A 144,179-nucleotide genomic window follows, 5' to 3' on the forward strand; every position below is an offset into this window, starting at 1 on the left:
ACAGCTGGATCAGCAGAGCCATGGTGTGTGTAGGCTTTACCTGTCTAACTCAGAGAGATCCCATTTCCCTGGTAACTGCATTGGATTTTACTGTTAGCCTCATGTCATGTCAACAGCCTTGATGCCCTTGCCGAAGTCTTGGCCAGTTATCCAGCCACTGTCTCTCAGCATCAAACCCACCATCCGATCCTCTGTTCTGTGGTGCTGTGCCTTACTGTTGCTCAGTTGCTCAGTTCTGTCTGACTCTTTGTGACCTCGTGGACTGCAGCACGCCAGGCTTCCCTGCCAGCTTGGTCATCTGGGTCTCAGGCTTTACCAATATGGGGCTCTAAAGAGAGACCAGAAAAAGTTAGGAGGAAAGGGGAGGGATCTACTGATTCCTGTTTGTCTATAGATTTCCTGTCCTTTCATTCAAAAAAGAAGCTACTCTTAGGCAAATGCAACTTGGCTAATCAAGTACAGAAGCTTTTAATTTTTTTTTCCCCCAGTTACTTCAGTGCGGAAAGGATCAAAGTTTGGTAGACCTAGCAGGCCCAGAGCCAAGGTTGTATGAAATCCAGGGCCAAGCTTGGCAAACTACATCCTATGAGCCAAATCTAGCCTACCACCTGATTTTGCAAATAAAGTTTTATTGCAAAACAGTCATGCTCACATTTTTTTTCTATAGTGTCTATGGCTGTGTTCACACTGTGACAGCGTTCAGTACTTGCAACAGAGATCTTATGGTCCACAAAACCTAAAATATTTATTATCATCATCTGCTGTATCAGTAAACAAAGGATGTTGTGGCCTTCAAGCCATCAGCCACTGTGCGCCCTGAGGGGCTTCAAGATAGGAAAAAAAGAAAGAAAGAGAGAGCCAGGATACAGGATCTAGATAGTCAAGTTCAGTTCAGTTCAGTTCAGTCGCTCAGTCGTGTCCAACTCTTTGCGATCCCATGAATCACAGCATGCCAGGCCTCCCTGTCCATCACCAACTCCTAGAATTCATTCAAACACATGTCCATCGAGTTGGTGATGCCATCCAGCCGTCTCATTCTCTGTCATCCCCGACTCCTCCCACCCCCAATCCTTCCTAGCATCAGACTCTTTTCCAGTGAGTCAACTCGTCACATGAGGTGGCCAAAGTATTGGAGTTTCAGCTTTAGCATCAGTCCTTCCAATGAACACCCAGGATCGATCTCCTTTAGAATGGACTGACTGGATCTCCTTGCAGTCCAAGGGACTCTCAAGAATCTTCTCCAGCACCACAGTTCAAAAGCATCAATTCTTCGGCGATCAGCTTTCTTCACAGTCCAACTCTCACATCCATACATGACCATGGGAAAAACCATAGCCTTGACTAGATGGAGCTTTGTTGGCAAAGTAATGTCTCTGCTTTTTAATATATTATCAAGGTTGGTCATAGCTTTCCTTCCAAGGAGTAAGCGTCTTTTAATTTCCTGGCTGCAATCAGCATCTGCAGTGATTTTGGAGCCCCAAAAAATAAAGTCTGACACTGTTTCCACTGTTTCCCCATCTATTTCCCATGAAGTGATGGGACCAGATGCCATGATCTTTGTTTTCTGAATGTTGAGCTTCAAGCCAAATTTTTCACTCTCCTCTTTCACTTTCATCAAGAGGCTTTTGAGTTCCTCTTCACTTTCTGCCATAAGGGTGGAGTCATCTGCATATCTGAGGTTATTGATATTTCTCCCAGCAATCTTGATTCCAGCTTGTGCTTCTTCCAGCCCAGCATTCCTAATGATGTACTCTGCATATAAGTTAAATAAGCAGGGTGACAATATACAACCTTGACGTACTCCTTTTCCTATTTGGAACCAGTCTATTGTTCCATGTACATTTCTGACTGTTGCTTCCTGACCTGCATACAGGTTTCTCAAGAGGCAGGTCAAGTGGTCTGGTATTCCCATCTCTTTCAGAATGTTCCACAATTTATTGTGATCCACACAGTCAAAGGCTTTGTACAAAAAAGATCTTCACGACGAAGATAATCACGATGGTGTGATCACTCACCTGGAGCCAGACATCTTGGACTGTGAAGTCAAGTGGGCCTTAGAGAGCATCACTAGGAACAAAGTTAGTGGAGGTGATGGAATTCCAATTGAGCTCTTTCAAATCCTGAAAGATGATGCTGTGAAACTGCTGCACTCAATATGCCAGCAAATTTGGAAAACTCAACAGTAGCCACAGGACTGGAAAAGGTCAGTCTTCATTCCAATCCCAAAGAAAGGGAATGCCAAAGAATGCTCAAACTACCACACAATTGCACTCATCTCACACGCTAGTAAAGTCATGCTCAAAATTCTCCAAGCCAGGCTTCAGCAATATGTGAACCATGAACTTCCAGATGTTCAGGCAGATTTTAGAAAAGGCAGAGGCACCAGATATCAAATTGCCAACATCCGCTGGATCATGGAAAAAGCAAGAGAGTTCCAGAAAAACATCTATTTCTGCTTCATTGACTATGCCAAAGACAGTCAAAGTGCATATCAAAGGAATAACTTCAATGAGCTCAGACCCTTGCATCTTCCCTCACACAGGAAAGTGCAAAAATTCATTAACTTGAGAAGTCCAGCTTTTCCTTAACAGTAATCTTTTGATATTCAGACCACCTGGGTTTTGTTGCATAAATTCCAATACATCTGGGTTCCTCCCTTACCTCTTCAGAGCAGTCCCTCAGGGCTATCTGAGAAGTGTCTCCTGGACTTAATCCCTCAGCAAGTCTACCTACTAAAGCCTAGTTCTCAACCTTTAGTCAGTTCAGTTCAGTTCATTTGCTCAGTCGTCTCCGATTCTTTGCGATCCCATGAATTGCAGCACGCCAGGCCTCCCTGTCCACCACCAACTCCCGGAGTTCACTCAGACTCATGTCCATCAAGTCAGTGATGCCATCCAGTCATCTCATCCTCTGTCGTCCCCTTCTCCTCCTGCCCCCTATTCCTCCCAGCATCAGTGTCTTTTCCAGTACTCGTCGCATGAGGTGGCCAAAGTATTGGAGTTTCAGCTTTAGCTTCAGTCCTTCCAATGAACACCCAGGATTGATCTCCTTTAGAATGGACTGGTTGGATCTCCTTGCAGTCCAAGGGACTCTCAAGAGTCTTCTCCAGCACCACAGTTCAAAAGCATCAATTCTTCGGCGATCAGCTTTCTTCACAGTCCAACTCTCACATCCATACATGACCACGGGAAAAACCATAGCCTTGACTAGATGGACCTTTGCTGGCAAAGTAACATCTCTGCTTTTTAATATGCTATCTAGGTTGGTCATAGCTTTCCTTCCAAGGAGTAAGTATTTTAATTTCCTGGCTGCAATCAGCATCTGCAGTGATTTTGGAGCCCCAAAAAATAAAGTCTGACACTGTTTCCACTGTTTCCCCATCTATTTGCCATGAAGTGATGGGACCAGATGCCATGATCTTAGTTTTCTGAATGTTGAGCTTTAAGCCAACTTTTTCACTCTCCTCTTTCACTTTCATCAAGAGGAGTTTTAGTTCCTCTTCACTTTCTGCCATAAGGGTGGTGACATCTGCATATCTGAGGTTATTGATATTTCTCCCAGCAATCGCTTGTTCTTCTGCCTTTTCTAAACCCAGCTTGAACATCTGGAAGTTCACGGTTCATGTATTGCTGAAGCCTGGCTTGGAGAATTTTGAGCATGACTTTACTTGCGTGTGAGATGAGTGCAATTGTGCAGTAGTTTGAGCATTCTTTGGGATTGGAATGAAAACTGACCTTAACCTTTAGGTTGTGTCTTATTTTTCAGTTGACATTGCTCTTTGTCAGAGAAGAGTTTACCATCTATAATCCCTCACTGCTGTCTTCACAGAGGTGTTTGCATCCTACTGACAACATTTCCATCCACTCTTGCTCTCATGGGAAACCTGAAGTTAAGCCAAAACAAGCCCCTGAAACTGAGTGGAGACTTACACACTCAGGATGAGGATGAGGTTAGACAGCATTTCACCCAGGAAAAAGTCAGCATGGGTTATTAACAGCCATAATGATTCCAGGAGAAAGGAGAAAGAGTGACTCTTTGATCTTTCAAAGGCCATAGTCATCTCAATCAGAGAAGACTTTTACAGTCAGGTACTGCACTTTCATCCATCTCCCAAACACGCAGCTCGACTCTGAAGCAACCAGCAGCTTTTAATCTGTTTAGCTTCTTCTTAAAGGGGAGGATAGAAAGTGGAAACCCTTTTCACTAATGCTTTTCCATTTCCAAGAAGCAGATGAAAATCAATTTATCCTCAGGTTTGTGTTTTAGATTCTGACTGCATATTTAATTGGGGGCTGGGCATTAGCAGAAAAGGACTCAGGAAAAAGTAGAACATGTGATATCCCCCAGTTCAAGCCTGAAATCCATTAGCAAAACAAGATTTACACACTTAAAAAAGGAGAGATAGAAAATGCATCAAAGTAGGCCTCATTCATTCATTTGGCAAACATGCATTGGCTCTGAGGAGAAAAAGATGAAATACTGTATGTGTATATATTTCACACATACACGCATAAATATATATACTCTGTCCTCAAAGGAGTTACTAATCTAGTCTGGAGGTGATAAATCCTTAGACCGAATCATTAAAATATCATTTGATTGGTGCTATAAAAAGCACAGACTTTTTTTTGGACATATGGGAGTACATAACTATCTTGGAAGGATTGGGAAGGATTTGCAGAAAATATATTGGAATTGTCTTCAGAATATCTGGGAGATCGTTGAAGAAAAAGTACAGTCCAGACAGAGAGAAAGTTTTAACTGTGGTCAGGATGGCCCCTCACTCATCCCGATGATCCCAGTCTTCTAGCCAAACCCAGAGAATGGAAAAGAAGGACCAGGAGTTTTGAGGCTCACAGACTCTTAGGGATATTTACTGGCTTTATGATTGCCTCTGGCATTGGAAGAGGAAAAGTGACACCCAAAGCCATACTTTACGTAGCTCACTTTGACAAAAATGTACACTGGTCATACCCTTGTTTACAGTGACAAGTCCTCTCCCAGAGATGCATCAGCATTAACCTCCCTTTTGTCTCTGTAACAGTCCACATCCCACCACAAGCAAAAAACAACAGAGCAAACAGCCCCAAAATGCCACCTTTGCCCAGTTTGTCCCCAGGAAGTGTCTATCTTCTCAGAGTCCACCTCTCATCTTCTGCTCTCAACAAGCATTGGCTAAAGTGGTGCTTTTCAAGGTGCTGTCTCTGGATCAGCAACATCAGCATCACCTGCGGAACCTGTTAGAAATGCAGACTCTTAGGCCATACCCCAGGCTTCCTAAATCAGAGACTCAGGGGGTACAGACAAACAATCTGTGTTATCAAAGTCCTCAGAGGACTCCAATGTACACTAAGTTTGAGAGCCCCTGGGCCACACATATCTAGATGCCCGAGAATGATGCTCAGCATCCTAAAGGGTCTGTCCCATTAAAAAGTAGAATAGAGAACAGGGTTCCAGTTCAACTATTACAAAAGGGAATACAGACATCATTATATGGCCAATAGATTGGGCAAGAAAGGATGCTAGAGGACTGTGAGGGTAGGAGCAAGTAAGACAAAGGCAACTAGATGAAAAGTCCTGCCCATATTTCTGGGTTACTCCTGACGCTTCTTAAGCTTCCTCTGGCAGAGAGCACTGCAAAGGCCTAGGAACCTGGAAGAGCAAGAAATTTGCTCTGGCTCAGTCCTACAATGGAAGTAAAGAAGCATGGATTAGGGCAAGGTCATGAAAGGCTGAGTTCTTCTTTTGCATTGGGCATTTTACTACATAGAAAACAAAAATCCACTAAAGTTGTTTTTGGTATTTAGAGAAGAAATACTTTTATTTTGAACAGATAATTCTCATGGAATTTGTGTGAACTTCACATAGCAATATCTAGTGCTGCTGCTGCTGCTGCTGCTAAGTCGCTTCAGTCGTGTCCGACTCTGTGCGATCCCATAGACAGCAGCCCACCAGGCTCCTCCATCCCTGGGGTTCTCCAGGCAAGAACACTGGAGTGGGTTGCCATTTCCTTCTCCAATGCATGCATGCATGCTAAGTCGCTTCAGTCATCTCTGACTCTGTGCAACCCCATGGACAGCAACCCACCAGGCTCCTCTGTCCACGGAATTCTCCAGGCAAGAATACTGGAGTGGGTTGCCATTTCCTTCTCCAATATCTAGTGCAAATGTATTTTTTTTTACCTGTAACAGCACAGTGCATGCAGCTAACTCACATTGGGTTTAGTCTCCACTACTCACATCAGACCCCCATGTTTTACACAGTATCCACCAATCTCTAATATGAAACAGAGGCATTTAATGATCAGTAGAGGAGCTGTCTCAATCCAGGTTTTCATATGCAATCAGGTTTGCAATATGATTTGAAATTGAGCTGTACTTGAGAACATTTTCTGTTCCATAGCACTTATTTGGGATATCATTTTCCAAGTGATATTACTAACCAGTTTTTCAGATCTCAGCTGGTTTTGGTTGGAAATTAAGCCAAATTAGAACAAATCCATCATGCTATCTGGCACCTGGCATCAATGTTTCAAAGGATAAGAATTAGAAGACATAGCCAGTTATCAGACAGCATGTGATGCAAATATCATGCAAATGAACAATGAACTCCTTTGCCAAGTTTTAATCAATAGTAGTGAATTGAAAAGAAGGTACCAGCCCTGATAATAATGCTGTTCCCTCAATCTCTCTGCACACAATTGACTCTGCTTGTCTGCTCAAACTACTTGAAAAGAAAAAACAAACAAACAAAGAAAAACCCTCATTCCTGGCATTCTTAATCCCTTCTTCCATTTATGGCTTAAGGAAGCTGAAGGATACGTGTCCAGAGTATAACTCAGTTTTAAGAAGTGGGCCAGAGCCCAGTTCAGATGAGATACATTTATGGGGAATGGGAGATTCACCTCTGAGCCCTGAGTTTCTTCTTTGTTGAACCTAGAAAGTGAGTTTGGAAAAAATGAGGCAGATGTTGGCAGTGGGCCTCTCAGGGCAGTTACTTTGGTTTATTTTATGTTTGCAGCCAGATTTGATTAGAAAGAATCTTCTGAAATCATCCTGGCCACTTAGTGAATAATATCTGGTATGAAATGTTCGAGGGATAATTGGCAATGAGAATGTAAGCACGAGAGCGAGAGTGGTATCATCTGCAGAGAAATCATTTGCATTCAAGCAACCTCAAAGCCATTGGTCTAATAGGACTGGATCACAATCTTTTGATGTTAACCTCTGAATGAACCAAAAGCTGCTGCTGAGGGAGGAAGAAAAAAAATTAGCTTGTTCTGTTTTCTGGGAAGAAAAATTAGAAATAGATGTTACTCTCTGTTTGAATATTTCAGCTTAAAAAAATAAAAAACACTTGACTGCAGAGATAATTACTTGAGTAAGAGTGTTAGAGCACAAAGGGGGTATCACATCTATAATGAGTTGACCAAATACCAATCAGGTTTGCCTCAGATCAGCAGAGGGGGGATTTTTTTCATGCCGTTAAAAAAATGAGAGATTTCATTGCCTGACTGGAAGGTTAGTGGTTCTGGAGGTTAGAGAGAGAAGGGACCAGGAGTTGCTCCCCTCATAGTCCAGTCCTTTATGTTTGAACCCCTGTCCTGGGGGAAAAATGTTGGGGAAGGCAAGAATGAGGCAAAGTGTCTGTGTGTGTAAATGTATGTGCAAAATTGATGGAATATAGCTTGGGTAAAGCAATATTCTTACAGAGCAAGAGGGATGGTGTGAAATGAATAGCTGCCACTGGCTGAAAACATTTCACCCTAACAACTGATTTATTGGGAATTCCCTGGCAGACCATTGGTTAAGACTCCACACTGCAGGGGGCATGGGTTCAATCTTTCATCCAGGAACTAAGATCCCTCAATGCATGACCAAAAAATAAAGATACAAGTGAAAAAGTTTTTAGAAACCAACCAATGTATTGATTGCATCAACAAAGCAAACCATTTCAGCAACTAAAGAGTGGACTCTCAAGAAAGGGATAAGTGCCTGGAAGGCTGACCAAAATTTCTGCACACTCAGTCTTTGGGCCCAACTCAGTGTTAGGCAATAACAGTGGAGATGTTAGGAGCCCTAACATCTGAGTAGCTGTGATAGCCTGAGACCTTGCTTAGGCCTAAGTTTCGATTTCCTGGAGACAGGGTGGAGGCTAAGTTCACAGAAACTCCTCCCTAGAAAAGTCCCGCTGGCACAAAAACTCAGGCCAATCAGAGGAAAAAGGGAAATCCCCACGTGCATAAACTGGCCAATGAGCTTCTGCACGGGCATGAACTGGCCAATGAGCTTCTGCCAGCTTGATCTTTTGAACAAAAATAGGTGCTTATGTAATCTGAGACTATAAAAACCGCTGTGACCTGGGCTTGGGGCTCTTGTCCGCACTCCACTGCGCTGGAGGAGGCATGAGCCCTAGCTCGAGCTAAAAATAAACCCCATTCTTGCTTTTGCATTGCTGCCAGTGTCTTATTCTACCAGTATGGGGGGACCGGACTCAGGGCATAACATACAGAGTGACCAGTGCAAGGTGCGTGCCCTATAGATTGACCGACAGGTAACCGCCACCTCACCAGCAATACCACTCCTGCACTGGCCAACCAGGGGGCATCCATCAGGTGGGAATGGTAGGTAGGCAGTTGATTCATGGTCCAGATAGATGCTAGCAGGCCAGTATGGCTATGATCACAGAAACCACAAGACTCCAGTCTCTACCTTTATCCTCAAACCTTAATTCAAGTATTGAAAACCTAAATCCAAAGGAACCAATTGGGGACATAAATGCATCAAGGGGACTGTAGTGCCCCTGCTCAGCACCAATCAAGTACTGTCCCATATGACTTCCATGTGAAGGAAAGCTAACCCATATGACTTCCATATGAAATCTCATGAAGTTTAATATTTCATAAATATCGTGCAAGCCAAACAAAATGCTGCTCTGAGTGGGTCCACCAGCCTGTGATCTTCGTCTTACTCCTTTGTTGTTGTTCAATTGCTGAGTCATGTTTGACTCTTTGAGACCCCACAGACTATAGCCTGCCAGGCTCCTCTGTCCATGGGATTTCCCAGGCAACAATACTGGAAAGGGTTTCCATTTCCTCCTCCAGGGGATCTTGCTGATCCAGAGATCAAACCTGGGTCTCCTGCATTGCAGGGGGATTCTTTACCATCTGAGCCACCTCCTTTACCAGGCTTAAAAGCCTACAACAGCAAAATCAGTAATACAAAGCTCCAAGTCAAAGCCTGTGGTAACTGGGTCGCATTGTTCTTTGCTGGGACTTGGGGAATGTGGGATGAAGGACATATGCTGTAGGTTCCCAAAAAGGGCAGTGTGAGTTACAAGATCAAAGGGAACCAAAAGTAGAGCCTCTGTGCTCTGAGGATATTTCAAGGACCAGTCTTGGGCAGGGATATCTTGTTGTGACAACTCAGGAGCTTCCCCGATGTCTCAACAGGTGAAGAATCTGCCTGAAATGTAGGAGATGCAGGAGGCACAAGTTCAATCCCCGCATGGAGAAGATGCCCCAGAGAAGGAAATGGCCATCTGCTCTTGTATTCTTGCCTGGACAATCCAATAGACAGAGGAGCCTGGTGGGCTACAGTCCAAAATGTTGCAGAGTAGTTTTAATTGAGCGACTAAGCAGACATAGCTACGATTTTAGAGTAACCAGTGGCCACAGCAGCTTAAACCATTCTTATCATCAAAGAAGTGTGTGCCTGTGTATATGTGGGTGAGGAAGGGGGTGAGCAAGAAGAAGTCTATGAGGACCCCAGAGGATGCTGTCAAAGTCACTCCCCCAGATAAGTTCCTTTCCTCCTCTTCACACCCTCTCCACCAATTCAAAGCATGGCCATTGCCATTCTGAACATAAGAGTCACACTTATTCAGAGCTAGCATATTCATGGACTTTTTATTATTTAAAGGATGCTCAATGCATGTCATTTGTGCAGCTTAACTAGAATAGAAATAATCACAAAGAGAATTTGGTGAATGGGATAAAGGAATGTAAGGACTGAGGGGCTTCTCCCCAGGGCACTGGCAACGAGGGAGCTTTAACTGAATCCTGCTTCAAGTCTGAAGTCTCCCATTGCAAAAGGGTCTGTTTATTTTTTCATATAGAAAAGAGCTTCAAAGGGCATGTTTTTGCTTTGGTTTTCCTTTGGGCAACATAAAAGGGGAGAACAAAGGGAATTCAGAACCTCTCTCTTTTTTTTCTTTTGCCAAAGGCCACTCAGTAGACAATTTAAGTTTAGAAGTACCAGTGAAGTGCTGGTCTGCTCCTCTGCATGCCCAACACTGCCCTTGACGTGGCAGGCAGTCCTGACGCTGTTTCTTCAGCCAGGACCCAGAGGAAGGAGATCTCTTCTTGGAGTCAGAAAGAAAGTTCTCTCAGCAAAGAGAAGAAATGTGTCTGAGGTCCCACCGTATGCGCCGAGAGCAACAGCCCTATCAGGCTTCTTGGTCGAATCCTGGTTCTGACACTTCTTAGCTCTGTGATCTTGGCAAGTTACTTAACCTCTATGTCTCCCTGTTACCTCATATATAAAGATAAAAATAATAACTACTTTGTAGGACTGCCATGAGGATTAAACAAGATTCTGGACATGACTCGCACATAGTGAACACTGAATAAATATTAGCTAGTTTTGTTGTTATTGTCATTATCATAGAAATCTGTACCTTAACTGTATACTTCCTGATTTGTTCTGACATAAATTGTAGCATTATTTTTTTTATCTAAGGCAAAATTAATAAAAGCAAAAATTAACAAATGGTACCTAATTAAACTTAAAAGCTTTTGCACAGCAAAGGAATCCATCAGCAAAACAAAAAGACAACCTATGGATTGGAAGAAAAATATTTGCTAATGATCAACTCATACAACTCATTCCAAAACAAAAAAAAACAAAAAACACCTCAATCCAAAAATGGTCAGAAGACCTGAATGGACATTTTTCCAAATGAGACACATGGATGGCCAACAGACACATGAAAAGATACCCAGCATCACTGATTACTAGAGTAATGCAAATCACAACAATGTTATCACCAGTCTGTAAATAAAAGATGCTGGCGAGGATGTGGGAAAAAAGGAACCCTTGTACATCCGGGTGGGAGTGTAAATTGGTGCTGTCACTATGTAAAATAGTATGGAGGTTCCTGAAAAAAATAAAAATAGAACTACCATGTGATCCGGAAATTCCACTCCTGGGTATAAATCTGGGAAAAAAGTAAGAACTAGCAGGTATTAAAACTCCTTTTTGGGGGTCTTCTGCTAATCAGCTGCACGTGCAGCCTCTCACAGACTCAAGAAAAGCTCAAGATACAAGCAAACCATCATGAATGTATTAGTTTAACTCAAAAAAACTACATAAAATGTGTCCAACATAAATGTGTGGAGACAGTAAAACAACACGGAAAATTGTATTTGGTGTAGCACTAACTAGAAGGAAAAAAATACAAAATCATATTCACACTGCAATTACCAGAGTAAAAGCATTCAAGTAATTGAGAAAGAAATAGGAAAAATTAAAATAGCTTTGCAAAAGCAATGAAGTTAGGATGATTTTTTTCCTTCTCAACTTCCTTTATTATTATAGCATTGTTTTTTGCAATAAAGAGGCTCATGCTGTTTTGGTTGCCTTGCACCGCATGGTGTACCTTCACCTCTTGCAGACCTGGGATGTCCTGGCTTAAACTGTAATTATATTAAAAATGAAACTGAATAAATGAATAATAATAACCATAAGAGCTGCTGTGAATTAACCATAATTGTCTTAATGATTAGAGTAGCTATGAATTAAGAAGCCAGTTGTAATCATAATGGCTGCTGCAATAATGAGCTAGAAAATGAGTGCATGCAAATGGATCCACGAGGAAAGAGACCAGAACATATGGCCAAAGACCAAGGGTCTGCGTGGGGGACGATGGAAAATTACAAGAGCATTACACCAGCCAAGAAAAGAGTCCAACAGGAGCACCAACCAGAGGGCTTTCTCCTCCAAAGCAGCTTGGGCTGAAATACACAGGACCTGACCCATCTAAGAAGAGCAAATATGCATGTCCCAGGGTGGAGGCTGATATACAGATGCTTCAAGGATGAAGAGGGTGGAAGTGGGTGTCTCTAAGTGGGGAGAAGATCACTAAACCACCCGAAGTTGATGAGGCTACAGCTGGACACACTGCCCTTCTGAGGAGCGTGTTCAGGCTCTGACTCCTACGTAAAACAAACTCCAATATAGCACTTCCCGAAAGCATTCCATCTACAGAATTAACTCATAGACCCTGTATTTCTGGACCTGCAGATATGGCACTCAGAACATAAACTTGGCAATGAATGGCCCTACAGACAATATGCACTATAAGGAATGCCCACACTGATCGTGGAGTCATTAAGACTGTGGGGTTTGGGGAAAGAAGCCTGGTTCAAGGGTAGCACTTAATGGCTGTGCTTGTCAGACAAGTACTTACCTTCTTTGACCTCAGTTTTCTCACCTGTAGAACACGAAGAGTAACAGAACTTACATGATTGAGATGCAGTGAGAATTAAATGAGATGATACGTGTCAAGTTCTTAGCACAGAGTTTGGTGTATTGTGAAAGTTTACTGTTAGTTATGACAGTTAGCATTATTCAGTTCAGTTCAGTTCAGTTCAGTCGCTCAGTCGTGTCCGACTCTCCGCGACCCCATGAATCACAGCACACCAGGCCTCCCTGTCCATCACCAACTCCCGGAGTACACTCAAACTCATGTCCACAGAGTCGGTGATGCCATCCAGCCATCTCATTCTCCGTCGTCCCCTTCTCCTCCCGCCCCAACCTTTCCCAGCATCAGAGTCTTTTCCAGTGAGTCAACTCGTCGCATGAGGTGGCCAAAGTGTTGCAGTTTCAGCTTTAGCATCAGTCCCTCCAATGAACACCCAGGATTGATCTCCTTTAGAATGGACTGGTTGGATCTCCTTGCAGTATAAGGGACTCTCAAGAGTCTTCTCCAATACCACAGTTCAAAAGCATTGATTCTTCGGCGATCAGCTTTCTTCACAGTCCAACTCTCACATCCATACATGACCACGGGAAAAACCATTGCCTTGACTAGACGGACCTTGGTTGGCAAAGTAATGTCTCTGCTTTTTAATATACTATCAAGGTTGGTCATAACTTTCCTTCCAAGGAGCAAGCGTCTTTTAATTTCATGACTGCAATCAGCATCTGCAGTGATTTTGGAGCCTAAAAAAATAAAGTCTGACACTGTTTCCACTGTTTTTCCATCTATTTCCCATGAAGTGATGGGACCAGATGCCATGATCTTTGTTTTCTGAATGTTGAGCTTCAAGCCAACCTTTTCACTCTCCTCTTTCACTTTCATCAAGAGGCTTTTGAGTTCCTCTTCACTTTCTGCCATGGTTAGATTAAATGATGTAGTAATTTGCAAATCAAAATTTTATGCTTAACCAGAATTGCACACCTTTTATTTTCCAACTTTCTGTCCTGAGATTTTGTATTTGAAAAAACAATCTATCATATTGTATATTTGAAGCCGGTAACTAGAGGCCAGACCTAACTGTTGACTGAAACATTAACAATGAGGTCCTATTTTGAGCCTAGATATGATACGGGGAAAGAGGTAAAAGCAAGAGACTTTGAAAATAGATATAAGATCTTGTAATAAGAAAGGCTTGCCTAGTTTCAAAGCATATAATATTTAGACATTGGAAGGCACTACAATTGTTTCTTCCCAATTCATTTATTCATTAGAATCACTTAGAGAATGTAAAAAATATATACTAATGCCCAAGCCCATCACACAAACTGACTGAATCAGAATGCCTGTGGGTGAAATATTTATTTGCATCAATATTTTAAAGCTCTGCACTCATTCTAAAGTGCAACTAAAACTGATGCCTTTACAAACAAGCAGAAGCTCATCCTAGATTTCCTTTTTCTTCTAGAACAATCTTGAGGCGAGACTCCTATTTAGAGACAATCACACACTGAACTACCTTACTTCACATGGTGTCCCTAAATATTTAGTCCTGAGACAGTTCCACTCCAGCTCAAGAAGTTTGAGTACCTGGGAACAGGGTAAGTGAACTCATTTTGTGTGCCAAGCAGTCCTTATTCAAGAATCTTCACAGACTCCAAGAGGTGAACATGAAATTCTGGCATATCAAATAGCAAAAAAAGACAGGACAGAGAGTTCCTAGTTCCAAAGAAAACCTCAGTTTAGTTCAGTCACTCAGTCATGTCCAACTATTTGCAACCCCATGGACTGCAGCACAGCAGGCTTTCCTGTCCATCACCAACTCCCAGAGCTTGCTCAAACTCATGTAGTATGGACTAAAGCATTTGCACATCAAATGCAGTTTAATAGCAAATACCAGAGCATTCTGGGCTTCCCATGTGGCAGAGTGGTAAAGAATATGCCTGCCAATGCAGGAGCTGCAATTTCGAGGACAGAGGAGCCTGGAAAGCTAGAGTCTATGGGGTCGCAAAGAGTTGGACTCGACTGAACGTACATGTACTCAAACATCAGAGCATTCCAAGTATGCTGGTGAGCCTCTCTGTAGTGTTCTGGGGCCTGAAAATTGTCTTTGCCTCCTCCGACATTCACCCCAGATGCTGCCAAGGTATCCTGGATGAGACTATGACTTTTAATGACTAACTTAATTTGAACAAAGCAACTCCTGACCACTTGTTCAGATCATACAAAACAGACAGTTAAGACGAGAGGATACCAGTCAAGGCCAGACTTCAGCAGCATCTTCAATTTCTAGGCCCCCGTAAGCTTGATTCAGAATCTCCAGAGATAGAGACTTAAGTTTAAGATGCTCCTACAAGTGATTATGACTTGCCTAGTTTGGTAGAGGCCTTGAACCGTGGTCTGATGAGAAGAGCTTTAGGTCTCTAGAATCCAAAGAGCTCTCCTACCTACTCACTCACACACCTGAAGAATCCCCAAGTACAATCAAATGCAATGAGGATGTGCTACCTGGGGACCCCAGACTCTATGCAGGCAATAGAACTGAACCAAGGGGCTTCACTGCACCGTAAGTAGACATGACTTCGGAGTTAGGCTGGTTTGGATTCTATTCCTGCCTTTGCCACTTCACAGGCTTTGAATATTTCAACCATTAATTTCATCTCCCTCAGCTTCAAACCCTGCCTCTAAAAGCTAGAGAGTATAAATGCTCCCCTGTATGTTTATGGCAATGGTATACCACGCCAGTCCTGAGCCTCCTAAATTTGCAGATCCATTGTTCATCTTTCCATTGGTCTCCTTTGTACAGTTGGGAGCTGTCACCCACAGGCTGATTTCTGGCTTGGCCAGTGGGAGATCCCATGAGAAAAGTGGGGTGGGGGAGGAAGAGAGCAGCCACGGCATTCTCTCCTTTTCTCTCTGACTTGATGGCATCCCTCCAGGGGCTCCTCTGTCACAGCCCAGGCTCCCCCCAGATCAGCTACCATGGCTCCAGTGAAATAAGAGCAGCAATCAACATTTATATCGTGCTTCCTCTGTGCTAGGAATGGTTCTAATTGCTATATTTAAATTAACTCATTTAATCTTCACCATAATCCTTAAGGTAGACACAATTACTATTAAAAATGAGGCAAAGAAAAATAAACAAACATGAAGTGACTTGTCCAAGGTCATAGAGATAGTAGATGGTAGAGCATGGTTCAGCCCCAGGGGTCTGGCATATGAAGTTGTTCGCCGTAAGTGCAATCCTACACCCCCTTTCAAGATGACTGCCTCAGAATCAGGGAAATGATGCAGAAGCAGTCCATTGCCTCCAGTCAGTCTGGAGCCTCCCATGCAAAGCAGCCTCTAACTCTTACAGTTTCAGACCTGCACAAAAACTATGATGCCTTGATAAAGCATCAAGATCAGATCCCTGTCCACTTGGCTGAAAGGAAGGTACAGCATCCAGCCCTGAGCCTGCATGGTACCTACTGGCCTTTTCTGCTTTAATAGATACCTGGAGTGGATACAGACCACACAGGAATGCATAAGCCATTAACTGGAACTATATTAAGCCTATCAAAATCAATTGCTAACATTCCAATGACCTTCTTATAAATTAGTTTATCAGATGGTTTTACTCATTCACTAATTAACTGAAGGTAGAAGGAAACTAGCTTCTATTGAGTATTTACTCTGTTTCCAGCCATCTCTTAGGAGCTCTGCACGTGAATTCTCTTTTCCTTTTCACCCTCCTAGCAACCCTGTGAGAGAAAAGCATGATTCCCACCTTACAGAGAAGAAAACTGAGCTCAGAGGGATTAACAGGTGAGAGATGCAGCATTTAAACCCTGGTCAATCTGACTCCCATACACCAGAGTCTCTTCTGAGCTAAGATAAGGATGCTATCTAAAAGGGGAATTTTAGAGTGAGGCCACAGAAAGCATAATTACAAAGTTTGGGACACTTTTCACAGAGATTTCAGAGCTACTTTAGATCAGTTACCACTCTGTAGCTCGCATTTTTCCTCTCTGAACAGGAAAGTCTATAGCAGTTATCCTAAGCTTGTCACACCGTGGTATATTGTGGGCAAGGGGAGCAGGTAACTGTCCCTTTAGACTCACAGATGCTCATACTGTAACTGTACTGAAGAAGCTCTACTTAACTACAGTCAAGGAGCCTCATTCCACCTGAACCTGATGTAGATAGATGGTGGTTTTGCAGACTTTGAGCTGATGCTATAATGGTAGAAGACATTTTGCATGTGAAACATATGTGAATTGTTGGGGGCCAGAGGGTAGACCATTGTAGGCAGCCTTTAATCTGAGCCACCATGATCCCCACCTCTTGCCAATGTTCAGACCCTTATATAATGCCATCCACTTGAGTATAGGCTGGACCCAGTGACTTGCTTCTAAGAAATAGAATAAAATAAAACCTTTTAGATTTAAGTTTAGCTCATGTGTCTTAACTTTCATGGACTATGGCTACAATAAGTTTAATTTTCAGAGCCTTTGTGGTTTTATTTTGGGTTGCTTGGTTTATCTGGTACTTCTGGGGCTCCACTGGTTCCTGCTGGTGCTGCCTGGGAGAGTGGAAGAGATTTCTCTAGCCTGGGCTAAAAGTTTAAGAGAGGAGTAGAATAATTTTATCAGACAAATTATATAATCATTATTGCATTTTAAACTGCTTTTTTTCACTTAGTATTATAAGGTAAACACATATTAATAGAATTAAATTTTAAATCATGAGTGACATCATCATTCTTATGCTATTTCAACCCTCAGGTCATTCTAGAAGATAACAGGTGAGGAGATTAAAAAGTTGGGGAGCTAATATTGGTATTCCTATCTCATTTTGATTTTTAAGATGTAACTGGTAAGTTAATCTTATCTTTTGTCTTTCATGCCCCTTTAACATTCCAGAAAGGAAAGCTTAATAAAAATGATGGTTTCAAGGATGGGAGAGAGTCCCCTTCAGGGAATACTATTCAGATCTGGAATTTGAATAGTGGGTACCATTTTTCCTTTTCAAAGTGCTATAATGTGAGAGTTGGTATTTTTAATTAGGAATAACTAAATTTGACAACATATGAAAATTATGGGCAATGGGCATGAATCTCAGTCCATGAACTCAAGGGAACAAAAAGTAATAAAAGATGATATATTAAATCAATTTAATATTATCTCCAACACCTCCTCTGATGGACTAGCAGCATATATAAGCTCCATCAGTCTTAGAAAACATCCCACAGACATAAAGCAAAGGACACAGAGTCCCCTACTTGACACCATGGTACTGAGGTACCCCTCATATTTTCAGTCTTGACAAATCTGTCATTCTAGTTTGTAAGGTCCTTTCAGAGCTTGGACTTCTACAGTGAGGCCATTCTTCCCCAAAGTAGCACGGTATCATTTCCCATAGCCTGCAAAAACCAAAATTTCTCTCATTTTCCTGGATTCTAGAAATTTTTTTCTGGCTTTGTTAAGGTCCTTTCGTTTTTCTTTATGGACTATGCTGCAAAGCTTCCCTGGTGGCTCAGATGGTAAAGAATCTGCCTGTAGTGCAGGAAACTCAGGTTCAATCCCTGGGTCAGGAATACCCCTGGAGAAGGGAATGGCAACCCACTCCAGTATTCTTGCCTGGAGAATCCCATGGACAGAGGAGCCTGGCAGGCTACAGTCCAAGGCATTGCAAGGAGTCAGACATGATGTAGCAACTAACACTTTCAATTTCATGCTATAGGACAGATTATGGGCTCAAACTCTAGTTCTATCACATATAAGCCAAGTTTCCTTGGATAAAAGCTTCAGCCTCTCTGTGCTTCAGCTTCTTCACCCATAAAATGGGAAGCTTACTCAAAGGATGTTATGCGGATTAAGTGAGCCAGTATATCTAAAGGCCCCCACACTGGAACCTGGCATTTCGTCCTTGCCTTTATAATCGTCACCATATTCCTTCCTGTTTCTCTCCAAGGCACTCCATCTCTTCCCCACCAGGATGTCTAGCATAAGCTCCCCCATGGGCTTAAGTTTTAAAAAGCAAAGTCAGGAAGCCATGAGCCTTGTAGACTGTTTGCCCTCTGAGTGTCACAGACCTGCTCTAAAACAGGGAATGAGAGCCTGCTTCATGTTGTGGAAGTGGAAAAAGAAAATTGTAAACCATTGTCTGCAAAGATTACCCTGCCAGTTCTGGTAGTGATTTTAAGACTGTATATATTTGTCAAAGCTCATCAAATGGTACACTTTAAATTGGTGAAAGGATCATCAAAAAAGCAAGAGAGTTCCAGAAAAACATCTATTTCTGCTTCATTGACTATGCCAAAGCCTCTGACTGTGTGGATCACAATAAACTGTAGAAAATTCTGAAAGAGATGGGAATACCAGACCACCTGACCTGCCTCTTGAGAAATCTGTATGAAGGTCAGGAAGCAACAGTTACAACTGGACACAGAACAACAGACTGATTCCAAATAGGAAAAGGAGTACATCAAGGCTGTATATTGTCACTCTGTTTATTTAACTTATATACTGAGTACATCATGAGAAACGCTGGGCTGGAGAAAGCACAAACTAGAATCAAGATTGCTGAGAGAAATCTCAATAACCTCAGATATGCAGATGACACCACCCTTATGGGAGAAAGTGAAGAAGAACTAAAGAGCCTCTTGTTGAAAGTGAAAGAGGAGAGTGAAAAAGCTGGCTTAAAGTTCAACATTAAGAAAACTAAGATCATGGCTTCTGGTCCCATCACTTCATGGCATAGAGATGGGGAAACAATGGCTGACTTAATTTTGGGGGGCTCCAAAATCACTGCAGATGGTGATACAGCCATGAAATTAAAAGATGTTTACTCCTTGGAAGGAAAGTTATGACCAACTTAGACAGGATATTAAAAAGCAGAGACATTACTTTGCCAACAAAAGTCTGTCTAGTCAAAGCTATGGTTTTTCCACTAGTCATGTATGGATGTGAGAGTTGGACTATAAAGAAAGCTGAGCACCAAAGAATTGATGCTTTTGAACTGTGGTGTTGGAGAAGACTCTTGAGAGTCCTTTGGACAGCAAGGAGATCCAACCAGTCCATCCTAAAAAAGATCGGTGCTGAGTATTCATTGGAGGGACAGATGTTGAAGCTGAAACTCCAATACTTTGGCCACCGGATGCGAAGAGCTGACTCATTTGAAAAGATTGAAGGCAGGAAGAGAAGGAGACAACAGAGGATGAGATAGTTGGATGGCATCACCAACTCAATGGACATGAGTTTGAGTAAACTCCGAAAGTTGGTGATGGACAGGGAGGCCTGGTGTGCTGCAGCCCATGGGGTTGCAAAGAGTCGGACATGACTGGGTGACTGAACTGAACTGCATGCAAATTACATTTTAATAAAACTGACAAAAAGTTACGCTGGTACATGCATAATACCATATTCAAAGAAATTATTTTGGGGAAAAATAACTTGGGTATGGATTTTTATTTAAGAGAATTATCCATTGTAAGCTGTCTTAACATTTCCAGTGTCTCTACCATGAGAAGAAATCAAGGCTCTTAATCATAAACAACTTAGTTTGGGTTGAGGTTGTGGAGCTTCAGGGTGGTAGTTGCTTTTATACATATTCAGCAAAGGAGTACAGAAAACAGAGTTGTCAGTCTCTAAAAATTTGATTTCATACCCTGGGATTGTGAGAAAATAATAAACACTACTTCTGTGTGCAGAGCCCTAAATCAGGGCTAGAGACCCACCTTCACACATTGTCTAATTTGATCAGTTCACATGGCCCAATATGTCAGGTATTGATCACACTTGATGGATGAGATGAATGTGTCCGAAGAAGAGGACCCTTGCCCAAGGTCACACAGATGGGAAGTCCCATAGCCAGACCCTGAGTCCTGGTATGTTGTTGCCAAATACAATGTTCTTTTTACTACCTAATTGGAAAAAAGTGATCATATTTCCAGGTTCTGAAATTTGCCACATTTGCCTCTAGGGTTGATTAGTACAAATTCCTGTAATAAAATAGGATTCTGCTGGTCCAAGTCTAGAGCCCCATGTTGGCATCCCACAGTGAATGCCATATTGTTATCACCCTGGCCTCACAGGAACAGATGGGGAGAAAATGCAGAACATTCCTCCTGCTCCCGTTGTCCTGATCCACATGAATTGTGGTGCAGCAAAGGGAAAAATGAAAAGGTAGCAGTTTGCCTCTAAAGCATCAAATTGCCATCTGGCCTTAAGGAAATTATTATTTAACCATTCCCATGTAGGATTTGAGACAGCTCCAAAGTTTCTGTTTTGCCTTGAGGAGTTGGATAGTTTCAGAAGCATATTTTACCACCTCTTTGTTTCCTAAAAGCAAAGTTCTCGCTTTCTGAAATTAGACAACTAATTGATATATTCCATGCACGAGCGAGACAGCAATAATCTCCTAGAACCTCAAGAAAGAGGAAGAGAAGTAAATGGTGATGGAAGAGATTTCCATCGGCAGCAATGATCCAACTGATTTCTGCAAATAGGAAGCTGAAGAAACATGGGGACAGTCAGGTTTAACCACTGAGTGTTCGAGACGATCTCCAGGAAAGACAATGGAACATCATGTCTCAGGATGATACGCCTTTCTTGTATTAGTTTGCGAGAGTTTCCATGACAAACTACCACAGACTAGGTGGCTTAAACAACAAAAATGTATGTTCTCATGATTCTGGAAGCTAGAAGTCTAAGCTCAAGGATTCAGCAGGGTTGGTTTCCTCTAAGGCCTCTCTTTTTATTTTGTAGATGGCCTATGCCAACCATCCATGTCCTCCTCAAGGTCTTCTCTCTGTGCTTCTCTGTGTCTAAATGTTCTCTTCTTATAAGGACACTTGCCATATTGTGCTAGGGCCATCTGATTGACCTCATTTTAACTTAATTTGCTGTTTAAAAAACCCCATCTCCAAATACTGGGATTAGGTCTACAGTGGATGAGTTTGGGGCATGATATAGTTCAGCCTAAAACATCCCTTACCGTCTTGTGTCATATGCTGAGACTTGTTGCTCTCATCTCTTTCCAATCTGAGATGAGATGCCATCCAACAATCTCATCCTCTGTCGTCCCCTTCTCCTCCTGCCTTCAATCTTTCCCAGCATCAGGGTCTTTTCTAATGAGTCAGTTCTTCGCATCAGGTGGCCAAAGTATTGGATGAGATGGTTGGATGGCATCACCAACTCAATGGACATGAGTTTGAGCAAGCTCCGGGAGTTGGTGATGGACAGGGAATCCTGTCATGCCGCAGTCCATGGGGTTGCAAAGAGTCAGACACAACTGAGCAACTTAACTGAACTGATTTCCAATCTTTTCTCTGTAGTGAATAAAACTACATTTCCCAGTCTCCCTTGCCAAATGGCTCTGGCTAAGTATAAATAGAAGGCATTGTCGGAATCCTGAATAGCAAGGGAGGGAAGGAGCCAGTAGAGTTCTCCCTCTGCCTCAAGCAGCCTCTCTGACAGTGGATGACTTTCCTCCATTATCCCAGAATCTGGTAGAAAGTTCCTCTGTCAAGATTCCTATGCTGTTGGGCAGTCCTTACCATAGCTATCAGATAGTCCTAGGCTTCTGGCACTGGTAATTTCATTTCTTTCCTTTATCCTCCCATCCCTAAGGGTAGAAGCAGATTTCTGCAATTTCTAATCTCCAAGGTGCTTCCACATCCTCTGGCTTCTCAGCTCTTCTATCATCTGGCTAACCAATTCCCTATACTGACTTTCCTCTGTTATTATAGACTTATAATGTCTTTTGTTTCCCTGCTAGACCAAATACTACATTCCCAATCTCAGAAAGATAATTCTAACAGAAGACAAAAAACAAACAAACAAACAAAAAAGTTCAGCCTAGTATCTCAGAATACTCAGGACTGCCCGTTATGTGACAATAAAATAAAGTAACAAAAAAGAACCCCATATTGTCTCTAGGTAAAGAGGTGGACATTAATAAAAACTCACAAAAAACAAAATTATGTGATCCCCAGATACAAAGCCAGCTGTCAACTGCCACTGAATAAGCTTAATCCTCAGGGTTCCACCTTCATGGGCTCTTCTAAGGCCCTGGAAGAAACCCTAGCTATATGTTTATATGGTCATATTTTGGGGTAGAATTTTCAAAAGAAACATTTTTGTATTACTTTTCTTAAAGAGGTTTCTAAATTTGCATATACTTGAAGCCCAGAAAATCTCCATCTGTCCCTATTGCAAATATTTCAGAATAGACAGTTACAGACTCAGTCTGTACAGAAGCAGATACTGTCATTTGATTAAAGACCTTTATCTGTTTCTCTAGATTCTTGCGTTCCAGATACTCTGATCCTGGACTGGAATCAGCTCCTGGCTACAGTCATCCTATTCCTCAGCATTTTCCTGAGGAAGCAGCATCTGGTTAAGTACATACTCTAGGGTCAGACAGCCTCAATTATATTCCCAGCTTCTCTTATTACCATGTGCCTTAGAGCCTCAGATTTCTCATGTATTAAATGGACATAATATTAGTCCTTAATTCTTAGGTTTGTTTTGAGGGTTTACTGAGATGATCTAGAACTCTTTATGTAGTGAAGTGCTACATGAATGTTAGTCACTGTTAATATTTTTATTATAGACTTGATCTCAGACTTCCTGTGTCTCAGTTCCTATCCCCATATTTCTTTGCCTGGACTTACTTAGCTCCCCACTTTGAACAACTTACTGACTGCATCACCTTTGTTGGTTCTGTCCTAGCCTTGGTTTGGAACTTGAGCTAACAAGGGAAGCTACCTAGGAATGGACATGGACAGCTTCTTTCCAACACACTGGTGCAGAGGTTCCAACGCTGTCCCGAGCATTCTGTGGGACCTCCCTAGCCACATGCAGCACTGCCCCTACAAGGTAACAGGTAGACCTTCTGTGTCTGGAAGCAGCTTCTTGTATCAAAACGGAAAAACACAAAAGTAGCCAAGCAGGCACAGTTATGACCAGAATTTCCTCCTAATTTCCTGTGAACTTTGTCCATTCCGTACTAGAACTCCAGAGAACCTGTGACATCTAATAATCAAGAAACATCTTCCCTTAAGTTCCAACTTTATACTTACCGCTGCTGCTTCTGCTAAGTCACTTTAGTCGTGTCCGACTCTGTGCAACCCCATAGATGGCAGCCTACCAGTCTCCCCTGTCCCTGGGATTCTCCAGGCAAGAACACTGGAGTGGGTTGCCATTTTCTTCTCCAATGTGTGAAAGTGAAGCCGCTCAGTCACGTCCGACTCATAGCGATCCCATGGACTGCAGCCTACCAGGCTCCTCCATCCATGGGATTTTCTAGGCAAGAGTACTGGAGTGGCTTGCCATTGCCTTCTCCGATACTTACCGCTATGACACCCTTAATTCCTGCCAAAATTCTCGGTTATCCCTGGTCCATCTTTATTATTGTTCCTATGAAAAAAGATAATTGATATAAATAAAATAGAGATTAAGGATAGCTCCATTTGCATTTTCATGATGCATTTTTTCATTTAAATAAGCACATAACATAATAGCCAAGATTTATAGAAAGGAATAAAGAATAATACAGTGAAGCCCTAGAATATCAGCACCCAGTTTAAGATGTAAAATATTGCCAACTGAAGCCCCCTATCATGCTACCCTTACTCTTCCCAGTGGCAACCACCATTGTGAATTTGCTGCCCCTCACTCCCTTGCACTTCTTTATGCTTTTCCAATATACAGACAGATGTGTACTCTTAGAGCAAGTTAGAGAACATTTATATTATTTCTGTAAAGAGTAAAACATATCTAGTTGTTTTTCTTTTTTTTTTAACCAAATGTATCTATGGTTGGTTCCATGAGGGAAATACGGACCATATCAGGAGGGAAGGCCAAATACCCGTTGAGTGCATCATTTAGATTTAACTATCAGTTCTAAAATTTCATTTGGTTATCTTTTTATGGTTTCATTTTCAAAGTTAATTATTAATATCATTTTGAGGGGTTGCACTGGGTCTCCATTGTTGTGCTCAGACTTTCTCTAGTTGCAGAGAGCAGGAGCTACTAGTTGCAGTGCGAGGGCTTCTCACTGCAGGGGCTTCTTTCGTTGCTCAGCACAGGCTCTAGGCACATGGCTTCAGTAGTTATAGCATGCAGACTCAGTAGTTGTGGTACTCGGGCTTAGTTGCTCCGCAGCATATGGAATCTTCCTGGACCAGAGATCGAGCCCATGCCCCTGCATTAGCAGGCAGATTCTTATCCACTGTACCACCAGGGAAGTCCCTATTTTTATTTCAACTTCCTATCTATTCAACAGTATGCTACATTTTCTTTTAAATCTTTTAAATATTTGCAATGACTTCTTTAAAGTGCTTGTCAGTTTTAAAATTGGGTTCATTTTATGCCTTTTTATATTGATTACTTTTCCTCTTGATTATGGATCACATTCTCCTGTTTCTTATTTTACATTTTCTGCATGTCCAGTATTTTTAGTATATTGGATATACTACATGATATGTGGTCAGCTATGGACTCTGTCATATTCTTCTGACAGGTGTTGTTTCAAAACACCATTAAGTTATTGATTGACATTTTTATCTTATGAAAGCCTGATTTTACCCTTTATTTTGGTTCATCTGTTTTTGTATTTGACCCTTTATTCTAAGGCAAATCCCTTAGACAGGAGATATGGTGAGATTTCAATGGAAAGCCCAAAGCATTGACCAAGACCTATTAACTTGGAAGAACTAAAACTCTTAATTCTGTCTCCTCTTTACTAGGTAGAAGTTGAAAGCTCTGCTTAAATCTTTCAGCCTTTCAGCTATTGCTTTCTGCTGAGCTTCTTGAAATCTCCCCTATGCGTATGCAGTTTAGGGTCAGCCAAGGATTCAAGGAGAGTTTATACACCTATTTAGGGTCTTCCCTCTTCATTTTGAAAAATCACCCTCACTTTCCAGCTTCTTTGGCATCTTTGAATTCCGCCTTGTATCATGTCAAGTTAGTGCTACTGCGTCTTTCTGGCTCAGTTCTAGTCATCTTAAAACATAGACCAGACTAGGTAACCCCAATGAGAAAACCACATAAATGTGTATTCAATCTAGCGCTGTTTCCTTCTGTCAAGTATTAACAGCTTCCATTTTCTGCCTGCTGTGGGTCACTCTCCAGTACCTTCAGATGTCTTTTCTTCAGTATTTTGTTCAGAGTTTATAATTATTGTCAGTAGAAACATTAGTTGATAAAAAACACTCTGCTGTTATCAAACTGGATCAAAAGTGACATTTTTATGAATTAAAAATATGCTCCAAAAGATCAAATAATTACTTTTATTTTTCACACCTAGGACATTAAGCTCATGGCAGACCAGCTATTCGAGGTGGTACAGTTGTTTCAGTAACAGGGACATAATGTCACAAAAATACAGTTTATTTTACCTGGTAAGAAGGTATTGCCTTGTAGGTGGTAATATGCCTCAGGCACTTCTTAAACCAGTCAAAGATTCCACAACCAAAATACCAGTTCTGATAGGTTATTTTGTAGACTTCTCTTATTTTCCACTCAAACTTTAAGGCCATCATAGAACATATACACTAAGTGAAATATCCAGCACGGTTTTACTTGAAAGCTTCTAACTCTTCAAGTATAATTTTGCGGTAGGGAGGAGAATTCCTGTTTCCCATAGTTATGAAGATAAAGTGCCAAAAGCTCCAAATTACTTTTCATAGGTACCTGGACTTTGCTGCCATGGTCGGCAGTCAGACAAACATTTATAGCGCTCTCTAGGAATCTGACCTAATGTCCCCAGTCCATCCATCACCCTGACCTAACACAGATTCAAACTGTGAAAACCCAATATACAGTCAAGATGAAAGCAGAACTGCTCTGTTTGAAGTAAATTAGGCCCGGAGAACCTTGTCAACTAACACTCACACCCAGGTGAAAGAGGCTTTTGAGTTCCACTTCAGTGAACTTAATAGGTCTCTGGAGAATATGGTTTGCAAACTCTTCCTTTAAACCATGGGTCAGCAAATCTCTACAAAGGGCCAGAGAGTAAATGTGTAGGCTCTGTGACCCATACAGTGTCCATCACAAAAACTCAAATTTACCATCATAACAGAAACAGCCAACAAGGGCAATAGATAATGAATGGACTTGAGTGTGTTTCAATAAATCGTTATTTATAAAAATAGGTGGTAGCCAGAATTTGGCCCACAGGCACTAGAGCTGATCCCTGCTTTAGCTGTAAGGGGAAGAGACCCTGAAAAAGCCAGAGCAAGTCCTAGATGTCAGCGCATGTTCTTTTTGAAGCTCTGAAGGTTAGGCACTTACCCTTTCCTTACTTTGTCATTGTTTTTGTCATTAGTTACACTGCCTGGACAATGTGTTAAGAAAATAGCCACTGAGTTCTGCTGAGTTCTCAGGATCTTTGAAGTGTCCTTTCTTATCTGTGATGGTAGTTTAGTCACTAAGTCATGTCTGACTCTTGCAAGCCCATGGACTGTAGCCTGTCAGTCTCCACTGTCCAAGGGATTTCCCAAGCAACCATACTGGAGTAAGCTGCCATTTCCTTCTCCAGGGGATCTTCCTGATTCAGGGATTGAATCCAAGTCTCCTGCATTGCAGGCAGGTTCTATACAAACTGAGCCACCAGGGAAGTCATTCTTATCTGTAGAAAAGTTTATTAAAAAAAAAAAATAGAGAGGGCCCAGCAATAATGATTGGCAAGTACGACCATTACTGGAATGTTCAAACTAGCATACCATTATGCTCATTTCACATGCTAGCAAGGTAATGGTCAAAACTCTTCAAGCTAGGCTTCAACAGTACCTGAATTCAGAATTTCCAGATGTACAAGAAAGATTTTTTTAAAAAAGCAGAGGAGCCAGAGATCAAACTGCCGACATCTATTGGATCACTTAAAAAGCAAGGGAATTCCAGAAAAATATCTACTTCTGCTTCATTGTATATGCTAAAGCTTTTGACCGTGTGGATTATAACAAACTGTGGAAAATTCTTAAAGTGATGGGAATACCAGACCACCTCACCTGCCTTCTGAGAAACATGTATGCAGGTCAAGAAGCAAGTTAGGACTGGACAAGGAACAATGGACCAGTTCAAAATTGGGAAAGGAGTATGTTAAGGTTGTATATTGTCACCCTGCTTATATAACTTATATGCAGAGTACATTACGCAAAATGCTGGATTGAATAAACCATAAGCTAGAATCAAGATTGCCGGGAGAAATATCCTGGAAAACACCCTGATGCTAGGAAAGACTGAGGGCAGGAGGAGATGGGGGAGATAGAGGATGATATGATGGGATGGCATCACCAACTCAATGGACATGAGTTTGATCAAACTTTCAGAGATAGTAAAGGACAGGGAAGCCTGGCATGCTGCAGTCCATGGGGTCGTACAGAGTCATTCATGACTGAGCAACTGAACAACAGATATGCAGATGATACCACTCTCATGGCAGAAAGCAGGGAGGAAATAAACAGTCTCTTGATGAAGGTGAAAGAGGAGAGTGAAAAAGCTGGCTTAAAACTCAACATTCATGGCAAATATATGGGGAAAAGTGGAAATTTTTCCAGATTTTGTTTTCTTGGGCTCCAAAATCACAGGATGGTGACTGCAGCCATGAAATTTAAAAATGCTTGCTCCTTGGAAGAAAAGCTATGACAAACCTAGACAGCATATTAAAAAGCAAAGATATCACTGTTCCGACAAAGGTCTATAGCTTTTCCAGTAGTCATGTACAGAATGTGGGAGTTGGACCATGAAGAAAGCTGAGTTCCAAAGAATTGATGCTTTTGAACTGTGGTGCTGAAGAAGACTCTTAAGAGTCCTTTGGATAGCAAGGAGCTCAAACTAGTCAACCCTAAAGGAAATCAACCCTGAATATTCATTGGAAGGACTGATGCTGAAGCTAAAGCTCCAATACTTTGGCCACCTGATGCAAAGAGCCAACTCATTGGAAAAGATCTTGATGCTGGGAAAGATTGAGGGCAGGAGGACAAGGGGACGACAGAGGATAAGATGGCTGGGTGGCAACACTGACTCAATGGACATGAGTTTGAGCAAACTCCGGGAGATGGTGAAGGACAGGGAAATTGGGAATGCTATAGTCCACGGGGTTGCAAAGAATCAGACACAACTTATCAACTGAACAGCAACAACCATCACTAGCTGTGCAGAACATGGGCAATTTTCTTCCTCTCTCTGAGCCCCTTTCATCATCTGTAAAATGGGAATCATAATAGCTACTCTACCGGGTTATCATGAGGATTAAAGAACTTCAGAGCAAGTGCTGAATAAGTGGCAGGTCCCTTTTCCTTTGTATTAGACATAGAGGAAAAGGATGAGTTCCTTCTGAAAAATGAAATCAAAGGAACAGAATCAAAAAATTCAACTTGCCTACAAAATCTTGTCCAATAATTCCTCTTGAAATGTCAGTATTATTTTAAAGAACTCCAAGTCTTTCTCTTCCAATGGAATATGCAATAAGTTCAGCCTGATGCAGTGGGGAAAACATCAATATTAGGGAAAGGGTCCAGGTGACCCAGGATGTTGTTCTAGCTCAGTTGTGGAGTATTGTGTAAATCACTTCTCTTTATTATAAATTTCTTTAATTTCCTCAATTGTTAAAATGATGATGGCTAAACTAGGGGTTTCCAAACTGTCAGAAAATCAGAGGTTCCTGAATATACTCAAGAATCAGGTATTATCTGAATAAAATGTGAACATATATAGAGAAAAAACAACATTAAAAGTAGTCCTAGAATTCAAAGCATAAGAAACATTGGGTTAGATGATGCCTCAGGTGGCTGCCAGTTCTAACTGCCCATGTTTCAGTGAACACATGCACAGCACATAAATGTAATCGCCAATATGACATTGTGATTCAGGAGGCATTTTATTAGTCACATTGAGTTCATACTATGAATGCAGACTAACTGCATTCACAGTGTGGATTATCTCTTTGGCTGTTTGAAAATCAGTGGAGGCCAGCTTCACTGCAGGGAGGCATGGTACCAATGTACACAATCAATCTGCCCTCTCTGAAGAAGTCTCAGTGCCCAGTGACATGGAAAAAGTTGCTGTGATGGAGAAAGAGCTTTGAGACAATATCTCGAGGGTGGCTCAAGTTGCAGTTTCATTTAGCAAGTGCACAGCTGCTGCTCTAGAACTAGAGGTAAATTATGGAAGATATCATTTGTTTTTGCCTGTTCAGCATCCTTTCCCATTCTTGTTTCCATTCCAGTTTCCCTTGGAAGTGAAGGGACCGGATTGCAAGTCTTACTACAAAATTGTAAGCAAGATCACGTTATCGTAGCATCAAGACCAACAAGTACTTCAATGGGACAAAACAGAGTTCTGAAGCAGACCCAACTGATATTCTGACAAAGATAATTCAACTATAAAGTATAATACTTGCAACATCTATTAAGGAAACAATTGGAAATCTATACCTCCACATAGCATAAAAAAAAATTAACTCAATATATTTGTGGGGCCTAAAACAACAAACTTTATAAAATAAACTATACAGCTTCTAGAGGAACACATATGAGAAAGCCTTAGTGACTTTGGATTAAGGGTTTTTAGATAAAACGTCAAAAGCACAATCCATAAAAGAAAAAAAAAAACTAATAAATTGAACTTCAAGATTTTAAACTTTTGCTCTTTAAAGACACAGTTAAGAGAATGAAAAGCCAAAATAAAAGGGAGAAAATATTTGTAAATTATACTTCTGAAAAGGAACTTATATCCAGAAAAAATAACTCTTAAAAGTCCACAATAAAAAAATAGACTAGCTTTTAAAACAAGCATAAGATCTGAATAGATACTTCACTAAAGAAGACACATCTGTGGCAAATAAGCACATGAAAACATGCTCACTTATTAATCATTAGGGAAATTCAAATTAAAACCTCAATGTGGTACCTGTGCATACCTATTAGAGTAGCAAAATTTGAAAGGTTACCAATTCCAGGGGATAGTTATGACTCAGAGAACTAGAACCTTCGCACACTGCTGGTGGAAATGTAAAATGGTGCAGCACTCACTTTGGAAAAATGTGGCAGGTTCACAAAAGAGAACGAACATAAAACTACTTTATGATTCAGTTGTTCCACTTCTAGCTATTTACCCAAGAGAAATGAAAGTGTATCTCCCTACAGAGACTTACATGTGAATATCCACAGCAGCTTTATGTGTACTGGCCAAAAATCCAGAACCAACCCAGTCCATCAACCGGTGATAACTAGATAAACTGTCATACACAAATGAATACTCACAAATAAAAAGGGATACACCATGGGCAAATGATTCAAGATGGATAAATCTCAAAGTAATTATGTTAACAGGAAACGGCTGGCAAAAAGAATATGGTTCTGTTTATATAAAATTCTAGAGAACAAAAGCTAATCAAAAGCAGATCAGTGGTCACCTGGCTGGGGGAAGGGATAGGTCACCAAGGGGCATAGGAAACTTTTCAGGTGACAGGCAAGTTCATAATCTTGATTATGAGGATGGTCTCACAGGCATATGGGAATGTTAATATGTACCAAATTATACACTTTAAATATGGACTGTTTGTTAGTATGTTAATTATACTTCAATAAAACTGTTTTGGGTCTTCCCTCGTGGCTCTGAGGTAAAGAATCTGCCTGCCAATGCAGAAGATGTGGGTTCGATCCCTGGATCAGGAAGATACCCTGGAGGAGGAAATGGTAATCTACTCCAGTATTCTTACTAGGAAATCCCATGGACAGAGAAGCCTGGCGGGCTACAGTCAATGGGGTCGCAAAAGAGTCAGACATGACTTAGTGACTAAACAACAACAAAGCTGTTTTTAAAGACAGTAATCAAAATTCTTTTCCTTTGTATATCCACATCCCCTTGCAATGTAATTTTGCAGCTGCTTCCATCAAGAGGAAGAGTCCTTCTCCATCCTTTGAACCTGGGACGGCTAACAGAATGTGCTAGAAGTGATGTAGTTGCCTGTTCTGAAGCCTAGGTCTTAAAATGCTTGTTAATTCCCTACTGACTTAGTCCATTTGGGTTGCAATAACAAAACCATCAACAGGGTGGTTCAAAGAGCAAACATTTATTTCTCACAGTTTTGAAGGCAGAGAATTCTGAGACCAAGGTACCCACAGATTCAGTGTCTGGTGAAAGCTCACTTCCTGTTCATGGAGGACTGACTTCTCACTGGGTCCTCACATGACAAAAGGGACAAAGGTGCTCTTAGGAGTCTCTTCTGTGAGGACACTGATTCCATTCATGAGGACTCTACCCTCCAGACCTAATTACCTACCAAAGGCTCCCACCTTCCAATACCATCATTCCAATACCAGGATTTCAACATATGAATTCTGGGGGGACACAAACATTCAGACTCTAGCACCCACTCTCCCTCAGAGCCCTGCTGCTACCCTATGAACAGACAAGCAAGATAGAGGATGGAAGACACATGACCCAGCCACTCCTCTCTTTTTTAACACCCAGTCACCCCCAAAGGCAGAACCACCTACCTAGCCTGCAGTCAAGGAAACTGAGTATCTTAGAGGACGGGTCAGTCAAGATCATATGACCTGCTCAGCTGAGGCCAACTTGAACTTTCAACCCTCTGAATCAAGTAAATAGCTATTGTGCTATAATACTACAGAGAAGGCAATGGCACCCCACTCCCGTACTCTTGCCTGGGAAATCCCATGGACGGAGAAGCCTGGTGGGCTACAGTCCATGGGGTCGCTAAGAGTCGGACACGACTGCGCAACTTCACTTTCACTTTTCACTTTCATGCATTGGAGAAGGAAATGGCAACCCACTCCAGTGTTCTTGCCTGGAGAATCCCAGGGACGGTGGAGCCTGGTGGGCTGCCGTCCGTGGGGTCGCACAGAGTCGGACACTACTGACGCGACTTAGCAGCAGCAGCAGCAGCTATAACACTAAGTTTGGAGTGGTCTCATTTGTGGTTAATATTAATACACAAGTGATTCACTTCCCATCCAGGACCATATTTCTCACTCACCCAACTTGACTTGATCTTGGTGGGGCAGCCAGAGACTAGGAACTGTTCATTATCTTAGGCCAGCCACCTTCACTCCACAGAGAACTTTCATTTTTCATATACCAAACGTGGATGTCTATTATCTAGGCACTGTGCTAGACCCCAAGGGTTGATGTACAAGAGAGACAGTCCCATCACAGGAGATCTGAGATTATAAATCAGAGTTACAGAGGGGTAGCAGCAAGCATATCAAATTCATTTTTTCCCTTTTTTAGATTGGCTTTGTTGTCTTGGATATTTCTAAATCAGTTAATTTCTCTCATAACCTTAGTATGAAATCCCTCCCTACTCTACGAAGAGTTAAAGAAAATGGGGGTAAACCTCCTGTGAAACAAGACACAATTCAGGCAGCATCAGAAAAGGATGCCATTCAAAGAAGGATGTGATCACAAGTGAGAAAGGACTGAACTTATAAAAGAACTGCTGTTCAGTAAATCAGTCATGTCTGACTCTTCACAACCTCTTAGACTGTAGCCCGCCAGGCTCCTCTGTCCATGGAATTTTCCAGGCAAGAATACTGGAGTGGGTTGTCATTTCCTTCTCCAGGGGATCCCCCTGACCCAGGGATCTCTTGCATCAAACCTGCATCTCCTGCATTGGCAGGTTGATTCTTTACTACTGAACCACTAGGGAAGCCTGTACAAGAATTACTGAGGGGTAACGACAGAGAATGAGATGGATGGATAGCATCACTGACTTGATGGAGGTGGGTTTGAGTGAACTCCGGGAGCTGGTGATGGACAGGGAGGCCTGGCGTGCTGTGATTCATGGGGTCGAAAGAGTCGGACATGACTGAGCGACTGAACTGAACTGAACTAAAAGGTGCATAGTTTGGAAGCAGATGAGAAGTCATAGGATTGGGCTAAAAAAAACACAAGCAAATTCATTAATGCAAGTATCAAGCACTGACATTTGTATTTTTAAAAGGTTTTAAAAGCCCAGCTTCCAGATGTTGTTCTTCAGAGATACTGATCCAGGAGACAGGCTGACCATCTTAGTCAATTGCCATTTAAATGTCCTGCCCTCAAGTTGAAGGAAACACATATTTTGTAAAGACCTCCAGGAGAGTGTGGGTCCTCAAGGTTGAGGCCATTCCACTCCCAAGAAGTGGTTTATGGATGTAACAACAAGGGCAAGAAACAAAAGCATGAGGTGTTCTTTGCTCTTTATATCTATCTAGATCAAGAGAATACTCATGATTGCCCTCAGAAACATTTCTATTAGACTATCAAGAAAATCCACCTCTTGATGCCTCAAATATCATCCTGGGTGCTCATCTCCTATAAAAAGAGGAGACTGCCACCTCAAGGGGAAGGAACAGGAGCCAGGTTCATGGCCACAGAGCTCAATTTTGGATGAATCTATTTTTGTCAATCTTCCTAAGATAGCATGGGTCATTGGTTCTACTCAGATTCCAGAAATAACTCATGACTAGTAGTTATTCACTTTTTGGCCAAAGGCTGAAAAACAGAGCAAGGAATAGCTAAATTGATATTTAATGATATTTTGAGTAAAAAACAAACACACAAACTTGGTTTAAAAACCCTCCTGACTTCAAGAGAAAGACAAATACCATATGGTATCACTTATATGTGGAATCTAAAATATGACTCAAATGAACTTATCTGTGAAACAGACTTACAGACATAGAGCACAGACACGTGGTTGCCAAGGAGGGAAGAGGTGGGGAAGGGAAGGATTGGAAGTTTGGGATTATCAGATACAAACCAGTGTATATAGAACGGATGGACAGCAAAGCCCTACTGTATAGCACAGGGAAGTATATTCAATATCCTGTGATAAACCATAATGGCAAAGAATATGAAAAAGTATGTATATGCACATGTAACTGAACCACTTTGCTATATAGCAGGAATTAGCACAACACTTTAAATCAACTATATTTCATTAAAACAAACAGATTTCAATTAAAAAAAAAATCCTCCCACGTCTCTCAGTTGTGAACCTTTCACTCACTATCTTTTTAAGAGAACATACTCATTAACCTGTGCTGCACTGAGTCACTCAGTCGTGTCTGACTCTTTGCAACCCCATGGACTGTAGCCCTCAAGACTCCTCTGTCCATGGGGATTCTCCAGGCAAGAATACTCGAGTGGGATGCCATGCAATCCTCCAGGGGATCTTCCCAACCCAGGGATCAAACCCAGGTCTGCCACACTCCAGGCAGATTCTGTACCATCTAAGCCACCAGGGAAGCCATTCACTAACCTAGGACTTGGCAAAGAGAAGAAAGTCTCCCTAATCCTTAGCCATGCATACCCCTAAGACAGAAGCCCACGAGGGATTTAGAGACAAGTGGAATAGCTTCTGCAGCCCTTCAGGGTGATCTCCAAGTCCCCTGGTAACAAACAGACCCTTGTCTACCTAACAACACAAGTTCACACCACCCTCAAGACACAGATCCTACTTCTTATCTCTCAGGAGCCTTGGGCCTTCTGCTCAGATGAGGGTTCTATCTAGGGAGTGCCTCACCTGGAACTCTACCCTTAGTCCAAATTATATCTTCCCCAGATTCCTGGAAAAGCTTTCACCTTAATGGAGAAAGATTTAAGTTGGTCGCTATTAAAATTGCTTTATTATTATTTTTTTACTTTGACAGCTTTGTGCCTTTTATCATTAAAAGCACAGTATCATTTAAATAAAAGTGAAGAGTGACATTTCTAAGAAATGCCTGCCACTCAGGGATAACACTATTAATTTTAAAAAGTTATTACTTGAAAGAACACCCTTTTAGCACACGGAGTTAAACAGCACAAAGCTTAGCATGTCAACAGGCCATACATCAGCAATTTGCCTTTGGTTCTGAGATTCCAAAAAGAATCTCCTGTACTGGGAGTAGGCTGACTGTGCCTCCAGGCCTCTCCATGTCAGCACCAGGCATAGGGGCACAGCTGTCTTCTCAGTGAGCAAAACTAGATACACTCATTCTCCAAGTACCACTGAAAGAAAGCCATGACTTTTTTTTTTAGAGACACTTTCATCAGATGTGTTTCCAGCCTCTGGTTCCACTTGGCAACAGGCCAAGCTCAGCAGCCTTGATAGAGGAGCAGTGAGCTGGTGAACCATCTGAAAATTCAGTCCCCACAAGACATAAGGAAGTCTTTCATTATCGCCTGTATTCAACCACCATGGTAGATTACAAAGGCCATAAATCAAAGTCAAAATAGGCCAGTCATAGCCCAATTCACTGGCAGACTGTATTTTGTACCTTCCAGATGCATTGGCCTCTAGGATAGAAGCCAAGAGAGAAAAGACCATTCCATAAGAAAGAAGACCAGCTTGGCTAAGAGACGAGAATATAGGATATTAGGGCTTGGCAGCAGAATGTGCATTGATTTTAGCCATAGTAAAAAGTAACATCACCAAAGTGCTTAAGTGAAAGTTAGTCACTCAGTTATGTCCAACTTTTTGTGACTCCATGGACTGTAGCCTGCTAGGCTCCTCTGTCCATGGAATTCTCCAGGCAAGAATACTGGAGAGGGTAGCCATTCTCTTCTCCAGGGGATCTTACCAACCCAGGGATCAAACCTGCGTCTCCTGCATTGCAGGCAGATTCTTTACTGTCTGATCCACAAGGGAAATGAAGTAACTAAAAGGGACTTGCATACACACACACAAAACCATCAAGTACCAATTCTACTTTCATTCTTGTATATACATGTACTTAGAGAAAATGGTCTTACTATAGCAACCAGTAAAATTCAGAAGGGCCCAGGGTGAAGGAGAATCAAAGGGACTTTTTCCAAAGCCCAGATGCATGCATTATAAGAGAAGAATTTGTTTGATAATACATGCAGTGTCCTGCAGCAGTGCTCTGTGCCCATCAGGAAATTACTGTCATCATACACATCGCTAACAAAATCAGACTCCCTCATCTAATCTCACTTCAATTTGACCTAGTTTCATTCCCGTGAGAGACCAACAATAAGTCCAAATGCAATACAGGTGGTATAGAAAATAAACATTGTCTCCAAGACAAAAACTTAGTCTGTAACACTAAAAACCTATATCCAACAGTTTCAAAAATTTATCAGGATTCTCCCACTACTGAACAAGAAAAATCCTTTCAAATTTCCTGGAAAGAGATTGACAAATGAAGATCTGAAGGGTGGGACACCCCTTCCCTTTAGAAATGGAGAGTTCAGGAATTAAAATGATAATAAGTGCTGTCAAAAAAATCAATGCTGCAAACACAGTTTGATCACTGGTGCTGATAGTGAGTGCCACACGACTCAGCTTGCTCCTTTCTCTGTATGAAACGTGACTTGTCATCTGTCATGTGGACCAGGTTTGACAATTTCAGTCACGTTAGGGAACATCACATCTGCTAGGGCCATCAGCCACTTTCCGCAAATGCTCTTCAATCTGAGGGTGTTGCTTGAGAAGCAGTGACAGTGCTGGCAAAACCAGAAGTCTTTTCAAGGCTGAGCTCCAGTGTTGAAGGCTGACGTGATGAATATCTCTGAAGGTGACTGAACCCACTCTCAGGGCCCAGATTCAGCTCTACGTGGCAGTTTCAAAGCTCACATACACAACTATTTTTGATTCCCACACACTGATTTAGTCTTAGCTCAAATTGAAAAACTAAAATCAGGTGCCATCAGAACCAGTCGCACATTTTCTAATGCTGTAACATGAGCACATCCGTTACCCACATGGGCCATCAGAAGCAAACATCACCAAAATCAAAGAGTTCTGGGGTCTGCTACTGATTTGAACTATTATTCTGAGCAGTCGATACCATGTCCACATTTAGATCTTCCAAGGGAATGATTAGACTCAGTAATGTCTGAGACATCTATTTTAAGAGTCTGTGCTTAGGAATTGACAATAAAAAGGGAAATATATATCTCAAGATATAATTTGACCTCATAATATTTCAAAACTCCTTTAAATGCTGAGTCGAGTAACAAATTTCTGACTTTTTGACAATGAAGGAAACGCCTATCTTTGAATAAAGGCAACGTCAAAGAGAAGAGGACACAGAAGGACAGAGACCTGCCACAATAATGTTATTCAAGCCCCTAGATGCAGCCGTTCCTGAAGCAGAAGTGCTTCAGGAATTCTGCTTCAGGAACCTTTCAATGATGTGAGCCAATACATTTCCTTTTATGTTTAAGCTTGTTTACAAGTTGAGTTTCTGGTCAATTCAAATCAAGATGATTCCTGACTAATAGACAGAAGGAGGAATCTTTAGGGCCCCTGAAGAGCATTCGGTATTTTAGTTGATCTCATTACTTTGGGTACCAGATCAAATACACTTCAACCTCAGTAACTTGGTCTGTAAAGAAGAAATGGACTTTGTGACCCACCTTCCTATACTGAAATCAGTATTCGTCTGGCTTGGTCTGTAATCCAGCGGAAAGAAATTCATATAGGCTCCACTGAAGGAAAGTGGAGAATGTAAAGAGAAGTGAGAGTTAACTCTAGAGAGGAATTAGTGAATGCCTAGCCTCTCTCTGGCTTCCCTGGTGGCTCAGAGGTTGAAGTGTCTGCCTCCAATGCAGGAGACCTGGGTTCGATCCCTGGGTTGGGAAGATCCCTGGAGAAGGAAATGGCACCCCACTCCAGTACCCTTGCCTGGATAATCCCATGGACGGAGGAGCCTGGTGGGCTGCAGTCCACGGGGTCGCACGGAGTCAGACACGACTGAGCGCCTTCACGTCACTTCACTTCACTTAGCCTCTTTCTAGGGCTTCCTTTGTGCCTCAGCGGGTAAAGAATCTGCCTGCGATGCGGGAGACCAGGGTTCAATCCCTGGGTCGGGAAGGTCCCCTAGAGAAGGGAAAGGCTACCCACTCCAGTATTCTAGACTGGAGAATTCCATGGACTGTATAGACCATGGGGTCGCAAAGAGTTGGACACGACTGAATGACTTTCACTTTTTCTCCTCTCTCTCTAGAAGTCCTGAGCTGGTCACACAGAGGCACTGGTCATGACTGCTGAGGCCACGTGTGGTCGTGGTTGTACAAAATCACCAAGAATAGATGGAAACAAAACAAGAACACACACCCCCACTACCACCACTGTATCTTGCAGATTGCCAAATGACAAACCTGGGAAGCCAAAACACACCTGCAGGTCCAGTGAATGAGACCAGTCTAGAATCACAGCAAAATGTAACTCAAAAGGGAGTGATAGAATCAAGAAGTCCAGTATAATTATGCAAAGTAGGACTGCATACACTGACCTCATTACACCTGGATTCCAGTCTCATGGCACACAGGGTCAGCCTGGGAAGAGATTCAAGGTGAACAAAAGATAGCCTGCCTTTAGGTTTAGGAGAAAGAAAGAAAATGGAAAAGGGGACTGGAGGAGGAAAAATGAAGATAGAACAAGAGAAATGAAGTGTGATGGTTAAGACCAGAGCCGTCCAGGGAAGTGGTTAAGATATCATGCTCCCAACGCAGTGAGCCTGGATTCAACCCCGAGTCAGAGCACTATTAACAGATCCCACATGCCATAACTAAGACCAGACCCAGCCAGAAAAAAAGACCAGAGCCTCTGAAAACAGACAGACCTGGGTTCAGACATGAGTTCTGCTCCTTCTTTTGAGACTTCTCTTCTTCCTTCCTCCCTCCCCTTTCTTCCTTTCTTTTGTCTTTAACAATCTTATTGAATTATAGCATACATGTTATAAAATCGCACATTACAAGTACACAAATCGATGACCTAGTAACTTTACCAAGTTATGCAGCCTTCACCCTAAATCAGTGTTAAAACACTGTCATCTCTCCAGTAAACACCTTCTTTCTCACAGTTAATCTCCATCCCCAATCTCAGCTCCAGAACCACCACTATGTTGTGTCTCTAAAAATAAATTTATTCTCTGCCTCTATAAATTTGCCCTTTCTGGAGGGCATAAGTGGAATCACGTGATATGAGGCCTCTTGTGTCTGACCTTTCTTATTTAATGTAATGTTTTTGAGACTCACCCATCACCATTTGCATAACAAATGTCAGAAGTTTACCCCCATTTTGCTGAACAGTAGCTCACTATCAGTACCAGACTTTTTTTCTTAAGCCTCAGTTTCCTCATCTGTAAAATAAGGATAAGAATAATAGAATCAATTCGATAGTGTTAAATAAATGTGATAAATGAAATTGTGCATATTAAGACTGCAGCATAGCAGCAGGTACCCAACACATGCATAATTACTCTTAAGAAGCTACAGTAGTAACAAAAAGAAAGCATTGCTATTTCAACCATTCACAATTCTGACTACAGACATCACCTTCCTCCTATTCACTATTCAGGGAAGAAAAGGAAGGTACATTTGCTTGCATTTTAATAGAAAAGGAAAGGAGAACAAAAGCTAAGTGAGTGCCTCGGGACCCCCATCCCAGAACCTCTGGGTGGAATGGGGAGGGGTGCTTTGGCACAGGCAGCTCACAAAATGTAGCACCTCCTAAACAGCATCACCGCAACTGTCAGAGAGCCTATTGCTTCTAAGTGTATCTGGAGGATGATGGCAGAATTGAGTCAGTAATGCATAGATTCGCTTTCTAAAAAATGGAGTGATAATGATGCAAGAGAAAGCTCCTTAAGTAGGAATAATGGTGTGAAAGTAAGGAAAAGAACAAATCCAAGTGAATTAGAAAATGCCACCCAGATCCTGTCATGTACTCAACTGCTGCAAGGCCTCTCCCAGGGAACTGCATGGGCACAGCCCTGCTCCAATTCCCAAAACTCAGGACAGAGGAAGGAGACAGCTCCTTGTGAAGAGGCATCCTGCAGCTTGAGTACCAATCCAGCTTTCCCTGTCTTTCATGTAGCTGACTCTGAAAATACACTTTTTAAAGCTCAGGAGTTTAAAGGTTTCATCGTTCCTGCTAGCAGAAAGACATTAATCAAACACAGAAACATGCATGGAGAAATGATTAAATGTCCCAAGCAGGGCAACTACTGACACCATTCTCTGCTGCAGGGCACATGGAAGGGAGATCCACAGAGACCTGGAGCAGAAGTATATCGAATGGAGCTGGAACTTTCAGAAACAGAAATAGCCAGATTATAAAAGGGTGGGATTTTAGGCATAGGAAACCTTCATATACTTAGTAAGTGTTCCTGAAAGTAGCAAATATCCAAACCAAAGTTTGAATTTCAGTTAGACCACAGAGTTACTGGAAAGACTCTCATACACCTGTATAAGTCAACCTTTCCATTTGTATCTAGATATTTAGAAAGAGGAGGAGGATTAGAAACACACACAAATACACATCCATGACCTTGGCAGGATAGATAAAGACCGTTCATCATTAATTAGATATAGGATAAATTAAACAGCTATAATTTTGAAGGCTGCACACGTTTTGCATTGCTAAGAATAGACACTCAAGAATAGACACTTTGGCTTTTGTGTTTAGCCAAAGTAAACACTTCAGTGAAGTTTCTTTAGATCCACAAAGTCACGGCAGGAACCTAATATGAGATCAAGGTTAGAAATTAAATTGCTCTAAGGAATGACATATGAAGAATGTTTTGAGTCTCCTCTCGGTGCTTGAAGAAGTAAGGAGTCTAGGGACCTGAGAATGACCAAAAGGGAGATGAGGGGAAAGTAATTCTAGAACTGTAGTTCTCAACCAGGTATGCTTTGGCTCGCAGGGGACATTTGGCAATAGCTGGAGACATTTTTAGTCTCCCTCCACAACTTGAGGGAGAAACACAACTGGTGTCTAGTGGATTGCAGTCAGGGTACTGTCAAACACCCAACAGTGCACAGGTCAGGTCCCACTACAAGGAATTATCCCTCACAAAATCTCAATAGGGCCAAGTTTAAGAAATGATGGCTTTGAACTGTGGTGCTAGAGAAGACTCTTGAGAGTCTCTTGGACTGCAAGGAGATCAAACCAGTCAATCCTAAAGGAAATCAACCCTAAATATTCATTGGAAGGACTGATACTGAAGCTGAAGCTCTAATACTTTGGCCACCTGATGCAAAGACGCCGAATCATTGGAAAAGACCCTGATGCTGAGAAAGATCGAAGGCAGGAGGAGAATGGGGTGGCAGAGGATGAGATGGTTGGATAGCATCACCGACTCAGTGGACATGAGTTTGAGCAAACTCCAGGAGATAGTGAAGGACGAGGAAGTCTGGTGTGCCACAGTCCATGGGGTCGCAAAGAGTCAGACACAACTTAGCAACTGAACGACAACAGCAAGCTGTAGAAGAAAAATAAAAGGAGTCTATTAACAACTTGAAATGTCAGGAATCAAGCAGACAAATAGGGGACAGATAGGGGAGAAATTCCCTGGGATCAGGGATGGACCAGGAAGTTTTCATGATACCCATTCAACTTTATTTTGTGTGCTTAGAAGTACCGAGATCTTTCTTTCCATTTTCTCTACATTAAATTCTACAACATGATAGCCTGTGGTAGAGATGTCTTGGAGAATAAGAAAGAAGAACTGCAATCAGCAGAGCAGGGAGATAGGAGAGCAAGGTACTGTGGCAGAGACCAATGGTGATGCTTGAACCAAGCAGGGCAGGCTGCCATGTCTTCACCTCAGCAGTCTCCCAGATTGGTGGGGAAGGGGTGGAAGTTCTGCCAGGATGTGGCAAGAAGGCTTGGGGAGATGGTGACACAGATAAGGAAGCTCGTACTCAGTCATTCAGTCATGTCAGACTCTTTCTGACCCCATGGACTACAGCCCACCAGGCTCCTCTGTCCATGGGATTTTCCAGGCAACAATACCAGAGTGGGTTGCCATTTCCTCCTCCAGGGGATGCTCCCAACACAGGGATCGAACCTGCATCTCCTGAATTGGCAGGCGGATTCCTTACCACTGAGCACCTGGGAAGCCCCCTCAGTGTAATAAACTTGCTTGCTGCGGGGTGAGTAGCTGTAGCCAAGGCTGGCCAGAGTGTCCAGATGTGGAGGGTGTCACAGCCTCTGTTCATCTCTGTCTTCCAGGACCTCACACGCCATCTGTACCCTCGCATCTGCGGTGGGACTTTTCACTCCTACATTCAGCCGTGGTAGCTTATTTCAGTTATTGTTATTTGTCTTTCCTGTTACTTTTTAATTAAAAAACAGAAATATAGCCTTAAATTGACCAAAGGCATGAGAAGAATCTACATACTGGATCAGTCAGCTTCTCTCGAGTCCCACAATCCCCATGCCAAAATTTTCAAGCACCTACATATGCCAGACATGGTGTGTGGCACTCTGGATCTTCAGGGCAAGATGGTGACATACAGCTAACTATTTCCATTTTAGTGATGAGAAAACAGACCTGGGAAGACAAAGTTACTTCTCTAGGTTACACAGGTGGAAATTGTTTGTTTCAGGCTTGGAACCTGGTCATCTTGAGTTTAAGGACAGGGGAACAGTTATCATGGAAATATCATAACAAATGGAATAGAAATGGGTACCTAGCACATAAATAGATGTTCAATATTATCAATTTAAATAAAGTGAATTAAAACATTTAAAAATCTATTAGTAGGTGTAAAAAATCATAAGGGTTTGAGTAGTATAACTTGAACTATGTCCAGGAAGGCAATTTGTCAATAAATATAAAGAGAGCTAGTGAGATTCCTACTATTTCATCAAGTAATTCTATTTCTATTATCTTAGTCTAAAGATGAATGAAGGTAGAGATTTAGTCTACAAATGAAGGTAGAGATTTATTCCCAAGTATTATGGGGGTCATTTATTATACAAAAAAAGAGAAATCTGCTATCATAAGGAAATTAATTTTAGCATATCCATAAAATAGAATTGCATGTATTTACTAAAGATTATTTTACCAAAACACTTACTATGGGAAAGTGCTTAAAATATTAAAATCGGATTATACAATTACATCTTCACTGTGATGCCAATATTTTTAGTATATAAGAAAAAAGATGGCAATAAAACATGCCAAAATATTATTAATAGTACATTTTTTCTTTTAAACACCTTTCTGTATTTTAAATTTTTTCTATAAAACCTAGACCTTCCATTTATAATTGTAAATAAAATGAAAACCAAGATGACCTTGCAATAACTTGAGAAAGAAGTTCATAAATGACTGGGTTAGGCAACAGTAAAGTGCATTTGAAAGACCTTCGACAAAGAAGTCTTACTCTGCAACATAACTCCATGATAACACCCACCCCCCGCCCCCAGCCAAACCAGCATTACCTGTGGTGTGTCAGAGACACACAAAAGACTCACAAAGTTTCCATCAAGAGGGAGCTCAGAAAAGAGAATGACAGGGATCTGAAGTCCTAAGAAAAGACCAGGGCTTACCAAGAAACCTGAAAGTAGGTGAAAGCTAAGTGGGTAGAAGCCAGGCTGGCCCTGGACAGTGTAAACAATTTGTAAAGCAGCCTTTCCCTCAGGGGGAGGAGATTATTACAGTCCCTGGTGATGTTAAAAGAAGGAGCACCTTGACATGTCTATAATAAAAGTGCTTCCTGCTACTATACAATGCCGGCAAGCAACAGAACCTTGGGCCAACTCTTAAAACAGGAGTCGGCTGACTTATTTCTATAAAGAGCCAGATAGTAAATATTTTAGCCTTTGCAGGCCATATAGCTACTCAACTCTGCCATAGTAGTATGAATACTGCTGGGAGACAAGACATAAATAAATGGGTATGGCTGTTCTTGCCTGGAGAATCCCAGGGACAGGGGAGCCTGGTGGGCTTCCGTCTATGGGGTCACACAGAGTCAGACACGACTGAAGTGACTTAGCAGCAGCAGCAGCAGCAGCAGTCCAAAAAACCTGAATTTATAGAAACACTCATTGGGCTAGGCTGTCCCTCTGGCCATAGCTTGCTGATCCCTTAAGACTTTAAGCACAGCAGTGAAAGCTTTCTATTCTGGCTTTTCCCGCTGGTCATGCTTCCTTGTAGTAAGGTACCAGAGTTTGAATTGCGTAAATTATGTGATTATTTGGGGAAAGAGCTGGGGGAGATCAAGGTAAATCAGAAAGCGTGTTCATTTTATAGTGCTTTGGTAACTAAATGGACAGCAGGTGAGGGCTTCTGCAAGGAGCTCGCCAATCTGCTGGTGACACAGGCTGATCAACATGCAGTCTGCCTCTGGTGACGTGAAGTTTACTGGTTACCCTAGTGGAGTGAGCGCCATGGACGGGTGGGAAGAGGAGCCAGAGATTGGAGGCCCAGGAGTGACAGTGAGCTCTGCGTGAGTGGAGTCTTTTAGGCTGGAACTCCAAAACTACAGGCTGTACTTTAATTAGTCATATGACCTTCATCTCTCATTCAAAAAAATTTGAAGGCCTGACATTGTTGAATTTTACCTGAGCCCTGTGATCCTGCAGAACAGTGAAGGTTTGTGTTTCAGAAATCAGCTTACTGCAGAGAAGCATCCTTCCCCCTGAGACTTAGAAAAGACTCATGGGTGGCTGCCAGGCCCTGTTTACCTATGGCAAAAACAGGCACAAACCCTCCAAGTTTCCATTTTTTGCCCCCTAAATAACTAACTGAACTGCTTATCTCCACTGATCAGAGCAAAAAATACTTATTAACCAAGTTTTAGTTCTGCTTTCCTTACTACTCCAGGCCCCTGAAATCTGGCCCACCCTCAACCCAAATTAGCACGCCACCTCATGCGACAAGTTGACTCACTGGGAAAGACTCTGATGCTGGGAGGGATTGGGGGCAGGAGGAGAAGGGGATGACAGAGAATGAGATGGCTGGATGGCATCACCAACTCTATGGACATGAGTTTGAGTGAACTCCGGGATTTGGTGATGGACAGGGAGGCCTGGCGTGCTGTGATTCATGGGGTCACAAAGAGTCGGACACGATTGAGCAAGTGAACTGGACTGAACTGAACTGTCCCCACCCCTCAGAGAATAGGTTGGCCTCAGAGTCACATTCTCTACTCACACCATCTTTTCCTCCTACTACTCCACACCTGGCTCTTTGTAGCCTTGCTTCAGTTCAGTTCAGTTCAGTCGCTCAGTTGCTATAAAACAAAAGTTCCACTTTCCTGGTGGTCCACTGGTTAAGAATCTGCTGCCATGGAGCAACGCAGCCCATGCGCCATAACTACTGAGCCTGTGCACCCTAGAGCCCATGCTCTGCAACAGGTCACTGCAACGAGAAGCCCACACACCACAACTAGAGACTAGCCCCCACTTGCCACACTTAGAGAAAGTCCGCACTCAGCAAGGAAGACCTGGTGCAGTCAATATATAAATTATAAAAAAGAAAAATCTCCTTTTGGCTAATTTTTGATACGCTTGGCTTTATAGTTACAACATTTTCCCTGTTGAAATAGTCCTTCTGCTTTGTAATATTGCTTTGGAATAAATCTCTCCTTACTGAGTCTGGATCGCTTTTTCTTTGACGGGCTCTAGATGAGATGGTTGATGTGGTTACCGATCATCTCTCCATCTCCCTCTCCTCCAGTTCCCACCTCCACATCTGCTCTCTCCCACTCCACCCTAGCCCCAGTGCCTTCCTCAAACTCCAAACATGTTTCCATTCCAGAGTCTTGGCATTTGACCTTGAAACAGATACAACCTGCCCGGGTTACTCTCACTTTGTCGCACTGTTTGTTCAAACGCTAACCTATCCAAGAGGCTGGATAGCCCTCTACAAAGTACCAGCTCCATCTCTTTCCTTTCTGCTTAATCCCATACTGCCTTTTTTCGTTCTTCCTTGTGTTTATTTCCACCTGATATAGATGTATTTATTGCCTATCTCCCAGCGCTTAGGATATAAACTCCCCATGACCAGAGACTGTGCCTTCTTTGTACACTGCTGTACCTTTAGTGCCTGGAACATGCCCTGGGATGAGACAAAGTCAGCTGTCAGTAAATACCTGGCTCAATAAAATGACCTGAAGAAAGAGAGTAAAGTGAAATCTACTAGTGATAATTATTGAATGCTTACTAGATAATTGCTCTGTGCTGATTTCTAAGCCTCACAATTAACTGTTAAGGTAGGGATTATCGTCTCCTTTGACAAATGAGAACACTGAAGTACAAAGATTCACTAAAATGTCCACATTTTTATAGCTATGATGTGCTCAGTCTAGGATTCAGATTGATCCCCGCACCCTTATATTTTTTGCTGTAATATAGCGAATTCCCTCTTAAAACTTTATTACTGCTGCCATGCGATTGCCTGCAAGAAAAGAAGACAGAAGTCCTAGAGCACCACTTCTTTTTGGCACCAGGAGCAAGGATTTGAGGGAGAACCTGCAGGGGTAACATAAGACACCTTCCAGCTGTCCCCAGGAGTGATGGTGAGAATCCCAGCAACTGGGGGTCTCCTGGAGCCAGAAGCTGGCCACCCCAGCTCACCACTATGACCTCAACAGCCAACTGTGCCTGACACACAGTAGAGACTGAACGTCTGTTGAACAGAAGTGCCATAGGGGCATGGAGGAAATGTATCCACCAGAGGAGGAAGGGCACACTGGAAGCTGGGGCAAATCTGAGATGGCTTAAGCTGGAGGTGGCCATTTAAAAGTCCCCGCAAAGGACAAATAACATTTACATAAGCAAGAGGAGAAAAAGCCTTCGCGTCCTCTCTGGGACTTCCTCGGCCCCAAGTCTCCTTGTGCATTCCGTCTAACTGTGTCTGACCCAGGGCACAGCCTGCCAGTGGGAAGTGCTCCAACCTGACCAGCTATTTCACAGTCATAAAAATTAATTACCAAGCTGGAGGTGGAACGTGTGACTCATTTATTCTTCTCAAAGCCAGCTCTAAATCTTGAAGGCAAAAATAGCAGGTACTGAATTACTCTTATTCCCCTCTGGATGCAATGAATTCTTAAATAGGTTTATCTATATCTATACATCTTATTTTTGACTGAAAAATATTTGCTAAACATAGTAATGACCTAACTTTTATTGAGCGCCTTATATATGTCAGGAACTGTTAGACATGTTCCATGTGACAAGGCATCTTCCTCTTACAGGAACCCATGAGATATTGGTTATGTTCATTTTACTAAAAAGAGACTGAGGCTCAAGAGGTCCGTCATCTTTTGGTTATAAAATCAGGATGCAGATTTAGGTCTATCTGACTGTAATATCATTGCTTTGTCATCTGTGTTACTTTGCCTTCCAATACATAAACTTTTTACCAACTTCTTCATATTTTGCTAAATTAAGCACCCACACAGAAATGGGGCTCCTCCCCCAGGAAACCAGTTCCCTTTGACAGCACATTACCCAACATAGTAATCGGTGCCTGAAATTACAGGTGTGTTCCTCCTTCATGAATGCTGAAAATGAGAAAATAAACTGAGCAATCAGATAAATCAAGGGCAACTATCTACCTCTTAAGAGGATTCGGCTCTTTAGAAAAGACTGAAATCAACGTCCTAATGTATTTTATTGTTGCTAATAAAGAATGCAGTAGGTGTTTGGGAAAATGGTCATCAATTTGCCTGTCATGCAATTTCTAGTTTTCGTATAATCTGCTCATTTCTCAGTGTGGGCAAAGGAAACCCTCAGTGCTCCATGACCTGGACCCTGGTCTCAGCTGATTGTCGTGATAGACAGTCTGACTCAAGCTGGGCTGATGAGATTTTCTACACAGAATGTGTTGGGCATGAAGTATGAATACAAGGCATCAAAGCAGCTACAGTCCATAGAACACAAACCAGTGTTCCTGGGGAGCAAGAACAAAGAGAAGTCAATATACAGAAGGGGAGATGGGAAACAGTACGAGAAGCCGGACTACACCAAAGAGCCAGAGAGAGTGGCTGACTGACACTATGGAGTGACAATTTTCCGCTTCTGAGGCCAAACTGTTTCCTGAAGTTAGGTTCTGAGATTCCTCTGATATCTCACACTATGCTCAGTTGCTCAGTTGTGTCCAACTCTGCAGCCCCTTGGACTGTAGCCCGCCAGAATCCTCTGCCCATGGAATTTTCCAGGCAAGAATACTGGAGTGGGGTGCCATTTCCTACTCCAGGGGAATCTTCCTGACCCCAGGGATCAAACCCATATCTCTTGCATCTCCTGCATCGGCAGGCAGATTCTTTACCACTAGTGCAACCTGGGAAACTTAATATATCATATTGGTGGTGGTGGTGGTTTAGTTGCTAAGTCATGTCCAACTCTTGTGACCCCATGGACTATAGCCTGCCAGGTTCCTCCATACATGGGAATCTCCAGGCAAGAATACTGGAGTGGGTTGCCATTTTCTTCTACAGGGGATCTCCCCGACCCAGGAATTGAACCCAGGTCTCCTGCATTGCAGGCAGATTCTTTACCAACTGAGCTATGAGGGAAACCCAATATACCATATTAAATTTCCCTTTATTTAAGCTATGTCCATAGAGTGTACAAGCATACCTTGGATATACTATGGATTCAGTTCCAGACCACAGCAATAAAATGAATATCTCAGAGAGTCACACAATTTTTTTTGCTTTCCCAGTGTGTATAAAAGCTTTGTTTATACCATACTGTAGTCTCTTAAGTATGCAATGGTGCTATGTCTTAAAAAGCAATGTACATACTGTAACTAAAAAGTTTTTTATTGCTAAAAAATGCTAATCATCTAAGCCTTCATATTATTTTTGTAACAGTAACAAAGATCACTGATCACAGATCATCATACAAGTACAGTTATGAAAAAGCATAGAACTTTGTGAGAATTACCAAAATCTGACACAAAGACACAAAGTGAGTAAATTCTGTTGGAAAAATGTAGCCCACAGTTTTGCTCTTTTCAGGGTTGCCATAAACTTTTAATGTGCAAAAAGCACAAAATCTGCAAAGCACCAAAAAATGAGGTATGCCTGAATTGTAGTACACAGGCTTGGTTGCCTCATGGCATGTGGAATTTTTCCCGGACCAGGGATCAAATCCCCATCCCCTGCAATGGTAGGTGGAATCTTTCTGGAAAGCCTCAAAGTCCATGGGGGTGCAAGAGAGTCAGACACAATTTAGTAACTAAACATCATCAACATGCCTGAATGAGTTACCTATTGCTATGTAACAAATTATCTCCCAAATGTAGAAGGTTAAAACTATCAGATTGCTTATTTCATGCAGTTTTAAGGGTCAGAAGTACAGGAACAATTTAGCTGGGTGGTTCTGACTCAGGCCATCTCCTGGGCTGCAGCCCACCTGGGCTGCTAGTGGGGTCTCCAGTCATTTACTGGCTTGACTGGAACTGGGGAATCCACTTCTTGACTCACTCGCCTGACTTTTGGTAGGTCTCAACTCCTTCCTGGCTAGTTCTCCCAGAAGGAGAGAGAAAGACAAAGAGATCCTGGTGGGTTCCTATCCTGGCTTCTCCCTTATGGCTGTGGGACTGTGGACATGTCACTGAATGGCTGGACCTGGGTTCCCTCATTCGTAGAAGGGGCTGACTGATGCAGCAACTACCTCTTAGAACTGATGCAACAATGTAACTGGACATGGACCGTGCTTACAACAGGACTTGGCACAGAATCAGCTCTCGACAACCATCAGCTGTTACTCTGCGTTCATGACTCTGCCATTCACTATGCGATTTACCTCCTATGACAGAAACTCCTGAACCACAGAGCCAGATGGAGCAAATCCTCCCTGACCCCAAACACAGATGAGGAACAAAGTAATACAGATTCAGTAAATAAAGGCTCCTCAACCACATAAGGAGAGGCCAGGGGACCAGGAGACGCTGCTGCAGATTCTTCATCTGCACAGAGTTCAAAGACAGAATTCAAATATGAACCGCCACCCGATGTGAAGAACCGACCCATTTGAAAAGACCCTGATGCTGGGAGATTGAGGGCAGGAGGAGAAGGGGACGACAGAGGATGAGATGGTTGGATGGTATCACTGACTCAATGGACATGGGTTTGTGTAGACTCCGGGAGTTGGTGATGGACAGGGAGGCCTGGCGTGCTCCAGTTCATGGGGTCGAAAAGAGTCGGACATGACTGAGCGACTGAACTAAACTGAAATGAGTTCAAAACTTCATATTCTCTAGTTTATCCACTGCTTCATTCGCATCATAAACATCTTCACACTGTTCTTTAATTGAATGCAAAATTCTCAAATGAGTGTTTAAGGACTTGCCAGGCCTGCGGCCAGGTCACTTTTCCCAGACTCCCAGTGATTATTTCTTATAGTAACTGCTTCCGAGAGACTGGACTCCTTGCCTTATTCTGAGCTCATGCTAGTCTCGTCTGCATCTTCTCCCCTCTGCCACTCTTCTTCCCTCCTTCCCAGCTTCAGTATTTTCAAATTCTGCTCATGTCTCAGCTTCATCTGTTCCATGCAGTCTTCTCTGACCACATACTCAAGAGCAGTTGCTCTTGCTTCTGATTTCCTGTAATGCTCTGGGCTGTTTATTAATTCATTTGTTTACTCAAACTATTATTGACCATTTTTTTTTCTTTTGAGGGAAAAAATGTCAGAACTCTACATCACACACAAAAATAGATTCCAGATGGATTAAAAAGCTAACTGGAGTGAATAGGCAGTTCTAGAAAGATGGAAAATAGATCAGTGGTTGCCAGGGCCTTGGGGTTGGTGGGAAATGGGGAATGACTGTTAAGGGATCAGGACTTTCTCTTTGGGGTGAAAAAAAATGTTCTAAAGTTTGATTGTAGTGATGGGTTTTGCAAACATATAAATATTTTAAAACCACTGAATGGTACACTTTAATGAGCAAATCATACTAAACCATTGGCTAATGAGCTAATGCTCATTCCTGTCTCTTTGTGACCCCATGGACTGTAGCCCACCAGGCTCATCGGTCCATGGGATTATCCCAGCAAGAATTCTGGAGTGGGTTGCCATTTCTTCCTCCAAGGGATCTTCCCTACCCAGGAATCAAACCCACATAGCATGCATTGGCAGGTGGATTCTTTTACCACTCTGCCACCTGGGAAGCCTCAATAAAACCATTAAATATGTTAAGACCATTGAATGGCATACTTTAATAAGTCATGTAATAAGTGCTGCTGCTGCTACTGCTAAGTCACTTCAGTCGTGTCCAACTCTGTGCGACCCCATAGATGGAAGCCCACCAGGCTCCCCCATCCCTGGGATTCTCCAAGCAAGAACACTGGAGTGGGTTGCCATCTCCTTCTCCAATGGATGAAAGTGAAAATTGAAAGTGAAGTCGCTCAGTCATGTCCGACTCTTAGCGACCCCATGGACTGCAGCCTACCAGGCTCCTCCGTCCATGGAATTTTCTAGGCAAGAGTACTGGAGTCGGGTGCCATCGCCTTCTCCGGTAATAAGTGCATTGTATCTTTTTTACATTTTTTAAGTATTATTTTTAGAACTTCTGAAAAAAAGCTAACCAGAGACAATTCATAGAGTTTATACTTAGGATTTTTATATTCTTCTCTGTGTATATTACACCTCAATAACAGAGTTATTTTCAAAAAGTTAACTGGATAAAGAGAGATGTATTAAAGTCTTAGGAGACACAGCAGGAAAATAGTCTTTATAATACTTAGATGGGCAGAACCTTCCTGACAAAGCACCAAAAGCCATAAAAGAAAAAAACTGACATGTCATACTTTACTATCCATACATAACAAATCAGATTTTCCTGTCAGCAAATGACATCATAATTATTTAAAAGACCAGATAATATTTACTATACGTATAGAAATATATAATACATAATTTATTAACTATCAAGGATTTACTATTCCTAATATTAAAAAAAGAGGGCTTATCTGGTGTCTCCATGTAAAGAATCTGCCTGCCAGTGCAGGAGACTGGGTTTGACCCCTGGGTCTGGAAGATCCCCTGGAGAAGGAAATGGCAACCCACTCCAGTATTCTTGCCTGGAAAATCCCATGGGCAGAGGAGCCTGACGGGCTACAGTCCATGGGGTTGCAAAGAGTCAGATACAACTGAGCAACTAAAACACAACAATACAGAAAGAGCTCTTACAAGTTGATAAAAATGAAAAAAACAACCAAATGTAAAATGAAATAGGCAAAGATATGAACATGGGATGCAAAGAGCTGTGACCAAGATAAAGTGCAACCAATGGTGAGAGGATTCTGTCCCGAGATACGGCCTCACTGCTCCTCAGTAACTACAGTACCTCATCCACAGTGTGGTCAATGCATGTTTACCTAGGGCAACACCTTTTTGTTTTTTCTTTCTGGCCACACCTCGTGGCCTGTGGAAATTCCCTGACCAGGGACCTAACTCCTGTCCCGTACTGTGCAAGCACAGACTTAACTCTAGACCACCAGCGAAGTCCAAGTGTAACATTCTTATTTGCCTCCCTTGAGTTTCAATTTGTCCTTTATCTTTTTCACTCTAACAGATTTTACATTTTTCCATCTCTACTTCTGTGATAGCAGATGTTCCTTTTTTACTTTTATTTGAAAGCAAAAACATGTTGTGTGTATGTGATTTTAGTAAAAGCCTTCTGTTTCATAATTTTTTTTTTTTACTTAATGATGATTTCTCTTTTGATATGTAGATGCAGCCCAAACTAATCCATTTCCCTTCCACACTGAGTTCTGTGATCTGTTGAGAAGAAGTAACATGTCGATGGAAGCAGAATAGGAACTCAGCCTTTTCATCAGTAATTCCATCCTCAGTGTAACAGGAGAAATGATTATGCTTTCGGGAGTTTAAAGTAATTGCCTGTGGCAAAAAGTAGAATTTCCCATTTTGTAATGAAAATACTGAGGAGTTCTAAGGGACTAAATTGACTTTAGCGTCACATTTCCCTATTTAAAAAAAAATTCAAAAAATATGCACAGGTGGGCAGAAGGAAAGAAAATTCTTAACCTTGGATTAGCCACAAGAGTATGATGACAGCTAACTGTGAGGTGGGTTTTTTCCCCCCCTCTGCGCTGAGAAATTTAATAAAAAAAAAATCCTTTCAGGAAACAAATTTCTCAGCAGTAGCTGAGTTTGAGTGAGCGGTGGAAATCACAGGATTGAAGCTCCGATTACCATTCCTTCCCCACATGCCATAGCCTACATTTGAAGGTCGATTTAGAAACCAACTGAAAATCCTACAGGAAAGCCCTCTAGAAGCCATTTAGCTTACTGTGCTTCTGCAGCTCCACAAACCCTGTCGCCCAAGCTAAACACTGTTCCTCTGGGACCCTTCTCTCCCCTCTCCCTCACCACCCAGCCAGTCACACCCTGAGCTCTTGCTCAAGATAGAGTGATGTTGTACACTCTCTTGAATTTTTCCGAAGTCATGCCAGATGAGGAATGGAAATTTCATGCATAAATGGGACCGAGTCTTTCAGTCCACTAATGGTCCCTCATCTATCCTTCCCAGGACACAGTTAACATTGAAAGAGAACACACTCTAAGAACGAAGTGATAATATTCCAGAGAATTCAGTTCAGTTCAGTTCAGTCGCTCAGTCGTGTCCAACTCTCCGCGACCCCATGAATCACAGCACGCCAGGCCTCCCTGTCCATCACCAACTCCCGGAGCTCACTCAAACTCATGTCCACAGAGTCGGTGATGCCATCCAACCATCTCATCCTCGGTCGTCCCCTTCTCCTCCCGCCCCCAACCTTTCCCAGCATCAGAGTCTTTTCCAGTGAGTCAACTCGTCGCATGAGGTGGCCAAAGTACTGCAGTTTCAGCTTTAGCATCATAAGCCCAAACTCCAAGTTGTGTTGTTCTGTTTATACTATGCTGTAACAATTCTGAAAAGTGAACTTAACACGACTAGTAAATGGATGACCATCTACATTTTCCAGTATACTCTGGGTAGGACTTTCGTTTGTGGTCATCATCAACAAAGCACAGTAATAATCAGAGAAAATCACTGGAAGCCAGCTGTCATAGGCAACATTCTGGAATAAGCAGTATCACGAATGGCGATATAACTAACATTAAATAAGTAGCATGTGGGAGCTGCAGAGGTCAGAAGGTCATATTGACTTACCACAAACAGCTTCTAAAGAACTAGGGCATTTTGAGTAACAATTTTGCCACCTTTTTCTCTCAGCAGAAGTTATGAAATATGCCAGAAATGGTTCATTTGGCAGAACATGAAGAAATAATTTATGGATCTGAACGTGAAGATATGATGTTTGGACACTATGATGAATCTCTGTACATTAACTGGTCAATGAACTAATACGTACGTACATCTTCTCATTTCAGTTCAGTTCAGTCGCTCAGTCGTGTCTGACTCTCCGCGACCCCATGAATCACAGCACGCCAGGCCTCCCTATCCATCACCAACTCCCGGAGTACACTCAAACTCATGTCCACAGAGTCGGTGATGCCATCCAGCCATCTCATTCTCCGTCGTCCCCTTCTCCTCCCGCCCCCAACCTTTCCCAGCATCAGAGTCTTTTCCAGTGAGTCAACTCGTCGCATGAGGTGGCCAAAGTATTGCAGTTTCAGTTTTAGCATCAGTCCCTCCAATGAACATCCAGGATTGATCTCCTTTAGAATGGACTGGTTGGATCTCCTTGCAGTACAAGGGACTCTCAAGAGTCTTCTCCAACACCACAGTTCAAAAGCATTGATTCTTCGGCGATCAGCTTTCTTCACAGTCCAACTCTCACATCCATACATGACCACGGGAAAAACCATTGCCTTGACTAGACGGACCTTGGTTGGCAAAGTAATGTCTCTGCTTTTTAATATACTATCAAGGTTGGTCATAACTTTCCTTCCAAGGAGCAAGAGTCTTTTAATTTCATGGCTGCAATCAGCATCTGCAGTAATTTTGGAGCCCCAAAAAAATAAAGTCTGACACTGTTTCCACTGTTTTTCCATCTATTTCCCATGAAGTGATGGGACCAGATGCCATGATCTTTGTTTTCTGAATGTTGAGCTTCAAGCCAACCTTTTCACTCTCCTCTTTCACTTTCATCAAGAGACTTTTGAGTTCCTCTTCACTTTCTGCCATAAGGGTGGTGTCATCTGCATATCTGAGGTTATTGATATTTCTCCCAGCAATCTTGATTCCAGCTTGTGCTTCTTCCAGCCCAGCGTTCCTCATGATGTACTCTGCATATAAGTTAAATAAGCAAGGTGACAATATACAGCCTTGACGTACTCATTTTCCTATTTGGAACCAGTCTGTTGTTCCATGTCCAATTCTGACTGTTGCTTCCTGACCTGCATACAGGTTTCTCAAGAGGCAGGTCAGGTGGTCTGGGATTCCCATCTCTTTCAGAATGTTCCACAGTTTATTGTGATCCACACAGTCAAAGGCTTTGGCATAGTCAATGAAGCAGAAATAGATGTTTTTCTGGAACTCTCCTGCTTTCTCCATGATCCAGCGGATGTTGGCAATTTGATCTCTGGTGCCTCTGCCTTTTCTAAAACCTGCTTGAACATCTGGGAGTTCACGGTTTACATACTGCTGAAGCCTGGCTTGGAGAATTTTGAGCATGACTTTACTAGCGTGTGAGATGAGTGCAATTGTGCGGTAGTTTGAGCATTCTTTGGCATTGCCTTTCTTTGGGATTGGAATGAAGACTGACCTCTTCCAGTCCTGTGGCCAGCACTGAGTTTTCCAAATCTGCTGGCATATTGAGTGCAGCACTTTCACAGCATCATCTTTCAAGACTTGAAATAGCTCAACTGGAATTCCATCACCTCCACTAGCTTTGTTAGTAGTGATGCTTTCTAAGGCCCACTTGACTTCACATTCCAAGATGTCTGGCTCTAGGTCAGTGATCACGTTATCGTGACTATCTTGATCGTGAAGATTACCCCACTCTAAATATTTATCAATAAATCACCTAGTGTACATGGGCCCACGAATTTTGTAATATATCTTACTTGACACTGACATCCTCAGATTTTTCAGAAAGTAGGTAGCTGTTGTTGTTCAGTCGCTCAGTCATGTCTGACCCTTCACAACCCCATGGATTGCAGCACTCCAGCCTTCCCTGTCTTTCAGCATCTCCTAGAGCTTGCTCAAACTCATGCCCATTGAGTCGATGATACCATCCAACCATCTGTCCCCTTCTCCTCCTGCCTTTAATCTTTCCCAGCATCAGGGTCTTTTCAAATGAGTCATCCCTTCACATCAGATGGCCAAAGTATTGGAGTTCCAGTTTGAGCATCAGCCCATCCAATGAATATTCAGGGTTGATTTCCATTAGGATGGACTGGTTGCATCTCCTTGCAGTCTAAAGGACTCTCAAGAGTCTTCAACACCACAGTTCAAAAGCATCAATTCTTCAGCGCTCAACCTTCTTTATGGTCCAACTTTCACACCCATACATGATTACTGGAAAAACCGTAGCTTTGACTAGATAGACCTTTGTTGGCAGTGTAATGTCTCTTTTTTTCAATATGCTGTCTAGGTTTGTCATAGCTTTTCTTCCAAGGAGCAAGCATCTTTTAATTTCATGGCTGCAATCACCATCTGCAGTGATTTTGGAGCCCAAGAAAATAAAGTCTGTCCCTGTTTCCATTGTTTCCCCATCTATTTACCATGAGGTGATGGGGCTAGATGCCATGATCTTAGTTTTATGAATGCTGAGTTTTAAGACAGCTTTTTCACACTCCTCTTTCACTTTCATCAAGAGACTCTTTTTTAGTTCCTCTTCTCTTTCTGCTATAAGGGTGATGTCATCTGTATATCTGAGGTTATTGATATTTCTTCAGGCAATCTTGACTCCAGCTTCCATTTTTCATCCAGCCCAACATTTCACATGTTCACATGAGGTACTCTGCACATAGTTAAATAAACAGGGTGACAATATACAGCCTGACATATTCCTTTCCCAATTTGGAACTTAGAAGAAATGGAGTAGCTCTCATAGTCAACAGAAGAGTGCAAAATGCAGTACTTAGGTGCAATCTCAAAAACAACAGAATGATCTCTGTTTGTTTCCAAGGCAAACCATTCAATATCACAGTAATCCAAATCTATGCCCCAACCACTAATGCTGAGGAGGTTGAAGTTGAAGGGTTCTATGAAGACCTCCAAGACCTTCTAGAACACCAAGAAGAAAAAAAAAAAAAAAGGTGTCCCTTTCATCATAGGGGACTGGAATGCAAAAGTAGGAAGTCAAGAGATACCTAGAATAACAGGCAAGTTTAGTCTTGGAGTACAAAATGAAACAGGGAAAGGCTAACAGAGTTTTATCAAGAGAACACACTGGTCATAGCAAACATCCTCTTATAACAACACAAGAAATAACTCTATACATGGACATCACCAGCTGGTCAATACTAAAATCAGGTTGATTATGTTCTGCAAACTTGCAGCCAAAGATGGAAAAGCTCTACACGGTCAACAAAAACAAGACCAAGGGCTGACTGTGGTTCAGATCATGAACTCCTTATTGCCAAATTCATACTTAAGTTGAAGAAAGTAGGGAAAACCACTAGACCATTCAGATATGACCTAAATCAAATTCCCTTATGATTATACTGTGGAAGTAAACAATAGATTCAAGGGATTAGATCTGATAGAGGGCCTAAGAACTATGGATGGAGGTTCATAACATTGTACAGGAGGTGGTGATCAAAACCATCCCTATGAAGAATGCAAAGTAGATGTCTGAGGAGGCCTTACAAATAGCTGAGAAAAGAAGAGAAGCAAAAGGCAATGGAGAAAAGGAAAGATATATCCATCTGAATTCAGAATTCCAAGAACAGCAAGAAGAAATAAGAAAGGCTTCCTAAGTGAACAATGCAAAGAAATAAAGGAAAACAATAGAATGGGAAAGACTAGAGATCTCTTCAAGAAAATTAGAGATACCAAGGGAACATTTCATGCAAAAATGGGCACAATAAAGGACAGAAATGGTATGGACTAACAGAAGCAGAAGATATTAAGAAGAGATGGCAAGAATATACAGAAGAACTATACAGAAAAGATCTTAATGAGCCAGATAACCACAATGGTATGATCACTCACCTAGAGGCAGACATCCTAGAGTGCAAAGTCAAGTGGGCCTTAGGAAGGATCACTACGTTCAAAGCTAGTGGAGGTGATGGAATTCCAGTTGAACTATTTCAAGTCCTAAAAGATGATGCTGTGAAAGTGCTGCACTCAATATGCCAGCAAATTTGGAAAACTCAGCAGTGGCCAGAGGACTGGAAAAGGTCAGTTTTCATTCCAATCTCAAAGAAAGGCAATGTCAAAGAATGTTCAAACTACCACACAATTGTACTCATTTCACACACTAGCAAAGTAATACTCAACATTCTCCAAGCTAGGCTTCAAAAATAGGGGGAGAACTTTTTAAGGAAGTTGGATTTTGGTATATCCCATTATGTTATGCTTAAACTTTATTTACAGCCCCCAAATGTGGCTTCTCCAGTTGACTAAGATCTGATTTCAGTGAGTGGGGAAAAGAGAACAGGTTATTCATTTATCTTTGTATTGCCAGGAATAAAGACCTTGACACACAAATGTTCCTATAAATGTTCATCAAGTGAATTATAACCTTAATTGTAACACTGATTTTGTCCTCATAGAGAAAGTCTAAGATATCCCACTTGCTTGCATTTCAGATATATCTTTGAATGTTTTTGATCTCCATTTAGAGTAGACTCTGTGGTTTACAAAGCACCAAGGGATGAGTTATCTGAGCCCAGAAACATTATCTCAGCCTTTTTCTATGTCAGGTTCTGGGGGGGAAAGATGAAAAGAAAAGTCACTGCTCTCAAGGATCTCAAAATTCAGCATAAAGAAGAATCAGACATGCTATTATAATGGCAGCATTACTAAGAACTGTGCAAAGATTAATTTTGTGTGTCATCTTAACTGGGCTAAGGAATACCCAAGTAGTTGGTAGAATATTATTTCTGTGTGTGTCTATGAGGGTGTTTCCAGGAGAGATTTAGCCTTTGAATCTTTAGACTGAGTGAAGAATATCACCACGCCACTACAGGTAGGCATTATCCCATCTATTGACGGCCATTCAGGAAAGGCGAATTTGCTCTCTCTGCCTAAGCTAAACATCCATCATCTCCTGCCCTTAGAGATCAGCAATCCTGGTTCTCAGGCCTTCAGAGTCAGACTGATCTACACCACTGGCTTTCCTGCTTCTCTAGCTTGCAAACAGGAGATGGTAGAATTTTTTGGTCTCTATAATCACATGAGCCAGTTACTATAAGTTGTCTCCAGATACATATATATAAAGGCATCATAAATTGGTGGTAGAAGAGATGATATTAATATAAGTACAGAAAAGAACATGTTGAATTAGACCTGCTTGTAATACATCAAAGTTCAAAAGGTCAAGATATTAATATGAAGCTTAGGAGAGAAGTTGGGGCTGGAGATACAAATGAATGATCATCTGCTAGAGGAAATTTCTCAAAAGCCATGAGAGATGATCATTCTTGGGTTTTGATTATTGGAGCACACCATATGTAAAAAGTAGAAATAGAAAACTAAGAGGAGTGATGGCTGGGCTTCCCTTGTGGCTCAGATGGTAAAGAATCTGCCCACAAAGTAGGAGACCCAGGTTTGATCTCTGGGTCAGGAAGATCCCCTGGAGCAAGGAATGGCAACCCACTCCACTATTCTTGCCTGGAGAATTCCATGGACAGAGGAGCCTGGGGGGGCTACAGTTCATGGTGTTGCAAAGAGTTGGACAGGACTGAGAAACTAACACTTAGCAGGAATTCCAGAATGGCCAGGGAAGGAGAAGCAATAAGAAACTTACGGTCTTGGGAGTCAAGAGATAAGAAATTAGAACTATTTTATCTTCTCAACCACCCTTTTAGGGGAGCAAAAAGCAATTAGTTACCTCCATTTCAGAAATGTGAAGACAAACAGAAGAGCTTGGAGAGCAGGCCAAGGCTCTGCAGGGAGCAGAGGCAAGACCCAAATCCAGGTCTTCTCACTGCAAGTTCACAACTCTTAAAGCAAGCATTGCTCTTAAGGTAAGGGAAGAGTTGTGTTAAGTGTTGTGGGTGACTCTGATGGCTCCAATCAGACACATTCAATCACTAATGTTCCTCACTCCCTGAGATTTTCATCACCAATATCACTCTTTGGGATAAAGGAATTTTCAGAAGGCCTTTAAAACTGCACATTCACAGGGAGGATTTTAACACATGAACACATTAGCAGCTCTTAAGGTGATTTTTCCCCTCAGAACAGGCCTCTCACAGCACCTTTTCATCAAATTTCCAAAGAAAAAATAGGTCATGAAGGATGCCAGAATGGGAGAGGGAAGGCAGGAAATGTCTTTTGCAGGCTGAAAAGGCTCCGTGGCTATCAACTAAGCGTTCAGTTCAGTTCAGTTCAGTCACTCAGTCATGTCCGACTCTTTGAGACCCCATGAATCACAGCACGCCAGGCCTCCCTGCCCATCACCAACTCCCGGAGTTCACTCAAACTCATGTCCATCAAGTCAGTGATGCCATCCAGCCATCTCATTCTCTGTCGTCCCCTTCTCCTCCTGCCCCCAATCCCTCCCAGCATCATAGTCTTTTCCAGTGAGTCATCTCGTTGCATCAGGTGGCCAAAGTATTGGAGTTTCAGCTTTAGCATCAGTCCTTCCAATGAACATCCTGGATTGATCTCCTTTAGAATGGACTGGCTGGATCTCCTTGCAGTCCAAGGGACTCTCAAGAGTCTTCTCCAACACCACAGTTCAAAAGCATCAATTCTTCGGCGCTCAGCTTTCTTCACAGTCCAACTCTCACATCCATACATGACCACGGGAAAAACCACAGCTTTGACTAGATGGACCAGCTAAGCGTACTCCAACTAAATCAAAGAGGGTAAAGGAAGGAACCAAGCACTGGAATAGGGCAAAGAGATGTAGATTAGGCGCAGCTTCTGCAAGGCTGGGAGTGGAACTGAGCACCCACAGGTGAGGCAACACAGACGTGAGAGCCAGAGGGAAGCCAAGTGTCTAATCTCCAAGACCAGAGAAAAGGCCCCCAAGTCAGAGGCCAGAGGCTGGACTGGGGCAGGGAGATCACAGGGAGATGGAAACCCAAGGGAGGCAGTCAGGCATTGGTAAAGGAGGCTGCTGCTGCTGCTGCTAAGTCGCTTCAGTCGTGTCCGACTGTGCGACCCCATAGACTGCAGCCAACCAGGCTCCGCTGTCCCTGGGATTCTCCAGGCAAGAACACTGGAGGCTGAGGGAATGGCAAAGAGGCTAGGAGGGGGAATAGGACCACAAATCATGAATATTTATACAACCATGAATATTCATGACTAATACTCATGAGCCAGTGGGTTTATGGGTTGGGCAGGAGTGGATTCAGCACCATGACAATCTAGCCATGTGACCTTGGAAAAAGATACTGTGCCTTTCTGAATTTCATATCTATAAAAATAAAATTAACAATTTGATTAAATTGTTTCTAAAACCTTCTCCAAATTTCAAAGCAAAACCATTCGCAAAACCTTCTCTTAAAAAAAAAAGAAAAGAAAGTACATTTCTTATCTGGACTGAGGAAACTGTCAGATGCTTAAGAAATTATCCATTGATTTATTTCTTGCCTTCTAAACAGCTATTCCTTTTAGCAAGAATAAAAGAGAAACAAACCAAGGGGTGGAAACAAGAGGGCATTTTAAATCTCTAAATTGAAACAGAAAAGGAAGAAAGGTTTAAAGGTAGCATAATCATGGCTTTTCTGTTTTCCCACTAAGAGCTTTTATCTAAAAGGTTCACCCAGAATGCTAACAAGGCAAAGCTTCAGAAATGCATCAAATGAAACTATTTCCATTTCCAATGGCCTTAATCCTCTCTGTGGTTCAGACGGAATTAAAGGTAACCCCTAAGGAGTTGGCATCCTTCAGATGTTTTCCAAGTACACCTGTTCAGGGATCCCTAGGCAAGGCCATTAGCCTGATTCATCTCCATGCTCCCACAGTCACTCGTGGACATCTTCAGCACGTCACCAGGAGGTCACCAGCTTGCTACAAAGAGCACCAGTTAGAAATCAACTGGATAAGCATTTTCCTAACTAGATGCAACTCACCACAGGAAATTTCATTTTTAGGACAAACCTACTTACAGGTCGTATCATTTGTGCTGACTACATTATCCTATCCAAAAACAGAACATAAGCGCTCCCATATAAGTAAAAATTTGAGATTTAAACTCAACCTTTTGTGTGATATTTTCCATTACTTCCTTTACTCTGTAGATTCCATGCGAGCTGTGAGCATTTGGAGCTAAAAAATCGTCTACTGTAAAACTGACCAATTACACATTTGACAACTGTATCAAAGCACTCTCATGCATTTAAAATATGAAAAAGTACAAATAAAGAAGAATTTTGTAAACAATGTCTTAAATTCTCTAGGAATCTTGCCTCTGTACAAATACCAACACCAGAAACATTACATTCTACCACCACTTGACAAAAATGTCAGGTTAGCGCAAGCTGCTTTACTCTCTCTGACTTCTGATTACACTTTACCTTGGAAATTTCATTGAGCTTATAGAAGAAAAGGCCAATTATGTAGGATGAGCTACATTGGAATCTCATCAAAATCATCTTTGAAGTTGTACACTGTAAGAACATCTGGAGCTTTCAGCTTCAAAATACTTAGTAATTAGAGATGCTACACATCAGGGGGGAAATGACAAAAGTTGACATTTCTACTGAAAAGTCGCTGGAAACGAGGGATTTGTCTCCAAATGTATTAATTACAGGAAGCCACTTCTGCATGGTGGTTGGTGGTAATTGTTAATGCTAACAGTATTTTTTTTTTCTCTTTTGTTGTTTATGCCAGCTTCATTCAGGCTCCCAGAAATCTCATACTGTCTGTAAAGTCTTCTTGGATAAGGAGTTTCATTTTCATCGAATAAAAAGCATACTCATTACCTGTTCAGATGACCCCCAAGCTAATGGGGTTTACTACACCAGGGAAGACAGACCTGGAGTTCAAACTGGCACTGACAAATTGGATTCACTGTCAAAATGCAAGCCAGTGCAGGCAAGGGGCACACACACAGCAGAGTCTCTGAGAAAAGGGGAGCCACCTATTGATATATTGGTCCCTATGCCCTGAAATGGTCAGAAAGGCTTATAAACTCGGTTCAAAGTTCCAGGCTTATTCATAACCAATGAAGCGCAAAGATGGAACACAGAGGGTGAAATGAACATTCCTTCTGGAGATCCTCGCGTCAAGGGTGGAGAAAGGGTCCACATGAGTCTCCTGTAGACCCTTCTCCCATTTCTTCCTTCATCTTCCTTCCCTTACTAACCACCGCCCCCTCAGGGTCATATCGAGCTTTCCCTGTGTCAAAGGCTCAAAGAGGGGCACTAGCCCCCTCTTTCATATAGCTTCTTCTCGACTCAACACATTGTAGGTTTTGCTTCATGTCAGTACTCCAAGAATCAGCCCTGGCTAGCACAGTTTGTCTGGGGTAGTCACAGCTATCAGTGTAGTATCTATACAGAAATAATTCTTTCTCTTGCTAATATAGCTCACCTGTTATTGTATAACTTTGATTATTAAGCCAAGTGACCTCCTGCCCACCCTGATTGAAGATGGGATGGAGTAAAGGAACGGTCCTGCCACATTCACAAACCTAGACTAGGGTCTATAACCACCGCTACCAGTTTGGGGAGTTCAGGCAACATACCTCTCTGGGCCTGTTTCCTCATCTGCCAAACAAACAATTACAGCTCTGATTCAGTCATCAGATTCCCTTCCAGCACTAACATTCTGAGTCTTATCTCTCCGTTGGTCTTGCTCTTTAGTCCTCAGCTCACGTCATTACTTTTCAGCCTTTGAGAGTGAATGTATTCTCAGGCTGTCTACTCTGCTAACACCATCTTGCTATTACAATCTGATCATAAGTTCAGGGCCTTCTTCCATCTTAGGGCGGGAAGGGATCCCTACCAAGTTGTCATCAGTTTCAGAGGAAGAATGGCCAGCCCAAACCCATAGCCACTGTGACCTATACCCACCTTGTTCCAGAGAGAATTTATGACAACTGGGCAGGATCTTTTATAAAATGCAAAATGGGATAAATTAAAAGCAAAGATAGAAAGACAAGCAAGGGTAGGGACATATGGGCCTGGCAACCACCTCAAGAATAAGAAAAGCTCCCTTTGAAAATTCTTTGCATAGTGCCACTTCCAAGCCATGTATTTGGCTCTGAGCTCTCTAGCAGTCAAAGGGTAAAGGGAAACCCAGAGGTTCAGTTGAGAAGTCTTCCTCTTCTCCCCAGCATTCTTTCCTCTGTTGGGCACAGCCTTTGGCTGCACCGCGTACACTGCTCAAAGCTTACAGTCACTGTCTGAAGGGGTACTGATTGAAGCGGTTGGGGTTCTTCAGTCTTTGGCTAACTCACAGCTCAAGAAGGAAGCAGGAACCGTAACCTTAGAGATTGACCCTACTTCTTATCAGACGTGGGTAGGGCAGTGCTGCTCCTTCTTGCATCTCTGCCAGGGAAAATCACAGAAAAATGCTGGTCCACTGTAATCAACTCACATCTTCTTGCAATATCTTACTCACTGCCAGAAGAACTGAAAGATGAACCCTGAAAACTGTGTTTCTTACTCTCTCTATAATACAAACAGCTTCACGTGCTTCAGAAAGAATCTTTGATACATCATTAAAAAAACACCTGGCTTCCTGAAGAGAGGTACTTTTTCTCAGCCAAGACTACTTCCAAAGAGTTCCATTGTAAGCCATCATCATCAACAAGTGCCACCATCTTCTCAGAGATCAGCCACAGTCAGGAAGGCACTGGGATGGGAAACCTGAGAGAGAGTACATTTTTTCAGAAGTCTGGGAGGCAGTGAGGCTCTGAGGATATCAATCCTTAAGGAGCCTTATATCTAAATATTTAAATAATGTGTGTTTCTCCTATGTGTCCCCAGGTCCCTGTGATGAAAGTAAAAGAGCTCCACTTCTGGATGAAGATCTGAAAGTGACTAAAGAACTTTTGAGAGATGGCTTGCACAGTGACAGAGATTCTCTTCCCGACCAAACTGTAGTTATGCCCTTTGAGCCCTCTGCTTGACAAGGCATCTAAATGGGCTTCCATCTCCGTTCTTGTAGAACCCAGTTTTATTCATAGAACCCTGTCAGTTAGTTCAGCCAGAATCCCTCACCCTGGATCCCTGATCAAGTTTCCCATCCCCCATCATTTCTAAGTGATGTCTGATGCCCCTGACCTGCCTTCAGCAAGAATCGGGTCAGGCCCCTCTAGCTAGAATTCCCCCTTATCCCTAATGTGTCCTCTTAGAAATTTTCCTTCTACTGGCCCCCACCCTGTTCCTTGGCTATAAATTACCAAGTGCCCTTGCTGCACACATAGTTGAGCCCAGCTATATACTGAGGTCTCTTAATAGTTCCTGAATAAAATCTGTTTTTACCCCTTTTACAACTGTCCAACTCTGGCTATTCTTTAGCAATAGCCATGGGTCAGGTCTTCTAATTCCAATGTGGTAGAAGACCTGGGAAGTGGAAGGGAAGCGGTGAGATCCTAGATCAGACTCCCACTTTCTAGTTGCTAGATCTCAGACAAGCCACCTTCTCAAGACAAGGGTTAGGGTCAGGGTAGGGGCTCAAAACACAACACAGATAATCACTACGGGCAAGCGTCAAGCCACCCCGTCTCTCTAGCCTCCCTCTCTCCATCTGGCCCTCCTGAAGTCTATCTCTTCAGTGGGACATTGGCTTCTGAATCCCCTTCCCATGTTTGCTCTGCCAAGCATTTACAAGAGGAGAGAAACAAAGTCATTTATCTAGAAGGTGTGAGCTCACACGGGCAGGTCTGCTCCTGGCTGACCTCTGTATCCACAAAAGATTTTATCATGTTATAGGTGTAGGATGGTAGGAGAATTTTGCCTTGATAAAAGTAGACTTTTCATTTTCTTAGCTTCATTCTTTGCACATAAACAAGGTAAAATGCCTCCACAGCTCCAAAACGTTCCCTACCACTTAATACAGTCAACCAAGGTTCTTTGCCACAACCGTTTGTGAATGAAAAGGAACAGCGTTTATTAGGCCATTTGAGCTTCTTTTTAATTGAGGAAGACAGGAACAGATCCCGCTGCCCCAAAGTAATTACAGATGTGAGCAACTTTAGCTGGTAGACAACCCACAAGCTGCCCTGTAGCCCCAAACTAATACAGACTGGCCTTCACTCCATTATCTGCCCACAGTGCTCTATTACAAGCACTCTAACCTGATGCTGAATACTGCTTTTAAACCCTGCTTCACCTGCTAGCAAAGGTCTCTGGGACAGAAAGGGCTGTGGATCCCACATGGGCCAGCTTAGGATTCTTTTTAAGAGTTCTATGTCTATTTCCTGGCTATATTTCCATTTCCAGTTTATTCTCTCTCCCTGTAAAGGAAATATGTCATTAGTTCTCCTTAGGAGCAGCCCTTCTGTACAATGATGCAATCCAGCTAATTAACCAGAGGACTGCACTTAGATGAGGACTGTGAACCAACCTTCTTCCCTGCACTGTCCACTCAGAAATGCAGACGAAAAACTACAGAGCAAGACCTAAGGGTGGATTATAACTTCTATTGTTTCCTTTAGTCATATCGATCTTAAATCAGAAGACCATAAACTTTAGCCAAATTCTCCGTTATAAGACAGAGCTATTATGCAAATCTTTGGGATGTCTTACTAGCATTCTAAAGAAAGACACTTTTGTTGCATTATGGCAATGATTCCATTGTTTCTGGTGAAATCATAATTTATATACCTTTCTGCCAGTTATGTGCCATAGTGAGGCAGGCAGCCCTACAATCTCCTTCAGGGGCAGCATATCCACAAATATGTTGTGTGTTCAAAATCTGTTCACTGTCAAGGTGGCTCTGTCACCAAATGAGTGGTCTACCAGACTGACTTTAGCATCGACACATTTACGATTGCCCATTGTGACAGCAAAAGCCATCGGAGACTCATCCAGATGTTTTTTACAGACTGGTACACTCGCCCTTCTTCCAGACCCCAAGTGAAACATTGACAGCTGCCACCCTTCCCTGGTGATCCTCATCATAAACAACAAAGTTCTACTGTATAGCACAGGGAACTATATTCAATATCCTGAGATAAGCCATAATAGTTAAGAAAATAAAAAAATAATGTGTCTATATATGTGTGTGTTCACTCGTTAAGTTATGTCAACTCTTTGTGACACCATGGACTGCAGCACGCCAGACTTTTATCTATATATATATAATACATATATAAATGTATATATATATATATATAGTGAACCAGTGAAGTTGCTCAGTTATGTCCAACTCTTTGCAATCCCATGAACTGTAGCCTACCAGACTCCTCCATCCATGGAATTTTCCAAGCAAGAGTACTGGAGTGGGTTGCCATTTCCTTCTCTAGGGGATCTTCCCTATAAATGAAAAAAAAAAACAAAAAAAACCCCACAGCAACACATTAAAAAAAAAAAAAGAAAAGAAAGAAATGGATGAACCTAGAGCCTGTTGCTTGGAGAAGGAAATGGCAACCCACTCCAGTGTTCTTGCCTGGAGAATCCCAGGGACGGGGGAGCCTGGTGGGCTGCCGTCTATGGGGTCACACAGAGTTGGACACGACTGAAGTGACTTAGCAGCAGCAGTAGCAGAGCCTGTTGCACAGAGTGAAAGAAATCAGAAAGAGAAAAACAAATATTGTATACTAAACATATATACTGAATCTAGAAAAATGGTACTGATGAACCTATTTGCAGGGCAGGAAGAGAGATTCAGAGAACAGACTAACGGATACAGTGGGAACAGGACAGGGTGGGACAAATTGAGAGAGTAGCATTGAAATAAATACACTACCGTATGTAAAACAGATAGTCAATGGGAAGCTTCTGTATAACACAGGGAGTTCAACCTGGTGCTCTGTGACAACCTAGAGGGATGGGATAAGGTGGGAGGTGGGAGGGAAGTTCAAGAGGGTATGCCTATGGCTGACGTGTATACCTACTGCTGATTCATGTTGATGTAAGGCAGAAACCAACACAGCACTGTAAGGCAATTATCCTTCAGTAAAATAATCTCACTGCAAGAGAAAAATAAAAAGTGATGCTCATTAATAGGAACCACTTTCCCTGGCAGGATCTTGTTGTTTAGTCACCAAGTCATGTCTGATTCTTTGTGACCCCATGGACTGCATCTCTCCAGGCTTCCCTCTCCCTCACTATCTCCTGGAGTTTGTTCAAACTCATGGCCATTTAGTCAGTGGTGCTATCTAACCATCTTATCCTCTGCTGCCCCCTTCCCCTCTTGCCCACAATCTTTCCCAGCATCAGGGTCTTTTTCAATGAGTTGGCTATGCATATCAGGTGGCCAAAGTACTGGAGTTTCAGCATTAGCAAGGACATGCAGAATACTTAAGACACAGTGCTGCAGGGAAGAAAGAACAAAGCCTATATCCAATGACTGAATAATATGGGGTGCTACCTTTGTTGGCTTCCTTACCTCTCCCTTGGACAACTCTGGGGTGCTACTTATGCTCAGAGCTCCCTATACCATCACGCTGAAGCCGAATACCCTCATCCCCATCCAAGTTTTCTATAGTCTGCTCCAGCTTCCTTTGCTCCTTTAAAACACTCACTCAGGGAATCCCTTACCTAGGAATTCTGTCTCAGCTCTGCTTCTAGAAATACCAGCCTAAGGCACTGAAGTCAGCAACAAAGCTGAGCACAGGAAATCACACCTGGTTGTCAATGGTGGTAGCCCTTTCCAAGGAGGAGGTGTAGGTCTTAATTAATTTCATCTCTTATTTTCATTCTGTGGTGCTATTTCAGCATCAAAGAATGGGAGCATCCCTGGATTTCAAAGTCTTCTGTGTCTTGATACACACAGATCCTGAAACTTAAGAAAGATGCCCTAAAGAATGGTTGCCTAGAAAATACACCTTAGGAATATATGCATTTGCGTAAGGTTTTGGGGCGGCCACTACTGAGTTCAATTAAAGACCAACTTCAATAGTTTAATTGGGGATAGGATGGAGTTAAAATTAGGGCAGATGTATTAACTCTTGGCAAAGTTGTACTTAAACTTGATCAAACATTTATTGAGGAGTCCCTGATTCAAAGTTTTATACTAAGGGCCTTGCATTTGAACACTGTGAAAGTAGATTCCCAGGTCTGAATCCTACCCAGGAACCTGAATGAAATACAAGTAAGTTAATTTTGTTATAAACTCTGTACCATGCTGTAAGCTCCTGGAAGGCTGAGGTTGTTTCAAATAAAGAAATCAGTGCTCTTGAAATGGGCACGTACTATTTTTTGCCTCTCTAGAATCTATTTACCTTTTTTCTTTTTAGAAACCAAAGGATATTATCTTTTTAATTAATTTTTATTAGAGTATAGTTGCTTTACAATGTTGTGTTAATTTGTGTTGCCCAGCAAAGTGAATCTATTTTATGCATACATATATCCCTTTCCCATTTAGGTCAACACAGAGTACAGAGTATTGTGCTATACAGTAGGTGCTCACTAGTTATCTATTTTATACATAGTAGTGTATATATTGGAGAAGGAAATGGCAACCCACTCCAGTGTTCTTGCCTGGAGAATCCCAGGGATGGGGGAGCCTGGTGGGCTTCCGTCTATGGGGTCACAGAGTCGGACACGACTGAAGTGACTTAGCAGCAGCAGCAGCAGTGTATATATGAGAGAAGGCAATGGCACCCCACTCCAGTACTCTTGCCTGGAAAATCCCATGGACGGAGGAGCCTGGTAGGCTACAGTCCATGGGGTCGCTAAGAGTCAGACATGACTGACTTCACTTTCACTTTTCACTTTCATGCATTGGAGAAGGAAATGGCAACCCACTCCAGTGTTCTTGCCTGGAGAATCCCAGGGACAGGGAAGCCTGGTGGGCTGCCGTCTATGGGGTCACACAGAGTTGGACATGACTGAAGTGACTTAGCAGCAGCATCAGCAGCAGTGTATATATGTCAGTCCTAATCTCCCAATTTATCCCACCACCCACCATCCCCTTGGTATCCATAAGCTTGTTTTCTACATTTGTGTGTCTGTTTTTAGTAGCAGTACCCGGATTGACTTATGAACTTCCTCCCTGGACTCTGGTGACATTAGCTCTGTTGCTCAGATCCAGGAGTGACTTTCATATTCCCTGGGGGCAATGATTGGATAGCAGATAATCCCATGAGCTAAGCCTGGTCCTTGAGAGACTATGAATTCAAGTCAGTCTGAGACTGGGCTGCAGTAGTCAGTATAAAGGTCTTTTTCTCCCAAACAAGCAGAAGAAAGGGCTTTTTCTCTCAAATTAGTGAAACTTAGAGAATGCAGGCCTGAAGCTGCTGGTGCCATCTTTCCATAACAAGAAGACATCCTGCAGGAAAATAAAGCCAACATAGAGAGGCAAGCAGAGCTGAGAGATGAAAAGCAATCTTTTTTTTTTTTTTCCTAAAAAATAAATATTCTTGGTCTCTTTATTACAAAGAGCAAGGAATTCAAAAAAATATTTAGGTCATTTTGAGGTAGATTTCTATCAGTTTCAATCAAATGCCGCAACTAAGACTTAAACCCATAATAGGCATTCATTCAAATTTTAGGTATGTGTTAATCAGAGTGTGTTGGTACCTTTACCAGGCAAACAGACAAATACTTTTAACTTTCAACAACTGCATCTAATTTTAAAGATACATATTAATCTTTAAAACATAAAACATAAAAACACTGAGCCAGATATTGGGCTGGGATTTTTGAAGGATTTTAAGAGGATTAAGCCATGATTCCCTTTCTTTAAAACATTTATAATATGTCTAGCATCTGAAAGAAACCCATTAGATTTCAACTCATCTCCATTGGAAATAACACACGGACATCCATTTTAAAGAAGTTACGTTGAGAAATGTTTTATTAAAAACCCAATGGAGAAATAGGTGAGTCAAGCTGTTTCCTGGATCTAAACCATAAGCTGGTGCACCAAGTCATAGATGATGACTCCACTGGGACACAGGGGAAACAAAAGTATTTTTAAACTTTTGAGAATGGAGAGTAGCTTGAACAGCCAAAATGGACAGCCTGTCCCGTTGACTCACTTGGGAAATTTCCACTTTTCTGCCATTTCAAAGCAGAATTTGAAATAAGATTTGGATTGCCTTTTAAGTAGATACACTATCTGGGTAACTTCTTTGGATGAAATGTATGCCATCACATCATAGACATCATGGCTTCTGTTTTTAATCCACCTTTTTTTTAGATAAGACTACATTTAATAGTTTTTCCAAGATTAGGATAAACGAATAAGCAATGAGCTACTAGCAGCAATATCCTACTTCTACAGAGTATTGGGTTGGCCAAAATGTTCAAAAAGCCCAAATGAGCTTTTTGGCCAACCTAATACTTCCCAGTTTATGAAAGCACATTCTCATGCATCATCTCCTAGGAAGATAGGAGATTTAATTGTTGGGAGAGCCAACAACTAAATAAATCCAAACAGTTGCTTATCTTTTTATAGGGTATTATTTCATTTTCATTTCCTTTTCTCTATTTGTAGTACCCTTTTTTTAATCTCACATTTGGGTTTCTATAGTAATCTCATAACTAGTCTCTATTTCTTGGCTTTTTTTTTTTCTCAATATTCCTCATGCATAACTCTGACCATATTCCAACTCCTTAGTGTTCCATGCTTAACAGAAAAAAATCCAGACATCCCAGCCAGTCACCCATGATCCATCTTACAGTTCCAATACCAGATCCTACCCACCCATCTTTGCTGGAGCGGCCATCAAGAGAGACCCCACGTCCAAGGAAAGAGAAACCCAAGTGAGACGGTAGGCACTGAGAGAGGGCATCAGAGGGCAGACAGACTGAAACTACGACAGACAACGCGCCAATCTGATCACATGGACCACAGCCATGCCGTGTGGGGCCAACCAGGACAGCTGGGTCAAGGTGGAGAGGTCTGACAGAATGTGGTCCACCAGAGAAGGGAATGGCAAAACCACTTCAGTGTTCTTGCCTTGAGAACCCCATGAACAGTATCAAAAGGCAAAAAGATAGGATACTAAAAGATGAACTCCCCAGGTCGGTAGGGGCCCAATATGCTACTGGAGATTAGTGGAGAAATAACTCCAGAAAGAATGAAAGGATGGAGCCAAAGCAAAAACAACACCCAGCTGTGAATGGGACTGGTGATGGAAGCAGGGTTTGATGCTGTAAAGAGCAATATTGCATAGGAACCTGGAGTGTTAGGTCCATGAATCAAGGCACATTGGAAGTGGTCAAACAGGAGATGGCAAGAGTGAACGTCGACATTCTAGGAATCACTAAGATGGACTGGAATGGGTGAATTTAATTCGGATGACCATTATATCTACTACTGTGGGCAGGAATCCCTTAGAAGAAATGGAGTAGCCATCATGGTCAACAAAAGAGTCCGAAATGCAGTACTTGGATGCAATCTCAAAAACAACAGAATGATCTCTGTTCGTTTCCAAGGCAAACCATTCAATATCATGGTAATCCAAGTCTATGCTCTGACCAGTAACGCTGAAGAAGCTGAAGTTGCACAATCCTATGAAGACCTACAAGACCTTCTAGAACTAACACCCAAAAAAGATGTCCTTTTCATTATAGGGGACTGGAATGCAAAAGTAGGAAGTCAAGAAACACCTGGAGTAACAGGCAAATTTGGCCTTGGAGTATGGAATGAAGCAGGGCAAAGGCTAATAGAGTTCTGCCAAGAGAACACAATGGTCATAGCAAACACCCTCTTCCAACAACACAAGAGAACACTCTACACATGGAAATCACCAGATGGTCAACACCAAAATCAGATTGATTATATTCTTTGCAGCCAAAGATGGAGAAGCTCTATACAGTCGGCAAAAACAAGACCGGGAGCTGACTGTGGCTCAGATCATGAACTCCTTATTGCCAAATTCAAAGTGAAATTGAAGAAAGTGGAGAAAACCACTAGACCATTCAGGTATGATCTAAATCAAATCCCTTATGATTATACAATGGAAGTGAGAAATAGATTTAAGGGACTACATCTGATAGACAGAGTGCCTGATGAACTATGGAAGGAGGTACATGACATTCTACAGGAGACAGGAATCAAGACTATTCCCAAGAAAAAGAAATGTAAGAAAGCAAAATGGCTGTCTGAGGAGGCCTTACAAATAGCTGTGTAAAGAAGGGAAGTAAAAAGCAAAGGAGAAAAGGAAAAATATACCCGTTTGAATGCAGAGTTCCAAAGAAGAGCAAGGAGAGATAAGAAAGCCTTCCTCAGCAATCAATGCAAAGAAACAGGAAAACAATAGAATGGGAAAGACTAGAGATCTCTTCAAGAAAATTAGAGCTACCAAGGGAACATTTCATGCAAAGATGGGCTCAATAAAGGACAGAAATTGTAGGGACTGACTCGATGGACATGAGTTTGAGTGAACTCCAGGAGTTGGTGACGGACAGGGAGGCCTGACATGCTGTGATTCATGGGGTCGCAAAGAGTCGGACATGACTGACCGACTGAACTGAACTGAACTGAACAGAAGCAGAAGATATTAGTAAGAGGTGGCAAGAATACACAGAAGAACTGTACAAAAAAGATCCTCACGACCAAGATAATCACGATGGTGTGATCACTCACCTAGAGCCAGACATCCTGGAATGTGAAGTCAAGTGGGCTTTAGGAAGCATCACTATGAACAAAGCTAGTGGAGGTGATAGAATTCCAGTTGAGCTATTTCAAATCCTGAAAGATGATGCTGTGAAAGTGCTGCACTCAATATGCCAGCAAATTTGGAAAACTCAGCAGTGGTCACAGGACTGGAAAAGGCCAGTTTTCATTCCAATCTCAAAGAAAGGCAGTGCCAAAGAGTGCTCAAACTACCACAATTGCATTCATCTCACACGCTAGTAAAGTAATGCTCAAAATTTTCCCAAGCCAGGCTTCAGCAATACATGAACCATGAACTTCCAGATATTCAAGCTGGTTTTAGAAAAGGCAGAGAAACCAGAGATCAAATTGCCAACATCCGCTGGATCATGGAAAAAGCAGGAGAGTTCCAGAAAAACATCTACTTCTGCTTTATTGACTATGCCAAATCCTTTGACTGTGTGGATCACAATAAACTGTGGAAAAATCTAAAAGTGATGGGAATACTAGACCACCACCTGCCTTTTGAGAAACCTATATGCAGGTCAGGAAGCAACAGTTAGAACTGGATATGGAACAACAGACTGGTTCCAAATAGGAAAAGTAGTACATCAAGGTTGTATATTGTCACCCTGCTTATTTAATCTATATGCAGAGTACATCATGAGAAATGCTGGACTGGAGGAAGCACAAGCTGGAATCAAGATTGCCAGGAGAAATATCAATAACCTCAGATATGCAGATGACACCACCCTTACGGCAGAATGTGAAGAAGAACTAAAGAACCTCTTGATGAAAGTGAAAGAGGAGAGTGAAAAAGTTGGCTTAAAGCTTAACATTCAGAAAACTAAGGTCATGCCATCTGGTCCCATCACTTCATGGGAAATAGATGGGGAAACAGTGGCTGACTTCATTTTTCTGGGCTCCAACATTGCTGCAGATGGTGATTGTAGCCATGAAATTAAAAGATGCTTACTCCTTGGAAGGAAAGTTATTACCAACCTAGATAGCATATTAAAAAGCAGAGACATTACTTTTCCAACAAAGGTCCGTCTAGTAAAGGCTATGGTTTTTCCAGTGGTCATGTATGGATGTGAGAGTTGGACTATAAGAAAGCTGATCGCCGAAGAATTGATGCTTTTGAACTGTGGTGCTGGAGAAGACTCTTGAGAGTCCGTTGGACTGCAAGGAGATCTAACCAGTCCATCCTAAAGGAGATCAGTCCTGGGTGTTCATTGGAAGGACTGATGTTGAAGCTGAAACTCCAATACTCTGGCCACCTGATGCCAAGTGCTGACTCATTTGAAAAGACCCTTATACTGGGAAACATTGAGGGCAGGAGGAGAAGGGGACGACAGAGATGAGATGGATGGATGGCATCACCGACTCGATGGACATGCGTTTGGGTGGACTCCACCAGTTAGTGATGGACAGGGAGGCTTGTGGTGCTGCTGTTCATGGGGTCACAAAGAGTCTGACATGACTGAGTGACTGAACTGAACTGAACCCACCCATCACTCTGACAAGTTTCACAGAGAAGAGGAATTGGTGTCATATGACAGATGGGAAGAGTCTGAACAGGAAGACAATCATAGAAGCTGAGTCTTGGAGAAAAGAAGGAATGACAAAAACAAAAATCACATGACTAGAAAGGTTGAAGGTACAAACAAGAGTGTCAGGCAGTCAAATTTGGGGACTTCCCTGGCAGTCCAGTGGTTATGATTCTGCGCTTCCATCGCAGGGGGCATGAGTTCAATCCCTAGTTGGGGAACTAAGATCCTGTATGCCTCATAACACAGGTCTAAAACTTCACAATTCTGATCAATAGCCAAGGGATACTGATTCTAAATATTGACTGTCTCTGACAGGAACAAAAAGTAAAATGAACAGAAGGAGGAAAGAAAACTTTCACTAAATACAGAAAGTGATTAGGGGCCTCAGCCCTCAAAGCCAGAAAAGATAATTCAAAAAAGAGAGGGCCTCTCAGATCGTAACAAGTCCACTGGGAGCTGAGGTTTAGGAGCCTAGAGCCTCACTCTGAGCACAGTTTTGTCTCTCAAGTCTGCGTTGAGCTTTCTATAAAGGGCTGAGGTCAGACCAACATGATGCTGGGAGTGCACCAGGAGAAGCAATGGCTGGGTAGGTTCAGAGTTCTGGAATCATTCAGTCTGATGCATTGTGAGTACATACTCAGTCATGTCCAACTCTGCGACTCCATAAACTGTGCATGGGATTATCCCAGCAAAAATACTGGAGTGGGTTGTCATTTCCTCTTCCAGGGCATCTTCCCGGATCAGGGATTGAACTCTGGTCTCCTGCAATTTAGGTGCATTCTTTACCACTGAGTCACCTGGGAAGTCCCTGAAGCACTGTGTTCCAGGAGAGGAACAGCAGTACACAGGGATTTTTATAAGATATATAGAAGCAAATACACTTTGTAACTTGGAATAAAAGACTCCTATGAAAGGCCCCTGAGAGACTGTTCAGTTCAGGTGGGCCAACACCTGGGCTGGACTAGTCATTCTCAAGAAACTAAGGAGCTTATTATTGCTAGAAAAACACATTTCCAGAACTCCAGAGTCTCAGATTCAGTAAGTCTGGGATGATGCTCTGAATTTCAAATTTGTAACAAGCTCCCAGGTGATTCAGAAGATAGATGCCCAGCTAGCTTTGGAATCACAGGATGGACTTCCTTTGCAAGTCACCCTCTCAAAGAATGCTACGCTCTCCAGCAACCTGGCCCCCATGCTAGATGGGCTGTTGATGAGTCTACTGAGTGTTGCTATTTATCTCATCAGCTCCTCTAGAGCAGTGGGTTCCAACCTGTGTGCACATTAGCATCTTAGAATTTGGAGAAATCAGAATTTCCTCCCCAGCACTGAATGAAAATCTGCATCTTAAAATATCTCCATATAATGTATGTGGCACAGTCCAATTTGAAAAGCCCAGTTTGACAGATTTTTAATCTCTTCAGTTGTTTGTGGCTATCAACGTCAGCTCTGCAGAACTAGATAGGAACAAGAATCATAATTCTCCGCAGTAGGTAACAAAGTTTGCATGAGCCAACCAAAAAGGAATTGTTTTTCAGTGCCTAGAGACTGCAGGAAGGTCTAGCCTGTCACCCCAGTTCTTCAGCACTTCAGAGACACCACATGCTCATTTCGACATTCGTTTCTGGTAGCTCTCAATAGAGCTGAAGGGCTTCCCAGGTGGCACTAGTGATAAAGAACCCGCTTGCCAATGCAGGAGATGTAAGAGATGTAGTTCAATCCCTGGGTGGGGAAGATCCCCTGGAGGAGGAAATGGCAACCCACTCCAGTATTCTTGCCTGGAGAATCCCATGGACAGAGAAGCCTGGTGGGCTACAGTCCATGGGGTCACAAAGAGCTGGACACGACTAAAGCAACTCAGCATCATTCAGTTCAGTTGCTCAGTCGTGTCTGACTCTTCGCGACCCCACGGACTGCAGCATGCCAAGCTTCCCTGTCCACCAACTCCCGGAGCTTGCTCAAACTCATGTCCATCGAGGCGGCGATGCCATCCAACCATCTCATCCTGTCGTCTCCTTCTCCTGCCACTGGAGAAGGGAATGGCAAACCACTTCAGTGTTCTTGCCTTGAGAACCCCATGAACAGTATGAAAAGACTTAGCATGCATGCACGCAATAAAGCAGAAAGAGCCCTGCATAAATTGACTAATTTGTGGGATGTACACTCAGCCCAGCTTACTCAGTCTGAGAGGAACTGTGCCTACCCCAGATCCTGTTGCCACAGGTTCTGTGGAAGAGAAACAGGGGCCACAACAGCTCCAGTTGCTGAGCTGGCTGATGATGAGGACAACACAGTTGGAAAACTGTCAGTGCTGCTCTTCTCCTGGAAGAGAGGAGAGGTTCAAGGAGATGTCGGGGGTAACACCTGCTGCAGGAGGAGGACTGCCAAAGGAAATCTTCGGCAAGCACGGGCTCGGGGACAAAAGTCCAGAGCAGAATGATTTCTGCTGTAATTGCCAATTTGTCCATGTCAGCACGACAGCCACATCTAATTTACTGTGTATAAACAGCCGGGCCGTCACAGGAGGTGAAAACCCCATGGATCACAACCAACCAACCACTGAGCAGGACCCTAGAGTGAGCCATCCCAGGGTCCGGCTCTCCGGAAGATGGGTTTATCTGGCAGGAGAATTCCTCTCTTCCCTCCACCCAGGGTAGCATGAGGACCAAGTAAGGTTGTCCTTTCAAGGCACTTTAGACAGGACAATTTTATAATTGTGTTTATCAGGCCATTGTTTAGGGGGACAAGGAATGATCCCTACCTTCTTAGACTCTCTGTCTGTAATTTAGAGAAAATAAGTTGAATGAACACATGCTCCCTGTCTCCCCCCTCTCTGTTTAACCCACTCTATTATAGCATTCTTCATAGATGTTATATGGAGCTGCAGTAGCTGGAAACCTCTGAAGACTGGCAAAGGAATCAAGAAGAACTGTGCCTAGTGGACTGTATGCCAGTCGTAAGTTGGGGAATAGTGAAAGTCTAGATGGTGAAACCCTCCTTGGTTGCTCCTGTCAAGCCTCCAGAGGCTCTGTTGAGTCAGGCTGGTGGTTCTCAGACATGAACAAACAACAGCACCCCTGCAGTGCATGCTAAAACCTCAAACAGCTGGACTCCACCCCAGAGGTTCTGAATTAGTAGCACTGGTAGCACAGAATTTCCGTTTCTACTAAGTCCAACTCTTTGCGACCCCATGGACTGTAGCCCACCAGTCTCCTCTGTCTGTGGAATTCTCCAGGCAAGAATACTGGAGTAGGTTGCCATTTCCTTCTCCAGAGGATCTTCCTGACCCAGGGATCAAACCCAGGTCTCCTGCATTGCAAGTGGTTTCTTTACCATCTGAGCCACCAGGGAAGCCCATATTAAGTCCCCAGGTGGTGCTCCTGCTGCTGATCTAAGGACCACACTTTGAGAACCAGTGAGCTAGGGAATCCCTGAAAGCAGCTGTGGGATTCAGAATGTAGAGACAAGCATCACCAGGTAGGTCATCCGATGTTCATTTGTGAGAACAGGGCATCTTTGTTCCACACTTCGAATAGTTTCTTAAAGATTGATTCCTAGAAGTGAGATATATTGACCCAAAGCGTATGAACATCTTTACGGCTCTTGATAATTATTTCTAAATTGCTTTCCAAAAGGTTTGGGCTAATTTATGACAGCATTATCTTCTATGAGTACTGAGTATCAGTACTTTCTTTACAAAAACTATTATAATTATTATGACATTTCATCGGCAAAATAATAATGATTATGGTGGTAATTATATTTTAAAATGTATCCATTTATTTGATTACTCTATATAGTAGAATATTGTTCCAAGTCTATATTACCATCTTGAGTATAAAAATTGGTGGCAACAAAAGGAGACCTTAAGCAGGCTACTTGTCCCTTAGGTACCACTTCCTACCTCTATCAAAGCTCCATGACCCCAGATTCTGTCTTGGTCTCCACTGCATCTTAAGCACCTAGTTGAAGACCTGCCACAGCAGATGCTCAATAAAGGAATAAATTATAACTTCCCCTGCTTTGCTTGAGAAAAGCTATATACAATTGCTTCTTAAAAATAACACACTTTTCATTCCCCATCCCTTCCGTGCTCTTTGTTCAAAGGAATGAAAGTTTGATAGCACCTTGAATTTCCAATGTTAAGTGTGCACTGATGCTCCCATGCTTTTCCAGGAAGCTAACAAGCATCTCTGAGCATCCGTGGTAAGCAGGGCAGCAGAAGAGACGCAAGCACCACGTCACCTGAGGTCAACCCCCATGGGATCTCTCCCGCTCCCAACCTCATTCTCTTGGATGTTTGTTTCCAACTGCTGCAGCTTTTCCCAACCCAGTTCCACTAGATTACAAGAGGATCAGAGCCTCCACTAGGCACGTTCCTCGCCAACATTCTGCCAGGCAGCAGTGAGAGGAGGTGGAAACCAACTTTGTTCCCCTTCCCTCATGGGCTATAAGAAGCACAAGACTTGCCAGGGCCCTGGACCCCTGGAACTCCACAGCAGCTCCCCAAGCAGCCAGGCTCATGACAGAAGCTTCAGTCACTCTGATTCAATTGGATTTAATTGGAGGCTAATTACTTTACAATATTGTAGTGGTTTTTGCCATACATTGACATGAATCAGCCAGGGGTTTACATGTGTTCCCCATCCTGAACCCCCCTCCCACCTCCCTCCCCATCCCATCCCTCTGGGTCATTCCAGTGCACCAGCCCTGAGCACCCTGTTTCATGCATTGAACCTGGACTGGCGATCTATTTCACATATAATAATATACATGTTTCAATGCTAGTTTTAAAAAACAAAATAAAAATAAATAAAAGATACATTCTTCAAAAAATAAAAAAAGAATTGCCTCATTAATCCTACCAGTAATAAGTGGGATACATGATTTCTTTACCCACTAGCTAATTTAATCTTCAGAATTTTGCTGAAAAAAGCTATACCTGTGGAGTCAGACAAAATGTACACTTTGATTCTGTTTTTTCTCTTGCTCACAAGGCTAATGTTTACATTTATCTCTTGTGCTTCTGCATTTTTTCAAACACTCATGGAAGCATCCTCATAGATACACATGATTCTAGAACTTTAAGAAATTAAGAAAGGGCAACAAATAAGTGAGATGAAACCAGGTGTGGCAAAGTGCATTTTACAAAAATGGATTCAACAAAATCTCCCATTCCACAAATTCTTCTGCAGTACAACCTTGACATTCCCCCACCGGGAGGTAGGGTATGGCCCCCTCAACAAGTAAGGTGTGGCCCTCTTTTCCTTACTTTCAACAAGGAAAGGCAATCCAGTTTCTACCTTATCTAGTGAAACGCTTGCACTTGAAGTCCTGAGCTGCTACTTAAGAACATTTATAACATATATGGCATTACTTTGAGAGAGGGATAACTTAGGTATGGTTTTGGGGTTTTTTTCTTTTTGCAGCTTGAGGCAGTTGTAAAATAACTTAATGTAGCTTTTTACAACTGTGTATTCTACAGTATTTTTTCATTTGGTGAAATTTATTATAAATATTAAAAAAAAAAGAAAAAATAAGAACATTATCCTGAGACAGCCATGCTGTGAGGAAACCCAAGCCATGTCTAAGACCAGCAGTCCTAGTTTTCCTCTCGGTTCGAGCACAGACATATGAGTGAAAAGACCCTCAGGTCCTCCCCAGCCTCTGAGTCTCCCCAATTAAGGCCCCACACTCCACAGAGCAGACACACGCTGTCTCCACTGTGTGCTCTTTGGGGATTTCTGACCTGTGGAATCTACAACCTCCATAAAATGGCTGTCCTACTCTCCTAAATCTGGAGTCATCTGTTCTGCAGCCGTAGTCCCAAAACACCTGCTAATGGTAATTCACAGACTCACTTAACATGAAGACTTTCAGTGTTAATCTGATTCCTTTGACATTTTAAGAGGCCCCAGTAAAAAACAATCTTTCTATTGAAGCAGAATCAGCCTGCTGCTCTAGAAGTCAGAAAGCACAGCTCTGGATTCCAGCTCTTTCATGTAAAAGATGCATGACTTTGGGAACAACGATATCTACATAAGGTTTTACCTTCTACAAAGGCCATTTCACATGTGTAATTCCATGTATTCTTCCAAAAAACCCTGTGAAGGAGAAAAAGCATTCAGTTCTCTCAACCTCGGTTTCCACACTGTAAAATGAGGACAATCTGCCCTAATGACTTCATAAAGGCTTTTGTAAGGCTCAAATGATGTATTACAAGTGAACACACATTTGAAGGGCAAAAAACAAGGATTTGTCAGCTCAGGAGACAGAAATATCAACACATGCACACTGCATCGATCTTTGTCAGACGTGCAGACTCAATAGCTACCCAAACACACACACTCTAACATAGACATCACAGTCTTGCCACCCAGGAATAAGTAAATCTGATGAAAAGAAATTCTAACCTGAGTAGAGAGGCTTCATTTTCCTGTCGGGGAGTTCAGAGACTGCTGGACTCGACCAGCCCTCCCTAAGGGTTAGGGTTAGGGTTATGGTTAGGCTGAGGGAGCCTTTCAAACGGATCGCAGGTGGAGCCTCTCGTTGTACAATGCTCCAGGCATGGTTGTCATGTTCACCTGGCCATGTCACCACGGAACACAGAAACCACTGCACCTGGCAGTGGCCATGAGGACGGAAGTACTGGGAAGGGGAGAGAGTGAACGGCAACAAGTAGGAGAAAACCAGTCCCAGTGGCAAATTCTACATGCATCTTTTGCTCCATCTTTTTGCAACAAAGCTAAAAAATGAGCTGTTTCACGCCATCAATAGGACTGATCTCTGAGACTGAGAAGGGAGTGTCAAAAATGAGGAACAGAAATGGCCTGATAGTGTTTAATGTTCACCTGTGGGTGTTCATTGGAAGGACTGATGCTAAAGCTGAAGCTCCAATACTTTGGCCACCTCATGCGACGAGTTGACTCACTGGAAAAGACTCTGATGCTGGGAGGGATTGGGGGCAGGAGGAGACGGGGACGACAGAGAATGAGATGGCTGGATGGCACCACTGACTCGATGGACATGAGTTTGAGTGAACTCTGGGAGTTGGTGATGGACAGGGAGGCCTGGCGTGCTGTGGTTCATGGGGTCGCAAAGAGTCGGACACGACTGAGCGACTGAACTGAACTGTGGGTCTATAGCTCAGCTTGGAGAGAGCAAAGAACATTGTACCAGGAGTCTAAAGACCGCAGGTTATCACTCCAGCTCTGCCACCGACTACTTGTGAATAAGTCATTACCAGACTGAAGGAGGAAACAGAACAGGCTTCATCTTGAAAGCAGAACTCCATCTTGGGATGGACTGTGGACTTTGAGCTCTTTGCCCAGTATCTATGTAAAAGACATACCAACTGGAAAACCAGGCCCCCCAGATGGAAGAACCCCAGGGCTCATACCTAGACTCTCCATTGCCTAAAAGAATACCCTAATAATATGTGTAACCAAATAGAATCATAAATTCTATTATGCTTATTGGGGTATGACCACAGGCCTATTGATAATTGTCCACTGTTAACTACCTAGGCTTAAGGCATATGAATCTAACTTTGATTGTATCTTTCTCTTCCTTTGTTCAGACTAGTTTCAGGGAATTTGGGGAGGTGGGTTTATAAGGTTTTCACAAAAACTGGTCGGGGTCCTTGGAAGAGGAGACTCTGCCTTGGGCCCGCCGGTGTAATAAACTGCACTTCACTATCTGCATTGTCCTTCTGAATGAGTTTGTTTCCTGGAACGTGTGGCTACAACAAGACCACAAACTCCTTGAGAGCAGAGCTGGGTCTTGCCCATCGCTCTACCCCTTCCACTGGCATGACTGGGCTATAGAAGATGCCGAAGAAATGTTTGTTCAATCAATGCGTGAGATTCATTAACTTCATAAATGTGCACATGCTGTAGCATAGGAAATACAATAATATTGTAATACCTGTGTATAGTAACAGACAGTAACTAGACTAAGCACGGTGATCATTTCATCCTTTATGAAAGTATCAGATCACCGTGTGGCACACCTGAAACGAATATATTTGTCAATCAATTATGCGTCCATTTAAAAAACGCTAAGAGCGTGGGTTCTACAATCAAACAGACTAAATTCAAACTCCATCATTTGTTATCAGTTACTCACTTCTGTCTCAGTTTCCTCATCTGGAAAATAGAGACGATAACATCCCGTTCTATAGCTCCTGACGTTCTCATTCCTCTCCCCCACATCCCCTGGCAGAGCGGAGATTCTAGCTAAACTGAGTCTCCCACCTTAAACACCTGTGTCTCTTTCGTCTCTGCTGGAAGACTTTTTCTTGTACCAAAAGAGTCTGCTCTGCAGAGGCAGCGGCAATCCCAAAGTGTTAGAGAGTGATGCCCAATGTGGAGTCTATGGATAAGTGGTCCAACTTCCCTGGGGTCTGGTCGGGCAATTCTGACCTGTATTCCCCAGCAGGACTGAGGTCCAGTAACATACTCATTACCACACCCTTCCTGGCTTTTCTACCTCTCACTTGCCCTCCCTCCCCTGCAAAAAACTCAATTGGGCTTTCCAAATAAACTACCTCCACTCAAGGCCTTGCCTCAGAATTTTCACTGGGGGTGTTATGAACTGAACTGTGTCTTCCTCAATCCCTATGTTGAAGCCCAAATCCCCAGAACCCCAGAATGTGACTGTACTTACAGGTAGGGTCACTAAAGAGGTGACCAAGTTCAACTGAGGCTGTTAAACGTACTCGAGCTTAGTTACTAAGCCATGTCTGACTCTTTGCGACCCTGGGAACTGTAGCCTGCCAGGCTCCTCTGTCCATGGGATTCTCCAGGCAAGAATACTGAAGTGGGTTGCCATGTCATCCTCCAGGGGATCTTCCTGACCCAGGGATAGAACTTGCATCTGCTGTGTCTCCTGAATTGAAGGCAGATTCTTAACCCGCTGAGCCATCAAGGCTTTAGGGTGGGCCCTAATCCATTCTGACCAGTGTCTTTACATGAAGAGGAACTTTAAACAAAGAGGCACCAGGGATTTGCACACACAGAGAAAAGATATGTTGGAACGCAGCATGAAGGCAGTTATATGCCAGCCAAGGAGAAAGGCTTCAGGAGAAATCAAACCTGCTGACACCTTGACCTTGACCTTAGCCTCCAGAACTGTGAGATCTGTTGTTTAAGCCACCTAGTCTATGGTATTTTGTTATGGCAGCCCTAGCAAATGAATACAGGGGGAAACCCCAAATAAGATACCACCTCATGAAGTTATCGTGAAGAATAAATATGACAATACGTCCACTGTACCCCAGCTCATGCCTGGAGTAACTCTCAAGGCCTGGCAGCTGTCACCATCATTACTAGTAGTGATGGGAGAAGTAGGAATAGCTGTATCATCCCTGTGACCATCTATGAAATAAGCATCGCTCTGCTACGATTCCTCAAAGGGCAGTTGTGAAGCAGAAAGAAGAGAGTAGATGTGGGAAGATGTTACGTGTTTAATATTCACTCACCTTGGACATCCCTGGTGGTCCACTGATTAAGAGTCTGTGCTTCCACTGCAGAGGACACAGGTTTGATCCCTGGTCAAGGAACTAAGATCCTGCATCCCACATACTGCAGAGGGGCCAAAAAAGAAGAAAAAAAAAAATCATCCACTTTTTCATTCTATGAACTTCTATCAGGATCAACCCTAGGCACTGGGCCAGGTGCTAGAACTACAGAGCTCTGCAACGGCCTTTACTGTGGGATCTTAGTCATGTGTTGCTCTTTTAAAATTTGAATTATGTAAAATAAAATGCTATTTAAAATTCAGTTTCTATCGTGTGTCACATTTCAAGTGCTCAAGAGCACCTACTGACGACTGTACTGAAGAGCAGAAAAGAATACTTCCAACACTGAAGAAAAGTCTATGGAACAGAACTGGTAAGAGGGGAAGAAATAAATTTGTACTCTCAATAATTCTTAATTTATCACAATGCAATCTGATAATGATAATTTCTGGAAATGGACTCCAATGTCCACTCCATGGGAGGTCAGTCTTCGCTTCTGAAGGACAGTAAAGTGATTCCAGACTTCCAAGTTCTGAGAATAGATGGTGTCAATTCAAATCATTGCCCATAAGATCAAGGACTTTCCTTTTTTCCTATAGTGCGACTGAACGCCTACTCTGTGAGAGTGACAATGCTGAGTGCAGCAGAGCCCACAAAGATGGAAAAGCCACAGATTCCAGTCGTAAGCTTATAGTTTCATATTAGGAATAATAGATTCAGTGTATAGAGTGAAAACATTTCACATGAGAAGTGACCATCCTAACAGCAGCTAGCATGGGCGAGCACGTAGCAGGTGCCAGCCTGGAGCCAAGAGCTTTATAGACATGTTCTCATCACATTGTAATCATCACCCTGGTAGGTACATTGTTATCATCTTCATTTTACAGAAAAGGAAATGAAGCACAAAGTGAAAAGGACTGTGCCTGGAGTCATGCCATTTGTAAGTGGTGAACCCAGGCAGGCAGACCCAGGGCAGGACTCTGCATCCCTACTAGTTAGGATGGCATCAGCATGTCATGAGGGAGTGTCAATAGACCTGAAATCATGGGGGGACCCACTTGGAAAAACAAAAGCTTGTGCCCTCCTCCTACACACCTGTCTTAGTCTGGGTTTCCGCCAAAGCCGAGTGAGTGCCAAGGACTAAGGGGCAAGAGTTTTATTTGGCAGAGGAACTCAGGAAGCAGGAATGAGGGAGGAGGGTGGATGGGATGCAGAAAGATGAGAAACAGGGTACCTGACCAAGAGAACGGCTGTGAGCAACAGAGAATCACTTCCAAGCATACAGGATGCCTCCCACGGGTGTCCACCTAAAAGACAGAAGACTTTAGCCACCAACGTTTAGCCAACAGTTCCCAGCCCTCATGGGCTGAGAATTTCCCCAGGAGAGTTACCATTACCTGGCTTCTGGTCTTCCCTGTATAGCCACGCAAGCTTCCTATGACCCCAAAAAGGACCTGAGGCAGAATACAGAAAGATTCACATCTCAGCCTTGCATACCATCCAGCACAAGGTGGCCCATAACCGCCCACGCAGCTGTTGCCAATTCACAGGGAGGTGAGGGGATGTAACCTGGGCATCAGAGCATCTATTGTATCACTCAGATTTCTCCTCTTTGGTCTCATTCAGTTGATTTTTCCAGGATTTGTGGCCTAGGAATCAGGGATGCCTTGGCTAAAATAGGATACCAGCTGAACCCTCAAGGAGCTTACAGCCCAGTGGGAATTCATTTCTGACCAGTTTTCACACAGGCATCCTCCCAGTGTCTACCAAAGTTCTTGAGGGACACCCACTGCTGTAGAAGCCACTGAGTTCCTTTTCTGGTTACACAACTGCTTTCATAAAAACTGGCGGTGTCCCAGCAACTACTAAGCATTTTCCTCCTAAACTTTAGTTGGCAGAATTTCATTACTTTAACCTCATTTCAACTACCAGAAAACATCGTGCACTTTTCCACTGGGCCCAAAACATTACTCAGAAAGAAATGAATGTGAGGGCGGGAAGGGAAAAACCACAGAGCCAATATCATTAGGATCGTCTGCTCCACAGCCAGGCTGCCTACATTGTCATTCCATCTTCGTGCATATTTACCCAAGGCCCTTCAGTTCCACACTGATTTCCAAAGTTTGAAGGTTTTTTGAGGAAAGAAAAAGGGAGAGAAGAAAACCCACTTCATTAAAGTCTAAGGTTTTCACTCAAAGTTTGGCAACTTCTCCATATAGATGAACTCCAGGGGTGAGACTTCTCATGTGATGTGATACGTTTTTTTTAAAGGGGGTCGGGGGAAACTCTAAACAAGACATGCAAATTAAAGCACTGAATTAGAACCAACTTCTATTGAGAGAGAGTAACTTTAGAAAGTCCTTCCAAAGGAAGCTGTGATTTGAAGCATTTTGCAGAAGGTTATTAGTGATCAGGGCTTCATGACTCAGTGGTAAAGAATCCACCTGCCAAAGCAGGAGCTGCAAAAGACGCAGTTTCGATCCCTGGGTTGGGAAGATCCCCTGGAAAAGGGAATGGCAACCCACTCCAGTCAGTATTCTTGCCTAGAAAATCCCATGGACAGAAGAACCTGGTGGGCTGCAGTCTACAGGGTCACAAAAGAGTTGGACACGACTGAACAACTAAACAACAGTAACGATTAGTGACCACTGAAATACAAGGAGGTGTGAAGTGCAGTGTACCTCAAAGATCTTATGAAAAGACATTGAATGTGGTCATGTCCACACTCAAGAGTTTCCAACTGCCATTATATTGATTTCTATAGTACATTTCTGACAATACCCCATTGGTCAGCTTCTACTCCTCTCACTACACCATTAGCCAGGTTAAAGCCATCATTCGGAGATTTGTGCTAAAGAGACCAACATTTATGAATTAGCTCTATATTCCCGCAGTTTATTTTGTCCCATTGTTAAGACTGTTAACCTGCAACATCACTTTAGAGCCTCTGACCGCCATGACGATGAAGAGAAAGACGGATCGGTGGGCTCAGTTCTCAATTCTGAAAAGATGTGTGTCTTACCATGTTAGGTCAGGACATGATCACTCTGTCCCCTTCTTTTCAATTCTGTCCTTCTCTTTCCTTTTGCCTTATTTAAGTCCAACCAAATGGTGTGAAATAGAAGCCATAAAAATGGTTATTCTTTTACATTTTCTAACTAATGTTTTAGAAATTTCATCATTAAGTATGACATTTGATATGGGACTTTGTGGCTCAGCTGGTAAAGAATCTCCCTGCAGTGCAGAAGACCCGGGTTCGATCGCAGGGTTGGGAAGATTCCCCTGAAGAAGGGAAAGGCTACCCACTCCAGTATTCTGCCCTGGAGAATTCCATTGATTAAATTCCATTGACTAATTCCATTGACTAAATAGTCCATGCAGTCACAAAGAATCAGACGCGATTCGGTAACTTTCACTTGGGGAGATTAGATATTTCATATCTAAGAAAAGCACCTATTCCAACTTTACTGGGATTCTTTTCTAATGTGAAATGCTGGATTTTGTGAAAGTTTCAGATGAGTTTTTCTGTGTATTCACCCATAATTCTGCACAGGTTATAGATCAGTATCAAATGATCAGTATCTAACTGATACTTGGTTCTCAAGGCCTTTTACATTTCTAATCACAGGTAGGAAATTGGGGTTTGGGGCTCCCAATGAGAATGCTTATTAAAAGCACAGTATTTGTTCACTTCAAATACACATTTCCCATTATCATATCAGGATGTTGTAAAGGAGAAAAAAACTGAGACTTTTGTGAAATTTCCTCCTGTACTCCCTATGGCTTTAAGTAACATTTCACCATAGCAAGAAGGTCTTGTTTATTTTTATATGTTCAGTTGATAAAAATAAAAGCAGAAAAATAAACCTTTCCCCTTCTTGCCCCTTCACTAGGCATGGTCAGTGTTATAGACATTGTGATAAAATTAGACTGTGCTTGGTTTCATCTCCTAACACACTCCAAGCCTCTTGAAAACCCCCTGCAGACTAGAAACCATTCAGCCTCAGAAACCAATAACCGATTAGATACACTGGAATTCACGTCTCTTCCCTTGGTGCCTCCAGTTCTGGAAATATGGGGCCAACCCATCTCTGGGGGAAAATAAATGGGGTTTTAGAAGTTTTAAGGACACAGGCTTAATTCTCCTGATGGCTCCAAACCACAAATACTTTCCTATATGCGTTGCTCATGTCTGACGGGCTCAGGGGAAAATAGTTTCCACTCCTCGTGGCTCTGGGTGGTAGAGGTTCCAGGCCCAGTTCTCACTTTGTCGCTTCATTTCTCTTGACCTTACTTTCCTCTTCAGTAATGAAAAACAGCTGAACCCTACAATGCACTGATATCGGGCACCATTTCTAGGAACCGTGGCATATTGACGGCTTTCACCCCTCTTCTAGTCTCTCCCATTGGCCTGCCCCCACCTAAGGATGTCTGATGTGTCCATCGAGCCAGGCTGAACCACACGAAGGACACAAGGACAATGGAGAAGTTACGACACCATTTCATTTATGAGTGAAGGAATGCACTCAAAGTGGTTTATGCGAAAACTGCCTGGTGTCTGCCACTGAAAGTCCGGGCAGTAGGGAGTCTTCATGCACAACTGGATCCAAGTACTCCAAGAATCGTGCAGGGACGAGCCCTTCTCCTCTTTTCCCTGCCTCTTGGCTCCCCTCCAGGCTGGCTGAATTCTCTGGCAGGTTTTCCCATGCCAACTCTAGCCTGCATTAGACTCTCAGTAGAAAGAGATTGTCTTTTCCCAAGAGTCCCGCCCAAAGTCCTGTGGAGTCTCTCATTTCTGCTTGTGTTATGTACTCTGTGGCTTCTCTGGTGGCTCAGCAGTTGAGAATCCGCCTGCCAAGCAGGAGACGTGGGTTCAATCCCTGGGTCAGGAAGATCCCCTGGAGAAGGGAATGGCAATGCACTCCAGTGTTCTTGCCTGGGAAATCTCCTGGACAGAGGAGTCTGGCGGGCTACAGTCCTTGGGGTCACAAGAGTTGGACAGGACTTGGTGAGTAAACCACCATCACCATGTATTCTGTATCAGTCAGGGACTGGATAGGAAATAGTTCACTTTTATTAGATAATTTGGAGGAGAGTTTGATTAAGGGACCATTCTAAAATAACTAAGCAGTATGTAGGGAAACCACAGGGGCCGGAGGCTCTCTGGGGCCACACGCTGGGGTTTATTATCTGTAGGTCTGGAATTAGAAAGAGCTGCCAGGAGCCGCAACCTCTAGTGGAGGGCTGCAGCAAGCTCATGGTGAGGGTGAGCTTCCCTCCTCTGCTCTCTCGCCTCTGTTTGGAAACAGCAGAATCTGACTAGAAGTCAGAAGATAGAGGAGCTCACCAGTGAAGTCTATACTGGCCAAACTCTTGAGGTACAGCAGAGGAGAGATGGATGGATGGAGAGAGAATTCAAGATCAAGTGATAGACATCCATATCCATCGCACGCTCACTCCTGAACCAGTCCTCGTGGCCAGGGAAAAGTCCTTATACCTGGGCCCCTGCCCATCCCTTGAGCTGAGGGCGAGTTCAGGCTTATCTCAAAGAAATGAGCGGGGGGCATAGGGCTGTGTGTACGTGTGCAGGTGCACTCATGTGTGCATACACTTCCCCAGCAGGCCTCGAAATGCATCACCAGAAAAAGAGGGAAAGGATTCAGGGATGGCAAAAAATAGCAGGGGACAGCCACAGAGCAAATGTGTTTTTCCTGGACTTGTTCCAGCTAATCGTAGAGAGACCCATCAATATTTTTCTTTGGCCTTTACCCTGGAGGCCTGATGAGTGTGTGCTAAGTCACTTCAGTCGTGCCCGACTCCCTGTGACTCAATGGACTGTAGCTCGCCAGACTCCTCTGTCCATGGGATTCTCCAGGCAAGAATATTCAAGTGGGTTGTTGTGCCCTCCTCCAAGGGATCTTCCCAACCCAGGGATCAAGCCCACATTTCTTACGTCTCCTGCATTGGCAGTCATGTTCTTTACCACTAGTGCCATTTGGGAAGCCCTGCAAGCCTGGAGTGAGGCTCACTTAGCAGAGATGGCCTAGGCAGCTGAGGGTGAGCCTTCTCACCTTACATGGACTTGGTCGTGGTCTGCAGCTAAAAGTCCATTCCCCCACGCAAAATTCCCTGGAAAACACACCATACATACTGACAGCCTGGCCAAACTGAGGGCTCCATTTGAATGGACCGTCTGCGCTCCACAACTACCTCCAAGCCTTGTTCGTTCCGAGCCCATTGGTGCCAGCTTTCTTCCCATGACTCCACACCCTACCCCAGTTCTTTCTCTGCATCCCCAATCCTAGACCTGGATAATACCCTTCATCTCAGTCTTCCATTCTACGTACGACTTCCTGTTTCAGGCACTCAAATACAGAATCCCAATGAGATTAATAAAGTCAAATAAGGCCTTTTTTTTTTTAGCCAATTGCCCTAGGAGACTATTTTGCTGCTGCTGCTGCTAAGTCACTTCAGTCGTGTCCGACTGTGTGACCCCATAGACGGCAGCCCACCAGGCTCCCCTATCCCTGGGATTCTCCAGGCAAGAACACTGGAGTGGGTTGCCATTTCCTTCTCCAATGTGTGAAAGTGAAAAGTGAAAGTGAAGTCGCTCAGTCGTGTCCGGCCCTTAGCAACCCCACAGACTGCAGCCTACCAGGCTCCTCCATCCATGGGATTTTCTAGGCAAGAGTACTGGGGTAGCTTGCCATTGCCTTCTCCGTTCGCTGCTGCTACAGGATGGAATTCCAGGGATTCCAACTCCAAACAGCCTCCCCACCTCCATAGACACATACCACAGGATTATGCCCTTTCTCAGGGTTCAGAAGACAACATCATCACAGCCTATACAGCAGTCACTTGGCAAGGAAATACGTTTGATACAGCGGTAGTAGAGGCGTGACAGGAGAAGAAGGACAAAGAGGGAGGGAGATAAGAGCCTGGGGAGATATGCTCAGTGTAATTCTGAGCTCTGCAGAGGTAGGACCGTCAAACTCTACACCAAAGAGGTCTCCTGAACCTTACCAACTTCAACCCCATCTTCTCCTCATTTTCTCACTGTTCCCAGGAGAGAGAAATAACCGGTACTTTGTACTATTGCCTAGAAAATCCCATGGATGGAGGAGCCTGGTAGGCTGCAGTCCGTGGGGTCACTAAGGGTCGGACACGACTGAGCAACTTCACTTTCACTTTTCACTTTCCACTTTCACACATTGGAGAAGGAAATGGCAACCCACTCCAGTGTTCTTGCCTGGAGAATCCCAGGGACGGGGGAGCCTGGTGGGCTTCCGTCTATGGGGTCACACAGAGTTGGACACGACTGAAGTGACTTAGCAGCAGCAGCAGCATGCTCTTAAAGTGACCAGCAAAATGGAGGTACCCTTTCTCAGGAAGACAGCAAAATGCCCATGATTGTTTACAAGATACACTGAGTGTGTATCTTCACTAGAGTCATAAGTATTCTATTGTCTCAGGAGGGAGATTTAGCATTCACCACACTTGTTGCTATGGCAGCTGATGGTTCTCATAACTGGAAAGAGCAAGTCATTGGCTTGTTGGGTCTTCTTTTTTCAGGGCCAGCAGCAATTTTCTGTTCTTTCCCAAGGATTTGTTTTTTTTCTTGGCCATTATAGGCCCCCCTCAGGCTGCTGCTGGAGCAATTCTGCTTCTGACCTTGGGCAGGTAACCTCACCATGCTTGGCTCAACCACTTTATGATGAAGGGAAAATAATCAGCCCCCCATCACAGGGCAATTCTGAAGATTAGTAAGATAATGCAAGTTAGTGCAGAATACTGCTTGGCATTAGAAAATGCTGGCTCTTTCTATTGAAAAGGAAAATATGAGTTAAGGGTGTTTTCTAATAGGCACCAGGAATTCAGATGGGGTAAGCTGAGAAGGTTCTGAAAGCTAAACATGAGAACACAGGTGAGAGTAATTCCTCTGCCCCCATCACTTCTGCTTCCAGATCTTGTATCTCTGGTAACGCTGGTTTTGTGGCACTATCGTTCTTTCTAGAGCTTCCCCGGTGGCTCAGATGGTAAATAATCTTCCTGCAATGCAGGAAACCAGAGTTCGATCCCTGGGTCGGGAAGATCCCCTGGAAGAGGAAATGGCAACCTACTCCAGTATTCTTGCCTGGAGAAGCCCATGGACAGAGGAGCCTGGTGGGCAAAAGTGTCAGACACGACTGAGTGACTAATACTTGCACTTTCACTTTCATCCTTGTCTGTTCCCTTCAGGAGGACTGCAGTGATAGCAGTGGATGCCCTGAGGACAAGAATCATCACTCTAATGCCTCAAAGCCCCCTGTGTTTTGCACATAGAAAGTGCTCAGGAAGTATCTGGTGGTTGACACCTGCAGGAGGATGAGGGCATCCCAAGCAGAAATGTCTGACAAACACACCTGGAGATGGGAATTTACAAGAAGATTCTCGACTCACAGGGAAATTTTCCCCCAGTCTCCCCATGTTCCCGTTTCTTTCATTGTTCAAGGTTCAGTTCACTTGGAGCCCCCCCTCTCACATTTGAGTTTGTCACCTGGTCCCCCAGCCATCATTCAGAAACCAAATCCTCTGAGGTGTTCCATTTCATTCTCTCCAGGATTCAGCCCAGGTAGGGCACTGACCAGGAGGAAAAGGAAGTGGAAGGAAGAACAGAAAGAACCCCCAAGGAGTCCAAGACTGTGCTTTGTCTTTCCTTATTGTCTTAATTTTCCTTTTATGAATGAATACATTATTTTTAGTTAAGAAATGCATGCATATGGTCTTAACTGTGAAAACATTTAGGCAAACAGATAAAAGTACCACTTCTCTCCCTGAACATCACTGCTATTATCTACTTAGTGTGAATCTATTCAAATGTGCATATATATACATAGATATGTATATATATAAAATCTCTGATCCCAGTTGCTTCATCTGTAAAATAACTTTTTAAATTTTACTGAAGTCTAGATGATTTATGATGTTGTATTAATTTCTGCTGTACAACATAATGATTCAGTTATACATGTATGTACATTTTTTCATATTATTTTCCATTATGGTTTATCACAGGATATTGAATATAGCTCTCTCTGTTATATCGTAGGATCTTGTTCATCTATCCCATAAAATAATTTGCATCTGCTAATCCCAAACTCCCACTCTATCCCTCCCCCTGCCCTTGGCAACCACAATTCTGTTCTCTGTATCTGTGAGTCTGTGTAAACAATTTCAAAAATACTAAGCTAACCTATTTGTGAATTCATAAACTCACATATGTATGGCACCTGACATGAAGTCTGGAATACAGTAAGTTCTCAACAAATATTTGATCCCTTCTCCTTGAGGACCATCGGCCATATGGTTCTTCGTGAAATATAAAAAGAGCTAAATATATAGATGCATTTAACCATTGAATAAAACATTCTTTCAACTATCCGAGAAACTGCTCACCTCATGCCTGCTTAAAACCACAACACAATGTAAGTCATTTGGGGCCTTGCTCAGTGACTAAAGTGGTCAAGCCCCTTGCCCCCAGATTCTCTATTTCATGTTATTTTTGATGGCCATGAAACTCCTCTTGAGAAGGCTTTGCCTGTTGAACAAAGAAGACACATGTATTGCTCTCTATATGTGGTCTGTGGTATTTGAAGTTCTGCACAGGGTCTAATAACTAGGGAGTTTTCAGCAACCTGTGAAATGTTTGAAAAATGCAAAGGAAGTTTGACTTTAGTATAAGCAAGAAAACTGAAAAATTGAACTTAGTATTTAATTAAATGTCTACAAATCCTAACGTGATGTCAGTATTTTTTAACAGCTAGATTTACATTCATAAAAATGTTTCATTTTTTTTTAATATTTTGGTAGGATTTTTCTGACTATAGGATATGAATACACACTCAGGAAATCTTGCAATGATTGCTGATAAATTATAAACAATAGTAAATTGGATTATAAGTAACCAAATCATTTTAAAAGCAAAAATAATAAAAAGTCCTTTAAAATTTTTCCAACAGAGAGTGATATTGAATGTAAGAGGTGATGCTTTTCAACTATTCTGATAAGATGTATGCTGTTGTTCGTTGTTCACTCACTGTTGTATGTGACTCTTTGCAACCCCATGGACTGCAGCACTCAAGGACTCCCTGTCCCTCACTGTCTCCCAGAGTTTGCCCAGGTTCATGTCCACTGAGTCAGTGATGCCATACAACCATAAGATATATGGGATGACTGCTAAAGGAAGAATTGGCCTAGGGTTTGTTAAAGTGTTACAGCAACTCCTGGTAGATCATATTCTTTAAACTAAAAAATGTGTTGGAAACAACAAAAGTATTCTGAGACGTGGTGGGCAGAAGGCCCAATACAAACATCACAAAAGTTATAACCACACACCTAATCCTCTACACCTTCATTCAGAAGCCAATTCCATTGTCAACAGCATAAGTCCTGTGGCTTGTCCTATTTTATTTCCTTCCCTTTTGCCCGTCCCACCTGCCAAGTAAGACAATAAAACCCCCAAACTCAGGATTCACAACCACTGTCTCTTTTTATCTCATCCTGGGACATGGAGCAATCACTCAGAATTTACTTTTAAAACTGGAGATTAAAACAAGCCAGCACTTTTGAATACGTCTTTTTTAAAAAAATTCTTCCAAGTTTGTTACTAACAACGTCTGAAAAGAATCTGAAACTTTGAATTGTGAAACACTGCTGTGAAATTACATTTTTACGAACATCTATTGTTTCTTTGTTCCCTTGCCTGAAAATATGTTTCTCCCTAGGACATCAGCATATAACAAATAAATCCTAAAGTACCTTATTTTCCTGCCCAAATGCAGTACTTAACTCTGGTTGATTTCTAAAATTACTTACAGGAAGAAAAACTGCCTAAGTGTCTGATTATTATGGTATATTTGAGCCCTCATCAAGCAATGCCAACTCTGCTACACACAAAAACAAAACATGCCCTGAGTGGCATTGTATTTAAATATGACGATGCCTCGCAGTTTGTTTTTGATGGAGAAAACGAGAATTATTATTACCTAGGTGGATTTCCACCTAAGGATTAACCTTGTTCTATGGATTTCATAACTGTGGCATTATTGCTGGGCTTTTCATAATGAAGGGGAAAACCCATCATCAAACAAGCAATTTGCAATGGTTTACGTTCTCCGCCACCTGTGTGAGATGAGGAGTGTCAACTCTTCCAGCTATGATTTTCTAAGCTTTTGTTTCCTAAAGAAGAATTTACCTGAGCTCCTATGGAGAAGAGATCTGTGTTCACAAAACCAAGTCATAATGCCCCGGACCATGACTGCAATTATAACAACGTTTCTTTTTTTGTTCTTTTTTTTTTTTTCACTATTTCTTTGTTGTAAAAAAAAAAAAAAAAACAGTCTCAGACTTCTGCTGGAGCACAAGAAAGAAACAGCTGTACCAGGTGTAGCTCCACTCATTTCCTCCCCAACCTCAAACCCCAGCAAACAACACACTCCCAGTCAGAATGGGAATTTTCACAAAAGATGGAGAACTGAGATACTGTTAACTAGGTCACTGCTGCTGCTAAGTCGCTTCAGTCGTGTCCGACTCTGTGTGACCCCATAGACGGCAACCGACCAGGCTCCGCCATCCCTGGGATTCTCCAGGCAAGAACACTGGAGTGGGTTGCCATTGCCTTCTCCAATGTGTGAAAGTGAAAAGTGAAAGTGAAGTCGCTCAGTCATGTCCGACTAGTAGCGACCCCATGGACTGCAGCCCACCAGGTTCCTCTGTCCATGCGATTTTCTAGGCAAGAGTACTGGAGTGGCTTGTCATTGCCTTCTCAAAAAACCTAGACGAAAGAAAGAGAGGTCTGTTTCTTAGCAAACTTATTCCTCCTGAGCTCATTCTTCCTAAGAATCGTCTCTCTTCATCAGCTTCAAATGGATTCAAAGATCTCCCAGTCCAGCCAAACCCTTGGGATGTCTGGGACTCCTCTGAGCTCTGTGGGATCCAGTCTACTCCCCACCAAGGGGATTTCTCATTCTCTTCTCTCCTGCACACTGATCGAGATTTCAAAGACTGTGTTTATTTAAAAGGCACCACTGATTACACTCAATGAATTAATTTTCCACTTCTAATTAGCAGACACAGGAAAGCAGCATCCAGCATGTTTAAGCAGCATGAGATAACCAGGCTTACCACATACTACAAGGAGTTGGTTTGACTACAGCCCAAATAAACATATAAAATTGTAAAATCTCTCCTGGTGGCTCAGATGGTAAAGAATGTGCTTGCAATGCAGAAGACCCAGTTTCAATCCCTGGATTGTCACCAGGTTTCCTAAATATAAAGAATGATCCAAGAACCCTGAGCTTGGGAGCACTGCCTGGGAGTCCTCATATAAGACTATCTATGCTTAGGGACTCCATCCTATAGGATTTAAAAAAAGAACAGGATTTATGTGAGTATTACCCTCCCTTCCTTACAATGGGTATTTCAGTGGCAAAACCTATATAAATGGATATATTTCAAGATTTCAGTGCCTAGCATTGTACTGGACACTTTGCAAACACTGTTTGAAATAATTGTCCTAGCATCTCAACGAAGTAGAATTTCAGTCTCTCATTCATGTAATAAAAACCTATAAAGAGCTTACAATGTACAGAGAACTGTGTGGGCCTCTAGGAATACAGCATTGGAAAAGCCCTTTCCTGTAGGAGCTTACATTCTAGTCTGGAGATACAGACAACAAATATGTAAAGAACCAATTGTGCAAGTAAACAGGTTGATAGAGTAGACGGTGAAGGGAAGCACTGCTTAGGTGATCATGGCCATTGTAACTGAGGGGCCCTGACTTGATCTGAGAACTTCATGTATTAAACCTGCTTTGACAAGTGGGAAATTGAGACTGAGAGAGGTTTACAAAGTGCTCAAAATCATGTATCTACTGAGATCGTGTTAAATTCTAAGCTATCACTGTCAATCTCCAGATCTGCCTGCTCTCCACTACACCCTGTAGCCTCTCAAGGGAACCTCATGTTGTTCAGTCACTAAGTCACGCCTGATTCTTTGCAACGCCATGGACTGCAGCATGCCAGGCTTCCCTGTGCTTCACTCTCTCTCAGACCTGATAAATACCCAAATTCTGCCCTGCATCAAGGCTGTGGTTTCAGCCTTAGGCTGCAGAGAGAAAATGTTGCCAAAAAGAGATGAAAACAAGGAATTAAAACTCATAAACATCCTCATTTATACATAGGATAAACCATACCCAATATTAAGGTATCCATATTTAAATTTGCTTTCTTCACGTCCTTACTGCCTCCTTAATTTTTCACCAAAACCAAACTGTTTAATTTTGTTTTCTTACAGATGGTAATAAATGGGTCCTGATTTAATCTCTAGAGACCAGATTTTCAGAGCCTGTTTTTTAAGATATGAAAGTTACATAAATACCTATGTCCTCATCAAAGTACAGATTTCCAATCCTCCCAACTCCATAAAGTAAAGCATCATTAAAAAAAGAAGAAGAAGAAGTAGAATCAAGGGAAAATATGTCTTTGTGGGCTGATTGGGCAACACAGAGAACTCCCTTGATTACAAGTGACATTCAAAGAGATTCTTTCTTCCACTTGGCCATTTCCTCTCAATGGGACACTGAACAGGAGATAAGGTGTGTACCTAGGATGCTTCTGAGAATGGTTCTATTAAAGCTGAAGAACCCAACTGCCTTTGATCCCCTGAGAAAAAGTCTTCATCCAGTAAGTGAAGGGCTATTAGCTGAGGAAGCAGAGTAATCAAGACACTGCCTTCGAGGAAAAGAGCAAAGTTTCAAGCCTGGAGCACAAAGGAGGGGGCTGGGCCTCAATACACAGAGGGCAGTTCTGACAGAGAATGTTATTACAGAAAACAATCAGGAGAGCTTGATTGTGACCACTCCTGTTTCTCTTTTAAAATGGGACAGCCATTAATCTCGCTAATGTATGAGTGAAAAAGCAACCCATTTAATTTTGCAATAGCCTGGTACAGAGAAGGGCCAGAACCCAACTCCTGGAAGAACATGTCACGCCATCATGACTCCTCCATGATGGCCTGAGGTGCCCTCTCTCTTCATGCTGCTCCCTTAGATGTGCTTTGTTCATAAAGCATGTATGGTAGAGTTCATGGGACTTTAAAACCTGGGCTTTGGAATCAGACAGAGGGGTCTTGGCTCTGCCAGTTTACAGCTGTGAGATGGAATTTTCACCAAAGAGTGGCCTATTGTTTCTCTGAGGCCTTGACAAAGTCTATAAACTTCTTCCCCAGAACCCACACCCCACCCCCCAAAAAAAGTACTGTTTTTTTAAATGGTAGCCAAGACTGCAAAATCAAAGACAGAAAAGGGAAGGAAAGAAGGAGGAGAGAACAGAAGGGAAAGAGAAAAAGATGGAATGACAATAAATCCAGAATTGCAAGGCTGAGTAAGAAGATGTGTGGGTTGGCACTCATTTTAGCATGAGTGGCATCAGCGTTTGGAAGAGATGTTTGTCAAGTCTGAATATTTGCAATCACATGAATTTTTCATGTCATATAAACCACAGAGCTTGTAAATCTGAAAGACATTCTTTCAAAGGCCCTCTTGCTGAGCAGTAAGTTTGCTTTTAAAATACATGGTAGGGACTTCCCTGTTGGTTCAGGGGTTAAGACTTCTCCTTCCAATGCAGGGGGTAAGGGTTCAAACCCTGGTCGGAGAACTAAGATCCCACGTGCCTTGCAGCCAAAAAACTAAAACATAAAACAGAAGCAATATTTTAGCAAATTCAGTAAAGATCTGTCAAAAAATAATACATGGTAGATATTATGTTTGACTTTCCAGTAACCGTGCCCTACACGTAGGTAGCAGGTCATGACAACTCCATCCATGGCCAGTGATGAGTCCAGGGACGTGTGCCAATTTGAGTCAAAGTGACTCAAGGAGAGAGTGGCTCAGGGCTCATGGGCAGGAAGCGTTTCTTCCACACGCCAGACAGTAAATAAGGAAGCACAGCCCCAGACGCTGCCTGTAGAGATGATGGGAGCTGGGGCTGTGAGCGGGGCCAGCAATTGGAGAGTTGAAGTCACATGCGTCTCAGAGAAGGGGGCGCTTCATGCCCACCTACACCTGGACCTCTCACTAGAAGATGTAATAAATCTTATGTTCAGTAAATTCAGGGACAGTTTCCTACTTGTCCTGTCACGCAAAGTGACAATGCTATCAGTGTATTGAAGGCTCTGAAAAGCTCTGCAATAAAGTAACCCCGGCTTGATGAACATGGGTTGGAGCAAACTCTAGGAGATAACGAAGGACAGAGAAGCCTGGTGTGCCACAGTCCATGGGGTCACAAATAGTTGGACATGACTGAGCAACTGAACAACAACAAAGTCACCCCTATAATCCTGCATTTGGCCAACCTTAACTTTCAGAGAAATCGTCCTCTTCATAACGCCTGTTAACAAGTCATAGAACATGGTTAGAGACACACGACTGCAGAGCAGTAATTTAGCCTACATTAGCAGCCCTTCCTTAAAAACAAAAGGGATCTAACTATCTCTGTATTCCGTCAGTACAGTCCCTCATCTGCTGTTTTGAGTTGCTGTCCTCTGACCCCGCCCCCTGTGGTGGTAGTAAGAGGCAACAGATTCCTACCTAACTCCATCCTCACCATTGCAGTCCTTAGTCATCAGCCAATCACACTCCTTCCCTGGGATTTTTTTCTTCCCGGAACTGAGTGAGAGAGTAAGCCTCTCTGCTTCGCTCTTACTCTCACTCCCCCTCCCCTCCCTTCCTTCCTTTCTCAGTCTCTCAGGTGACAGGTGTTGCACGATGTAAGTTGTCTACACCATGAAAGACAGTCTTCAGTAAGAATGTATGAACCAGACTGAAGACAACACAGTCAGAGGAGAGAATGTCCCATGGGGGGTCAGGTCAGGTTCTGACCGTTTCTGAATCTCGCTGCTTTTGTGCCCTTTCTGCAATTCAGTATTCCAAGTTCCTTGAATTATCCAAACTGGAGGCCTGCAAGCTAGCAGCCTGTGGACCGAATTCAGCTGCAGCCTGTTTCTGCCATTGAAACTTTATGGGACATAGACACACACATTTGTTGACGGGCTGTCAATGTCTGTTTTATGCTGCAACAGCTGAGCTGACTCACTACAACAGAGAGAATATGGCCCACGAAGACAAGAAATATTCATTATGTGGGCCTTAAGGGAAAAAGTTTGCCAACCTCCGATCTAAAACAACTCAGCAACCTTCCAACAATTTATCCTTTTTGCCTAAGGTAGCTCCAGTTGCTATCTGTCACTTGCAACCAAAATATCATGATACACGTGTCTATGTCCCTATGCTCAATACACTCATGCACAGTTCATGTGCCACCCAGCCATGAGCTAAAGCCCTTTGCCCTTTTCTGTGGCCTATCTTTTCTTTCTGATCATTTCTTTTTGCGCAGGGGTTAGGCCATTCCATCCAATGTTTTTAATCAAGGATTTCCATATAGCCTCCCCTTTGTCCTTCCTTTTCACCTCATGATATTCAAAATTCTTGGCAGAACAAGAGCTATTTCTCCTTCATATTTGGTTTTCCTCTCCTCTGGTACCACGTACAAAGTAGGCACTCAGTAAACACAATGTATATTGAGTTAAATTTTTCCTCCCACCAACTACATTCAGCTAAATCTCTTTGTAAGAGAAGCTGCCTTTTCAAACACTCCGTTTTGCCAAAGACCAGCTTCCAGGTCAAATGTTAACAGGATCACACCATCCAGAAATGAATCCCCAGTCAGTGATCAGTTTTAGCCTAAAACAGTTGTTTTCAAAAGCATAGGCAGCTTTTGAAAACTGATGATTATGTTAAAGGTTTTCTGCTAACCCTGAAATGAATGTTTGGCCCCTCTCTGAATTTCAGGCACTGATGCTTTAGAGCAAGTGTTGACAATATATCTTATGGGCCACATCTGGCCCATGGCCCATTCCTATCAGCTGAGAATCATTTTTACAGATGAACATTTGGAGCCCATGTGATGATAGGGAACATCCTCTTTGAACCCCCATTATGTGAAATGCTATCCTAAAACATTTCTGGGCAGCTGCAGCAGCCTCACCCAGGAACTAACTCATTAGAAACACAAATTCTCAAGGCTCCAGTCCAGACCTTCTGAAACAGAAGCTCATGGATGGAGCCCAGCAATCTCTGTTTTAGCAAGACCTCCAAATAATTCTGATGCTCTAAAATAAAAGCAAGGGGTCAGCAAACCTTTCTGGAAAAACAAAAGAGTAAATATTTAGGCTTTGAGGGCTCAGAAAATCAAAGCTGTTATATGGTGTGCTGCATACTAAGTTGCATCAGTCATGTCCAACTCTGTGTGACCCCATGGACTGTAGTCCACCAGGCTCCTCTGTCCATGGGATTCTCCAGGCAAGAATACTGGGGTGGGTTGCCATGCCCTCCTCCAGGGGATCTCCCACCCAGGGATCTCTTACATCTCCTGCACTGGCAAGTGGGTTCTTTACCATTTGTGCCACCTGGGAAACATTTATACAAAAAAGAGAACACAAACTTCCAAAAATTTTGCAATGTAATTCAAAATATAATATTATTGATAGTATATAATAATAATAAAGTACTATTCTTGTGTAATACAGGTCTATTGATGAGAAGTATGGAAATATTTTAGGATAACCTTTCACATAATGGGAGTTCAAGTGGATGCTCCCTATCATCACATGGGGTTGCAAATGTTCATCTGTAAAAATTATTCTTAGCTCATAGGAATGAGCCATGGGTCAGATGTGACCCACAGAACATATTGCCAACCCTTGCTCTAAAGCATCAGTGCCTGAAATTCAGAGAGCGAGCAAACATTAATCGCAGGGTTGGCAGAAAACCTTTCAATCAATCAGCAGCTTTCAACTTTGTCCCTGGAGGACATTTGGGGGAGAGGATGACTTTGTCACCGGAGGACATTTGGTATTGTTTGGAGACATTTTGGGTTGTCACAACTGAGGGGAGAGAATTGCTTCCGTCATCTAAAGGGTAAAACATCCTACAATGCCTAGGATAAACCCTGTCAACAAAGAATTGGCCCCAAATGCCAGTTGTGCAGAGGTTAAGAAACCCTCGCATAGATAAATAACCCTTTGCATCTCACTTCAAGCCTGTAGACCTCCCTTTCACCTCCTGTCCTCTTCCTCAGCCATACAGGCAGTGCCCAATCCTATTCCTACTGTAACTTCCCAATTCAGATTTGAACTTGGTATCTTTAAGTGCCTTTGCAAGGATATTTCCAAGAAGCAAGGTTGTTCTTTCTGGAGTTTTCAAATTTTTATTGCTGAAGCAAAGTTCATGTCAATTCTAAGACAATTTAATTTCAGAGCTGTCCTTCCAAAGGGAGCTTAGAGTCTGTTTTCTTCCAGGGATAGCCACATGAAACCAGATATTTGTTGTGAGGGGAAAAGTAGTAAACAAGCTATTCAATAGGATCCTTGGGAAAAGAAAATATCCTAGAACATCCAAGGATCTTGAGGACTCTATATGATAACAATAAAAATAATGAAGCCTTTTTGATTTAGAAAACTTCTAACGATCCTGGTTGTGAAAAGGAAGTGGTAATTGATGTTATCCCATCTCGAATTCCTCCCTTTAAAAATGACACATCAGAAGCTAAGACGCTTTGAAGATCCTACTTACACAAAAGATAAAGATACTTCCCCTTCTCCATGGTGTGGCCTAAGTTCATGATTAGGTTATAAAATCATATTTGCTGAGTCAGATGATGGCTGACACTCCTGGAAGTCATTTGAAGCCAGGTGGCCTCTTACTGGCAATAGACGAGAAGAAAATAGGAAAATATTGGTCTATACTAGGAAAATGTTGTTGTTTGTTGTTGTTTAGTTGTTAAGTTGTATCTAACTCTTTTGTGACCCCATGGCTTCTCTGTCCACGTGATTTCCCAGGCAAGAATGCTAGAGTGGGTTGCTATTTCCCTCTCCAGCGTATCTTCCTGTCCCAGGGATCAAACCTACATCTCCTGCATTAGCAGGAGGATTCTTTACCACTGAGCAACCAGGGAAGAACAAGGAAAGGGAGATGTGAGCTAATATTTAATGAGGGTTTATTATGTAGCAGGCACTCTCCAGGTGTTTTCCTATACTATATTATTATAAAAGCCTGTGAGGCAGGTACCACTCTCTTCTTTTTACAGATGAGGAAACTGAGGCTCAGAGAGGTGAATTAATTTGACAGGTCATGCAGCTGATAGAGCCAGTATTGGAATCCAGGTATATCTGACTTCAAAAGTAAACTCTTAAAACATCATTAAGTCACCACGGTTTTGTGGATACACACGGAACGATGTCATTTAGATATAAGCAATTCAGACTAAGACAGTGTCTTTACTAACCAGGGGTCAGTGAGAACCTGGAAGTTCACAAAAAATCCAGAAGTGGGACACCCTCTCCTGATGGGCACTGTCCTGTGATGTTGGGCAGTTTTGTAAGATTAATTTGGGTACGAGGTTTCACTCCATTATCAAAGACAGCCCCACCCACTCACCTTGGTGAACCTCAAAGCACAGGGTGAGTGAGAAGTCTGTCTCCAAGAGTAACACGTGAGGCTGGGAAATTGATCAAGTTTGTAGAAGCATTTTGTACAAAATGGCTTTCCTGGTGGCTCAGTGGTAAAGAATCCAACTGTAAATTTAGGAGACGCAGGAGATGTGGGATCTCGATTCTAGGATCAGGAAGATCCCCTGGAGTGGAAATGGCAACCCACATCAGTATTCATCCTGGAAAATTCCATGTCGCAAAGAGTCAAACACAACTGAGTGACTGAGCATGTATACACTGTATGCTGCTAAGTTGCTGCTAAGTCACTTCAGTCGTGTCCGACTCTGTGTGACCCCATAGACGGAAGCCCACCAGGCTCCCCCGTCCCTGGGATTCTCCAGGCAACAACACTGGAGTGGGTTGCCATTTCCTTCTCCAATGTGTGAAAGTGAAAAGTGAAAGCAAAGTTGCTCAGTCGTGTCCGAACGTTAGCGACCCCACGGACTGCAGCCTACCAGGCTCCTCCATCCATGGGATTTTCTAGGCAAGAGTACTGGAGTGGCTTGCAATTGCCTTCTCCATACACTGTATAAAGGAAGAAAAAAAATCATTCTTTTTACAATGCAAACCACAGAGAGTAAAACCTTCTTGGCTAGAGAACAGAGTCAAAGGAGAGAACAGGGTATCAAAAATCCTAGGCTAAAGCCAAAATAGACATATTGGTTATAAAAAGGAGAAAAATCATAGTGCGGTTGTTCTAGCCAGGAGGAAGAAGTTTCCTTCTGCGCTGCAGGGTTCTCCTGACTGATCGGAGTTAACTTGACATGAGACAGATTAGCAAAAGAAAAATCAGACAGAGCTTTAATAACATGTATACATGACAGAAAGCAAGGCGGAACTAAAGAGCCTCTTGAAAGTGAAAGAGGAGAGTGAAAAAGCTGGCTTAAAGCTCAATATTCAAAAAACGAAGATCATGGCATCTTCCCATCACTTCATGGCAAATAGATGGGGAAACACAGGGGAAATAGTGACAGACTTTATTTTTTGGGGCTCCAAAATCACTGCAGATGGTGGCTGCAGCCATGAAATCAAAAGACATTTGCTCCTTGGAAGAAAAGCAATGACAAACCTACACAGCATATTAAAAAGCAGAGACATTACTTTGCCGACAAAGGTCCGTCTAGTCAAAGCTATGATTTTTCCCGTTCCCATAGTCATATATGGATGTGAGAGTTGGACCATAAAGAAGGCTGAGCACTGAAGAATCGATGTTTTTGAACTGTGGTGTTGGAGAAGAGTCCCTTGGACAACAGGGAGATCAAATCAGTCAATCCTAAAGGAAAATAACTCTGAATACTCAGTAGAAGGACTGTTGCTGAAACTGAAGCTCCAATACTTTGGCCACCTGACGTGAAGAGCTGACTCATTAGAAAAGACTCTGATGCTGGGAAAGATCGGAGCAGGAGGAGAAGGGGACGACAGAGGATGAGATGGTTGGATGGCATCACCGACTCAATGGACATGAGTTTGAGTAGGAGAGATGGTGAAGGACAGGGAAGCCTGGTGTGCTGCCGACCGTGGGGTCGCAAAGAGTCGGACACGACTGAGCTACCGAACGACAATACGTGGAGAGTGTTTCTCTGGCGGCTCAGAGGTAAAGAATCTGCCTGCAGTGCAGGGGCCACAGGAGATGCCAGGTCGATCCTTGAGCCAGGAAGATCCCCCGGAAGAGGGCATGGCAACCTACTCCAGTATTCTTGTCTAGACAGAGGAGCCTGGTGAGCTACAGTCCATAGGATTGCAAAGAATCAGATACGATTGAAGTGACTTAACACACACATACAAGCATACATGAGAGAGACACAGGGAAACTGAATAACTTGCCAAAATGGCCAAAATTCTCACCATCCTCAGCTACAGAGAAAAGAGGATGTTCAGGGTATCAATGTGGGCCCTTAAAGGGGAGGAAAGCAACTGACATGAAAATAGTAAAGCAAATGTTTGGCAGGGACAGGGAGACACAGAGTGGACCCTGATCTAAGGCTGGCCTACAGTTTCAACCCACAAAGCCTAGCCCATAGTCTTGCATGTATCTCTGGTGATAGCTCTATTCTGGAAGTGGCTCATTTATCTAAATTCTTTAGCCAGCTGGGATGGGGGTTGGGGATGCTTGAAAAGAAAGGCTTCCTGAGTCTTTTGTTCCTTGTTTGTTTTCCCGCTCAAAAGAATCCCCATGCCAAAGAGACATTTGGGGTGGCAAATTTTGCTCCCCAACACTACCTGCTGTTGGGTCACAAATGCTCTTGTACACAGAGGACAAGGAGAGACCCAAGCCAGGGACAGAACACTCTAGATTGCTACGTGGCAAGTTTAATAAGCAAGGGAACTTACTTATTAGGTTTGTCCTGGGCCACTGAGAGATGAGTGGATCTCCATCCTTATTGGCCAAATCTTCAAAGGTTATCCAGAGGCATTCAGTGGATTTAGTCATATGTTTCATCCAGATGGTATCAACAATACCTACTTTCTCATGGATGTGTCCCTGAAGCAGCTCCTAGTATAAGAACGGTGGGTGGAACTTACATTCCAAGGACAGGGAATAGGGCGAGGAGCCTCCAACTGCCTGGGTTGAAATTACAGAACAACCAGAGGTCCTGTCTTCTCAGTGACCATCTCCAGTACCCATGCAGGAAAGAGAAATGAGAAGGAGGAGGAAAAAGATGGATTTCTACAAATATCTGTTCCTCAGAGGAAAGAAAGAAAGTGAAGTTGCTCAGTCGTGTCAGACTCTTTGCGACCCCCTGGACTGTAGCCTACAGGCTCCTCCGTCCATGGGATTCTCCAGGCAAGAATACTGGAGTGGGTTGCCATTCCCTTCTCCAGGGGATCTTCCCGACCCAGGGATTGAACCCAAGTCTCCCACATTGCAGGCAGATGCTTTACCCTCTGAGCTACCAGGAAAGCCCGCATTCCTCAGAGGAAGCTCATATCAAGTTGAAATCCCAACTCAGAGACACATTTTCCCAGGCACAACTCAATACAAGCTCCATATGTACAAGGAAAGAGATGCAATTTAAGTCAAGTCTGCTGTCCTACACTCAGAGATGGGTGCTTCCTCTCCTGCTGACTCCAATCATTCAAAAGACCCATCCCCCAGCCCTCCACTCTGCTACTCTACTCCAACGCTCACATGCAAACACAGCTTCAGAGTAACCCAAAGGGAGACCCTGAGCAGCTTCCAAAGAATTGTTTTCTTTCCCACATTCTGTGTTCAGAGAACAATGTCACACACACCCCAGAAAAGTGTATATATAAACATGCATGGCTTCCCAAGTGGTGCTAGTGGGAAAGAGCCCACCTGCCAAGTCAGGAGATGTAAGAGACGTGGGTTTGATCCCTGGGTTGGGAAGATCCCCTGGAGCAGGAAATGGCAACCCACTCCAGTATTCTTGCCTGGAATCACATGGACAGAGGAGCCTGGTGAGCTACAATCCATAGGGTCACAAAGAGTCGGACATGAGTGAAGCAACTTAACAAACAGGAAGATGATCAAGAGTTAAATCTAAATTAAAATAGTCAGGAATAATGTTATCAGTCAGGGTATACGTGACCTGGCCCACTGGTTAGTGCAATTCCCAATAAGCAGAATAACCAACTTGTCACAAGAGTCCTGAGGAGAAGTTTCCCCTAAGCAAATCATACTGGATTCTACCAGCAACACTAGTGAGTCTGGTTAAAAATGTGGAAAGCTAGTATGTTCAATTACAATAATACCTGGATAAAGCCTAATAGTAAAAACACTATGTTGTTACAAGAGAAGCATTATCATTAGGCATGAGATTTCTCTGGAAAAGATATCCCCTCAGTGGGCTTCACATTCAGAAACCCAAGTAACTATTTTTACAAATGTGGAAAAGAAGGAAATACTTGAAAATATCCATGTGTTCATCTTTGAGAAACAGGATGATCTGGATATGCATTTATTTTTCATGATTTTGTATTTTCCAAATTTTCTTTAATAAATATGTAGTATTTTAACTAAAAAAAGACCTTCTAAAATACATAAATACAAAACAAACTTCAAAAAAACAAAGATTTAGATTCTGAATTCTGCTTCCATGCTGATATTTGAATGTCCTGGTTTCAAAAAACTAAAATGATCTCTCTAAAAACAGTGTCATATTCATTTTAATAACTGAATTTGAATCATGAATTTCAAAATGCAATAGATCTTAATTTCATTTCATTCTATGAACAAAGATAAAACAATATACCTTTAGGGGAAAAGTTTCCTTAAACATGTTTCAACTACCAGTGATAATAGAAAAGGAAATATTTATGAGTCTGAATAAAAGAAAGAGAATTCTTTTAAGTTCTTAACTAAAGACACTTTTGGAGGAGAATTAGCTAAAGGGAAAAAAATTGCATAAAGAGTTGAAGGAAAAATAAATTATTTATCAGCTCTCCTGCAGCGCCTTCTAAACTTCAGCTTTGCATCAAAAGATGCCTGATGTGAGCTAATTTCTGTAGCATGTTTCTATTTAGAATTATATTGTAGGTTTCAAAACGTCCTTGTTCTGTGCACACGTTACACATGCAAGAAGTTAGTCAAATACAATGCTGACTTCATCAGATGATGAGAGTTTTCTGTACAGAGTAGATGTATTCCTGGAAAGATGTATAAAAATCAAATGATATTTGAGAAGTACTTAGGAATTCATACTGAAAGTAGAACCTTTAGGAAACCAAGAATCCTTGGAATATATATATATATATATGTACTACTAAATCATCCATCTGGCAAGCTTAAGTGTTTTTCATATTTGCTTTCTTCCAAAGAGACATGTTTGGACAATATACAGAGAAGTCCCTGAAAAAATCTATTACTTATAATAAAGGTTAGGATTTTAATTTAAGAACAAAGAACGGTTGACTAGTTAGAACAATCTGAGTAGAACTAAAGCAAAACATACACCCTGCCCCAATAGAGATAAGCAATACTTAAATCTGTTCCCCATACTAAGAATTTTCAGCATATTTAACTAATTTAAGAATGAATTTTCCCCTTTATTTTAGTTGATGGCATCTGCAAGCCAGTTGGCACTATTAGAAGCTACATGAGTTCCAGATAGCTTTAAAAAGGTAATTATTTTCAGGCTATTCATGTATTTTTAAATAGTTAATCTAGAATTCAGAATATAATTTGCCTCGTGTGTTTGACATTTCGTCAGGGAAAATACAAATGCTTCAAAACAATGATAATATCAACTGTGATTACAGCAAATTAGAATCACATCTTCAGTTCCCTCCCCTGGGGTTGTTTGGGACCAAGACATACACAGCTCAAGAAATTAAATTGCAATAACTAATTCGCCTCGATACTGAGCACGAAAAACCGAAGGTTACCTGAATCAGAAGTGCTGTCTCCTCAGTTTCTGAGGAGGACTGTCAGCCCCCGGGGAAGCTGGGGGAATGCAAGAGCCCTGAAGATATAACTCTTGGATTGGATAGACCAGTCCACTGTTTTGCAAAGCTACACCTGGAACACCCGTTGGATCCTCAGGATGACCATTGTCTTGGAGCAGATAACATGATATAAACGCGGAAAGAATGCTGATTCTATAATCATTAACAACAGCTACCATTATTACACCCCTTCCACTGGGGCTCCTCATGGGCTCGACCTTCTGCAGATTTTACCTCAACTGTTATTGACAACACTGTTCCAAAGAAGACACTAGTGTCTCCATTTTACTCCTAGGTAAACTAGAACTAAGTTAAAGTGATTTGCCCAAAGTCACACAGGCAGTGAATGGCAGAAGGGAGTTTTTCTCAATCCATATCTGAGTCTTAACCCCAGGGTGTTTCCAGTGTGCCAAGCTTCAGATGAAGAATCAAGTATTTATGCCAATTGTGATAGCCAGCCTCCAAGATGACCCCGGGGATCCCAGCTGCCTGAGATTTCCAACCCGGCATAATCTCCTCACACAGCACCAGGGTGACCTCTGTGACCAACGGCATATGGCAGAAGCAACAGTGTATCACTTTTGTAGGTCATAAAAGGTTGGGACTTGCCTCTTGAATTCTCTTTCTCCATCTCTTTCTCTCTCTGGCTCTCTCCCCACTAAGTCTCAGCCTCACCTTTTGCTCTTAGAGAATCAAACTGTCATATTGTAAGCCATCTCATGAAGAGGGCTATGGCAGAGGAACTGAAGCCTCTGGCCAACAGAAAGGAACCAAGGTGCACCAACAACCACATGAGTGAGTTTGGAAGCAGATGCTCCAGTGCCCATCAGTCCTTGATGTGACTGCCAAACTGTTCAACAGCTTTGACTGCAACCTCATGAGAGACAGAATCAATCAGCTAAGCAGTTCCCAGGTTCCTTAATGTCAACAGTTGTGTGACATAATGTTTGTTGTCAAGCTGCTAAATTTTGGGGCAATTTGTTACACACATTACTAAATCACCAGTATACTAAATCACCAGTGTACTTTCAGAAAGATGATAAAATATGTAATTGCTTCCCTAGTACACTACATATGCCAAGTCTTGTGCTAAATACCATGGGAGAAATTAAAAAACATGACCCCAGCGCTCAAGTAACTTTGAGCTGGAGGGAAAGAGAAAAAACATATATGTTGATAGATCACAAATTTTTAAAGTACATTTCAGTGGTTTTTCTCTTGGCCTTTTCTGTACATAGTTATCTTCTCCCTAAGTTAGCCCAAATTATCTAACCAGATGTTTTGGGGATATTAGGATTATTACAGAAGAGCTACAAAGAAAAAGAAAGGATTATAATTAAGGCTTCTTAAATTCAAAATAACATTTTCTTGTGAGATAATTGGTTATAAGCCAGACGTTTTTGAGAACGAAACAATTTTCTTAATTCTTTTAGCTCCCATTTAACATATCAAGAGCTAGTCATGGCATATTAAAGCAGACTTTCTTCCATGATGTAGAGAATATTATAACTTCCTACCTAGGACAGTTACCCTGGAGCAGAAGGAAGATAATGGCACGGGAAGAGTAAGAAAAATCAAACAGTAGAGGACACTGTGATCGCCCAGACTCTTCCAGGACTGAAAGACCCACCCTTCCAGACACTGGGAGTGCTGCTGGCAGACAGCCCTCAGCTAAAGGATCACCTTGCCCAGGCTACCCCCCTGCAGGGTAGTTCCCATCTGACACCTGAGAGCTGAATGCTCAGTCTCCTCTCAGTCTCTTTGTGACCCCATGTCCTGTAATCCACTGGGCTCCTCTGTTCATGGGATTCTCCAAGCAAGAATACTGGAGTGCGTTGCCATTTCCTCCTCCAGGGGACCTTCCCGACCCAGGGATTGAACCTGCGGCCCCTGCCTCTGTAGGCAGATTCTTTACCACTGAGTCACCTGGAAAGCCGCTGGTAGCTGCAGGGCAGTATAAATGCTTGGCTCTCTTGCCCCAACTCAGGGCAATTCTAACGCACCATCCCTAGCTTCCCACATGCCAGCTGGAGCCACTAAGCCTGCATCACAGCACAACTTCTCCCTCCACCCAGTCAGGCTTTCTTCCTTTGCTCCCATGAGTGGTGATCCTGAAAGGAGTCCCTGATAAACCTTCTGGAAACTGAACTGCCACTCTATCTTATTTCCAGAGAACCTAAGCTGTGGACGTGGTCCCTTTGGGTCCCGCGGCACATGCGTAGAAGGAGAGGGATAGGTGAGCATGATCAGACATGTGTTCTGCACCACAAAGTACCAGAGAAGAGGGGACTACTGACACCTCATTGACAGATGGCCTCTTACCCAGCTCGCTATCGAGACCTAAGAGATCACCGGGCAGGCTAGCACTACACCAGCAGGAGCCGCAACACAGCAAGGAGGATGGACTAAGAGAGCTGGGCAAGCTGAAGATCAAGTTTGTTCTCCTGACTCTTCCTGGTTCCCAGGGCTGAGGAAATGCCAAGTTGGGGGCCAACAGACCAGCCTGGGTCCCTCCAAGCGAGTTATGTGGGAAGAGACTTCTCAGTCTAGGCGTCACTTACTGGCTACGGCAGAGTTTCAGGGGGTCTTCAGTCCTTAGTCATCAAGGGGAAGTGAAGGCAGCAAGGAAAGGAGATGAGATCCAGGTTGCGCTGGAAAAGATCAGATGCAGATTCAGACATCAATGGTGGACTGGAGCAGAATGGCCAGGTGTGAGATCAGACCAACAAATCCAAAAAGCCAGGTCAAGGCTGGAGGGCCCTCTTTCACCCCACAGCTCTAAGATCACATAAACCACACTTTATTCTCCTCCTACTGTTTGCTACAATATTAGAAAGGAGGAAAGAAGGGAGCATGGAGCTCTAAAGTCTGATGTATTGATATTTAGTTGAGTTACCCAAGCAGAGACTCCTATCAGCCTCAGTAAAGGTGATATGACTTCCATGGTGATTGAAACAATCTCATGAAATGATGCAAATAAAAACAAAAATGTCCATTTGTAAAATGTATTAGGCTATCAAGATACCTAACTTCTTCCCTTTGACATTTCTATTTTTGTAAAGACTGTTTTCAAGCGGGTGAAATAATTTTTTAGGGTTGGAAACATTAGATTCTATGAAACCTTGCTTGTGAAAGCATTTCTAGTGCATTGTACAAACTGAGAGCTAGCAGACCTGCCATGATGCCTCCACCAAGTGGGGGCTAAGTACAGGGTAGGCTGGCCAGGTTAGAAGCAGGCTGAAGACTTCAGAGAAACAAAACTGGGTCTGCAGACATCAAGGGTGATGGGAAGGCCAAGTCAGCTGTCCCTTGTGATTAAGAGCCTCTGAAAGACAGTATCTGAAAGCTAAAGTCATCACATGTCCCAGCTTTCTTGAGAGTGCTGTGATTTATACAGAGGATCTTCATGCTCCATCCAGTCAGTACCCCCTTTCATTGTCAAAAATATCCCAATTTACATAAGAAAGTATATGGCCACCTTAATTAAAATTTATTTAGTATGCAGACATAGAGGACACTTATGGACACAGTGGGGGAAGGAGAGGGTGGGATGAATTGAGAGAACAGCGTGGAAACATATACATTCAGTTCAGTTCAGTTCAGTTCAGTCGCTCAGTCGTGTCCGACTCTCCGCGACCCCATGAATCACAGCACACCAGGCCTCCCTGTCCATCACCAACTCCCGGAGTACACTCAAACTCATGTCCACAGAGTCGGTGATGCCATCCAGCCATCTCATTCTCCGTCGTCCCCTTCTCTTCCCGCCCCCAACCTTCCCCAGCATCAGAGTCTTTTCCAGTGAGTCAACTCGTCGCTTGAGGTGGCCAAAGTATTGCAGTTTCAGCTTTAGCATCAGTCCCTCCAATGAACACCCAGGACTGATCTCCTTTAGAATGGACTGGTTGGATCTCCCTGCAGTACAAGGGACTCTCAAGAGTCTTCTCCAACACCACAGTTCAAAAGCATCGATTCTTCGGCGATCAGCTTTCTTCACAGTCCAACTCTCACATCCATACATGACCACGGGAAAAACCATTGCCTTGACTAGACGGACCTTGGTTTGGCGAGTAAGAATTTGCTGGGTACAATGGGGAACTCAGCCTAGTGCTTTGTGACAATCTAGAGGGGTGAGGATGGGAGGGGGCTTCAAGAGGGAGAGGACATACGCATACCTGTGACAGATTCATGTTGATGTGTGGCAGAGGCCAACACATTACAGAGCTACTGTTCACTGATAATTGTATTTTGTTCTATAAAAACAAAATAAAAAATAGAAAAAAGTTATTTGTTCAGAAGGAAATAATTATACATTTAACAAGATATATATATATGTGTGTACATATATACATACATACATATATGTGTATATACATACATACAGATATATATATACACACATAAACACAGTAGAATATATACACACACAATGGTGTATATATATGTATACATACATACACAAGAATGTGAAAGTGCAAGCTGCTCAGTCATGTCTGACTCTTTGCGACCCCGTGGACTATACAGTCCATGGAATTCTCCAGGCCAGAATACTGGAGTGGGTAGCCTTTCCCTTCTCCAGGGGATCTTCCCAACCCAGGGGTCGAACCCAGGTCTCCTGCATTGCAGGCAGATTCTTTACCAACTGAGCTATCAGGGAAGCCCATATACATACATACAATGGAATACTACTCAGCCATGAAAAAGAATGATATAATGCCATTTGCAGCATCATGGATGGACCTAGAGATAACCATACTGAGTAAAGTCAGGCAGAGAAAGGCAAATATTATATGATATCCCTTATATATAGGATTGAAAATATAGCACAAATGAACATATTTACATAAAAGAAACAGACTCAGAGACAGAAAACAAATTTATGGTTAACGAAAGGGAAGAGGAGGGAGGATACATTAGGAGTTTGGGATTGACAGATAAAAACTACTCCATATAAAACAAATAAAAGCTCCTGTGTTCATGGAATTCTCCAGGCGAGAATACTAGAGTGGTTTGTCATTTCCTTCTCCAGGGGACCTTCCTGACCCAGTGATCAAATCCGGGTCTCCCACACTGCAGGCAGATTCTTTACCATCTGTTACTACATAGCACAGGGAATTATATTCATTATCTTCTAATAACCTATAATGGGAAAGAATCTGAAAAAGAACATACATATGTGTGTATTTGACTAACTTTGCTGTATGCCAGGAACAAACACAAAACTGTAAATCATCTATACTTCAATGTTTAAAAGAGAGAAAGAGAGGTAGGAGAGGAGCATTCACATGGGCAAGAACCAAAGCCCCTGGGTAGTCTGCAGACAAAGGTGGGAGGAGTCAGAGGACCGGCAGAGACAGGTTTGCCAGAAGCTCAGCATTGCTGCAAGTATCAAGGACATACACTTAAAAAGATGGTGGGAAATGGATTAGAAAGTCGGCCCAAGCTGGGTAAATGTTGCCAGAGTTTTGGAGAGACATAAATTCTCTGGGATTGTCCATAGGAGAGAATTTGAAATATCTTTAGTTACAAAGATGATGACTTAGATGAGATTAGTCAGTAAGATATGACTGGCTTTGCTGTTGTTACAATCTAACTTTCTGAATAGGAAAACGTTCATATGGTTAAAATGTCAAAATGGATAAAATTACGTATGATTTTAAAACTTCCCTACTCTCCTCCCCAACCACTCCTGTTTCCTCTCCCTTTTCTTGTCTATCCTTCCAAAGATACTCTACATCATAGAAACCAAGAAAATTCTCATTCATTCCCTCCCTTTTGGTTTACATCAATGACAGCGTATTATATAAATAATTCACATCTTGCTTTGTTTCATCAAAAAACAAATCTTGAAGATTGTCCTATGTCAAAGTAATAGGAGCACTCAAATTTTGTATGACCTCATAGTATTCCATTATATAGGCATATGATGGCATATTTAACAGTCTCCTCCTGATGGAAATCCAATCTTTTCCTATTAATAGAAACGTTGCTATTACTGCCCCTCTACATTCACCAGGGCACACTTCTAAGCATACCTAAAGGATGTTTTTAGGAGAATTGCTAAGCCAAAAGATACATGCATTCGTAATTTACAATATTTGGTGACGTTGTCCTTCATGAAAGTTGCACCAATTGGCATTCCCACCAGAGGATCTGGTTCTCCAAAGACCAGTGAACTCAGCAGGCTGTTGAACCTTTTGATTTTTGGCCAGTACAGAAACACTGCTTCCTCTGTTCTTGCTATTTTCTGAGAAGTAGAGGGGACACCCATGGCTCCACCTCTACATTCATTCCTCCTGCCTCCACCCCAGAAAAGTAAAGTGAGTCCCTGACATATGAACCTTCCAGTTGTGAACTTTCAGAGACGCGAACACACGTTCTCGTGTCCAATCACATAAATTAGTTCATGCGTCTGGCAATCACTGTCACACGCGTGCATTCTCTGCAGGTGGCTGTGCTTTGGGGTACTTTACTGTGCAGTGCTATACAGAGTTCAGTACTACTCTACCATCTCCCAGCTCCTCTTGTCCTCCAGTCAGTAATCATACTTGCCTGTTCACCCAAAACCAGCCCCTGCATGCCAGCTGTCATCCTTAACACTGTACTCTTCAAGGTACTATGCTGTAAGATTTTTAAAGTTTTCTTTAATGTACTATTTGTGTCAAAAGTGTTATAAACCTGTTACGGACAATACCAAATAGGTGATTTGTTAGTTGGGTACCTGGGCTAACTTTGTTGGACTCACAAACACATTGGACTTACAAATGGGCTCTCAGAACAGAACTTATTCATATGAGGGGACTTACTGTAAAGTCACTTATCAGATTAGTAAAGTTAGGAAACATAAACTAATCAATTCTCCTCTAAGCTTGTCTTCTCTGCACAGAAAACTGTTCTTTTCCTTTCCTCTATGCCACATAGAGTTGTCATTGCTGTTCAGTCGCTAAGTCACCCCTGACTCTTTGTGACCCCATTGACTGCAACACACTAAGCTTCCTTGCCCTTCACTATATATCAGAGTTTGCTCAAACTCAGGTCCGTTGAGTTGATAATGCCATCCAACCATCTTATCCTCTGTCACCTCCTTCTCCCCCTGACCTCAACATTTTCCAGTATCAGGGGTTTTTCCAGTGAGTCAGTTCTTCACGTCAGGGGCCAATGTATTGGAGCTTCAGCTTGAGCAACAGTCCTTCCAGTGAATATTCAGGGTTGATTTCCTTTAGGATTGACTGGTTTGATCTCCTTGATGTCCAAGGGACTCTGAAAAGTCTTCTCCAATACCACAGTTTGAAAGCATCAGTTCTTTAGTGCTCAGCCTTCTTTATGGTCCAACTCTCACATCCACATCAGTACATGACTCCTGGGAAAACCATAGCTTTGACTATACAGACCTTTGTCAGCAAAGTGATATCTCTGAATATGCTGTCTAGGTTTGTCATAGCTTTTCTTCCAAGGAGCAAAAATAAAGACGCTGCCACATTTTGGGAGTCAGTTTATGAACTAGTTGACTCTCCAACTGCACTTTCTTAGAAATGAGCCCTTTATCAGTGATAAGGAGATTGCAGCCCCTAACTGCTACGCCCTATTTTTCTTTCTCAACTTGTTCACAGTGAAGACAGGGGAGAAGGTCAGAGACCCAAGTAGGTGCTTCAGATTGAAAGAGATGCTGTCTTAACTTTTCTCTGGACATTTACTTCCCAAGTAGGAAAAATAATCAAACATGGGAGTTGTCCACCCAAGTAGCATTTTTCCAAGTGATGTCATCTACCTCTGAATCACGGGGAATGGTGAGAGTGGGGAAAACTATTTAAACACAGATTCTGGGCTCAACCCAGAATTTCTGAACCGGAATCATTGGGCTAGGGAGGTGAATAATGGGGAGAGGTGAGATCCAAAGGTTTTCATTTCATAACAAGCTTCCCTTGGTGAGCTTCAAGCACAGTTCGATAGTATTGCACTCAAGATTTATTATAAGGACTTCCCTGGCAGTCCAGTGGTTAGGAATCCATCTGCAAATGTAAGGGACATAGGTGTAATCCCTGGCCCAGGAAGATTCCACATGCCTGGGGGTAACTAGCCTATGTGTCACAAATACTGAGCCTGCACTCGAGAGCCTGTGCTCCGCAACAAGGGAAGCCACCCCCATGAGAACCCACAACTACAGAGCTGTCCCCACTTGCCACAACCAGAGAACGCCTGTGCACAGCCACAAAGACCCAGCACAGCCTAAATAAATAAATAAAAATTTTATAAATGATTCATTACTAGTCCTAAGAAACTCCTGTATAGCCTATATGATTATGGTAATGAAAGCCAAGGAAGGAAGAGCTAGAGAAAGTATGACTCAGGATTAAAAACTTGAAATGTTAAGAACTGGCAAGCGCTAGCAAAGAATAACACGGAAGAAATATTCAAGAGGCTATTAAAAAAAATAGATAAATAGCTTTTTCTATTAGGGACGATACTTCAAAGCTGAGGGCCATCAAAGAAGAGGGATGAATAGGACAAATGAAAGCTGTGGGTTTCAATTATTTATCGGCATGGTGAAAAAAGAAATTTGGAGGATTCAGAGCCTTCCACATATTCTAAATAAACTATTCTTGCCTGGCTAGATTAATTAGTATGTGAAAAGACTGGTTGTTAATTAGTTGCCTTTACATTGCTCTACCTGGCCACAATCAGACAGAGGAGTTTTAATCTCCTACTCGTTAGTTAACTGTAGTTAACTAACAGTTAAGATCATGGCATCTGGTCCCATCACTTCATGGGAAATAGATGGAAAAACAGTGGAAACAGTGTCAGACTTTATTTTGGGGGGCTCCAAAATCACTGCAGATGCTGATTGCAGCCATGAAATTAAAAGACGCTTACTCCTTGGAAGGAAAGTTTTGACCAACCTTGATAATATATTAAAAAGCAGAGACATTACTTTGCCAACAAAGGTCCATCTAGTCAAGGCTATGGTTTTTCCCGTGGTCATGTATGGATGTAAGAGTTGGACACATCCATGTGTGAAGAAAGCTGATCGCCGAAGAATTGATGCTTTTGAACTGTGGTGCTGGAGAAGACTCTTCAGAGTCCCTTGGACTGCAAGGAGATCCAACCAGTCCATTCTAAGGGAGATCGATCCTGGGTGTTCATTGGAAGGACTGATGCTAAAGCTGAAGCTGCAATACTTTGGCCACCTCATGGGACGAGTTGACTCACTAGAAAAGACTCTGATGCTGGGAGGGGTTGGGGGGCGGGAGGAGAAGGGGACGACACAGAATGAGATGGCTGGATGGCATCACCGACTCTGTGGACATGGGTTTGAGTGAACTCCGGGACTTGGTGATGGACAGGGAGGCCTGGCGTGCTGTGATTCATGGGGTCGCGGAGAGTCGGACACGACTGAGCGACTGAACTGAACTGAACTGAACACTAACTGTTAACTAGGCAGCGAGAAGTCACTGCTTCAGAAATTATTCCTTGAAAGCTGCCTAAGGTCTAATGCTGAGAAATGCATCTGTACGCACATCTGTGTGTGACCTAGGGAAGAGCCCAGCTTGCTGATGTTTCCTCACGTTGCCTGGGCTACAAAGCAGGCTTCAGTCTTCCTCATCCATCCTTCCAAAACCAGGTATGAACCAGCTTCATGGCCAGCAAAGCTTCCACAGGCAGAGCCAAAAGATGCTGAACAGGTTAAATCACTTTGTATGTACTAAGTCACTTCAGTTGTGTCCAACACTTTGCAACCTTATGGACCATACCCCACCAGGCTTCTCTGTCCTTGGGATTCTCCAGGCAAGAATACTGGAGTAGGTTACCATGACCTTCTCCAGGGAATCTTAACCCAATTTAACTCATTCAGTTCAGTTCAGTTCAGCTCAGTCGCTCAGTCGTGTCCGACTTTCTGCGACCCCATGATTCACAGCACGCCAGGCCTCCCTGTCCATCACCAACTCCCGGAGTTCACTCAAACCCATGTTCATCAGTCGGTGATGCCATCCAGCCATCTCATTCTCTGTCGTCCCCTTCTCCTCCCGCCCCCAATCCCTCCCAGCATCAGAGTTTTTCCAGTGAGTCATCTCATCGCATGAGGTGGCCAAAGTATTAGAGTTTCAGCTTTAGCATCAGTCCTTCCAATGAATATCCAGGATTGATCTCCTTTAGAATGGACTGGTTGGATCTCCTTGCAGTTCAAGGGACTCTCAAGAGTCTTCTCCAGCACCACAGTTCAAAAGCATCAGTTCTTGGGCGATCAGCTTTCTTCACAGTCCAACTCTCACATCCATACATGAGCACTGGAAAAACAACAGCCTTGACTAGACAGACATTTGTTGGCAAAGTAATGTCTCTGCTTTTTAATATATTATCAAGGTTGGTCATAACTTTCCTCCCAAAGAGAAGGCGTCTTTTAATTTCATGGCTGCAATCAGCATCTGCAGTGATTTTCGAGCCCAAAAAAATAAAGTCTGACACTGTTTCCACTGTTTTCCCATCTATTTCCCATGAAGTGATGGGACCAGATGCCATGATCTTCGTTTTCTGAATGTTGAGCTTCAAGCCAACCTTTTCACTCTCCTCTTTCACTTTCATCAAGAGGCTTTTGAGTTCCTCTTCACTTTCTGCCATAAGGATAGTGTCATCTGCATATCTGAGGTTATGATATTTCTCCCGGGAATCTTGATTCCAGCTTGTGCTTCTTCCAGCCCAGTGTTCCTCATGATGTACTCTGCATATAAGTTAAATAAGCAGGGTGACAATATACAACCTTGACGTACTCCTTTTCCTATTTGGAACCAGTCTGTTGTTCCATGTACAGTTCTAACTGTTGCTCCCTGACCTGCATACAGGTTCCTCATTAGGTAACTCATTAGTTATCTTATTAAGGTCTATTTTTACATGTATACTAAAAGGTTTTGGTATAATATGAAAGAAGAATAACCACAATGATCTGAAAAGCTAAAATATTCTTCCCTTTTCCATCTACATGTCCACGTATGGCCAAATTATTTTTACATGCTACTTCAATTGAAACACATTGCAACATATTGAATGAAAAAACAGATACAAGAACACAGCTGTGTTTTATCAGGCCAGATATTGTCTAATTTAATCATTCATTGGCACATACACTCCATGTCATATTTCCTTGGCATGGCAGATCCTCTCTGATCAGACATCAGCAGTCTCACCAATTAGTACAGAAAAGAGCCATTATGTGTGCAGGCAACTGGATGAAAGGAGATAAATCATGAGAATGCTCTGATACAATTTTCAAAATACTTGATGGAATGAAATGCAAAACTAAAACTTTAAGTACTTTTTATCACTTTTCTAATTGCCAGAGGTTTTCCTTCTTATTAATGATATTATATCTAAAGTGGGCAGAAATACATTCTTGCATCTGCTCATGGGAACATTAATTAGTATGAACTTTATGAAAGTATGACAGTTACAGATTTTTAAATCTAAAAACAGTGCTGCAGGGCCCCAGGATTTTCAGGATTCCAGGGATCGCGTTTAGATGGAATTGACATCTAAGTGGAGTTAACACATCTGGAGGCAGTGATTCTACATGCATACACTTTGACTCAGATACTCCAGTTGTAAGAACTTTTCCTTAGCAAATGATTAAGGATGTGAACAAAAACGAAAGTCCTCATCACAGAGTAGTCTACGATAATGCAAAATGCAGAAAAACATAATAATCAATAACGCATGGGACTTTCCCACTGGTCTCATAGTTAAGAACTGCCTTCCAATGCAGGGGATACAAATTCAACCTCTGGTCAGAGAACTGAGATCCCACATGCCAGAGAGCAACCAAACCCATGTGCCCACAACTAGAGAACCCACGAGCCGCAAGGTAGATCCCACACGTCACAGTGAAGAACTGACACAGTAAATAGTAAAGCAAGAATCAATAATACATGAAATAAATTGGTACATCTATCCTCTGAAACCCCTAAGTATCAAGGGATAGGTATATATTCAGTGACTTCTATGGCATAGCAGGAAAGCATCATGTAGCTAAAACGGTATGTATGAGACGATGCATTTTTCTTTGGTAACTGTAATCAGCTGTAGCTGAGCATCATCAGACTAGAGTGGTAATGTGCATAGCTCTGCAAACAGATTGCCTAGTTTAAAATCGGGCTTTGACACTTATTAACCAAGGAGTCTTGGGCACAGTCCTTTGCCTAGTGGGAATCTGAAATGTGGTTACTGCTTATCGTCATCAGCATCCAGAGAGAGTAGAGGGAGATAAGGAAAGGCTCCATCTTCCCACCTCCACAGAAAGCTCATGGGAGCAATATTTCTTCCAAATCTTGCCCTGCCATCTGAGAGGTGGCCCTGTGCTCTCAATAGCTTCCCCAACTACACAGCTCCTACCTACCTACCAGCCCCTTCCACATGAAAATGCCCAGTCCAAGTTTTTGAAGTTTATTTGAAAGCTTCTTTGAAGTATAGCGTTTATTTATTTACATTTGGAGCAAAATACCTAATCACAGATGCAAAAGTATTCCAGCAACTATTCTCATCAGCTAGCTTCCTGAGCACAGAAATACTTCTTTGTGACTTGTTAATGACAATTTGATAACATCATATATCCTGAGATCAGCAAGTTTTTCATAAAATGGCTACATGACTAAAGACACTAACTTTCTCACTCTTGAGAGCTTCTCTCAGACTGGGGTACCTGAGTACCTCAGAGTTGAGGTCTATAAAGAAAAGGGTTCTAGAGCTCAAAACCTTCATTCATCATTCCCAAAGGCCTCCCTGGTCCAGGGCTTCCTTGCTAACAGTAAATATAATCCACATCCATGCTGCTCACTCTCCTTCCAGCACCTAGGTGAATAACACATCTCTGACTACTTGATGTCAGGTGCAACTATAGCACTTGTTTTGGCCCATGAGGCAAAATAGGAGGTTCTACCTTTTGGGTGGAAGCTCTCATGCCAAAGTGAGGTTCTCCAGGGCTTTCTTTACTGCATCACAATAACCCACAATGTCCCAGATGGTGGTGTGTGCATGCTAAGTCACTTCAGTCATGGCCAGCTTCTTGCAACCCTCTGGACTGTAGCCTGCCAGGCTTCTTTGTCCAAGGGATTCTCCAGGCAGGAATACTGGTGTGGGTTGCCATGCCCTTCTCCAGAGGATTTTCCTAACCCAGAGATTGAACCCACATCTCTTATGTCCCCTGCATTGGCAGGAGGTTTCTTCACCACTAGTGCCACCTGGTAAGCCACCATTAATCAGGGTCTTTGCATGAGATGGCCTGGAACAGTCTCCTGGAATGCAGAAAGATGAATCATTGTTGCTTAAAGTCAGCAAAATTTTGGGAAAGGTCTGAGTAGTAAATATTTTCAACTTGGCAGACCGTATGGTTTCCATCACAGCTGCTCAACTCTGCCCTTATGTGGCATACAGGCAGCCCTAAATGACATGTAAATGATATGTAAATGCAGGTTCCAGTAAAACTTGACTCATAAACTCAGGCAGTGGACCAGAAATAACCTTGGACCATAGCTTGCCTACCTCTGTTTTTGTTTCTACATCAAAACTTCCTTTTTAAGTGAAGAAATTATTTGTTCCTACTTTACTGAGGCACACACGTGCTTGCTAAGTCATGTCAGTAATATTTGGTTCTTTGTGACCCCATGAACTTTAGCCCTCCAGGGTCCTCTGTCCATGGGATACTCCAGGCAGCAATCCTGCAGTGGGTTGCCATACCCTCCTTCAGGGGATCTTCTGACCCAGGGATCGAACCTGCAACTCTTATGTCTCCTGCATTGGCAGCAGGGTTCTTTACCACTGGAGCCAATTGACAAATAAAAATGTTTATATCTAAGATGTGCAACAAGATGATTGGATCCATATATAATGTGAAATAATGACCACAATCAAGCTAATTAATACATCTGTCACCTCACACGGTTACCATGCATGTGTATCTGTGTGAGTGTGCATGTATGTGTGGTGAGAACATGCCTGCCTCTGTTTCAAGCCATGAAAATGTTGGGGTTGTTTGTGACCACAGTATAGCTTAGCCTTGGCTGAATGATAAAGCAACAGCAGGTCTCCTAATACAGCACACCTGAGAAACAAGTCATAGGTGGTAACACAACTTTTCATGGTGACTTGCTAAGTTGCTTCAGTCGTGTCCGACTCTGTGCAACCCCATAGATGGCAGCCCACCAGGCTCCCCCATCCCTGGGATTCTCCAGGCAAGAACACTGGAGTGAGTTGCCATGCCGTCCTCCAGGAGATCCTCCCAACCCACAGATCAAATCTGCATCTCTTAGGTCTCCTAATCCTAATCAAATCCGCATCTCTTAGGTGGAAAAGAAAAGAGAAAAGCAAAGGAAAAAGGAAAGATATAAGCATCTGAATGCAGAGTTCCAAAGAATAGCAAGGAGAGATAAGAAAGCCTTCCTCAGGGATCAGTGCAAGGAAATAGAGGAAAACAACAGAATAGGAAAGACTAGAGATCTCTTCAAGAAAATTAGAGATACCAAGGGAACATTTCATGCAAAGACGGGCTCGATAAAGGACAGAAATGGCAGGGACCTAACAGAAGCAGATCAATTCTGGGTGTTCATTGGAAGGACTGATGCTAAAGCTGAAACTCCAATACTTTGGCCACCTCATGCGAAGGGTTGACTCACTGGAAAAGACTCTGATGCTGGGAGGGATTGGGGGCAGGAGGAGAAGGGGACGACAGAGAATGAGATGGCTAGATGGCATCACCGACTCGATGGACATGAGTTTGAGTGAACTCCGGGAGTTGGTGATGGACAGGGAGGCCTGGTGTGCTGTGATTCATGGGGTCGCAAAGAGTCGGACACGATTAAGCGACTGAACTGAACTGAACAGAAGCAGAAGATATTAAGAAGAGGTGGCAAGAATACACAGGAGAACTGTACAAAAAAGAGCTTCACGACCCAGATAATCACGATGGTGTGATCACTCACCTGGAGCCAGATATCCTGGAATGTGAAGTCAAGTGGGCCTTAGAAAGCATCGCTACGAACAAAGCTAGTAGAGGTGATGGAATTCCAGTGGAGCTATTTCAAATCCTGAAAGATGATGCTGTGAAAGTGCTGCACTCAATATGCCAGTAAATTTGGAAAACTCAGCAGTGACCACAGGGCTGGAAAAGTCAGTTTTCATTCCAATCCCAAAGAAAGGGAATGCCAAAGAATGCTCAAACTGTTGCAGGAAGTAGGACCCCTTCCAGGGCCTGAAACTGGGCTCTTGTCTAACACTTGGTAATGAACTGTCCGAGGAGACACACGTGCTGATGATGCAAGAGATTTTATTGGGATAGGGCATCCGGGTGGAGAGCAGTAGGGTAAGGGAACCCAGGAGAACAAATCTGCCACATGGCTTGCAGTCTCAGGTTTCATGGTGATGGGATTAGTTTCCGGGTTGTCCTTAGCCAATCATTCTGACTCAGAGTCCTTTCTGGGGGTGCACGCCTTGTTCACCCAAGATGGATGCCAGAGAGAAGGATTCTGGGAGGTGGTCGGACATGTGGTGTCTCCTTTTGACCTTTCCCAAACTCTTCTGGTTGGTGGAGGCTTATTAGTTCCCCTTTCCTTACCAGGACCTCCTGTCATAAAACAACTCATGCAAATGGTTACTATGGTGCCTGGCCAGGATGGGCGGTTTCAATCAGCATGCTTCCCCTAACAAAAATACCACACAATTGCACTCATTTCACATGCTAGTAAAGTAATGCTCAAAATTCTCCAAGCAAGGCTTCAGCAATACGTGAACCATGAACTTTCAGACGTTCAAGCTGGGTTTAGAAAAGGCAGAGGCACCAGAGATCAAATTGCCAGCATCCGCTGGATCATGGAAAAAGCAAGAGAGTTCCAGAAAAACATCTATTTCTGCTTTATTGACTATGCCAAAGCCTTTGACTGTGTGGATCACAATAAACTGTGGAACATTCTGAAAGAGATGGGAATACCAGACCACCTGACCTGCCTCTTGAGAAACCTGTATGCAGGTCAGGAAGCAACAGTTAGAACTTGACATAGAACAACAGACTGGTTCCAAATAGGAAAAGGAGTATGCCAAAGCTGTATATTGTCACCCTGCTTATTTAACTTATATGCAGAGTACATCATGAGAAATGCTAGGCTGGAAGAAGCACAAGCTGGAATTAAGATTGCCAGGAGAAATCTCAATAACCTCAGATATGCAGATGACACCACCCTTATGGCAGAAAGTGAAGACTAACTAAAAAGCCTCTTGATGAAAGTGAAAGAGGAGAGTGAAAAAGTTGGCTTAAAGCTCAACATTCAGAAAACTAAGATCACGGCATCTGGTCCCATCACTTCATGGCAAATAAATGGGGAAACAGCGGAAACAGTGGCTGACTTTATTTTTTTGAGCTCCAAAATCACTGCAGATGGTGATTGCAGCCATGAAATTAAAAGACGCTTACTCCTTGGAAGGAAAGTTATGACCAACCTAGATAGCATATTAAAAAACAGGGACATTACTTTGCCAACCAAGGTCCGTCTAGTCAAGGCTATGGTTTTTCCAGTGGTCATGTATGGATGTGAGAGTTGGACTGTGAAGAAAGCTGATCGCCGAAGAATTGATGCTTTTAAACTGCGGTGTGTTGGAGAAGAATCTTGAAAGTCCCCTGGACTACAAGGAGGTCCAACCAGTCCATCCTAAAGGAGATCAGTCCTGAGTGTTCATTGGAAGGACTGAGGCTAAAGGTGAAACTCCAATACTTTGTCCACCTCATGTGAAGGGTTGACTCACTGGAAAAGACCCTGATGTTGGGAGGGATTGGGGGCAGGAGGAGAAGGGGATGACAGAGAATGAGATGGCTGGATGGCGTCACTGACTCGATGGACATGAGTTTGGGTAAACTCCAGGAGCTGGTGATGGACTGGGAGGCCTGTCGTGCTGCGATTCAAGGGTTCACAAAGAGTTGGACACAACTGAGGGACTGACTTGAACTGAACTTAGGTCTCCTGCATTAGCAGGCAGGTTCTTTACCACTAGCGCCACCTGGGAAGCACCATGGTGACTTAGGTCATGAAAGCCTTTGAAATAACAGTCCTTAGAAGACAAAGCAAAAGGTTATTGATGAACTATGAGAAGGAAACAGAGAATTTCTAAAGGAGAAATCAGACTTGTCCTAAGAGTTGAAAAAAGATAGTTAAATACCAGGAAGAACTGCCAGCGCTTTTCAGAGCCACAAAGAACACCTTCCCTGGCTCCTTGCATCCATGTCAGACCTAACACCCACCACAGACAGTCTTTCCCAGAGAAAACCTCTACAGTATCGGTTCTCAAACTTTAGCCTGCATCAAGATCACCTGAGGACTGGTCAAAAGCCCAGATGTTAGAGGACCCTGCCCCTAGAATTTCCATTTCAGGAGGTCTAGGGTAAGCCTGGAGAACATGCTTGTGCCACAAGTTCCCAGTGTCGTTGCTGATGCTGGTTCTTAAGAAATATAATCAAGCAGGACCCTATGGTGCCTTCCGAGGACAGACCCCTCCCACGTCCTCTGCACTAGCTCCTCTCTGAAATACCCAGATGCTGTTTTACAGATGCTAAAACCACCATCACACATAAGAAATTAACTACTTGATGATCATAAGCATGTAGCCCCCAGACCTACTAGCCCCCTAGCATTGATAAGATTACGCCCTGTGACACTGCCCTGTTAATTCACCACCAACAAAACAAAGAAATGTGCACAAGCCAATCACAGACCCTGGGGTGTCCCTCCATCATCTTGCCTTTAAAAGGACTTTCCCAAAACCCATCAGGGAGCTAGGATTTTTTGAGCATTAATTGTGCCACACCCCTTGTATGGTGCCCTATACAATAAACACTGCATTTTCCTTCATTACAATCTGGTGTCCACAGACTGGCTTTACTGCATGGAGGCAAGAAGACTCAAGTTTGATTCAGTAACAGAACCACTGTTCTACAGTTAGTACCAGTTCCATCTTGAGGAAGAACAGAGAAGAATCTTTAGATTCAAAATGTCCTGCATTCTGGACAGAGAAAGAGAAATATCATATGACATCCCTTTTATGTGGAATCTAGAAAGAAATGATACAAATGAACTCAATTACAAAACAGAAAGACGCTCACAGACTTAGAAAACGATTTATGGTTGCCGGGGCTAGGGATTGCTAGGGACTTTGGGAAGGTCATGAACACACTGCTATATTTCAAATGATAACAACAAAGACCCATTGTGTAGCACACGGAACTCAGTTCAGTGATATACGCCAGCCTGGATGGGATGGGAGTTTGGGGGAGAATGGACACATATATATGTCTGGCTGGGTCTCTTCATTGTTCACCTGAAACTACCACACCATTGTTGATCGGTTTATCCCAAAACAAAATAAAATATTTAAAGTTAAAAAAATATATATGTCCTGTATTCTGAGTGGTACATTACTCATGGTTAAAAGTGACGGCATCAAGGTGACAGCGGCACAGAATTCAGTCCTATTACTGCCATTCACTAGTGGGTGACCTTGGACAAGTTACTTCTCTGAGCCTCTAGTCCTTCTTCAGGGAAGATATGGCAAGAATATTTACCCCACAGGGTTGTTGAGAGTGAACAGGTAACACATGTCAGGCTTTCAGAATGACACAGTCTAGAAATCTGAGAAAGCATCTCCTCTGTCTGATTCCCCTCCATATGTGCCCCCACCCCCTGCTACCTACTGGCACTTCATCAGTCAGTCCAGCCTGAGCTGGTGACTGGCTTCCGGGGAAGCTGCCAGCTTTCTTTTTTTTTTTTTTTTGTAGTTAATTTATTTTTTATTGGAGGCAAATTATTTTACAATATTATATTGGTTGGTTTTGCCATACATTGATATGAATTTGCCCCGGGGTTAACATAAGTTCCCCCTCCTGAACCCCCCTCCCACCTCCCTCCTCCCTTTATAGCTGCCAGCTTTCTTAAAGGACAGTTGTGGAAAGGAGGCAAGAGACAGATGGGCACCAGGCTGAGCAATTCCACCTCTGTGAATAGAAACTCCATACTAGCAGAAATTCCATAGTATGGAAGGTTGGGCCCTGACCAGATAAGAGATGAAAGAAAGTGTTGGTCGCTCAGTTGTATCCGACTCCGCGACCCCATGGACTGTGGCCCACCAGGCTGCTCTGTCCATGGGATTCTCCAGGGAATACTGGAGTGAGTAGCCATTCCCTTCTCCAGGGGATCTTCTTGACCCAGGGGTTGAACCTGGGTCTCCTGCACTGCAGACAGACTCTCTCTGAGCCACCAGGGAATCCCGTGATGATGCACAGTAACAAGCAATAAAAGACCACATGTTCCTCATTCTCAAAGTTAGGGAAACCTCCCCAACTACACATGTGCAGAAATGCTCCTTGGAGGTCAAAAAGGAAGGTGGCATCATCTCATAGTAAATGATGTCGAGTACCCATGAACCTCTTCACTAGAATCCATCTTGGCTAGGAGATGAACACACACACATGAAAGGTTCCTGAGATATATCAAATATAGCCTCAGGACCAGGCAAATCAAGATGAATGACCAAAGGAAACCTGGAAGAAATGCCCCAGAAAAGTTGTTCAAACTGCCCAAAGGGTGTGATTCAGTGAGTCTCCATCTGACCCCGCCCACATTCTTATCCACATGTCCCGTACCCTTTTCCTCCTAATAAACACTGTACTCATTTCACTATTTTCCATCTTTGTGGGAATTCTTCTCTGCAAAGCTGAGGAGCAGGGCCTTGCCATAAACCCCTGGTCTAGTGGCTAGGGTTCAGTGCTCCCAACTGCCACAACCCAGCCTCAGTCTCCGGCCAGGAATCTAAGCTCCACTTCAAGCTGTCACAGACAGAAGGCATCCGAAATCAGGAATGGCACGGCGCTATGTCTGCCACATTCTGTGGACCCAAGCAAGTCACAGGGAAGGGGAAAGAGACTTGATAGGAAGGAGCTGCCTGTATATAAGGGAGGGATAAGAATTGCTGACTCCTGTTGTTCAAGAGCATGTACATGGTTAAGAAGTTAAAAGGAACTCATAGAGACAAAATGTTTGGCACACAGTATGGGCCAGTTCTACTCCACCAACCCTAGAGAGTTTGGTGGTGAACAAGTTTCCCAGTCAGCCTTATTCTTTATTCTGCCAAGACGGCAGCAGTAACCCCCTTCCCCTCGATGGTTCCCCTGCTTCCAACTTTTGTTTCTGCTCTCCCTGCTGTGTCTGTGAAAAAATCAAGGATGATACCACACCACTGCTTCAGATAGTCCAGCGGCCTCCCATAATACTTAAAGTGCAAGCTCTTTACCTATGTTTCCTTTGCCCAGCTCTACAACCTCATTTCTTCCACCCTTCTCATCACTCACCCGACTCTGGCTGTACTGGTCTCTACAGTTCCTTGAAACTGAGACAGGAGGGAAGGGAACAGGGAACAACCTTTAAGAGAATGACATAGCCACTGAGAATATGAAAAAAAAAAAAAAAAAACTGGTTAGAACCAATTAGGCACAAGATGGCAAGAAGATTCAACTTCCAGTAGACCTTGAACCTCATTGTACGCTCACTGTAATACATTAGCAAGTTAAACAATACACACATCAGCACCATGACAGTTCTGAGGTTGACCATAAGGGCCAAAGTAGAAGGTGGCCTGATTCCCAGCAATCCCTGCCCCTTCCCCAAAATAGTTAGTATAATCGTATCCAGCCCATAAAAACTAAGCAAACCTCAGGGCCCCTCATCTTCTGAGATGGCCTACAGTCTATGAGGGCCTGGCATGCTGCAGTCCATGGAGTCGCAAAGAGTCAGGCACAACTTGGTGATTGAACAACAATAAACAGTCTATGAAGAGTGTATCCGTCTCAATAAATTTATCAGGTTGGCAAAAATGCTCATTCAGGTTTTTCCATACCATCTTTTGGAAAAACCTGAATAAACTTTTTGGCTAGCCCAATACATTTTATCTATCACTTTGCTTCTCACTGAATTCCTTCTGTGCTGAGAGATAAAGAACCTGAGCTTCATTAAGTCCTGAGACCAGGTATGTGATTTCAATTAAAAGACAGAGGATTTGAGTCTCAGCCCCTGGGTTCAAGTCACAATCTGAGTTTTGGCAGGTTCAAATTCCATCTGAGTTATGTGGTTTCAAGATGACAGGTATGCTCCTGTCGAGGGGTCTTTGTACTTGCTGCTTCCCATTGGCAGGGTAGCCCTTCTTCACAATCCAGGGCTTCATCTCTTAATTCTCAAGTGTCCACTCAAAGACTATTTCATCAAAGAGGCTTTCCTGGCCCACCCTACCTAAAGAACATGCATCATCTTTAGCTAGCCATTTATCTCATCTGACATTTTTATCATCATAATTATCACTACTCAACCTATTTTCCAGTTTGTTGTGATCTACACAGTCAAAGGCTTTAGTGTAGTCAGTGAAAAAACATCCACTTCTGCGTCATTGATTACTCTAAACTTTTGACCGTGTAGATCACAACAAACTGTGGAAAATTCTTAGAGATGGGAATATCAGACCACCTTACCTGCCCGCTGTGAAACCTGTATGTTGGTCAAGAAGCAACAGTTAGAACCTAACATGGAACAACAGACTGGTTCTAAGCTGTGAAAGGAATATGTCAAGGCTGTATATTGTCACCCTGCTTATTTAACTTATATGCAGAGTACATCATGAGAAATGCCGGGCTGGATAAAGCACAAGCTGGAATCAAGATTGCTGGGAGAAATATCAATAACCTCAGATATGCATATGGTACCACCCTTATGGCAGAAAGCAAAAGGAACTACAGAGCCTCTTGATGAAGGTGAAAGAGGAGAGCGAAAAAGTTGGCTTAAAGCTCAACATTCAGAAAACTAAGATCATGGCATCTGGTCCCATCACTTCATGGGAAATAGATGGGGAAACAGTGTCAGACTTTATTTTCTTGGGCTCCAAAATCACTGCAGATGCTGACTGCAGCCATGAAATTAAAAGATACGTGCTCCTTGGAAGAAAAGCTATGACAAACCTAGACAGTGTATTAAAAAGCAGAGATATTACTTTGCCGACAAAGGTCTGTCTAGTCAAAGCTATGGTTTTTCCAGTAGTCACGTATGGATGTGAGAGTTGGACCATAAAGAAGGCTGAGCACTGAAGAATTGATGCTTTTGAACTGTGGTGTTGGAGAAGACTTTTGAGAGTCCCTTGAACTGCAAGGCAATCCAACCAGTCCATCCTAAAGGAAATCAGTCCTGAATATTCATTGGAAGGACTGATGCTGAAGCCAAAGCTCCAATCCTTTGGCCACCTGTTGCGAAGAGCTGACTCACTAGAAAAGATAGATGGAAAAGATTGAAGGCAAGAGGAGAAAGGGACAACAGAGGATAAGATGTTTGGATGGCATCACCGACTCGATGGACATGAGTTTGAGCAAGCTCTGGGAGATGGTGAAGGACAGGGAAGCCTGGCGTGCTGCAGTCTATGGGGTCACAAAGAGTCAGATATGACTGAGTGACTTGAACAACAAAAACAACTTAACCTATTACATGTGTACTGATTTATTTGTTATCATCTTTCCCACTTGCAATAAACCTTGTAAAAAGAAATAACAAGCTCAAAATGGAATCATTTGCTACCATGACAGTATACCAAGACATATGTGCAGTCTCAACCTCTCCCAGGAATGTGACCTTCAAAACAGACCATTTAAAATTTCCTCACCAGCCCTAGTGAGGTCATCTGCATAATAAAACCTTCCCTGTTGCCTTTCCTCTGAAAGAAGATGACCTCCAGGCTGGAAACAATTCTTTCCTCCTTTTGCCCAGAACTTCTTTGCTCCACCCTCCTGCCTATAGAAACCTTCCATTTTGTACAGTCCTTTGGCTTGCCCTTCTGTTTTCTAAATAGTGTGCTGCCTGATTCAAGAATCCTTGAATAAAGACAATTAGTTCTTCACATTTATTCAGTTGAATTTTTGTTTCTTAACAGTCTCCTGTGGGCTTATTGGAGCTTCCAGTTGGTGCTAGTGGTAAAGAACCCACTTGCCAATGTAGAAGACGTAAGAGATGCAAGTTTGATCCCTGGGTCAGGAAGATCCCCTGAAGGAGGGCATGGCAACCCACTCCAGTATTCTTGCCTAGAGAATCCCATGGACAGAGGAGCCTGGCAGGCTACAGTCCATAGGGTCACAAAGAGTGGGACAAGCCTGAAGTGACATAGCACAGTGGACTTCTTGATTCTGTCCTGTTCACCTTTGAATTCTCAGCACCTAGGAACTGGCATTCATATGAGCATGAGCTCAATAAAGCCTGAGACTGGGGAGGGAGGAATCCTTTGAATGCAATACCACCACCTCAGATTCAACATTATCGAAGAGTCTAGAAAAGACTTTCCTACAGAAATGTGATAGTTTTCATCTGGCAGTTTTCCCCCTCTCCTTCCATGGCATGATTCTTATACAAATGTCTTCTTTATTGTGTTTCAAATTCTGTTTCACCTAGACCCAAGGCAGGCTTGTGAGAACTGAACACATCCTTAAGAGCTACTCTGCCAGCTTCCCAAATGCAATGTCTCAAAGAGTACTTCTGGCCACTTGTCTTGTTTTCCCTTTTCTATGATTAGTTATGGTCAAGATGAAAGCAATCTGCTAATAAATCTTTTCAAGAGTACTTTAATTGAGATGCTCATGTTCAAATTTTTTAGCCTCAAAACAAAATGCTCAAGGGAAGTCATGTTAGATGAGCTGAAATAAGATCTGGGGCTTTGTTTTCAACAAACAACAGGGCTAGCAGCCAGGCAGTGGGGAAATGAAGACTTTTTGAATAAAAGAGAGTGTAATGAGGAGGTTAAGAGCATGGGTTTGGTATCTGGCAGAACTTGAATTCTGGCTTCAGTACTTACAAAGTCTGTGGCCTAGGGAATCTTGCTTAAGCCCAGTTTTCTCACGTATAACACAGGAATCGTAATGATCTATGTCATAGGATTGTTTTAAGGAATAAATGAGTATATGAATAAGAAATGTTTGGTATATAGTGCCTGTCAGTGTTAATGTGGACACTGCATCACTATTGTTAGAACAGGACCAACTAAAACCCAAAAGCAATGTTCTTTGATACATTACACGCCTGGTGTTTGAGACAAGAGGGCTGGTTTGCAACCAGTGGATGAATAAGAAAGTGAGACAGAAAGGGGGCAGAGCACAATCTTTAAAAGAATAACATAGCCCAGGGATATGACATAAACTGATTAGAATCAACTAGGTCCAAGATGGCGGACAAGTTGACTTCCACTAGACCTTGAGCCTCAGTGTATTATAACGCATCAGCATGCTAAATGACATACCCACAAGCCATGACCATAAAGGTCAAAAAAGTGGGCAGTGGCCCAATTCCTGGAAATCCCTAGCCCTTCCTCAAAATAACTGGAATGCTCCTCCCACTCATTAGCCTATGAAATTACCCACCTTTATAAAAACTGACAACCCCATATCCTGGTGCCTCTCTTGCCTTCCTAGATGGCTCATGCTCTGTCTGTGGAGTGTGTCTCCTCCCTGAATAAACCTTCTTTCACTTTAATATGGCTGTTCTTGGATTCTTTCCTGTGATGAAGCCAAGAATCCACATTTGATGGGGGATTCAGACATGGGCTGGGATGTGACCATCCTCTTGCACCCACTCTCTTTCCTGCAACAAAGACAGTACAGGGAGAAGCTGCTTGGATCATCATATATGGGGAAAATTTTTGAGTATGGATGAAACCACACCAAGACCTTTTAGAACTAACACCCAAAAAAGATGTCCTTTTCACTATAGGGGACTGGAATGCAAAAGTAGGAAGTCAAGAAACACCTGGAGTAACAGGCAAATTTGGCCTTGGAGCAAGAAATGAAGCAGGGCAAAGGCTAATAGAGTTTTGAAGAGAATGCACTGGTCATAGCAAACACCCTCTTCCAACGACACAAGAGAAGACTCTACACATGGACATCACCAGATGGTCAACACTGAAATCAGATTGATTATATTCTTTGCAGCCAAAGATAAAGAAGCTCTATACAGTTAGCAAAAACAAGACCAGGAGCTGACTGTGGCTCAGATCGTGAACTCCTTATTGCCAAATTCAGACTTAAATTGAAGAAAGTAGGGCAAACCACTAGACCATTCAGATATGACCTAAATCAAATCCCTTATGATTATACAGTGGAAGAGATAAATAGATTTAAGGGACTAGATCTGATAGAGTGCCTGATGAACTCTGGACGGAGGTTCGTGACATTGTACAGGAGACAGGGACCAAGACCATCCCCATGGAAAAGAAATGCAAAATAGCAAAATGGCTGTCTGAGGAAGCCTTACAAATAGCTGTGAAAAGAAGAGAAGCGAAAAGTAAAGGAGGAAAGGAAAGATATAAGCATCTGAATGCAGAGTTCCAAAGAAGAGCAAGGAGAGATAAGAAAGGCTTCATCAGCGATCAATGCAAAGAAATAGAGGAAAACAACAAAATAGGGAAAAAAAAGAGATCTTTTCAAGAAAATTAGAGATACCAAGGGAACCTTTCATGCAAAGATGGGCTTGATAAAGGACAGAAATGGTATAGACCTAACAGAAGCAGAAAATATTAAGAAGAGGGTGCAAGAATACACAGAAGAACTGTACAAAAAAGATCTTCACATCCAAGATAATCACGATGGCGTGATCACTCACCTAGAGCCAGACATCTTGGAATGTGAAGTCAAGTGGGCCTTAGAAAGCATCACTACGAACAAAGCTAGTGGAGGTGATGGAATTCCAGTTGAGCTATTTCAAATCCTGAAAGATGATGCTGTGAAAGTGCTGCAATCAATATGCCAGCAAATTTGGAAAACTCAGCAGTGGCCTCAGGACTGGAAAAGGTCAGTCTTCATTCCAATCCCAAAAAAACGCAATGCCAAAGAATGCTCAAACTACCGCACAATTGCACTCATCTCACACGCTAGTAAAGTGATGCTCAAAATTCTCCAAGTCAGGCTTCAGCACTATGTGAACCGTGAACTTTCAGATGTTCAAGCAGGTTCTAGAAAAGGCAGAGGAACCAGAGATCAAATTGCCAACATCTGCTTGATCATGGAGAAAGCAAGAGAGTTTCAGAAAAACATCTATTTCTGCTTCATTGACTATGCCAAAGCCTTTGACTGTGTGGATCACAATAAACTGTGGAACATTCTGAAAGAGATGGGCATACCAGACCACCTGACCTGCCTCTTGAGAAACCTGTATGCCGGTCAGGAAGCAACAGTCAGAACTGGACATGGAACAACAGACTGGTTCCAAATAGGAAAAGGAGTACGTCAAGGTTATATATTGTCACCCTGCTTATTTAACTTCCATGCAGAGTACATCATGAGGAACGCTGGGCTGGAAGAAGCACAAGCTGGAATCAAGATTGCCGCGAGAAATATCAATAACCTCAGATATGCAGATGACACCACCCTTATGGCAGAAAGTGAAGAGGAACTCAAAAGCCTCTTGATGAAAGTGAAAGAGGAGAGAGAAAAGGTTGGCTTGAAGCTCAACATTCAGAAAACAAAGATCATGGCATCTGGTCCCATCACTTCTTGGGAAATAGATGGGGAAACAGTGGAAACAGTGTCAGACTTTATTTTTTTGGCTTCAAAATCACTGCGGATGCTGATTGCAGCCATGAAATTAAAAGACGCTTACTCTTGGAAGGAAAGTTATGACCAACCTAGATACTATATTAAAAAGCAGAGACATTACTTTGCCAACAAAGGTCCATCTAGTCAAGGCTATGGTTTTTCCAGTGGTCATGTATGGATGTGAGAGTTGGACTGTGAAGAAAGCTGAGCGCTGAAGAATTGATGCTTTTGAACTGTGGTGTTGGAGAAGACTCTTGAGAGTCCCTTGGACTGCAAGGAGATCCAACCAGTCCATTCTAGAAGAGATCAATCCTGGGTGTTCATTGGAAGGACTGATGCTAAAGCTGAAACTCCAATACTTTGGCCACCTCATGTGATGAGTTGACTTACTGGAAAAGACTCTGATGCTGGGAGGGATTGGGGGCAGGAGGAGAAGGGGACGACAGAGAATGAGATGGCTGGATGGCATCACCGACTCGATGGACATGGGTTTGAGTGAACTCCGGGAGTTGGTGATGGACAGGGAGGCCTGGCGTGCTGTGATTCATGGGGTCACAAAGAGTCAGACACGACTGAGCGACTGAACTGAACTGATGGATGAAACCTCTAGGAAAGAACCAGCTCCTCAGTCTGCAGAGACCTGAATTGCTATGATAAAAGAAAGTGGCAGAGCTCAGTAAAATTAAGGTTATGGGGAAGGTTCTTTTGATAGAGGAGATAACAGAAGTCCCCAGAATCTAATACCTGCCAAAGATGCGCCATTCCCAACCTCTCCACCCCCCACCCCATCATCCAAAGCATTTTTAAAAGAAGACAAATGTAGGCAAAGTTGAAATCTGGGAGTCATAGACCCCCTGCAAACACAGGCCAGGCTTTAATTTCAAAAAGAGTTCAATATGTGGGCCAATTGAAAATGTTAGGTCAATGACTTACTCTGCAGAACCTGGCCCCAGATGAGAAGAAACAAAACGTTCTCTCATTCTTGAAACAAAATAAGCCTCTTCATATTTCAAAACAAAACCTTATCTAAGTGGATGGTCAAAGAAGCTGGCGATGGTACAGGAGGCCTTCTCTTTTCTACCAGTAGTTTCATGTTTTCCAAGGAGGCTATTTCTACCCAACGTGCAAAGAAGAAAATCTCCATTTCTTCCCACATTTGAGTGTAAAGCAAATCTGAAGTGCCAGATCCTGCCTTCCCTTTTAAGCTGTTGATTCACTCTAATGGTGAGCTCAGGCACCCTGCAGCAAACAGGAAATGAGTAAATATTGTCAGTCTTTTAAATTGTGACTTACTTGTTGCTGTAGGGGGAACATCTCAAGGGATTCCAGTGAAAGCAAAAGCATGGCAAAGTACTCTGAACTTGGAGTTGAAAAACACCCTTTATTCTGTAGCAACACACTCATAATTGAGCCTTGGGAGGTACACAGCTCTGAATCTTCTAGGACAACCTAATTCATGTTTTATACTTTGCGATAAAGACCCTTTAGTAAGTGACTGCTCTATGTCAATGAAAAATTAACCAGTCAAACAAGATAACGGGCACCTAATCTTGGTGTGTCTATAGGCTGGATAGAGGAGAACCGGGTGACAACTCAGGAGATGAGACAGAACTGATGAGGGAACAGAGAAGGTGCATGTTACTCTCTCGGAAAAGGCAATAAAAGGGAAAGCCCCTGATGGCCAACAGTCTGGTGATACAGAAGTTCCAAACCCAGGATTTCCCTCTGCTTGCCTCCCCAGCAACTCCACAGTCCTACACAACTTTCATCATTGCAACATAAACATCTGCAGATGGTTTGTTTGGCCAGAGAGTGTGAAGGTGCCTCTCACATCCCCCTATTTGTAAGTTGGCTTTATTGTTAATAAAGAGCCGTTTTTGCCAAAGAAGATGGAAGTGAGGGCTTAATAGAGAAGAAAAGGTGGCTTGGATTAAGACAGAGATGGATCAGTCATGGTTGCGCTAGAGAGAACTTCTTAAAACGTGGGTAATACATCATCTATTCCATGTATTCATCAAAGTGATCTCAGGCACCTATTCTCTGCAGGAAATAGGGTACAAGATAAGGTTGAAAAGCTGGAATCAAAAATAGGAGCTTATAACCTGGAAAAGGGAATAAGGTATTTACATAAATAATTAGAAGATAAAGAGTTCATAATACATGACAGTGGACATGTTGATGCAGATGAAATAATTACACTAGGACCCATAAAGATGAACACATAAAAGGAAGAAGAATATGTAAATTTGTGTCTGGGAAAGCTTTGTGTGCACACAGGAGATGCTAGAAGAGGGATTTAAAGTTAGAAAAGTAGGCTGGGGTTGGGTCACCAAGGTCCTGGAAAGACCAGATAAGAAGAGTGTACTATATTTCTGAAACCAAGTGGAACCTATGGGGCTCCTGGACACAAAAGGTTTTCTGTGTCCCCTTTCTGTTTCTTGTTTGTAAGAAATAGATTCATTCAGCCTCCATGACCTTCCCTGAGTTTCAAAGGGCAGGTTCAAACAGTTGCTAATCAGGAAAAGGAGGGGACGCAGAGACAGAAGAGAAGCAGTCAAGAAACAATAGTACAGTCTTAGGAAGGTTCCTGGTACCCCCTCAAAGGATACATATAACAGTCTCTTTGAACTGTTTTGCAGATACTGAAACCATCCCCACCCACCCCGACCCCCACACTGGGTGGAAGAAGTTACTATATGCTGCCCGTAAGCATGCAGACCCCAGATTGATTGGCACCAGAAGGTTGATGACGCTGACTCCCAGTGACCTAACCACCAACCAATCAGAAGAATGTCTACAAGGTGATCACACCTTCCTCTTTGAACCATTACTATAAAACTCCTCATTAACCCCCTTCAGGTCAGGAGGAATAAGGAAATAATATACAAAATAAGTAACTATAAATGCTGACATTTTCCCCTACACCGTACTGTGTTCTTTGGGTCTATCTTGTTCTCTATCTTAGAGACAACGAGGGGAAAGGGTAACTTGCCAAGCAAATAATAGGAGCCCCCTCATTATGCACCTATGTCTTGGAATGGAAGAGCAAATGTCCGTCTTGGGGGTAAGAGAAGCTGTGGGGAAAGGCTGAAAGGGGAAGAGGCAGAAAGCGGGGCAAGTGTTTGGCAGACATAAGGAAAGGCTCACCCTGTGCTGCACACAGCGAGAGCTGTTCAGCTCCTGTCTCCCAGACCATTTCTTGAATTCATTCTAGACTATCCCACTAACACTTAAGACAAAAAAAGAACTATCATCAGGGACTCCCCTGGTGGTGTCATGGTTGGGAATCTGCCTTCCAGGGCAGGGGACACTGGTTTGATCCCTGGTTCAGGAAGATCCCTCACGCTGCGGGACAACTTCTGAGACAGCACGTTAGAGCCCACGTGCCACAGCTACTGAAGTCCTTGAGTCTAGAGCCCATGCCCCACAACAAGAGGAACCACTGCAAGGAGAAGTCCTCACAGCTCAACTAGAGAGGAGCCCCTGATCACCACAACTGGAGGAGGCCCATCGCTGCAACCAAGACCCAGCTCAGCCAGAAAGAAATAAATGAATTTTTTTTAAAATTTCTGCCAGAATAACTAAATTTAAAAAGAAAGAAATATGGGTTCTGGAGTCCAAACCTTCTGGCTTCAACTCAGGGTCCCCATTTACCAGTTCCTTGACCTGAAACATCTTCATATTTTAGACTCTTTGTTCTCATCTGTAAACTGGGGTGATGACCCCACACCCACGCTTTTTCATAACCATTAAATAAAATGAAGCTCTAGTCCAGGGTCTGATTTTAGTGAGTCCTCAATAAATATTCATCCCTTCCCTTCTTCCTCAAATTAAGAAATCAGAATGCTATATATATTTCCCTGTGCTGTGCATTATATCCCCACTGATTGTATCTCTTACATGTTATTTTAAAAGTCAGTGGCAAAATTCTTTTTAGGGAGACTATTATTTAGGAAAATGCATCGAAGCACTATTTTGGATGTGAAAAGATGGATTCTAGCCATGATGTGGAAGATGGAGGAGATAAAAAGCAGGTAGATCAGAGGACTAAGGTAAAATTCATTTAACATACCAGGAGAAAGGTGATAGTGTCCAGGTAGAAATGAACAGACCTGAATTAGTTCTCAAAAAAAAAAAAAAAAAAAGGAAGAAGGGCCAGTAAAATGGAGGGAGACTGCAGCCTGAGAAAAGAGACAGTGAGACATCCCTGGCGATGGGAAAGGCCAGGAGGAGCTTTACAGACGAGAAATGTCTAATAAATGATTCAAGTTGTCTCTCTGAGCTGTGTGTGATTCCTTCTTGATGAGAGTCTATTACATCAGCTGTCTCAAGCTGGAGATGTTTTAAGGGAACTTTTTTTGAGGGTTTGGGACACATTTTGGTGAATTTGAGGTAAAATGGAAAGAAGAGCCAGAGGAGGTCAAGATCAAAAATTATTTGGTGACAATAAATTGGAGGGAGAGGTAAGAAAGAAAATGTCAGCCTTCAGGTATTTGTGAGAATATTAAGATTGGAATGAGGCTTCCACTCTATGTGAGAGCAAGAGTGCAAGCCTTTTTATATTTGTTTTTAAATATTAAACGACAGGATTACCCCATAAGTCCTCAGGACTTGGATTCCTAGACAGCTAATACTTGAATTATTTATGTCTCCCAGATATCAACCGCAGCCCTTGTCCCTCAAAGAGCAAGCTGAACTTGGCTTGAACTCAACTTCCTCAGCGTGAGAATCCAAAAGCCACCACCATCTCCTTTCTGTGAATTCCGAGCCTCAGTTCCTCCTGGTCCCTCCATCTCTGCCCCTTTGCCAGCACTTAGCATCTCCATTCCACTCTCTCTACCGATTCCCACAAAATTGCCACCTGAGCCCAGCATCTCTGAGTTGAATCCGTTTACCGCATAGCCATCAGGCAGAGGTTCTCACCATCCACAGCCTAAACCACCCACGAATTCTCCTTCTCACCGCCTCCACCCTGAGATATGTGGTTTGCCCCACTCCTCCTGGGAGGCCAGGTTCCCAAGCCCCTTCACCCCTTCAATTCTTGGATTAGAGTTTTTACTCTTTTTGCTTACAGAGTGCCTCAGGAGTTTTAAGCACGTGTTTCGATTTTGGGGACACTCTCTAAAAGTTTGTTCTCAGAGTATGACTTTATTGGACTTTATTCTCTTTTTTTCAAGTCTGACACAGTGGTTGGAGGATTAGGTCAGTAGAAAGTACTAATAAGTAATGAAAACAGTTCCGATCATTCCAAAAATGCTCTCCAAAGCCCTTTGAGACTTGGCGGAGACCCCGTCTCTTGTCTCTCTCTATTTCTGTCTGTCTTTGCTTCCCTCCCTCTGACCCTCCCTCTGACCCTCCCTCTGTCTTTATATCTCTTTGCCTCTCCCTCGGTCTCTCTCTCTCACACACACACTGGCTCACCAGTCTGTCCCCCACTGACCCATAGGACAGCCAGGACTACTGGAAGTGTGTCACTCTGACCATTGGTACCAGCCTAAGCTCTCCAGTTAAGTGGTCAGCAGAGGTGGCATCCAGGACAGGGGCAGGACAATGGAAGCGGAAGAAGCCTGGGGAGTGTTTCCATGTCTGCTTCTCTCTGTTCACGGTTATCTTTATCCCCCACTCCCTGAGGTGTTGTGTGCTCCACCAGCCCTGGTCCTGACATAATTCAGAGGGTTATCTGCCACATGTAAAATGAGTAGGACTTGAAAGGAACTAACTCACAGTCCTCTCTTCTCACTCCTTCTCCAGCTAACAGAATCTATTATCTGCCTCTGCCTCTTTCTGGCATGTAGTCTTGGGTGAGATTTGCTTTCTGAGTATATCTTCTCATCAACAAAATTCGGGACTTGGGGGAGACACTTAAGGTTCCTCCCAGCTTCGATTAACATCCTAGGACCACGACCTCAATGTTTAAGCGCTGAAAATTGAAACTTCTTTGTCCCCAGATGGGAGGAAGCACTTCTGTTGTGATTATAATTACTTATTAATTTGTCTCAAAAGCTCTCAAATAATTAGGAGGCATTAAATTCTTCTTTTATCAAATATTCCCAATCAGGCACACATACATACTCACATACCCACACACATCTTCCCTTTTGAAACTCAGATTTACATTTAAAACATGTACACTTTTGAAGTTCTTACAGTTGTCTCTTTTTCATACACATGTATAAGAAATTCCTCTAAGATAACAACAGCATTTACTTAGCACTTCTGTGTGCTAAAAAGTGCACATAGAAAGGAGGAAACTTCTGAAGTGCCTTTCATATAGTAACTCAGTAATGATGTTTCCCAGCATCAGGGTCTTTTCCAATGAATCAGAAAGATTTGAGGGCAGGAGGAGAAGGGGTGACAGAGGATGAGATGGTTGGATGGCATTTTTAAACTCAATGGACGTGAGTTTGAGCAAACTCCGAGAGATAGTGAAGGACAGAGAATACTGGTGTGCCGCAGTCCATGGGTCGCAGAGTTGGACACAACTTAGCAACTGAACAACGATAACAGCAACTTATCACAACAGACTTGTCAGAGGGGCACCTCCCAAAATGGCATCTGATGAAAGCCTTGATGGACAACCATGATGGACAGAGAAGCCTGTACCCTTCCTGCAGGGAGTCCTCTATCTCCTGTTTGGCCTGTTGGGTACATTTTTCTCTGGAAAACAGAAGAAGGGAGGGTAGCATTCTTTTAATCTTCTACTTGCACACTGTTGCCTGCATCTGCTTCCTAATGGCATCTCTTTAGACCAGCTTCAGGCTGCCACGTCCCCTTTCTGTGTAATTGCAGAAGTATCTTCCTCTGAGTCAATCTGTCCTCGGGGAATATATAATTCAGTTACAAAGGTTGAGAACAGGGCTCAGGTGATTGCCAACAGAAAGCCAGACCTCATGGGTCGTGCTAGAAAAACATGTAGAGTTCACCACTGAGATCAGATTCAAAGAGACTAACAGGAAGAAAACTACCATTTAAAACCTGCACTTACTTCCCTAACAATGGCTCTTTCCTCTCCTTTTCTTTATAAGCTTATTCAATATTCTCTCTGTTCCCACTGCCTTGAATCCTTTTCATCTCAGCTTTCTCATCTTCCAAAGTTTCCACAGGAAAGAAGAGTGTCTTCATTGTTTTTCTTAGAATAAATAAATCCTCCTAAGTGACTCATTCCCATCTCTGTTAGAAGCATTTCTTAAGTGCCTAGTATTTGCCCCGGGCACATAAGATACTAAGAGAATCCTAGAACTCAGACAGCTATCTCCTGCAACCTTCTGGTATTTACTGGTAGAATTAAGGTCGTGTGTGTGTGTGTGTGTGTGTATGTGTTCCTTTCAATTTGTTAGGATGACACAATCATGCTCATTCCAGACAGAAAGTAGAAGCTTCCCCTTCTAAGAGTCTTTTTGCAAAATCCCCTCCCATTTTCCCAAGAAAACTTAATCCTTCTCAGGATTATGTCATCCTGCTGCTAATAAAGTCATCAGCTACCTGCCTAGTACAATTTTTACAGGTGGTTCAAGGATGAGCTTTCCCCAGAGTACCCTTGTCCCTACCCAAACCTGCCCAAATACAAAAATA

General features: G+C 42.8%; 1 long non-coding RNA gene across 1 annotated transcript; it reads right to left on the reverse strand.

The window, feature by feature from the left end:
* Positions 1 to 23,133: 23,133 nt before the first annotated feature.
* Positions 23,134 to 107,312, reverse strand: LOC129555350 (uncharacterized). The gene is made up of 6 exons (XR_008685739.2): positions 106,916 to 107,312; positions 86,398 to 86,454; positions 86,235 to 86,307; positions 84,962 to 85,064; positions 81,532 to 81,584; positions 23,134 to 23,882 (listed from the first exon to the last, which is right to left on the reverse strand). It is a non-coding gene; the product is annotated as an uncharacterized LOC129555350 (long non-coding RNA).
* Positions 107,313 to 144,179: the final 36,867 nt, after the last annotated feature.

This window comes from Moschus berezovskii, chromosome 12 (assembly GCF_049115385.1).
Source record: "Moschus berezovskii isolate FMDL1 chromosome 12, NW_MosBer_1.0, whole genome shotgun sequence".
Taxonomy (NCBI): Eukaryota; Metazoa; Chordata; class Mammalia; order Artiodactyla; family Moschidae; genus Moschus; species Moschus berezovskii.